Genomic DNA, 144179 nt, shown 5'->3' with positions numbered 1-144179 from the left:
TTCTTGGGCTCCATGATCACTGCAGATGGTGACAGCAGTCACAAAATTAAAAGACGCCTGCTTCTTGGGAGGAAAGCAATGACAAACCTGGACAGCATCTTAAAAAGCAGAGACATCACCTTGCCGACAAAGGACCGTATAGTTAAAGCTATGGTTTTCCCAATAGTGATGTATGGAAGTGAGAGCTGGACCATAAAGAAGACTGATCGCCGAAGAATTGATGCTTTTGAATTCCGGTGCTGGAGGAGACTCTTGAGAGTACCACGGACTGCAAAAAGATCAAACTTATCCATCCTTAAAGAAATCAGCCCTGAGTGCTCACTGGAAGGACAGATCCTGAAGTTGAGGCTCCAGTACTTTGGCCACCTCATGAGAAGAGAAGACTCCCTAGAAAAGACCCTGATGTTGGGAAAGATGGAGGGCACAAGGAGAAGGGGACGACAGAGGATGAGATGCTTGGACAGTGTTCTCGAAGCGACTAGCATGAGTTTGGCCAAACTGTGGGAGGCAGTGAAAGATAGGTGTGGCTGGCGTGCTCTGGTCCATGGGGTCACGAAGAGTCGGACACGACTGAACAACAACAACAATGGCGGAGAAGGGGCACATACACCCCCTCCACCATATCCTTGACAATATATGCCAAGTGGGCAAGTCATACTGAGGCCAATATGCTCAGAGGCCTGTTTGATGCCTCTGCATGAGCAAGCCTTTCTGGGGAACACCAACATCCCAGATGCAATCATGATGTGTCAAGTAAAGGAAGCATGAATAGACCTACCCGTTTCTGTCAAGAGGTTTGTTGCCACATGAAGCTGTGAATAAGTCACGAGGTTATTGCCCATTAAGCTTTCCCAGACTGATGAATCTAGAGAAGGCCTATTAAGCCCTATTATATATATATAATCATCAGCCACTGTAGTTTTAAAAGATCTCTAGAAGTAAGGAAACCAACTCTTTCTTTTTGAGAGGTGGTTCTGTGCCATTAGTGTTGTTGTTGGCGTGACATTTGAAGTGATAAAAAAATAGCAGTCTCCTCTTTTACAGTACAGTGGTACCTCGGGTTACAAATGCTTCGGGTTACAGACTCTGCTAACCTGGAAGTAGTACCTTGGGTTAAGAACTTTGCTTCAGGATGAGAACAGAAATTGTGCAGCGGTGGAGTGGCAGCAGCGGGAGGCCCCATTAGCTAAAGTGGTACCTCAGGTTAAGAACGGTTTCAGGTTAAGAACGGACCTCTGGAACGAATTAAGTTCTTAACCAGAGGTACCACTGTATTTCATGGGATCCGGTGTTGCCATTAATGCACACCTAACTCAGCTCAGGGCCTTTCCACCTCCACTTCCATTCATATACGTTTGTTGTATCTGCTTAGAGCATTTTTTAAAGAAAAGGGTTATCAGGCAGTGTTTTTACAGGATGCCTCGAAGCTGGAGCTCAACCGGAGGCTCTAAAACCTTTCCTGGGCGTGGACTACTGCCTGGTGCAAGGAGACTGTTCCTCAAGCTGCGAAGGCATTCAGACGCGCCAAACGAGCAACCCCGGCCGGGAGGAATCGGGGTGAAGGCCAACAGGCAGCAGCTTCCCTCTCGCCAGTCCGAAGCGGCTCCCTCCAGGCAAAAGTTCAAGACCCGGTTTTGTCAACTGCAAAAACCAGACGTGAGGGAGAGAGAGCATTGAGAGAGTAGTGGAATAGCTTTTGGAGAAGCTGAACATGAACGAAGCATATTGCACAGAATGAGTGACGCGCTTAACATCCTTTGTATTTTTTTTTATTTTCTGAAGGGCTATCTTCCCACCTCCCACAGGATCCCGAGCCCCTCGTCTCGCTCTCGGAATAGAGGCGCCACTCGAGAGCGCAGGAGCCCGGCTGCAGCATTTCCGAAGGCTTCCTGCACGGAGAAGAGCAGCTCGTCAGCAAGCGGAGCTCAGCGCAGCAGCCCTCTCCTTCCTCGGGCTTGTTTTGCAGGCTAGGGAAGCATTCGGGCGCCAGGCACGTCCCTCCCGGGCGCCTGGACGGAGCGGCCCTGCTGCGCCGTCCCCTGGAGGGCTGCTGCCCCGGCCCGGTCGCTCCTCCGAGGAAGCCCGTGTGGTGGCGGGCGGGAAGGGAGGAGCCTCGCTGGCCGAGTCGGGGCGGCGGCGTCCCCCCCTTCCCTTCCCCTCCCGCGCCCGCTCGCCTTCCTCGTCTTTTCCAGGCCCGCCCCTTCCTCGCTGCTGGCCCCACCTCTCGCTCCCCGGAGAGGCCGCCCAGCGCCCGCCCGCCCGCCCGCCCGCCGGGGCTGTTGCTGCCTGCCTCCCTGCCTCCCTGCCTGCCTGCCTGCCTGCCTGGAGTTCGGCGGGCAGCTCCCGCGTCCCGGCTGCTCTGTGGCGCTCCGGAGGACACGCCGGACCTCGCCGCCTCCGCCGCGCGGCTGCTGCTCTCCGGAGCCAAGGAGCTTCCTCCGCCCGCCCGCCCGCTTCCCCGAGCCGAGCGAGCAAGCGCCGCCGCCACCGCCGCCGCCGCCACCGCCAGCCCCCCGGAGCCGAAGCGCAGCGGGCGCTGCTTGCAAACGCCGAGGAAGGGCGAGCGCGCCCGTGCGCGCCCCCTAGCCGGCGGGGGGGGGGGCAGGCCAGGCGGCGGGGAGGGGACTCTCAAGGTGAGCCCGGAACCCCTTGGCGATAGATGTGGTGTGATGTGTACAATGAAGGCCTGCGGGATCGGAAAGCGGGGGGGGGGGGGGGTCGGGATCCTCCGCAGTAGCAGCTGATGCTGGAGATGGAAGGAGCGGGGGGGGGGGCAGGTTGCCGCTTCTGCTGCGGACGCGCCTCTTCCAGCCCTAAAGAGGCCTGGCCTTTGCTTCGGGTTGTGGGAGCCGAGCAAAGCCAGCCCCCCCCCCCGAGCTTTCCCATCCATGCCAAGTTTCCAGGGCGGTCATCTTTGCAGCTTCGGGCGGGGGGGGGGTGTTTGTTTGTTTATGTGTGCGTGCAGGTGAGGGGGGCCTCTGGGATTTGACTGCCTCTTTCTTCTCTCTCTCTCTCTCCTCCCCGCCCCCATTTCACGCTGACCTTTTTATTTCGCATTTTCGGGCTGTTGGTCTCGCTAATGCCTCTTTGCCAGGTAAGCCCAGGCTGCCTGGCTTGGCTGGTGTTTTATTCAGCAGTTAGCAAAGTGTTTCTCTTCATTCCTTGGTTATTTCACAAGGAACAGAACGGAAAAAACATTTCTATTTTTTGTTTTGTTTTGTTTGGCAGATTTTGTTTTCTGCTTTGGAATCCACATAGGAGGAATCTTCTAATCATGGTGACTAAATTAACTGAAATATTCCAGTCATGTAGCTTCTGGTGGTAGTGTAAGGGTTGTGTGTGTGTGGGGGGGGGGGAGTAACCAAAAACACAGTTAGGAATTAATGCAGCTTTGTCTTCTGCTTGTGGAAGTTAAAACAACAGGAATAATGGTCTGGGGAGGATTCTCATTGGGAATATGTGGCTAGAGATGAGAACTTTAATGGTGATCTTAGAAAAAGCCCCCTCCCCCCCATCACACTTAATGGAAAATGCATTTCAACATGCAGCAGCTGTAAGACTGCCAGCGTTTACACCGTCATGGACTTAACTGTAGATGTCAGACTCTGCTTGCCCTGTTGGGTGTATTTACACTACAGGGATGAATTTTTACTCTCCCAAAGAGGCCAGATGAGGCTTTCCTGTTTGTTTACAGAATGCATTTACTCCTGTCTGAAGTAGTAATGCCGTCGCTTCCCCTCCATCTCTCAGATTTAATGGGATACACATTCTGTTCCTTTAGGGACTGCCAGTATTTTTTGGTGGGTTCCTGTAGGCTGAGAAGAGTGTAGGTTTTTGTTTTTGTCTATGGCACTGGGTGGAGAATTGAAATATGTGAGTGTGTATCTATCTCAGAGCTTCACAAAACTGCATTAGAGGGTCTTCTCCTTCCTGATTCCCCCATCCCAGGCTTTCTGCAGAGACTCAGGCTGCTGTGCTGACCCTTGCTCTTCAGAGGCCAGTGTCAAACCACCACACGCAACTCCTGTATGCAATTTGCAGGCCTGGTTTGCAGAAATGTTTTCGTTGTTCAGTGACATGAATGGACTACGCAGTGCAGACAGAACCTTCATATTGCTTGACACTGACGTGACCTCGTAGGATCTTAAGAGTTGTAGGGCTGGAAGGGTCATCTAGTCCAACCCCCTGCAATGCAAGAATCTCAACCTGATCAGCAGATGGCCATCCGGCCTCTGCTTAAAAACCACCACCTCTCATGGGAGTCCATTCTGTTATCGAACAGCTGTCAGAAAGTTCTTCCTGATGTTTGGTTGGAATCTCATTTCTTGTAACTTGAATCCATTGGTTTGTGTCCTAGCCAGTGGAGCTGGAGAAAGCAAGCTTGCTCCAACTTCCATGTGACAGCCCTTTAGATATTGGTAGATGGCTGTCATCTCTCCTTTTGGTCTCCTCTTCTCCAGGCTAAACATCCACAATTCCCCCAACTGTTCCTCATCAGGCTTGGTTTCCAGACTTTGAACATCTTTGTTTCCCTCCTCTACACACATTCCAGCTTGTTAATATCCTTTGTAAATTGTGATGTCCACGACTGGATACAGTACATTTCTGGGCACAATTCAAAGTGTTGGTGCTGACCTTTAAAGCCCTCAATGGTCTCAGCCCAGTATACCTGAAGGAGCATTTCCACCCCCATCGTTCAGCCCAGACACTGAGGTCCAGCACCAAGGACCTTCTGGTGGTTCCCGCCCTGTGGAATGCCCTCCCACCAGATTTCAAAGAAATAAACAACTATCTGATGTTTAGAAGACATCTGAAGGCAGCCCTGTTTAGGGACATTTTTAATGACTGATGGTTTTAATGTATTTTTAATCTCTGTTGGAAGCCACCCAGAGTGGCTGGGAAAACCCAGCCAGATGGGCGGGGTATAAATAATAAATTTATTAATAAATAAGGTGTTTTCTGATCAAGGTAGAATAGAGTGGGACTGTTACTTCCCCTAATTAGGACACTAGACTTCAGTTGATTCATCAAGGTCCTGGGGAGTCAAGCAGCGTTTGAAATTTCCCATTGTTCTAGGCACATTTTGCGACAGGGAATTTCATTAGCGGGATCAGTTTCTGACCTCTAGGCACAGTACTGCGCCTAAGATTTCAGATTAAAACTGCAGAAAGGAAGGAAAAGTGGACTTTTTCTGCCTTCCTACTTCCAACTACCCTGAAGACTGGAGAGGAGACCCTCTTAAGAATATTAGGGTGGGTGGGCAGGGGAAGGACTAGACCATGTGAAAAATGAACATACCATATATTTCTGTGTATAACACCCCCCCCCTCATGTATAATACGTTCTCTATTTTTTGTGTGTTGGGGGGTCACCAATGCCAATCGTTCTACAGTCTGCCCGCCAATACATCACCGTGGCCACCAGTAGTCTGTGCGCTAGCTGCCAAAAGCAAACCTGCCCACTCGGCGCAACCACAACCGATTGCAGACACGCCTCACCACTGCCAAAAATTGTCAGGCCAGTTACATCTAAATAATAGCCAGCACATGTTTGTCCACTCCCTGCCCTTTGAGATGTTACAACCTCTGTTAGGTAACTTGTCCCAGTGGACTAAAATGGTAAACAAATCACACATACAATTTTTGCAAAGCTATCCTGACTGCTTGCCTTGAAGAGTTTTACCCACCACAGACAACCAGACAAGTAGTTATTTACAAGCCTACTTTTGGAAGCAAAAGCAAAAATTTTTTTGCAGCTCTTCAAGGGTATAATTAATAGTATTTCTGTGTAAAGAACACAAAACACAGCACAGCCTTTAATAACATACAGAGTAAGTGGCCAGATGATTCTTTCATTATAAAAAGAAAGGTCTAACCATTAATTGAAGGATATATGGAGAGCTGCACATAACACATTACAGTGTGGAGATGTGCTCCAGACTCACCTACGCAAATCACTGTGGTCATATGTAGTCCTTGCCTTATGCTTGTCTCTTATGGCAGAGCTTGCATGTGGTCTGGCTTTCATCTTTTAAAAAGATTTAGTTGTGACATATATTTAGTAGTAATATAAATAAAGTTGATACATTTCCCCCCCTTGCACTCTGCATTCTGAGGCTGTGTACCTTTGGAAGGTGTGTTAATTACTGTGATTAGTTTTTGGCAAAGGTTAAAGACCTGGGCAAGTTGTCTGAAACTGTATTGTGAGGTTGGCAGGAAGGAAGATTTAAGCACTGGTATTGTTAAAAGTTGTAATTTACAGGTATATTACCAAGTGTCTGAATAGGAGGCTGCTGGATGACATGACACAAAGATTATGATTTCTGTTTTTCTCCATGCAATTATTTGTTTTGAAAACTCATGTCATGCTTTTGGTTTAATAGTCCATGTTATGGTGGCAGCAAAGCACAGCAGGGTTTATGTTTTATTGTGCAATAATATTCAGTGGCGGAAAGCTATTCCTTTTTTAACTTTGTGCATTGCAACAGACTCTGGGGTTTGGTGCTAAGTGGCATCTATGCGTAGTGTCATCTTGCAACATACAGTACTCTGCAACATCAGCACTGAAGCCGATGCTCTCAAACTCTGCTTTTTTGCAGAGATCTCTTTCTATTGCCCAGCAGATTTCTCTCACCGTGACCACCGCACTATTTTTTGTGGGTGGGGGAGGGTATGTGTGAGGGCAGGAAAGGTTAACATATGCTCACCTGCTGAGGCCAGAGCCACAACGCTTTTCTTCTCAGCAGGTGTGCATTGCCTCTTACTGGGAGACAGGAGCAAGATGGCGGGGATGACAGGAGCACCAGTAGGACCCAACTGCTTCTGGGTGGGTGCTTCAGAATGGAGTCTGCAGCGCCATGTCATAAAACGGCGTTTAGGGTTGTGGTGCAGGAACTTGGGAAGCAAGTGCGGTGTGCTGGAGTCTTTGCTTCTGTGTTTAGCAAATAATGCTTGTCTCTATGGGAGTGGAGGCCTCTGGTAAAAATAACACCATGATGGGCCTGTGGGTTGCTATGCCAACGTAACTTTGCGATATAGTTGGGTCCTTCAGTGTCTCAGGAGGTTGGTGTTGAAAGTGGATGGGATCACATCAGCTTGCAGAAAACCTAACTTGTGGTCCTTGGCATGGCTGTGGTGTGGATAGGGTCAAAGCAAGGTCAGAGCGAGGCTGCCATTTGTGGGTGGTGAAGAAATGGTCATGTCTGAGGAACTTCCATATCTGTGGCATTTACATCTGCTGGTATAAATGCACTGGGCCTAATAAAAAAGTTGGATGTGCTGCTAAGGTTGATCCGTATCACCACCTGTTTTGCAGATAGGGAGATGGAGGTGATACTGAAGGCTTGACACACTAAGGGGCTGCAGCCTCTGAAGATGGTAGTTTGGAAACTTCAGCTGGGGCAAAATTCAGCGGCCAGGTTGCTCACTGGGGCAGGATGGCTTGAGCATATTTCACCGATCCTGGTCAACTGCACTGGCTGCCAATCAGTTTCTGGGCTGAAATCAAAGTGTTGGTTTTGACTTACAAAGCCTTAAACAGCTCAGGACCCCAATACTCTCTCAGTATGGACCTACCCGGACCCTGCGATCATCATCTGACCCCCGTAAGAGGTCCAGAGGGTGGCAACACGAGAACGGGCCTTTTCTGCAGTGCGCCCCCCCCCCCAATTTGTGGAATGCTTTCTCCAGGGAGGCTTGCCTGGCACCCTTGTTAAATATCTTTAGGCACCAGGAAAAAGTGCCCCTTTTCTCCCAGGGCTTTGGCTAATTAAACAGTGTATGGCCTTTTACACAGTGTATGGCCTTTTACACAGACGACAGAGGATGAGATGGTTGGACAGTGTTCTCGAAGCTACTAACATGAGTTTGGCTGAACTGCAGGAGGCAGTGAAAGATAGGTGTGCCTGGCGTGCTCTGGTCCATGGGGTCACGAAGAGTCGGACACGACTGAACGACTGAACAACAACAATGGCCTTTTAAACTGTGTGTGTGTGTGGGGGGTTGTCCTTTTGTTTTTGTTTGTTATTCTGGTGTGTTTTTGTGCTTTTATATTGTAAACTACCCTGTGATCTTTGAATGAAAAGCAGTGTAGAAATTTAATTAACAATCATACTAATCATAAACCGTGTCTTAGCACGGAGAGCAGGTGGGGGCGTGACTGGTGTGCGTCCTGGGGGCATGGTGCGCTGCCTGCGGGGGTGTGGCGCCCAGCGGGGGGCAGCCACAATGGCACCCCACCGGGATCGTGGTGCCAGGGGTGGTGCGCTCCCCCCGTCCCCCCTCTACCTCCTCGTTGCTTCTCTTCGGCTCTTCAGTTGCACTTCACTAAGCTATGTAATGGCTTCCAAACCTTGGCTTGTACTGTAGTGTGGCTCTCTCCAGGCTGATTATGAGTGCTAATCAAGGTTTGTCCTGTGGTTTACGGTTCATTTTTTGTCTAGGAGAGCTAAAGCACAAGACTGGGTTTGGATGGCATGCGCAGCAGCAGAATGGCAGGGGAGGAGGAGCAAAGTGACTGTGATCTCGTCTCCCAGATCTTGTGCATTTGCACTAAGCCATGGCTTGGCTTAGAGCAGGGGTCAGCAACCTTCTTCAGCCATGGGCCGGTCCACTGTCCCTCAGACCTTGTGGGGGGCCGGACTATATATTTTTTTTTGGGGGGGGGGAATGAACGAATTCCTATGCCCCACAAATAACCCAGAGATGCATTTTAAATAAAAGGACACATTCTACTCAAGTAAAAACACGCTGATTCCCGGACCGTCCACGGGCCGGATTGAGAAGGCGATTGGGCCACATCCAGCCCACGGGCCTTAGGTTGCCTACCCCTGGCTTAGTTTGACATGTGAACCAGGCTGCATTAAGTTCACAGCAGAGCCAGAAGTTTCTTGGTCCACAGCTCTTAAATGGCAGTCCTGTGGATATTGACTAAGACAGAAGCCCCACAGACTTTAAGGGGATTGACAGCCACAGAAGTGTTTGTAGGATTGTGGCTTTCACCATTTTGCAACACTGGCTCTTGCAGCACATGTTGAATCAGCAGAGTTTATTGGCACAGGGTGTTATGGTGCCTGCTACCTTAAACATATTTTTATTGATTTAAAATATTAGGAAGTCTGGTGGTTCAGTCATATAGTGAGAAATACTATCTTTATATTCAAATAGAATGTACTTTATTAGGGAGATCAGCAATGTGGCAATGTTCACACACCTAGTAGGCAATGATGGGGTCACTGAATGCAGAATGATCAGCTAGTGTCCTCATGACCAAGCACAGTAATGGTTGGGTTTTAATGACTTGCCTGAAAAAAAAGGGCTGCCTTGCAGTTCGCCTATCACTTTCTTCTCATTTCTGTTAAGCAGAGGATTTTCTTCTTTGCTGAACTGAATTAGTAATATAGTATAATGTCAGAGTAACTGAAAAATTCCCCGGTGGGAGAACAGCGTGGATAATGTAGAATGCACCCAGATTTGTAGAACATTGTGTTTTAATCTACTTTTAGCTTATTGTCGACTCTTAATTATTATTTTTTGAATGTTTAGTCACTTTGAGATTTGTTAGTTTTTACAATCAAGTGGTATATACATTTTATGAAACAAATACATAAAACAAATAAAATTGCTGGATTGTGTATAGCATGTAGTCTTCAGTGTGGAATTTGTTCAGTTTTATTTATTCATTTAAAATATTTATAAACTGCTGAACAATTAAAATTCTTAAGTGGTGTACAACATAAAACCAGTAAGCAAGATCATTAATACAAAAAGACGACCTAAAACCAGTAAAACAGTAGTATAAAAGCATATAAAAATTGGATTTCAGGGAATTCATACAAATAAAAGCAGGAAGTCTGAACCTGTGAGTCAGGAAAAGCCTGTGCAAAATGATATGTCTCTACAAGACATTTGGAGCAACTGATGATGTGTGTGTGTCTGTCTGTCTGTCTGTCTGTATGGCAGAGGGAAGGGCATTCAAATTCCAGCTCAAATGTGAATCCCAGTAGCTGTGGATTAGTGTGCCGCAGTTCACCAGTCTGTAAAATGTGTACAAGGGGATTAGAACCACTGTGATAGCTCCAGATTATTTTCTTTTGGCAAATTCTCTTGTGTTGCATTTCAGTAGATCTGCTGCAATTCAGCAATTCTCTGAAACATGCTGATTTGGAATTTAGTCCTACTGAATTCCTTGGAAGTGTCAGTTGGGAGCAAACCCCAATGCTCTTGCTTTTGAGTGTTGGTTCTTCCTTGTGATTTCTCCATTCCTTTATTTTGTTGCCTCCCCAAATTAATTCCCTCTCTCCCTCCAGAAGCCCATGAAGTCACATGAAGAGAGCTTTGTACTCTTCAAACTGGGGCGCGAACCTGCAGACTATTCTGTGGTTTTCTTTTCTCAGTGCCAGACTACAGGACAGAATACGTATCGACACAAGTTGACATGGTGCGAATACGTTGGGGAAAATCAGTGCCCTATTTTCATTCATTCTCTCTGAATGAATCTCATAATCTTGGGATGAAAACTTACAAAAATAAAAGTGAAAAATAAAAACAGGAAAGCAGCTTTGGAGAAAGGGCCTTTCGTGACTGGTGGATGTGCTACAGGGTTTGTATCTCAAAATGTTGGTTAGGCTGTTGGCTCAGATGTGGGTGTGGGGGGTGGATAACTTGGGGGAAAGCATTACTTTCACCCCTGGGGAAGTTACTGCTTGCTCTTACTCAAGTGTCAAGGTTTCCTGAGTTCTTATGCCAGGGTTACCAACAGTAGCATCCCTGGTTGTTTGCCAGTACGTTTAATAAATTGCTTGAGTAAGCACCACACAGATAAACTATATGTTGGTATTTATTTTTTAAATCCTGCTTTAAAGTTGTGAGTCCCTTGTGTTGCTGAATTAACTGTTTCCTAACTACCCCATGGAACTTGGGTTCCATGATCACTGCAGATGGTGACAGCAGTCACGAAATTAGAAGACGCCTGCTTCTTGGGAGAAAAGCAATGACAAACCTAGACAGCATCTTAAAAAGCAAAGACATCACCTTGCCGACAAAGGTCCGTATAGTTAAAGCTATGGTTTTCCCAGTAGTAATGTACGGAAGTGAGAGCTGGACCATAAAGAAGGCTGATCGCCGAAGAATTGATGCTTTTGAATTATGGTGCTGGAGGAGACTCTTGAGAGTCCCATGGACTGCAAGAAGATCAAACCTATCCATTCTCAAGGAAATCAGCCCTGAGTGCTCACTAGAAGGACAGATCCTGAAGTTGAGGCTCCAGTACTTTGGCCACCTCATGAGAAGAGAAGACTCCCTAGAAAAGACCCTGATGTTGGGAAAGATGGAGGGCACAAGGAGAAGGGGACGACAGAGGATGAGATGGTTGGACAGTGTTCTCGAAGCTACTAACATGAGTTTGGCCAGACTACGAGAGGCAGTGAAGGATAGGCGTGCCTGGCGTGCTCTGGTCCATGGGGTCACGAAGAGTCGGACACGACTGAACGACTGAACAACAACAAAACTACCCCATTCACCTGAAGTTGCAGGTAGTTCCTCTCTTTGGATGACAGTCGTACCTTCGAAATCGAACGGAATCCGTTCCGGAAGTCTGTTTGACTTCCAAAGCATTAGAAAACCAAAGCGCAGCTTCTGATTGGCTGCAGGAACCTCCTGCAGCCAATCCGAAGCTGCGGAAGTCCCGTCGGACGTTCGCGTTTGAAAAGAAAGTTCTCAAACAGGAACAATCATTTTCGAGTTTGTGGCATTTGGGAGCCAAAACGTTCGAGAACTAGGCTGTTCGAAAACCGAGGTGTGACTATACTAAAATCCTTGCTTTATTGACAGTGAGCACTAAGCAGTTCAGCTGCACAGAGAGGAAGTAATAACGGAGGAAAGAAGACAATACTTTGACTGAGTTGAAGGGAGGGACAAGAGACGAGCAACCTGTTTTCAAATCCTACATCTGCACTGATGGAGTAGTTGTTTGAAACTGTGATAGTCGGAATGAATGAAGTTGGGCACAGGGTCTTGTGATGATATAATGTACAAATGCAAATGATGAAAATGTAATTTATTAGTTGTGGGGAAATTATTATTTTGAACAGCTTGGAGTTCAGATATCTGATTTTGAAGAAATAGGAGTTTTTTGGTCATGTCACAAGCTAGGTACCACATAAATGCCTTGTTTTGTAAAGTCCTTCAAACCTCTTTGCTTACTTAGAATTAGCACACATTTTATACTCTCCCTCAATTATTATAGGGCAGGGGTCAGCTACCTAAGGCCCATGGGCCACAAGCGGCCCACGGGGGTCATCTACCGGCGCAGTGCAGTGCGGGGACTCTCTTCCGCAGCGCCGGAAATTGTGTCTGTGCAGACACTGGAAATTGGCGGGCGCACGTGATCCGGCCCACAGAGTGATCTCCGCTGGAGTGAACCAGCCCTTGCGAGGTAAACCTTGTCGACCCCTGTTATAGGGTATTCTTCTGTCCCTTTCCTCCTCTTATTTTCTCACTCAGTTAGAAGTGGACAGTTTGGGTGTGTGGCAAAGGATCCTGCAAAAAAGTTTGGGTCCATGTTGCAATTTCCATGCTACTGAGGGAAAGGGTTTGTTCTGAATGGGTCTCACTGAGACATTCCTGATCTTCTCACGGCACCTTTGACTGGAATAGTGAAATTTCACAGGCTAGAAATAATTGGGTGTAATGAATTTTTCTTTTCACCACTGTTTGTGTTCTCTCCCTTCCTCCCTCCCTCTCTTTCTTTCTCTCCTTTTGGCCCAAACTGTTCCTCACAGCCATTCTGAATCCAATTTGTATTGCCTATGATGAATAAAAATCATTTCCAGGCAATTAGACAAGCAATTTATTTTTATTTCAGGCTGTTAACTTATGCTGCCTGTGACTAGCATGTTGGCAAATGAACTAGCAAGTCTTGTTTGCGAATCCAAGCAAGAAAAGTGGATGCGTTTGTTCAATTGAGCTGCTTTGTTATTGAGAGGAGTCAAATGAGATGTGCACGAGGGCTGGACGATACCTGATTTTCGACATCACGATATATCACCAGCTAAATATCACAATATATATCTACGGTGGCGGAGGGCCTTGCTGTGCCTCCCTGCGGCAGTGGAGGGTCTTAAAATGTAAAGTAGTAGGTTTCATAAAAATATTAAACAAACTTCAGTATAATATATTTAATATATTTTCAACTAATTTAAGAGTAGTTTAAGTGATTTACTAGTCACGTTGCAGCTGCTTCCCCACTCAGAGGTCCAAGTGGAATCTATGCATGTATAGCCTCACTGAGTTCAACTAAACTTCTACTTTCCTGGGAGTAAGTCTCATTGAATTCAGTAGGGCTTGCTTGTGAGTAGACACACATTTGCTAGCACTGCTTACCGAAAAACACCTCCCCATCATTTCACATAGTACTCAACCTCCCATTTCAGCATAAGGCAGCCAGCTAAATCTTCTCCCTTCCACCCCCCAAGCCCTCATCCCACCAATCTCTCCCTTTTTAATCAGAGGGAGGGAGGGCAAGCAAGCAAAAAGGTAAAGGTAAAGGGACCCCTGACCGTTAGGTCCAGTTGCGGATGACTCTGGGGTTGTGGCGCTCATCTCGCTTTACTGGCCGAGGGAGCCAGCGTACAGCTTCCGGGTCAGGTGGCCAGCATGACTAAGCCGCTTCTGGCGAACCAGAGCAGCGCACGGAAACGCCGTTTACCTTCCCGCCAGAGCGGTACCTATTTATCTACTTGCGCTTTCAAACTGTTAGGTTGGCAGGAGCTGGGACCAAGCAACGGGAGCTCACCCCGTCACGGGGATTCGAACCAATCTATTTAGGCGGAACCAACAACACCAACATAAACACCACCAGAAAATAAAAATAAAAAACTCTCCCCCCTCGTTTTTGTGAGGAAAGAAAGAAGAGCTTTCCAGTTCTTTGTTTACCTCTTTGTTTACTTTGCTGCTACCCCCTGTGTTAAACCTATTTCATAATGTCTTCTGCTGCTTCTCTGCAATTGCTTCATTGCAAAAATATCCTGGAGTGTTTGTTGAGTTTCTCAGTTTGGCTCACACCGTGTTGGGCAGGACCTTCTCTTAAATGGTTGGCAAGGCACCAAAGTACAGGACCTGTCTTGCAAGCAGGGCAGCGCAGGGGAATGGCAGGATACTGGATATACTAAATTTATTTCCTATGCATGTAGCCATCTTATTTTTGAGCAGTCCACCAAGAGTGTGTGCATATGGAAACATGGAAAGCTAAGACTCAGTTGTGAAGCTTCATACTCTTGGTTGCTTGTGCAGTTTATGTAAATGTGTGCATGTGAGACATTAATTGCCTTTTAAATAAGGTAAATGCTTCAGTACATCAAATTTAGGAATATTCATAGATGAAGGGTTGGTTTGTTTTAAAATGATGATGATGATGTTAATAATAATAATAATTTTATTTATTACTTATACCCTGTCCATCTGGCTGGGTTTCCTCAGCCACTCTGGGCGGCTCCCAACAGAATATTAAAAACACAATAAAACATCAAACCTTTAAAACTTCCCTGTCAGATAGTTGTTTATTTCCTTGGCATCTGCTGGGAGGGCGTTCCTCAGGGCGGGTGCCACTACTGAGAAGGCCCTCTGGCTGGTTCCCTGTAACCTCACTTCTTGCAGTGAGGGAATTGCCAGAAGACCTTCAGAGCTGGACCTCAGTGTCCAGGCTGAACAGTGGGGGTGGAGATGCTCCTTCAGGGATACTCTGCTGTTTAGGACTTTAAAAGTCAGCACCAACACTTTGAATTGTGCTTGGAAATGTACCGGGTCTCAGCGGCCACTCCCAGTCACCAGTCTAGCTGCCACATTCTGGATTAATTGCAGTTTCCTAGTCACTTTCAAAGGTAGCCCCACGGAGAGCGCATTGCAGTAGTCCAAGCGGGAGATAACCAGAGCATGCACCACTCTGGCGAGACAGTTCACAGGCAGGGAGGGTCTCAGCCTGCGTACCAGATGGAGCTGGTAGACAGCGGCCCTGGACACAGAATTGACCTGTGCCTCCATGGACAGCTGTGAGTCCAAAATGACTCCCAGGCTGTGCACCTGCTCCTTCAGGGGCACAGTTACCCCTTTCAGGACCAGGGAGTCCCCTACACCCACCCACCCCTGTCCCCCTCAAAAAAAGCACAGTACTTCTGTCTTGTCAGGATTCAACCTCAATCTGTTAGTTGCCATCCATCCTCCAACTGCCTCCAGACACTCACACAAGACCTTCACCGCCTTCACTGGTTCTGATTTAAAATAGAGGTAGAGCTGGGTATCATCCACATACTGATGAACACCCAGCCCAAACCCCCTGATGATCTCTCACAGCAGCTTCATGTAGTAGATGTTAAAAAGCATGGGGGAGAGGACAGAACCCTGAGGCACCCCACAAGTGAGAGCCCAGGGGTCTGAACGCTCATCTCCCAACACCACTTTCTGGACACGGCCCAGGAGGAAGGAGCGGAACCTTTGTATAACAGTGCACTGGCGGAGGAAGAGGAGTGCAGGGGGAGCGCACTGCCCCCGCCGGTGTGATCCTGGTGGGGTGCCATTGCGGCTGCACCCCCGCCTGCGCTGGGCACCATGCCCCCACAGGCAGCGCGCCACGCCCCCAGGACGCACGCCAGCCCCGCCCCCGCCTGCTCTCCACCCCCCCCCCCGGTGCCAGAGCATGAAGCTCTGCCACTGTAACAGTGCCCCCAGCTCCCAGCCCCTCTTGACGGTCCAGACCAGGCACCCCAAACCTGCAGCCTTCCAGATGTTTTGGCCCACAACTCCCATGATCCCTAGCTAACAGGACCAGTGGTCAGGGATGATGGGAATTGTAGTCCAAAACATCTGGAGGGCCGAAGGGTGGGGGTGCCTGGTCCAGACGGTTATCATAAGGTAACCAGTCTTCTAAGCAACTGTACAACAGTTCTCTAACCTCCGGCCTTCACGTGCCTGTTATTAATCTTTTGAGTACACCAGAGACCCACAAGAAAGGATTCACTCTCTGCCTGTTTATGAACATTTCTATGTGTGGTTGTCTGGGAGCAGTTCTCACTTGCCACAGGCAACTAGGAGCGTGGCCATTTTGCGAGTTGTATAATAATCTTCTGTAGTACGGCGATTCATTTTCCCCCTGGGGGGTTTACCGTAGTGGCATGAGAGCCTTTGCTGCATTTTCCCTCCATCAGAGAGATGAGACAGGTGAAGAAGGAGCTGTATCATGAATACAACATAACCCTGGGTGTCAGGGAACTGTCCCCGCTGCAGCGCAAGGGGGTGGAAGGGCTCTCCGGATGCCACAGAGAGCCCCAGTCCCATCTTGCCAGCAGCACCTTCTCTGGTAGTGAAAAGAGCGGTGAGACATCCAGCGAGGAGGGGGAGAGTTCACAGGGGGAAGGGAGTAGAGGCTCTGGGGATGCAAGAGAGTCCCAGCACTCCCACAGTCCCGAGGGCGATACAGGGGGAACGCAATTTCCGTCGCCCCAAAGACATTGTGGGGTGAAAAGAAAGGATGGAAGGCGGGGTTTTCGTATACCGAAACTCATTTGTTGGGGTCAGAACTGGAAGGGGCCATTCCCGGATTCTGACACCGCTTGATACAGACATGAACTTTTAGTTTGCTCAATAAAATCATTAAAGGAAACAGCGGAGTCCTGGCTTCTTACTCATGAGCAACTAACCGAGAACCTTACACTTGGCCTCTGATTGTTGTTGTTCAGTCGTTCAGTCGTGTCCGACTCTTCGTGACCCCATGCACCAGAGCACGCCAGGCACGCCTATCCTTCACTGCCTCTCGCAGTTTGGCCAAACTCATGTGGCCTCTGATTAGTGATGGGCAAATTCAGTTTGATGAGGAATTGAATAAGCAGTGACTATAATTTGAGAAAATTAATCTGTCCTTCACCACTTGCAGATTCACTTTTGAGCTGTTGGAGAACACCTCGGGAAAATTATATTCAATGCTGTACAAGCCTAGCAGATTTTGTTTTTATCCCAAACCAGGAAATTATGAATTTAGGCAACATTGTTTCATTCTAAGATGTTTGAACTGTTACTGGGTGTTTGTGTGCAGTTTTTCATGTGTGCTAAAACTCAGTCTAAGTGTTTTTTTAAATTGTTTAACCATATCAGTTAACAAACATGGATACATATGCTATAATGTTACTGTTTTGTTTAAATAAATTGTTTAAATTGTTATTAAGGAAATTATTATTTTTCTCCTTCCAATAAATTACAACAGAAAAGTTGTCCAAATATAAACAGTTAACTTATTAAACCTCACAATAATTTCATAATTATCTGTTTGTCAAATCAAATCAAATCAAAAATTTATTATGGTCAATGACCAGCACACACATATTAAAACATAGAATCGATCAGAAATACAATTTAAAATATATTCTAAAATTTTAATCTGACAAGATTTATCATCATTATTTCATTGTGTAAAAAATAATTGGGCAATAATTACACTACATCAGATAAATGAACTGCATCAAATAATAAGTCAGTTTCTTCTCTAACTCTGTCATGAAATAGTTTGGGTGCCACTAATTTGGGCGGACCGAATCTTAATGGCGTTAGCACAGAATTTTGCCACCTTGGCTGTCACATATGAATTGGAGTCTGAGAGAAGCCATTTTATACAGAAATCTTCAGATTGTCCTGGGAAATCGACCAATATTGTATGAATAGGATCGTGTCGTATGTCCTCATAGAAACAGCATCGCAAGAGCACGTGTTCAATGGTCTCTACTTCTCCGGACTTACACGGGCAGAGTCTGTCACAGCCCAACGGGACCCGTCTAAACTTCCCTTGCAGAACGGCGGGTGGCAGAATGCGATTCTGGGCCAGGGTAAATGCTCTTCTGTGAGTTAGATACCTAGCTGGGAGAGACAAATATCTCCGTTCGTCCAGAGTTAGAAAAAAAAGGAACATTGCTTAAATCGTTTTCTCTCTCAATATCTGTTATCCTCTGCTTGACACTATTCTTTGCTAAATTGTAGCATAGTAGGAATCTACTTCAGTGCAAAATGTTAGATTAGATTTCTAGCTTTAAAGTTTTGGGAACCTTTGAGACACTTTTACATTACTTGGTTATTACTAGGTTACTACATTATTAGGTACATTTTAACATATTTCCTACGAACTTTGGTTAGCGCAATAAACTTACTGATTTTTTAAAGCATCCTTGATGTCAGATGCATATGAATATAGGCAAGCGTGTTCAGTCTCCCAGGTTATTTCCTAAAGAAGACACATGTTAGCCAAGCTTCCTTGCAGTCTTAGAAACTCAGATATATCACCTAGTTGCTGAATGCCAGCTTAAACCTAGGTTACGCTCACCACAACGGAATGTCTAGGCGCCATTTTTTCCAGTGAATTTTTTTCTTCTTTGTTTCATTTATGTTGGCTGTGGAAGGTGGACTTTTAGGTGCAGGGGAAACTGGGTGGGATGAAATGGAATATCTTGGGGGCTTAGACAGGAGCATTCCTTGCTGCAAAACTGATCCCACTTCCCTTAATAATCAGGAGTGCTTGACCACCCATTGCTACAGAGCAAGCGTGATGGAGTGGTAATGCAGAGAGCTGCTTTTGCCTGTGTCATCTACTGTCCTGTATTCTAAACACTCTTTGATGTGTGTTTAGCCAGTGTTCTTTCCAGAGACTCAAAATGCCTTAAGGAATATGGGACACTACAAAGTTACATATTTCTGCTATACTCTGAATATCAGCAGACTTTAGTGGATGTTCAGCACATCTTCCTTTATTTACACAACCCTGCTGCTGTCACCTTTGTTTGCTGCTGTTTTGGTACCTTCAAGAGAGGCTTGTGTGGGTATTCCACCCACATGGCACCTGTTGTTCTGCTTGCACTGGGGTGTGTGGGTGGGGGCAGCTGCTGTTGAAGCTCTGGCAGAGGGACAGGGCTGGCATGGTCCACCAGGCCTTGGCAGTTTAGATGGGCAGCTGTTGATGCTCTGTCTTCGTGATGTCTAGGGAATGAGCAGCCAAGAATACGATTAGGGGGTTAAGGCCATCTTCTTCTCCTCCCAACATTGAACGTTCTACCCTGACTAGCAGATGGAGAGAAGCCCCTTCCGCCGCGTGCAGTCCGGCCCGCCACTAGGTCTGGGGGACGGTGAACCAGCTCCCTCCAAAAGAAGTTTGCTGACCCCTGTTATAAACCATGACACTGTTTTGCTTTCTAGTCAGGAAGGCACTGACTGTGACTCATTTATTTTTGTATGTTTCTGAGAACTTTGTCTGAATTGAGAATGAAGTTCTTCTGTGAAATGTAAGGGAATGAAGTCCCTCTCTGCTTGCTATGAAATGTATGATTCTACAACTGTTTTTACTTTGGTCTTCTGCCTAAACTCTGGCTATGTATAATGTCTCAAAAGGAAAGGCAAATTTTAGCCTCTAACTGCAAACATTTATTTATTTAAAGTTTACATTGCTTTTATTTTCATTCAGGGCTGCATCTCTTTTTTTCCAAGAAAATCTGAACTAAAACAAAGTTCTTTGTGCTTTCCTGTGGAGGTCACAGATAGTCAGAATACGTCCCACTTTTTTTGTATTTATAAACCTCCATCTCATTTAAAAATAGCCATGGCGGTGTACGGTAAAATAATTAACATCCTAAAACGATAACATCATAAAATGCATAACGATGACCAACTTATAATCGAATTAATTCTATAAAAATGTTTGCCAGGAGAAACATGCGCTTTCAGCAGGTAACCAGTATCACAATAGTAAGTGCCTCTGTTCCTATCCTGTCTTAATAATGCCACCATCTCCTCTCCCTTCCTCTGTTTTTGGGGGATGCAGGGGAGCTCTTGCCATTGCTTTGCAGTCATAGCTTGGTTTTCTGACGTAATCTGTTCCAGAAGTCCGTTTGACTTCGGAAAACATTCGAAAACTAAGGCGTGGTTTCCAATTCGCTGCAGGAGCTTCCTGCTTTCAATCGGAAGTTGTGGAAGCCGTGTCGGACGTTTGGCTTCCGAAAAACGTTCGAAAACTAGAACACTTCTGTGTTTGCCGCATTTGGGAGCCAAAATGTTAGAGTAACAAGGCGTTCAAGAACCAAGGTACGACTGTACATGCGAAAACAACCAGATTTTAATCCTTTACCCAAATCACTGTGGTGTGAAGTCACTTGGAAGCTCAGGAATGCCTCAATATGCCTTTTTGATCATGCAATCTAACTAGACAATGTGAGAACCTTTCCCAGAACTGCCTTGCATTTTGGGGTACACACAAAGCCGATGCATATCCATACTGAATATGTTCCTAACCTCACCCCCCCCAGTCATTTCTTTGTATGGCACCATCTTGAGTTCTGTTTCTTGGTCCTACTGGGTAGGGATGGAATGCTGGGAACTGGTTTTCTTGAACCAATGGATGGGTAGCTTTCCCCTCCAGTAATGTGTTTATTTAGTGCTTCCTGTTGATCTCGCAGGCACATGTATTGAAGTAAAATTATTTGCTCCAGATCTCTCCTTATACCAACTTAGCAGTCAAGCACCCTGAGAAGAGAGAGCTCAGTTGGTAGAACACGAGATTCTTAATCTCAGCATTGTGAGTTCAAGTCCCACACTGGGCAAGATTCCTGCATTGCAGAGGGTTGGCCTAGACCTACAACTAGACCTACTGTTCTATGACTCAGAATAATCTGGCTCAGGGTGGCACATGAGGGCTCTTGTTCTGTCATTTTGGACCATACAGCTTAGTTATGCTGCAGTATCAATAACTTTCTCATCATTAAAAGTCAGCACAATTCTATCTTGCTCACCTGAAGAGAAAGTGTGAAAGGTTAGATGGAGATTAAACCTTCACTAGTGAGATTTACCACCCCTACAAAATACTAAAGTCTTAAATGATATATAAACATTTTAAAAGAAGCATCTTAAGACAGTTTTGTCAAGTTGCTGGTCAGCCCCCAACAGTCCACTGTATGTTCCCTTGGGTTTATGCCTGTTTGTTGTCTGTTGTTTCACACTGTTTCTGCAGCAGCTCCATGTCTGTGTTCCTCTCAAGGTCTTGCATGTAGCCCCAGACTCTCTCCTGGCGCCTTGTTCTTGAGCTGCACTATGAATGAAAATTCATTTCCACCTCTTCCCCATTCAGCTCTTGTGACTGGGCTCAGCAAATAATCTGGAAGCACCGGTTGCTGTAGGATTACTGAAACTGTGGCCCGGATTGCACAAGAGGCAACTGGGAAGCCCCATGTAAGAGCATAATATAAGTGTATGTGTGTGTTATTTGGCTCTTACAATCTCTAGCGAGATGGCAGCTTCTCTTCCTGAGGGCTGGGAGTGGGATTAGTTGGGTTTCAGGCCATTGTTGTACTAGCATTGCAAAATAATCTCATAAAATTGATTAGTTCACACATTATTTTTAAGTGGTGGTGCCTCCCCCATACCATATCTATTTTCTGTGGCAAATAGATAATCTAGAAGTAAGATAGCATTAAAAAGAATCCTGTTCCCATTCTAAAAGCCTTCCTGTTTGGTTGCCAGCCAGAAGTCCTTTCCTATTTGGCATCGAGCCAACTAGATCATAAGCCTGTGATCTCAATTATTGCATTTGTTTTAATTTGTGATCCTATTGATTTCCTCAGATGTTTTCTGATCTCACTTACTCCAGTGCTTTATTAGAGAATCCTAGATGGCAAATGGTGTGGTTGTCAAGTATGTTGTGTGCTTCCACTCGGAAGAGGTGTGCCTGCAGTCCTGCAACGTATCTGTAACACAGTGGTGAAGGTTTTTCATTCACATTTTCTCCAATTAAGGAATGCTATGCCCATCACAGAGGCCCTGCTATGACTGGAATTTCTTAGCTACTCAAAATTCATTTTCCTTGCTCGTTTTCTAGGCAGATTTGTCTACTTTTTCAGTTTGCCCGCCTCTTTAAAATGGGGAAAATCTGTAGACTAAACAAGCTTAAGAAGTTAGTGTGCCGTATATCAATTCTGTAATTCTAGGCAACATAGACCCCACATTGCAATATTTTTTGTAAATATTCAGGCACTGTTTAGTCTAATCTTCTAGGAACATTTTAGGATTCACAGAGACTGAAGGGGGGAAAGCATCTGCTTGCATGGTGGGCATTTCTGTGCAATAGCTTGGCTTTTCAGTGTTGCCTTTTTTGTTTCATAAGCCTGCAGGCTGCATACCAAAATCTTCAGAGAACCAGGAACCTGAATAGTACCATATCTCAGTTGGAGCAACATCAGTGGTGATCGACTGTGGCGGTCTCCTTTCCATGGGATGCTAAAATTGCACTATTGACTTGCACAACACTGCTCTTTACCTTTCCCGTTGATTTATTGAGCTGCTGTCTCTTGAAAAGCCAAATCATAATTGTTGTATTTCACGGAAGGCTTGTGTAGGAGCTCAGTGCTTCATTCTCTTGGGAAAACTAAACCTAGCCCAGTACTTTTGATACAGCTTCTACCTAATTTCTGCACAGCTCCCCCACCTTCTTGGTGCCATGTCAGTGCATTCTGCTTTCTTCATTCTGCAAACCTCTGTAATCCAGAGAATGTGGTCCGTGGAGAGAGTTTGGTTTGCGCTGAATATTCTGTACTATAACCTCCTAAAAATACTCTCTCTGAAATGGTTCTTGTTATGACATTTATAGCTCACATTGCCTCCAAGGAGCTCAGGCTGGCATCAATTGGGGTTATCTCATTTTATCTCTACAACAAACTTAGTAAATAGGTTAGCGTTAGATTGTGTGGCCAACGTAGATGTTTGATTATGACTCCCACTGTCCCTGACCGTTTGCCAGGCCGTCTGGGGCTGATGGGAGCTAGAGTTCAATACCTGGAGGTATTTCCCTGCCTTAAGACAGTGTGGCTGACCCAGAGCCACCTAGACTGCAATCTTTTCCAGTAGGGACACCCACCATCTCTCATAATTTGCCAGTTCTGGCTGGGACTGATAGAAGCTGAAGTTCAACAACATTTGGAGGGCCAAAGATTTCCCCACCTGGTCCAAGTCCAGTACTGTACTCTTATTCACCATATCTTATTGGTATAATATATATAAAAAAGAAGCACCCAGTTCTTATGCCCTAAAAATGATGATGTGCATATCTAGTTTCTTCATTAATGATCTCCACCTCTCTTCCTTTGCCCAGAAAAGTTGCTGTAACTAACTGTGGTGGTTTGGAATTGTCTTAACTTCCTCTGTCCCCTTTCTGAGTAGTGGACTATTCAGGGTTTTTTGTTTTTGTTTTGGGCAAAGAAACAACAGCAAGCAGATTTTTTATTATCAAAATAGGTCACTTAAATGTTTTCCGATGGGAGTAGAATAATTAACCAAGGTACTTGGTTGCTGTGAAAACAAGGTTTTGTGCTATCATTAAAAAACCCCGGGGTGATTCCCCCCCCCCCAAGATGGATAGGAAAGTGTGTGTGATTAGATTCAGAGAGAAAGGAGGAATATATTTATGATGGTATTCATGGAGGGAAATGAAGGTTATCCTTCGATCAGTTGAACTGAGGTATTGGAGCTGCTATTAATAGATCTCACCCAGCACTCCCCACCCCATTGGCTTTTCTGTTGCAGAGTGTTGCCAGAGAAACATTTTGAAGAGCTAATAAATGGGTTATATTTCAGGGTTTTTTAAAATCTGGCTTTCTCTGTTTCCCCCCCATAACCTTTGGCATTTCGTGACAAATTTGTTTCATTTGTGGACAGTAATGAGACTGACATTTTGCTGTGGGCACTGAGAACGAATGAGGCAGCTCACCCAAAGTGCTGTAATGATAATCAAGCCCAGAAGAACTTACTTTTGTCTGCTTAACTTCCCTCATCTTTCCTCCAATGTCAGGGATTCTGGCTGTAGAGCAAGCAGCCCTTCTCTTAGTAGTTGTTGTGTGTTGTTGAAGGTGCATGAATGGAAGAAACGTGTGGGGCCTGCAGTGTAGACTGCTGCCTTTGATCAGGGTAGTAAATAGCCGGTTACCTGGGTGCCTCCAGGCAGTCAGGTAAAGAAATTCCTGTAAAACTAGAAAGGAGTTAGTTCTGTTCTGTTGATTGTGTCTTGGAGGATGTCTAATGTGTAAGAAAGCAGAATAGCTGATGCTGCTTAGATCTTATTTCGGGACCTAAATTTAAATGTAGGTGTTCTCAAGCATTAATCGGCTGTCTCTGAAATCACTCCCATGTCTTCATATTTCTGGGTCTGTGCACCAGAGGTGAAGAAGGAGCAGGGCATGTTGCACGAGGTGCTTCCTCCTCCTCCTCTGTCATGGGGTGGGGTGGGGTGCTCCTCTCACACAATAATGCTTCCTTAGGTGGGCTAAATCTTGTTTTAGCCTGTGAAATTGTTTCGGCCCTTAAGACCTTTATAAAGGTAGAAAGCATAGTCCTTGTAATTCAGAATGAATGAGCTCTGAATTGTATTCCCTTTTTGGACACACCTGAGTCTCAAATTACGTCTTGGCTACGCCATAGCAGTGATTTGATCCTCAACCACGTGCTGCACATGTGGTATATTGCTCAGGCTTGGGACTGAGAAACCAGAGCATTGAATACTGCCTTCACCAAGGATTTCCTGTTCAATGGGAAGGTTGTTTTTTTTTTTTAAAGTAAAAAATGCACACACAAGAAAGGGAATGAGAGAATCACAAGAATTTTTCACTCCCTCACTGGTGTCCCTGGCTAGCATTTTTCACCTAATGGTTATCACAATGCTATTTTCGACAGCAGGATATTAGTCAGTGGCACAAAACAGACCCCAGATGCTGAAAAAAACAGCCATTAAAAGTTTGGGGATGGCAATTCTGCTTGTCAAAAAGGAAGATGCTGTTTTATAGAATACAGTTAGCTAAGGGTAAGATGGCATATTTGGGAGCCTTTACAAACTTCAAGCACTTGGAAATATTTCTGAGAATTTAAAAAAAGAAAAGACCTCTGAAAAGTTTGATCTGCTTTTCTCTGTTTTCAGAATGCTCTTCTCCTTTTACAACAGGCAGCCTTGCGTTCAGGTAACTCTTTCTTTTCCTGAGCATTAATGTTGTTTTGTCATATCTTGTCAGGCCTCATTGGGGTCAAGTGCTGAAGTTTCCTTTCCCTCTGTTGCTATACGGTAGAAGAGGGAGCTTATTCCAGTTTACCTTGCTGACATTAGTGACCTCTAATAACAAGTTGAAGCAGCCCTTCTTGAGGGTCAACGTAGCTTGAGTATAAAAGTTGTGAAGGTGGCACAAGAAGTGAAGTTCTTGTGCCTGTTCCTCTGGAAGCAGAGTTTGAAATCCATGATGCTTGGCTACTTGTGACCTTGGTGAAGTTGGAGACAGACAAAATTAGCTGCTACCATATGTAGGGATGACCGTGAATATAAGTGACTTGAAGAGTTAGGCCTTCCCCCTATGAATGCATCTATTGATGAGCATTGGCCAGGGTGCCTAAGTGCAATGTTCAAAATTAGCCAGGCACTAGGCACATTTTGCACCTGGCTTCCCTGGGCACCAAGGTAGTGCCTGACATGTCCACCATCTCGGGATTGTAGGATCTGGACTGTTTTCACACACCAACACCACACCCTGTAGAATTCTATCAGTTATATTTTATCTGCACAATTGGAATGAATTTCTGGAGCCAAATTGCATTTTCTGGGCAGCCTGAGCAGGAGCAGACACCATTCAGAAAAAGAAGTTGGAATAGGCAAGTATATATGTACAGTAGTCTGTCCCAGGATCAGTTGACTTTTCTTCTTCAAGTTCTCAAAGCTCTTAAGCTAGCTCAAGGTTGCCATCTGAACTAGCCAGATGTTTAACTGATACTCAATCACAGTCAGTCCATCATTTGAAAAATAGGACTGTAGAGCTGTTTTGCCCCAAAATGGCAACTAAACATTCCATTTTGGTGACTGCAACCTTGGTTTAAGGAGCCATTTGGCACTTAGCTTATATAGATGAGTTTCTAGCATTGCCTAAGTGGAACCCATAAGTACAGAGGATCTACAAGTCATGTGATGGTTGAGGTTTAACAGTTTGCATCATATTTTGCGGAGTTGTTACTGTAAATGAGTGGATTTCCTGCCCCCTCCCAAGCCACTCCTTTCAAATCCAGATGCTGCTGAGCTTAATTTTTTGATGCTTTGGGATTGGTGAAATAGAATTGATTTTCACTGAGTGCCTGTTGCAATTCAGTGATTTTTAAAGCACTTCGCAATAATCAGTTGGTTACTAATGGCTGCTTTGCTGGCCGACATATTCCGCAGTTATTGACTTTCAATAGAATTGCAACAGGCAGAGATAGGAAGAACCAATTTAGATCTTGCTTGACTCCCAACAGTCTGATGTATTAGTCAGCCATAATGTGCATGGCCCATCCCAAACTGGGCACCAAAGCTTGCATCATCAGAGAAGGTGGTGTGTCTAGTGGCTGATGGAGACAGTGTCATCTGCTTAGAAAAATAGCTGCATATTTGTTTACAAAGCAAGCATGGGACCACAGTTATGGATGACTGACGGATCAGATTAAAGCCCTGAATGTGTAGATTGAACAGGGCACCATCAGGCAAATGATTAAAACCTGAGAGATATGCAAGTTTCTGTTTATGCAAGCCCCTTAGCTATTGGGTGAGATTTAAAAGCCCATTGACTGAAATTAGCATATTTTAGCCACTGGCTGTACCACTGTTACAATTTTTTTAAGACTGATATTCCAAATGCTAAGAAGTTTGTAAAAACTCAGCATGTAGGTCTTGAGGATAGCAGGAAGGGCTGCTAAGAATGAAGGGACAAGATAGCTCTAACACTGTTGACCCAACTACCAGAAGGGTGTTCCTCATCTCTGTCTAGAATGCTGAGGCCAGAATTATTTCCCTCATACTTTTGTCCATGCCAATGCTTTGTCCTTAAATTCTTCCACTGGCTTCCTGTCCACTCCTGGATCCAGAACACACTCCTTATTTGTACCTCCTGAGTCCACCATGGCCTTGGCCCCTGTTTGATGGGTTCTGAGGACGCAGCAGTCAGGAAGCCAGACAAGAGCTTTTATTGTGTCCATAAGAGGAACAAAACAGCAACGGGAAACGTCTGGCTCCACCCAGATGCAACCAAGCTCAGTGTCGCCTCCTGTCTAAAATAAGGTTACCAGATTCCCCCCCCCCCCCCATGAATCCAGGGGCACTTTTCAACTTCCTACTAAATAGATGGATTTTGTCAGGGGACTGATTTGTAAATCCGGGGACTGTCCCTGGGAAACGGGGACGTCTGGTAACCTTAGTCTAAAATATATGATGGCACTATCCAACCCCCCCCAAAAAAACCAGTCAGATTATTTTATACTCCACTCAATCATTCAACAGCTTTCTGCACCTTCAAAGGACCCCATCGTTTCTGCCTTGCTGCTGCTTATATGTGGCATACCTGCATGGTGCTACCTCTCACTTCCTTCAGATCTCTCCTTCTGCAAAGCCGTTGCCAATCCTCCAGATGTTGGTCTGTGCTCAGCGATGATGTAGTCCGAAACATCTGGAGGAGGAGTGCAAGCTTAGCAAAGGCTGTCTTATTCTAACTAAGACTAAGTTTATTGAGCTGGAATAAAATTAGTATTTGTTCCTGCCTCTGTGTGGCTCCATTATCTTAAATTTAAGATTGCATTTATATATATTTATTTTATTTAACAATATATATATGCTAATTGATGGTAGTAGAACATCTAAGTGGTTTATAATCTTCAGCAAAAACAGTCAAATAAAAATAAAAAGCATAAAATAATTAAAAAGTTGAAAAAATTTAAACACATCAACATCTATGTGTCTGTACAGGCTTGTCTAAACAAAAATGCTTTAAGCAGGCTCTGAAAAGGGTATGGGGAAGATACTTGCTCAGTAGGCAGGGACTTCCAAAATGCAGATGTTGCCGCACTAAAATACTGATTTTTCACAAGCGTAAAGTAAGTACAGTGGTATCTCAGGTTACATACGCTTCAGGTTACAAACTCCGCTAACCCAGAAAAAACGCTTCAGGTTAAGAACAGAGATTGTGCTCTGGCGGTGCAGCGGCAGCAGGAGGTCCCATTAGCTAAAGTGGTTCTTCAGGTTAAGAACGGACCTCCGGAACGAATTAAGTTCTTAACCCGAGGTACCATTGTATTTTGCAGCCCCTGTAACTGTACAAGTTCTGTCAAGAGACCATATATGTGGTAAGACGATTGCACAGTTCAGCTGTTCCCAAGCCATTAAGAGTTTTAGTAACACTTTGAACTTAGCAGTGCAGGTCTCTGAACAGAGATCCGAGGTGCTGGCGTCATCCCACTGCTGCAGCATTCTGTGCCAAGTGCAGTTTGTGGGTCAAATGCAAGGGAAGCCTCACACAGAGTACATTGCAGTAATTACTCTTAAAGTCACCAATATCTGAACTATTGTGGACAAGCTCTCTCAGTCCAGGAATGTTTAAAGCTGTTATACCAAGTGCAGCTGACAAAAGCCCCTTGGGACAGGGACCTGTCACCTTGTACAGTGGTACCTTGGGTTACAGATGCTTCAGGTTACAGACTCTGCTAACCCAGAAGTAGTACCTCGGGTTAAGAACTTTGCTTCAGGATGAGAACAGAAATCACGTGGCGGCAGCGGGAGGCCCCATTAGCTAAAGTGGTGCTTCGGGTTAAGAACAGTTTCAGGTTAAGAATGGACCTCTAGAATGAATTAAGTTCTTAACCCGAGGTACCACTGTACTTCTAAGAATTGGGGGTAGGCTATATGGGGCATTTTTAATTTAAATTAGGGTGTGAGTTTGGAGTAGACAAAGAGAAAAGCAGTGTTAGGCTAGGTTGTTGAAGTTCAGACTGAAGGGACCTGAGTTTATTTCCTTCCTCATTTGCGAAATGTGCTGGGTGACCTTGGGCCAGTCACTCTGTCTCAACCTAACTTCCTTCACAGGGTTGTTGTGAGGAAAAGAGGGAGGAACCACATATGCCATTCTGAGCTCTGATATGCATAGAAGGGGGTGTTTATCATTTCCTCCTTCCTTTAAAATAAAGGTGTCCTGCCAAACTGCTGCCAGTTGCATATAGTTGCTAGGCAACATGTCCGCTGCCTCTCTCCTTGTTGCTATGGTACTTCTTCCCATCCTTCTGGTGCAAGCTGCCTTTGCCATCCTAAAAACTGTGAGGAAGCTCTCTGCTCTTTGTATAGCTGCATTACAGTTGGTCACTGCTAATCTTCAATTGTATGAAGTTTGCTGGAAAGCTTATTCAAATCAAAGCATTTCTCTCTCACGGAGAGAAGTCATTTTAAAGCAAGGTTTCCTCTCCTGCCTCCAAATCAGCAATTAAAAGCTAAGAAGTGACGAGAAGTACATTGCTTATTTAATTTGGACCTTTTGGATTGTTGTCGATTCCAGTTGGTCAATTTATCAAACCACAGTGCACTGCATTGACAAATACGTTGAGCCACAGCCTGAAGCCTTCCCCAAACAAATCCCTCTAGGGGTATCCCTTTTCTCACTAGGAAGACCACTTATTATATTGCTCTGAGTTTGGGGCGGGGGTGGGCTGTATGTCTGAGATCCCTTCTAATTCCTGGATTTAGCATGGATTCAATTCCTGGAATAGCCAGGTTAGCTTCCTGGTGAGGCGATGGCCCTCTAAATATGAAACATTAAGGTAACAAAGGAAGTGGTTCTATATCAGATGACAAATGGGCCCCCTCCTCCCTCAACACATTGGTAGGTGGAATGACAAAGGCAGGAGAGGAGAGTTAAGAGCTGGAAGCTGGCGGGCTGCAGACTAGACAGCTAGGGAGGAGAGGGGGGGCAAGGCAGGCCTGATTTCTGTGAATCCAAGGCTGTGGCTATAGGGGAAGCAAGAGCCTCTTGGGGTGTTAATCCTGTGAACCTTTCCATCAGTGTTAGAAACTGGGACAGAAAAGCTAGGAGCCAAATGGCTCCTGTGACCTAGGTTTGGGCGCCAAAACAGAATGTCTAGTCGCCATCCGGGGGGGGGGGGGGGGCGGCGGCAACACTTTTTATTTATTATATTGATAAACATGAACGAATACACAATTCACATTAAGAGACACATTGTTAATATCGCATTTTTGTCAGAAATTGTTAATCCTTGTTTAATTTGGTCTTTACAATAAAAATACTGGTACCATACTTCAGTTTTCGAAACACTTTACTCATCATTGTTAAACTCCTCAACATATTGTCTATCTTTAACACAGTGTTTTTCAACCACTGTTCCGCGGCACACTAGATGTTGCCTGGTGTGCCGTGGGAAAAATTGAAAAATTCAAGAGAATTACTTTATATATAGTCAATATAGGCACAGAGTTAAATTTTTTAACATTTTCTAATGGTGGTGTGCCTCGTGATTTTTTTCATGAAACAAGTGTGCCTTTGCCCAAAAAAGGTTGAAAAACACTGCTTTAACATATACTTCGAGGCTTCAAAGCGCATACATTTCAGTGATCCTTGAGTATCAGCCAGGTGCAAAAAAAGGCTTTTTGAGGTGCTCGCAAATGGGGAATCTTTAGGCTCAGAATGCACCTGGTGCCCTGCTATTTTCGAACCCTGCTTTCCATCATAGGTTGCATATATGTGTGTAAACAAACAATATATGTCTCATTTCCAAAAGGAAATGTGAACCCTGGGTAAGTGCCTGGAAGCCATGGAATCTTGCACCTCTTGGAGATTGGGGTGGTGTGCAACAGCATTATAGAAATTTCTGTATTTCCCTTCACTAGAAATTCTCAGGGTGGTACGTAACACTCCAAGAGGGTTCAAAGTCTTCCACGAAAGATTCATGACCTTCACAACAAACACTATAAAGTAAGTGAGTCTTAAATTGAAGCTGGGGTGCAGGGAGAGCTTGCCCAAGGCCACTGTTTACATTTATGTATTCAGTGAAATTTTAAGGAATGAGACAGGCAAGCGGGTCTTAACTTCACCATGGTGAACTCTTTTTCTGAATTAATACTTTCATTTTTAATCTCTTTTCTTTAGTGTGTGTGTGTGTTTGCCTGGAGCAGTGAATAGTAATAGAATGATAGAATTGTGGAGTTGGAAGGGACACCAAGAGTCCAAATCCAGGCAATGCAGGAATCTCAACACGCGGTCCTCCATCCAATTTGAACCATACTGGACACTGCTTAGCTTGACAGACGTGCTTGCAAATTGTATTGCTGCACCACTAGGATTGTTTTGTCCCTTCTCCTTCAACCCCACTGCAAGTTTCTCATTCTTGCAACAAGGCTTACCCTCACACAAGTATAGCACTGAGGAGGAAGCAATGGTTTAATATTCTTGGTTAACCCTTAGCTGAAGAATTGTGGGTGGAACTTGTTCTTCAACCTGCTTTTCATTAGGTTTTGTTTACCAGCCTGTCTGAAGTTGCATCATTCAGACACCATAAATGGTACCATTGCTGACATTGTTATTAGCTCTTGTGGTTCTTAGCAAACACCTGATATTACCGTAAATGGAATTGCAATGAGGGTGGTGTCAGTGGTGTTTTGATTATTATCTGTCTGTAAGCAATACATACGTTGACTCCCCTGGCACTGCCTTTCTGCTACCCCTTCATATTTATCCAGGGGCAGCCATAACCTAGGTGTTGTGTAGAGTAAAGTCTTTGTCCAGAAGATCAGGCAAATCGGTTCAGTTTCAAATGTTAGTAAAAGTATCTGGAAAATAATATCTCAGAATGTTAATGGAAGTGCAAATCTGGTGTTTGGCTTCAGTAGGGATTTTTTGGGTGGGGGGTGGGGGTGGGGAAGCCTCCCTGTTACATCTTTGTGCGCACACCCAGACTGACAAGGGAGTGGGGAACAACCACGCGGCAAACGCCAGCCACACCTTTTGAGGCAACCCTCAAAGTTAGTTCCTACAAATGCTGAGAGCATTCTCATCTTTAAAAGTTTTAACTCTGAATGTGAAAATTAGGGGTTCTGTGTGTGTGGTTGTATTCCGAGTATGTGTACCATGGAGCTGTGTTCATTTTTATTGTTCTTGTGCCTCCATCTCTGTACTAAATAGAATAACAAAAGGGGGGGAAGACAGCTTCCAACAGTGAAGGAAGCAACAAGGGGGAGGAGGAGGAGGAGGAATGGACCCGAGAGAAACAAAATAAAGAATAATTGTGAACAATGTCTGTGCGTATACTTAGGCTTCATTTAAGTTGGGGATGGGGAATAAGATCTGTAACCAAAAGCTTCATGGCAAAGGTGGGTATTTGGGAAGAGGGTTCAGGTACAAAGAGCAACAAGACATTGCAGAGAGCAGGAGTGGTTTGTGCAACTGGAAGGAATAGGTTTTATGCTGCAGTTATATGCAGTAGGCTTATTTCCAAATAAACATGTGAAAAGACTGTTCTTAGAACAGGGTGGGCGAATCACCAGGTGCTCTGATCAGCAGACCCAGTGACAAAATAAATCAGGGGCATTTATCAGTGTGTTGTGAGGCTGGTTTGTGTGTGTGTGTGCGTGCGTGCGTGCATGTGAAAGAGACCGTCTGACAAGGTGGCTCGCAATTGCTAGTCTCTGTATTCTTTCTTCCAACGCCATTTTAGCCCTGGGAGCTGCATCGGCAGTGGGAGTGCTGACGTAGGCAATCTGCCAGTTCCCTTTCGCATCTAAACCGGCCCACTTGTGTTTATGACATCCTTGCAGATTGCAGCATCGAAAGCTGGCATCTCTTGCCCCTGGTGTTTTCGTTTTTGAGGGAACTCCTGCTTGACGTGTTCAGTGGCCTGGCCTGACATTTATGATTTGCCGTTCCTGCAGCCCCGCCTTAGATAAATGCTTTGATAGGTATTTCCTAGTCATTCTCAAGGCTACAGACATTCAAAATGCAACTCATTATAAACATCGTGGAAATCTACTTGGACATGGAAGCCTGTCATTTTTCAGTTGCAGTAGTAGCAGTGTGGTTGTTAATAATTTTCTACACTAAAGGTTGCAGAATTTATACCTGAATCTGTATCTGAGGCTTAAACTTTTTTTTCAGTGCGAGATCTGAATACCTGACACCTTTACAATGCTGCATAGACACTGTTGGTTTTTTTATTTTAAGAATCTGCTTCATGTAATTTTCATTTTCCTTGTCTGGTACTTGGTAGACCGTGCCAACATTTTTTAAGCATTAAAGCATTAGAGAATAGAAAACATAACATCTGTCGAATCCAGAGGGGGACCTGAAATTTCAGTCTTGGCATTTGGTTTATTTCCGTCAATGGGCTGCATTTGGCAATGGCAGGCTGGCCTGCTTTTTGTTTTGTGTTAATTGATAACGTGAGAGCCTTTAGCAGCATATGTTTAAATTTCTCTTAAGTAGGAAAGGCCTGGTCTTACCTTGCCACCAGTATGTTTGCCCTGAAAATGCTTTGTACTGAACTGAGCTGTCTCTAAGAGCAATAGTGATTTGTGCCAACCTTGAAATTATTCATCGCCCCCCCCACCCCCCCAAAAACATGCCTGCATTTAGCCGTTAGAACAGAGCTCGGAATAATTGAAGAGCACACATAGTATGAGGGAAACAACATATGGGAGGAGTCACTGTATTTAGCCAGCCTGCTTCGCTGCCCAGCTGAGGTATTCATTAATCAGTGCTACTCCTCCAAATGCCGTGTCTCTTTGATTGATGAGCAGAGTTTGCAATGTTCAGACCTTGTGGCTAGGAGACATTTTGTTTCTCTTTAAATCTGAGGCAATCGGTCAGCTGATATTTGGGAGCTAAGCTCCTCTGGCCACCATCCTCTTATTGATTTGTTTATAGAGGTGCAGCATCTATTAAGTTGACCTGTTTCAATAGGTTGTGCAAGCCCAGGTGCTACCCACACGGCCTTGAACTACTTTTAGGTGTGTGCCTCTCTCTCTCTCTCTCTCTCTCTCTCTCTCTCTCTCTCTCTCTCTCTCTCTCTGTGTGTGTGTGTGTCAAGGCACTCCACTCCTGAGATAAATAAAGCTACTGGGTAGAATCCTGCCTACGCAGCTAATTGCAAGTTACTTTGCACATGGTAACGCAGGACAAACTGGCTTGCTGGAACAGAACCAATTTCTTATCTAATCCATTGTTTCTGTCTCAAGCAGTCGCTAGCCAGATGCCTCGAGAGGCTATCTAGTGAAGTAATAAAGGGTACAGTTGTTCCCAGTTCTGTTTTTCTAAAAAGAGGTACCAGAACTCATCAGGAACACCTCCCTTGTTCTCTTAAAATGGCAGTGGTACCAAGTGGTGCCGGAACTGAGTTCCGGCTGAAAAAAAGCCCTGGTGGTTCCTTATTGTGTGCCTCTAGATTGTGGTGACTGGAAGTGTACTTCTTTTGCAAAGAGATTCTGTTTAGTTGCCGTGGCTAATATTCCTTCATCAGCCATCAGAGGGGGCAAATCAGGATGGGACCAGATTACAGTGGTACCTCCGGTTGCGGAAGGGATCCGTTCTGGAGCTCCGGTCCGATCCTGAGGTTTCTGCAACCAGAGGTGCCTGTTTTGTGCATGCGCGTGGCGCGGTAGAACGCATGCGCACAATGTGTAGAGCGCTTCTGCACATGCGCGAGTGGCGAAACCCGGAAAATTACTTCCAGGTTTGCCACTTCCGCAACCCAAAGTTTACGTTACCCAAGGTGGTTGTTCCCCACTCCCTTGTCAGTCTGGGTGTGCGCACAAAGATGTAACAGGGAGGCTTCCCCACTTGCAGGATATGCAAGGCAAGGAGCACAGACCCGTTATGCTTCCAAGGTCACTTGAAAGGAAGTGAGAGCAACAAAATTTATCATATGACATTGGGCCTTTCCCCCTCGAAGGCTGCCCACGTATTAGCAATTTCACCAAATACCAAGTGACTGATCTTGGAAAGAAAAAGGATAACTGCCACGAACATTTATATGTTCAATCCAATCCCTACCTTTCAGATTCCAATATAATCCTTGGCACTTGCACAGGGTTACAATGGTCCTGCCATAGAAATATGATTTGCTATTGATCTGATACTGAAAAGCTTTGCTTTGTTGAAGTGTCCACTTAATGCCTGGCCAACAGCATCTCATGTCAACAACTGCTAATTTCAGTGAGCTTTCACTTTCCTGAACTTGAAGTTTACTGTGCCAGAGGTATGGCCAGCCACTTATCTCCTCTCCTGGAACATGTAGCAGCCAGGCAAGTGGCAGGTTAGGGAGTGTCATTGCAGCAGTTGCACATGTCACATTGCCTGGACATTGAACACTTCATGGCCGTTGCGGAACTGTGATTCTTGTTTTCATGGGTTGCAAAGATTGCTGAATATTTCCCTGACCTGGGCAAAAGAACACTACTGATAACTGGAAGAAAGGTGATGCTGACTGAAGAGAGTATCCTGTTTCATCAAGGCAATCCCTGTAATCCTGCAGAAATTAAGCTAGATTTGATGGGTACAGATTTAGTAGCAGCTTCCAAGTAATAGGTCCAGAATAAAAATTCCCATTGGCAAAAGTGGGACCAGCCTCTGCAGATCTGTGGGAACTCCCAGGGAAGTCCTCATCCCTTGTAATGTTTCAAAGGTTTTTAGTGGAAAGAGTAATGTAGGGTATTTTGTGCGGTGAGTTCTTGGTTTTTAATGTTACTTTGTTATTTTATTCATTCGATTAATTTATGGATTTTTTCCCCTGTACATATTTGTAAATCAGTTTTAGACACAGTGAAAGCTGAATTGTATAGAAGATTTCTGTAAACATGGGGTAAAAATTTATTAAAATAACGAAAACCAAAATCCAGGTGAGTATGACTGTGTCTGCTAGCAGCACCTGATGACTGACAGAGAAGCCCCCCCCCCTTTTCTGACACTCTTGACTTGGTCCTGCACCAAGGTGGTGAGTGCCTTCACTCTGGGTCCTTTCCTCCTGTGCGCGCGCACTGTAAAATATATCTGCCACCAACAAGTGTTCTCCTAAGTATCAAAACAATGTTTAGGCCAGAGCAATAGGTTGCATAATTGTTCTGTGACTTCTTCAAAACTCATCAGGGTTTGTCAATAGGGGAGATCTGTAATGGTGGGCAAGCTCCCATGAAACCTTCTACTGGGCCCACCACGACTAGTCTTCCTTGCAGTGGACAGTCGCATATCACCCTCCCTGTTCACCCTGCTGTCACCCTGTGACCTCTGCAATATGCCCAAGAAACTTGTGCAATGTGTATGGTGTCACATCCTCCTCCTCCTCATCTCTTTATTATTTACACCCCACCCATCTAGCTGGGTTTCCCCAGCCACTCTGAGTGGCTCACAGCATATGTCAGAGCATACTAAAACAGGCGTCGGCAACCTGCGGCCCATGGGCTGGAAGCAGCCCATGGAGGCCGTTTAACTGGCCCATGAGCCGCCCCAGAACTGAGCCGCCTGCTCTGCGAGTCCCTGTTTCCGCAGCATCAAAAATCACGTTTGCTCATGTGCAGACACGCAGACTCGCCAGAAATCACGCACACTCGCTATCGGGCCCACAGAGGGGGCTCCGTGGGACTGATCTGGACCAGGCAAGGTAAACCTTGCTGACCCCTGTACTAAAACATCAAACATAAAAAAACTTCCTGATACAGGACTGCTTTCAGATGTCTCCTAAAAGTCAGATAGTTGTTTATTCCTTGACATCTAAAGGGAGGGCATTCCATAGGGAGGGTGCCACTACTGAGAAGGCCCTCTGCCTGGTTCCCTATAACTTTGCTTCTCGCAGTGAAGGAACTGCCAGAAGGCCCTCAGCACTGGACCTCAGTTGAACAGTGGGGGTGGAGACGCTCCTTCAGGTATACAGGACTGAGGCCGTTTAGGGCTTGAAAAGTCAGCACCAACACTTTGAATTGTGCTCGGAAACGTCCTGGGAGCCAATGTAGGTCTCTCAGGACCAGTGTTATGTGGTCTCGGTGGCCGCTCCCAGTCACCAGTCTAGCTGCCGCATTCTGTATTAGTTGCAGTTTCCGGATCACCTTCAAAGGTAGCCTCAAGTAGACAAAGACACTTCCTTAAGACAATTCCAAAATGTTTCTTGAAGGCAAAAACTTTGAAAACCAACAGTGCAAGGCATGCTTAATGTGCTGTTTCATACATGGTCTGAGACTGAATGGTACTGCTTTCATCTTTGACTCATTTCCTGTGAAGGAGCTAAACATAGAGAAGGTGAGGTTTGTGCCCAGGCCATGACAATGTATAATTTTGTGTACAGGGTTTTGCTTCATGCCTCTGACTCAGCTGCATGTTGGTCTGCTTTCCATTCTGAGCATCCGGATGCTTTCTCAGCCACTGAGACGTTTGCAGTGACAAATGTTAGATTTTGACACTGAACAATTCATTTGTAGTACCCCCCTCGTTTTCTCCTTTCTCCTCACCTTTCTGTTAGCTATGCCATATTTTGAACATAATGAAACCCCATTAGAAGAAAAGAAAACCAACAACATATAGCCTTTAATAGACTAAATATGGGGGGGGGGTATTATTATTATTACTATTACAGTCATACCTCATGTTACGTCTGCTTCATGTTACTTTTTTTTCAGGTTGCGTCCCACGGCAACCCAGAAGTACCGGAAAGGGTTATTTCCGGGTTTTGCCACTCGCGCGTGCGCAGTAGCACTAAATCGCGCTTTGCGCATGCGCACAAGCGCCAAATCATACTGCGCACATGTGCAGATATGGCACTTCAGTTTGCGGGCTTCTCATGTTGCAAACGGGACTCCAGAACGGATCCTGTTCGTAACTGGAGGTACCACTGTGTACAGTCAAACCTCGGTTCTTGAATGGCTCCATTTTCAAACATTTCAGCTCCCGAATGCCAAAAAAACAGAAGTAAATGTTCCAGTTTTCTAAGGTTTTTCAGAACCTGGATGTCTGGTGCAGCTTCTGCTTGAGTGCAAGAAGCTCTTGCAACCGATCGCAAGCTGTGCCTCGGTTGTTGAACGTTTTGGAAGTCAAACGGGCTTCCGGAATGGGTTATTTTCGACAACCGATGCTTGACTGTATTATAGTGTGGTCAGGCAAGGCCAAAATTGTCATTTTTTTTTTTGAAATTTCAAACCCTCACAACTCACAAACAGGATGAGATAAATAATTAACATTTTAGATTTAAGCTTAGCTTTGATCACTCAACAATTGTACAAAATATTAAGAAAATGGGGTGACATGAGGTAAAAAAGTTGGATAACTTGATATGGATGTTGTGAAGTTGTTGTGCTTACAGGTATATTGTAGGATGTGTGGCTCTGCAGTGGAGGAGGTGGCCATGGCACGTCTTGGTGGGGGTACAGTGCAAATGTGCCCACAGAATACACAGTCACTGTTAGAAGTGTCCTTGATGTTGGTATTAAATTAAGTCAGTCATCCTCTGCTAACACAGACAAGACACAAGTAACATCTTTTAATACATTATTATTATTATTATTAACTTCATTATGTTCTTGGAGGATGTTGTCACATGGACCTCTAAAAGGACTAACTTTAGGGACACAATGAGCAGGTGTCAATCAATCCTCTACCCTCCCCAAGGTTGTATGTTTGCAATAAGCTAATTGAAGAGTTAGCACCCCAAATTACCTCACAACATTTGAAAGACTAACTTGTATTGTGGCTTAAGCTTTTATGCACTGGGGTCTACTTTGTCAGGTGGAAGAAGGGATGAAATAAACATACAATATATGTGAGTGTGAGGGTGTGTTAGTATGTAGAGTGAAAAAATATTTGTAAGCGGTCACAGATTGCTTTCAATGAAATGGCATTTGTGCTGTGAGATTGTTTTTGCTACTGCAGACTAGCATGTTTATTCCCTGGGAATTCATTTCCTGAAGTGTGAATTTTCCTGCTATCTTCTGCTACTGGTTTATGTGTTTCTCTAGTGGCATTCCTCCCATCCTTTATGGTGTTGTTATTGCTCTGCTTGACTATCTGCCTGGATTCATCAAGACAAGCCGTAAAAATTCAATATGGTGATAGGCACAGGAAATCAAAACCCATAATAAGGCCACCAGCTTTCATAGAAGAGAGACTCCTCATTTCAGGGATATTAACATATATGCGAACATAAATCTTGTACAAACAGTAGATGGGAAATCGGTGCACAATGCACATACTGATGTTCTTCTGCAGTCTTCTTCTCAGTGAACTGCTATCATAGATTGTACACACAGGACAATTGCATATTGCTTTGCCTTTTTATTTACTCAGCACAGCATTTGTTGTGGACCTACCGGTATATAGGGAACCAGAAAACATACCTGCCTTTGCATTTGTCATGTTGCATTGTGTGGATTCATTTCACCTTTGGTGTAGTGTCTACATGAACTTGTTGGGGAGAAGCAGGCAGTGGGACCCCAGATATTTGTGTTTAAATACCATATGATCCATTATTTCATTATAGAAACATGTTAGCATGTCTCAGAATAATTGTTTAGTCTGGAGTTTAAATTAATACTTTTTATGCAAAGGTTGTTAAGAGTGCTATTTGAAAAGGAAGGATTTCTTGTAAATGCAGTCATTTTTTAAAAGCTGGTTTTCATAATCCTTGTTCTGAGGAACCCAGGAGTTCCTTCTAATTTTTTCAGGGAATCTTTGGTGTGAATACTGGTGACAGCAGATGAAATTTGCTGAGAAACAGATTTCCCCCTGCCCTTAGCCTCCTTCGGCATTCAGCTGCAGAGGGAGTTTTTGGGGACATGCTTGGTTTGTGTGGGGTGACACTGAGGCCCCAAAGACCTGACTGTGTGATCTGAGTGTGGACTCCAGAGCTCACCCCAGAATCCTTGGCAGTTGGCAGGAATCCATGCTAGGCAACAAGGGTGTTCTCAGGCAAGGTGAAAGTTTTCGCTGCAGGTGAAAAGATGGAAAGCTGTTTGCTTAGGCGAAAAATTCAAATTGGTCAAAATTGGACTTTCTTTTCCTTTCCTTTCGCCTTGTAAGGGGAAATTAATTGCTCAGGAGACCAAAATTACAATCTTACACAGATAAATAGTTTTTGTTTACATGCAAGTCTCTCTTTTGTTGTAGTACGTAGTAGTATGGATCAGCTGAAAGTGTAAGTCCCAGAAACAGGCAGATACAGGTTTTCTCAAACTTTGCAACATTGTTCAGCTTATTTGAGGATAACATTGTCCCGCCCCCCCCCCGCCCTCAGTGAATTTAAGTACTAAACTAAAATACATTGTATTTTGAAGAAAAGACTACATACATTACAAGATGAGAGAGGGAAACAGGGTGGATAAAAAACTATGATTTAAAAATAATAATAAAATCTGATTTTTTAAAATTTAAATTGGCTTTTTTTTAAAAAAAAATCTATATTTTAAAAAAAAATTAAATCAGATTTTTGAAATAAAATGCTTTTGGAGGAAAAATCTTTCTAAAGTTAGTTTTCTATTTAAGTTACATTATAGTCCAAAGGCTATTCACCAGGAAATAAAGATTTGTTTTAAGTTTTTCATGTGTGCTAAAACTCAGTCTAAGTTGTTGTTTTTTAAACCGTTTAACCACGTCAGTTAACAAACATGGATACATATGCTGTAATGTTATTGTTTTAGTTAAATAAATAGTTTAAATTGTTATTAAGGAAATGATTATTTTTCTCCTTCCAATAAAGTACAGCAGAAAAGTTGTCCAAATATAAACAGTTAACTTATTAAACCTCACAATAATTTCAAAATTATCTGTCTATGTATTTCTAATAGTATAACCACATCAATAATTTTTGATATAACTGTAAAAACTACACTGAAAATTTATTGTTCCAAAAATGAAACCTCCATCCATTTGTAAATATTAAGATTATACCAACAAGAATGAGTCTTTCTGTAAAAAGATGATTTTAATCAAGTCTTATTGACTAGTGATTTAAATCATGATTTAAATTGATTTGATTTAAATCAAATCCACCCTGGAGGGAAATAGATCACGTTTGTAAAAGTCATCTGTTCTGAGGAAGCGTTGCCTTAAGGTAGAAAGACAGGAAATAGTAAATTGGGAAGTGTATGGGGTATGTTGCTGCTGCCGCTGTTGTTGTTGTTGTTGTTGTTTTTGTTGTTTTCCCTGCCCATCCAACTGGGTTGCCAACAGAATATACAAAAACACAACTGAACACCACACCTTAAAAGCTTCCCGATACAGGGCTGCCTTCAGATGTCTACAGAAGATGTTTCTAACTGGTATTCTGTTTTGCTTCTGTCAGTGGGTCACAAGTGACTTGCACAGGTCTCTGTGTTAGTGAGAAGCTAATGCTTTCTGTCAGGAAACCGCCCCCGCCGCAGCGGCAGGCGATCCCGGAGAGGTTGCAGTACCGGGAGCCCCCGTCTCCGCTGAGCAGTTCGTCATCCCCCTCGAGTGGAGGAAGCGACCGCTCTTCCACTGGGGAGGGGGAGATGGAGACAGGAAGCTGGATGTCTTTATTTTAGCTCCACTATAAATAGCTGCACAATAAAGAACTTAGTTTTTAGAAGTTCTGCGTCCGCCTGATTCCTCCTGAGCAACCACTGAAAACCTTACACTTTCTTTTTAGTGGGTTAATTGCAACCATGTGAGAGAGGGAAGGGTGGTGCAGTGTGGTGTGGGTAGGTTCTTGGGCTTGTAGTCTGCTCTGGATTTTACTTACTCCTGAAATTGGCTGGATAGATTGTTGTTTGGCCAATCCCTGTCACTCACCCTAAAGCAACTTCAAAGGGTGCTTGTGAATGATAAACGAGACGGGGATTAGATATTCCACTTTGGGGTTTTTGAGAATTAAATCTTCTGAATATTATCTAATTGGAATGAATTCTCCACTGTTCTCCTCTTGCGGGCAGGGGGTGTCTTCAGACGTCGTTGGATCCGGTAGGCTTAGAGATACTGACATAAGAAATGCAGCGAAGTGTCCTACCCAGTTAGACCACTTCCTCTGAAGAATACAAAGAACTCTTCTTTCTGCTTATGAGTTAGGTTGAGATTGCCAACATGATCTGCTCTCAGCACCTGGTGCTTAAAGAACACAATGTCTTAACAAGAATCCAGGGAGCAGAGAATGCCTTTTAAACTTATTTGAAGTTTGAGTTCTCCGCTGGGTTTTCACTCATATCTCAAATTAAGAAGAAGAAGCTGCAGTGAAGTAACAAATGGAAAAATCAATTGAGCTGCTTGTTAAAATACCCTACCATGTAACTCAACATTGTATTCAATTTGTACATGTTTTGTGGCTTTTTCTAACTCCTTCCTAAAGAGTCCCTTGCTTCAAAAAGTGCAAATCGGGTGTCTAAGTAAGAGTGCATGTGAGGCTTTTTGTGTGTTAGTCTATTTAGATGTCCCATCTGGCATCCAATCAGCCATTTTTACATCAGAATAGTGGATAGATGTGAACTAGGAGTCTGGAAAGTGGAGTTGATTATTGAAACAATGGCCTATTTAGCATTGCTGCTGGACTGTTTTCACTGAAAAGCTGTGCTGTTATCTGCCAGAGTTTATGCTTGGGAATTGTAGGCTTTTGTTGAATACCCGGGACTCATTCAGCCATCCAAACGCCAGGCATTCTTTTTCCCAGCGCCTCCATGTGTACCAATATTCTGGTGTGATCCACTGCATCACCACATTTCCAATTTTGCAAATTGATGAAATTCTTATCACATTTATATCCATGGGCATAGCCGGGGGGGCAGGGAGGGGCAGCTGCCCCCCAAATCAATAAAAATCAATAAAAATACATAGCAAACGGAGGTTCTGCCTCCCCCAACAAAAATCCTGGCTATGCCCTTGTTTATATTTACTACTAAGGAACCCATGCACAGTTACTGCAGAGGATTCTGGGAGCTGCGGTACAGTATACAGTTTCACACGAAGACATTGGCAAGGCTTCTTGGCCTTCCTCACCTCTGTGTGAACAGACAGAACATGCTAGATGAACACACTTAACACGCCCCTGTAGCTGTGTGTAAAAGGAGTGGATGGATGGTGGTGGACATCAGCGGTAAACCTTGTGGCCTCAAATTTCAGCAGAACCCTTTGCAATGCAAAACATTTGCACCCCCCTCTCCATTCTAAAGCGTAGATACAGCGTCCCCCAAGGCTTTGCACCCAGTGCAACTGAACCAGCTGTGCTTTCCTAAATTCACCTCTGTGAACATTCGTATGGGGGCCATATCTGCACTCAAAGTTTTGGAGTTTGTAGTTCAAACTAGACCCCTGGTTCTAGTACTGTATTGGGAGAGAGGGAAAATATCTTCTCTTTTTCCACTTTCTCCACATCATGCACCATCTTACACACTTCGGTCATATTTGCACCTTACTTTTTCTCCAAAACTAAAAAGAACCCAAATGATGAAACTTCCTCATAGGGAAGTTAACATGGAATCTACCCTTTTCATACCTGGCAAACATACCAGATAAAAGGTGCAGTATTTTCCTCCATGTCAGCACTACAGTTGGTTAGTGTTCAGTCTGTGAACTAGATCCCATTAAATATATTTTGGTACATAATGACTGCATTCAAGCATAACAATAAATTATGGTTAGTGTTATGGGAACAATCTGCAGCAAGACTTGGGCTTCCCCACCTCTGTGAATTCAGAGGTTTTTGCTTCTATTTCTGAATACCTGTTTTGATCAGTCCAGACAAACTTGTGTTAAGATTAACTAATGGCTTACTGGAACAAGATGGCTTTAGATCGTGACCTTACAAAGCTGGCTTGTTTTAACAAACCATACCTATAAGATTAATCGGGGTTTAAGGGTCAAATGCAATGCTAAACTGTGATTAATTAAAAAATGGAAGCAAGATATTCTGACCTCCTTGTGGGTGTGCTAGAGGATTGGAGAGGGAGGGTGCGAGTCCAAGGAGAGTTGCTTGCTCCTTTAGTGGACCTGCTGGTGAGGGGCAGTTAATAAATCTAATGGTCACCATAATTATAACTATTGTTTGGTTGCATTTGGAAATAACAGTCATGTTGAGAGTAATGGTGGTTTGCCTGCTTTGTAGTTTCAGAAATTCATGGGAGTTGTTTGCTGGTTGTTTGTTTGTTTGTGTGTTTGTGGTAGCCATCTCCCCCCACCATAGCCAAGTGTGTTATGACTGCCCAAGGGAGAAAGCTTGTAGGTAATTTGCACATGATACTTGTTTTTTGTAGGACTGAAGCCAACTCCATGAACTGCTAAGAGCTTTTTAGAAGGTGTTCAAAATGTGCTACTAGAAATTACCATAAGCTTAAGAGATTTCTCAGATCTATCACCTTGAGGCAGGAACACAGCTGTGGGAACATGTATGAAAGTCGGAAAAGTCAAATTAAATTAACTGCTGTCTTTTGATGACAAATTTTATTGATTTTTTAATTTAAAAAAACCCTTTATCCAAAAGAAAGTATCACCTTCCCTCTCATAACACGGGGAACAATTTTTTTTCATTTTCTGTTGCATGAGATTTTCCAACTGTTCTTATATGTTCTTTCAATGCTAGAGCTTACAGAACAAAACTAACTTCAGATTTGAAATCAGCACATTGAAATTAGGTTAGAACAACTGCAGGTGTCAGTGCAACAAAAATGTTGTTCCCCAGTGTAATTCATAGATGCTCATGAGTAACAAGTGCTGTAGATGTCTATGGTTTCCCAGGCATGACTTTTGGAGAGGAGATATATTTGATTATGTAAAATGGGTCTTGGCTTCTTGCATTTCCTCCTTTTTAGGCACCCCACCATGGAGAGCATCAGCAATAGCTATTTGGCTCATACAACTGTCTCGCCCGAGTGGTGCATGCTCTAGTTATTTCCCACTTGGACTACTGCAATGCGCTCTATGTGGGGCTACCTTTGAAGGTGACCTGGAAACTGCAATTAATCCAGAATGCGGCAGCTAGACTGGTGACTGGGAGTGGCCGCCGGGACCACATAACACCGGTCCTGAGAGATCTACATTGGCTCCCAGTATGTTTCCGAGCACAATTCAAAGTGTTGGTGCTGACCTTTAAAGCCCTAAATGGCTTCGGTCCTGTATACCTGAAGGAGTGTCTCCACCCCTATCATTCGGCCAGGACACTGAGGTCCAGCGCTGAGGGCCTTCTGGCGGTTCCCTCATTGCGAGAAGTGAGGTTACAGAGAACCAGACAGAGGGCCTTCTCGGTAGTGGCACCCGCCCTGTGGAACACCCTTCCATCAGATGTCAAGGAAATAAGCAGCTATCCTGTTTTTAAAAAGACATCTGAAGGCAGCCCTGTTTAGGGAAGTTTTTAATATTTAATGCTGTATTGTTTTAACACTTGATTGTGGCTGGGGAAACTCAGCCAGATGGGCGGGGTACAAATAATAATTTATTATTATTATTATTATTATTATTATTATTATTATTATTATTATTATTATTATACAACTGCTGACTTTTGGTCCTGTTTCTCTTGTATTATGTCAACAGGTTAAAAGAAAGTGTCCTGACAACAAAGCTGGAAAGTGGATTACTCCCAAAAATAATAAAGGCCATGTGTGCACATCTGTAGAAATGGTTTGCGGCTCAGTCAAGCTGGAGCTAACTAAATGAAACTATGGGCTGTGCGTCAGCCAAGCATGTCTCTGCTGTACAAAATGAAGAGGAAGCTCAGAAGGGGAAAAACTACCAGAACGGAGATGTATTTGGGGGTGAGTGTCATCATTTGTGGCTCTTGACCATTTTGTTGATAGTCCTTGCTTTACTGAACCCTTATTTCCCTGTTCAAACTCTGCTCTTTTTGTCATTTCTGAACAGTTCTCCTGGAGTCTGTTTAATGATGTTTGTTCAAGTTTCTTCTGTGTCTTAAATACTTACCAAGAATAAATTCTCAAGGTAATAAGCTGTGTGTTAGAAACCCTGATACATTAGAAGATAAAGTTTTCAAAGGAGATCTCAACCTTACTGGGAATTAAGGAAAAGATGTTAAATGTTATATATCACAAAATTAGTGCTATATTTTGGCAGCCTTTGCAGCAGCATTCATGTCTGGCATATTTATTTTTTGGGGAATCGGGCTCTTTTAGTGTTTACTGAAGTCAAAGGATTAGGGGAACCCAAGTTATCTGCAGCAGGCGAGCTGTGGAATTATTGTGGTCCAGCAGATTAGCTAAGAGTGTGAGTTGTGAGAAGCCAAATCTCTTTATTTGTAATGCTGCATTAGGCTAGTCATGATTTTTCTTGAAAGTTTTTAAAGAGGAGACTGGAGAAATATATAAATTTGGAAGAGAATATAACCTGTGTCTCTGGCTCCTGGGAGGATAAAGAGACAGTTCTCAGTCTCTAGTACAGGAAGGCCTGTGGGCTGCAACTATGCAGTCTGAATATTGCAACGTTGAAATATACAGATTGTATGGTTGGAACTATGCGCATGCTCTCCTATTCAAATGTCACAGTCCAGCACATGAATAGATGACACATGGCAAGCAAAATCCCAACAGGCATACCTCTAACACCTACCTGTATGATACCCTAATCTCATACCATTTGTGGGGCAGTTTTTGTAGGCTATCCCCTTCCCAAAGACCTCCTTCTGTATTCCTGTTAGCTTCAGTTGGCTTCTCACTAATGCAAGGCTTTGGAAAACCTTGACACATTTGGGAAAGGTAAGGTACAAGAATTTTAAGAACATTGATGCATTGTTGAAAAAATGAGCCTGGCTTTGTCTGTCTTTTGTCATTCTTTCTTGTGTGCTCACATAGATAATCTGAATAATAAGCAGACAGATCTATTGTGGATATTGAAATGGTGCTTATATAACAATGCACATATTGTCCTTGCTTACATCCAACATTAAAAACCACAGTTTAAAATAAAGGATGGTTTAAGATGCACAGGTGCTTTGTTCCCTCACCTCTCCTGACTGTGCTGTTCAGAGGAAGAAAAAAAAATTCAGAGTCTGGGGAGTCATCAGATGTCTCCCCGGTTTTCTCCAGGCAAAGCACTGGTGGCTTACCACTCATGGATTGTTTGGATGAAGCAGATGACAAGCCCAGATTCACACATCATGATGAGCCAGACTCTGACTAGTTTTCTCATGTGGCACGGAGGAACAAATCACTTGTGCCTGTTAATCAGCAGCTTATTTTAGGGTACAGTTTAACTTGCCCACTCTCGTTCTCCTTCCTTTGCTCAAAAATTGTTTGAACCACATTACAGAGGTAGATTGCATGATGTGAATTAGATCTGTAACATTACAAGGTTCTTAAAAGTTGCTATTGAACTGAACAAAATAGCGTATTGCACATCAGGGAAGGTTTTAAGGAAAACAGGGAGTCCTCTGCCCTGCTGGTGGGCAATGCTAGCTGGTATTGTAAACGTTTTGTTGCCTGAGGCATAGTAACAAATAGCACCCCCCCATCTTCCTGTCTGGTACCTTAAGACCTTGATACAGGACGTTAGTTGCAAACTATTAGCAAATAAGGGTTAAGTCAAATGTGAGAGTTGTTGTTGTTGTTTAGTCGTGTCCGACTCTTTGTGACCCCATGGACCAGAGCACGCCAGGCCCTCCTGTCTTCCACTGCCTCCCACAGTTTGGTCAGACTCATGTTGGTCGCTTCGAGAACACTGAAATGTGAGAGTACCAACAACAATTGAAGCGTGTGCTGATTGTAAATTGTTGGTCTGTGGGATATAGAGCTCTCCTTCATCTGTCTAGAGGCACATCATCCAACATGACATAGGAACACACACACACACACACACCTTGAATTAAGTGCTTCAGGTACTGGGATTAGGGCTGCTACCCACAGAGCAATCTGCTGTCTTTTAAGCAATAATTAATAGATTAGGTAAAGGGACCCCTGACCGTTAGGTCCAGTCGCGGACGACACTGAGGTTGCGGTGCTCATCTCACTTTATTGGTCGAGGGAGTGGCCAGCATGACTAAGCCGCTTCTGGCGAACCAGAGCAGCTCACGAAAACGCCATTTACCTTCCCGCCGTAGCGGTACCTATTTATCTACTTGCACTTTGACGTGCTTTCAAACTGCTAAGTTGGCAGGAGCAGGGACCGAGCAACGGGAGTTCACCCCGCTGCGGGGATTCGAACCGCCGACCTTCTGATCAGCAAGCCCTAGGCTCAGTGGTTTAGACCACAGTGCCACCCGCGTCCCTAAATTAATAGATTACATTTCCATAAAATTGCATTTTACCAAACCTCAGTGTAGTCACTTTTTCAGCCGTTGAAGTACAGGGAACTTAAAATGCTACGGTTTTTTGCTAGACGGAGAGGGCATCTTAAATCTCTGTTGCTGTTGCTGTTGTTGTTGTTGTTGTTGTTGTTGTTGTTGTTGTTTTGCATTCCCTATTACACACCAACATCAAAATGTGCACCATTGTTCCCCAGCACCACTCATTAAAATTTGCCCTTCCAAATTAAAATAACTCCCCCCATCATTTACCAATTAGGTTTTAATTGATCTATAAATAATCAAAACTCAGGGCTCTAATTTTGGGCCCTTTGCTTTCCTTGTGGAATATACAGTGCCTCCTCAAGCTGTTTCTTTTGAATTTATTTATTTTAGTGCTGCAGTGGAGCACTGTGGAACTGCTTGTGTACTGGAATTCCTTTGTGTGCACAGTTCATTGTAATCACACCTTTAGTGGCCTAACCGAGCTGTTCTCTTTCGATGGCATTTTAATGGAGATGTTCCTGTAGGCCAAGCAAAGCGATTACTATCTTTTGTTTAACTTGACTGCTTGCTACTGAGCACCAGCAGTCTGTTTCCAGAGTTCGCTGCAAATGCAGACTTGATGGCTAGAACGTGGGTCTTCAGTGAGCATTGATCCTTGATGGCTACGTATGGTAGGAGGCACTCTGCCTACTCAGAAGGTGACTCGAGAAAGTTTGAGGAGTTCTGGTGTGGCAAAGGAAATAGGCTTCAGTTATGGAGATGGCTGGAAAAGGGGGACTTTGGGGGCTCCAGAATAATGCTGTTTGTTTTGGAGTAGTGCTGCTGCTCCTATATTGACAGGCTTCTGCACCTGCATTCACTGTGCCCAGAGTAGCACCACCTTCTGTGGAGCAGCCAACTTTCTCTTGACTTTAGAGTTGGATAGTTGTGCTCACCACCATCACACGAGGTAGAGAACATAAATGGACTGAGGAGGAAAGAGTGGAGCAGAGAAATGGAGCAGGGTGGCAGTGCATTCTTTTCAAAAGGAAAGTCAGTACAAAATCTCCAAAACCGCATACAGCACCGGTAACACAGCAGTTACTAGCCCTGAATTATAGGGGAAGTGAGCAACCCACGATGTGTTGGTGACTTCGTCTGCTTCTTATCCTGGCTTTCTGACACAGGATAGAGGGCAGGCGTCTGTCCTGCATGAGCCGTGGAACGAAGGAGCTGATGGAGCGGATTGTTCCACGTCCGAGAGCCGTTTGGGGAATGTCATTTTTAGTATAGTGCAAGTGAGCACAATGGGGAAAGAGAGGTGCTGGGCCTGGCAGGCTGTCCCTGATATGCTGGCTTTCTACTTGCAGGAGGATGTTTATGTAGGGAAGCCTTCACCTGCAGTCTGAAGGGGTTGTTTTAATTAAATCCCCATCATTTTTGTTTCTAGTGAATAGGGAAATTCACTAGAACTTTCCTCCTGAACTCACAGGCAGTCCATCTTTACACATTTCAGTGCACTTAATGACGACCATGAACTATTTTTTAAAAGTTGTCACACTTTGGGTGTGTGACAACCAGTAAATAAATCCACAAATAAACAACTTATTTCTCTGGCTGACTTTGATTAAAATTATGTCTTTAGATAAAATAGTATCTACAATGACTCAGACATTTCCCCCCTTTTCTTTTCAAAACATTGCTGCTTCGAAATGATGGGCTTTGTAGAGCCAGCCTTAGTTCTGTTAGTTTTACTGTACCATAACTTTACATAGAGCTAGAATGAGATTCTGATTTTTTATTTTTATTTTTTTAAATTCATGTATATTTAAAATATATTATCTAAGGTGTTTTCCCGATAATAAGACACTGTCTTATTTTTTTATTCTCAAGAAAACACACTATGGCTTATTTTCGGGGGATGTCTTATTTTCGGGGTATGGCTTATATTGCGCAAATGCATAGAAATCCTGCTACGGCTTATTTTATGGGTATGTCTTATTTTCGGGGAGACACAGTATGTACATTATAAGCTACGATGAGTGCAAACCAGGTTGCTGTCCTGGCTCCACCAAGACTGTAGTGACAGAGGCTCTTACTTGAGAGTAAGGAAGTTACATTTATTGAGGCACGGAAGAAATAAAGGCTCAACAACAGGTACTGGTAGTCTGTTCCACATATTACTAAGGGTTCATCCAGTTTTCCTTTTGTACCCTGCTTTCCAGGTAGCTCCCTCCCAGCATCCCTGACCATTGGCCGCACTGGCTGGGGCTCATGGGAGTTGGCGTCCCTCCAGATCTGGACGGCCACAGGTTGGGCATCCCGGGGCCAGAAGTTCAGAACTCCAAGCTTAGTGGAGCCAGACAGTCAGAGATCTACTGGCAAACAATTTGCAAGCATAACTGTATCATTCATAAGGTTGATAGTTCACCGAAAAGACACGCTTATGTGAGAGGGAAAATACAGTTTGAAATTTGCCAAATTGATTTCCTCCTCATTGGCTTTCTGCATTGCTCTGTGCATTTCCCGTCAGAAAAGATGTATGGCTTTATGGACTGTGGCTTTTGTTCAGCAAAAGCCCATGGTCTTCTCCCAATACTGCAGGGGAACACTTATGCAAGAAGCCTGTGTGAAGTTGTCTCTCTGTGTGTGTTTGTGACAAATCATTAACTGCCTTCTGATTAACATCGAATGTTATTGAATTGTTGGGGCCCGGAACCTTTTCAGCTCTGCCACTCTTTGCTGTTAATCCATTCCCCCACATCCTAGGGCCTGAGAGAGGGAGGGAGGGCGTGGGGGCAAGCCTTGTGCATAGCAAGGAATACAGATAGGATCCCAGCCACTATCCTTCTTTAAATCGGCTAGGCGTGGTTCCCATTCTTGTGGGTTTCTGACATAATCCAGGGGAGAGACATTTGTTGTGAGTGCAGAACTAATTTTTCTTTAAATGAAAGGATGGAAGTCCATAATGCTGTCATAGGACAACCATCCCCGAGTGTTCGCAATGTAGAGAAACAGCTTTTTGAAACGAGAACTCTAGCCCACTTCCACTGTGTGCAGCTGAAACAACCCTTTCTACTCTGAATTGTTTTACTTGGCACTCTTGTATTTGGTACCAAAAATAGCTCTCAAAATAAGTTGTGGAAAAGGTGAGATATAAGGCCCTGACTGTTATTTAGCTGCATTGCCTGAGTTTGTAGAAGAACTCAGCATAACATTTGAGACTGCTTTATAAGCATGGCTACCCTATGATTTTTTTTTTAGGTTTTTAATGATTTAACCTTGGAAAATAGCTGTTCAGTTACAGCAAAATGTAGAATGTCAGATGCATTAAACTCTCCAAGAGAAAGCAGAGCTTTGTCAAGATGAAATGACGTATATTTGTAGCTTGCCCCATTTGAGGAGCTCATGCCCAGGTACAGTGGTACCTTTGGTTATGACTGCTTCAGGTTACGAGCTCTGCTACCCAGAAGTAGCTGATCCTTTGCCCCAGGATGCGAATGGAAATCGCGCACCAGAGATGCGCACCAGAGACGCGCGCACAGTGGGTGGCCCCATTAGCGAAAGGGCGCCTCAGGATAAGAATGGTTTCAGCTTCAGAACGGACCTCCGGAATGAATTAAGTTCGTAACCAGAGGTTCCACTGTATGTAAAAGAAGGTTTGGGGTACAGAGCAACTAGAATCAGGAAGGATGTGGTAGCAAGGAGCAGGTCACATAAGGACTGGTTTGGGAGTTCAGAAGTAGGTACTACAGGATCTGAAAGAGCACCTGGGGTGGCAGGAGTTCACCTAATAAAGCCCAAAGCTCAACTAAGTCCTGTTCTGGAAGCAGAGCCAGGTGTGGCAGCACTCCTCCCCTTCAGGCGAAGTTCCAGGCATTTCAAAGGGAAGACACCCTGGGTTGGAGCGTGTGCTTTATTGCACCATTCCTGGATCTCTGGTTGTGCCACCTGTCTTCTCCAGCAGAGACATCTTGGGATATACAGTAAACACCCCTGAGTTCCTCTGAAAGGTTTGAGCAGCCAGTCCTAGATTTAAAATGTAATAACACCACCTCTTTGCCTCCCAGTGTTGCAGAGTTCCCTCCCTGGGCAGATTCAGAGCCTGCAACATTCATACCTCTCAGGGATCTCAATCTAGCTGTTAGTTTATTATTTCAATTTCTATACCACCTTTCATTGAGTCTACGATACCAAAGTGGATTACAGCAGTGGGCACATTGAACCATTAAAAATGCATTAACAATTTAAAATTAAAACACCAAAACAAATGTTAAAATACTGGAGTTGTAGATAGTATAAATAATGTCACTCCAAGTAAAACAGTCCAAGGTAAGGGATTGCCAGGGTTGGCACCCCCCCCCCTCACACATTACTTATTTCAGAGGTATTCTTTGGATCAGCCAGATATGGCCTTCTTATACCTTCCTTTTCTTTAGGCAGAGATGGGCAGACTGGATCACTTCAGATCTCCTCTTTGTTGTTGTTTTTCTGCTGTTGGCAGTGTCCCAGTGGTGGTCATGCCTTTGTAGGAAGTCACCTTTTACAGTTATTCCTTGATGCAAGTGTAACTGGACCCAGAAAGCTTATTGCAGGGGTCCCCAAACTAAGGCCCGGGGGCCGGATGTGGCCCAATCGCCTTCTAAATGCGGCCCACAGACGGTCTGGGAATCAGCATGTTTTTACATGAGTAGAATGTGTCCTTTTATTTAAAATGCATCTCTGGGTTATTTGTGGGGCATAGGAATTGTTCATATTTAAAATATATATATATATAGTCCAGCCCCCCACAAGGTCTGAGGGACAGTGGACCGGCCCCCTGCTGAGAAAGTTTGCTGACCCCTGGCTTATCGCTTACATGATCTGTAAGATTCATTTGCACCTCAGTTACACAGAATAGCATGTGGGGTTTGGAAGGTCTGTTGCCTCTTGGATTACCAGATGTCGCAACAGGAGGACACCATTTAAGAATTGCTTGTACTTTACACACAAACTAGGGGGAGAACATTTGTTTGTGGAGACTTGTTGCCATACTTTTTGATTTTTTTTGATTGATTTAAAATAATATATTTTGCCTTTACACCCGTTGGGGTCCACAAGACCGCTTATAGCACATTACCAAAAAGTTTAATGCAAACTGCAGAAGTATATATGTATTTCTCAGAAGCTAGTCACTGCTTTGGCTTTCTAACAGGCATGGGCTCCCCTCCCCCTCAGTGAGTTTCATGTTTGGATGCTAACAGAATCTTCCTAATACTTGCTACTTAGACATGCATGCACCCCCCTACAATTCAGGATTTGAGGAAAGAGCAGATAGATGATCTTGGAAACACTTACAGGTGGGTAGCCGTGTTGGTCTGCCATAGTCGAAACAAAATAGGAAATTCTTTCCAGTAGCACCTTAGAGACCAACCGAGTTTGTTCTTGGTATGAGCTTTCGTGTGCTACTGGAAAGAATTTCCTATTTTGTTTCGACTTGGAAACACTGTTAGTGCTTTCTTTCAGTGTAAATAAGGAGCGTTCTCTGCTAAGTGGAAGAGGAAGGACTTATAAGAAGGGTTGCAATATTATGGCTACTCCCACACTACATCTATCTATCTATCTATCTATCTATCTATCTAGTGTGTGTGTGTGTGTGTGTGTGTGTGTATCATAGCCACAGAAACAGTCACAATTATAATACTTTTGAAAAAGATATTTTGAAAGGTAGTGCTGTTGGTTGTTTCCAACTTCTTGATATATGTATATATTTTAAGCCCACAGAGCATTTAAACACACAGAGTGTGTGTTTATTTCTCTGGCTCCACCTATTTGTGGTTTCCAGCTTCATCCTTTTCTAGGACTCATGAGTGGCTCACCACAGAAATCAGCAGAGCCAGGTGAAAGGCAAGGCAGTTGTTCTTATTGGTCCTCTGGTATGAATGGTGATCCCAAACTAGCTAAGGAAGTCTCCCTTCTCTGCTGTAAATTAAGGAGCAGCTGTTCTTGTGCTCCGCCATAGAAAGAATAACAGTGCAAGTTGTCTAGCCTGTACTTTACTGAGCTGGCATGTGCGTCAGCAGGAAGAAGAGGGAGTGTGGAATGGTAAACTCCATAAATGTAGGTTGCCAAAATCATTGGAAGCTGCTTGCCAAGACTGATTACTATGCAATACGGCTTCCTTGCTCCTGGTAAATTCTGCAGTGCATGACTAAATGGGGAGAAACCCTTATTCCCTGCCAATATCTTTCTGACTATTCTGTACATGTCTAGAATGGAAATGCATCTTAACGTGTGCAGCAGCTTGTGCTGCTCTTTATTGGTGTTTAATAAATAATGAAATAGCCCCCCAAGTTGCTTTCATTCAGCATTAATAAAGAGTAACACAAGCTGCTACACATTTCACAATGTGTTTCCCATTCTTGATGTGCACCGAAAGGCAGACCTGCCCTGTAGGCTACTTAGAATATTAGATTGGTATCATGATTGTTTATTTTGTATTTTCTGACGTTTGAAGCTTCTTACTTGACCCCCTGGAGAATGAATATAATTGTTAGAATTTCTGTGTGCCTTCAACAAATCCCAGATTTTCATCTTATGACTATGTAGTGTTGGATTGATCCTATCAAATATCGCCTATTAGCAGGTTGCATATCATCAAATTTCCATAGGCATCGTATCTTTTTATTGGAACATGTGATCGTATGATGACAGAGAAAAGATAAGAGAACTGCTTGTTTCCCAGACTTGCTTGAGTTCAGGTTACACAAGTACACATCCCTTATTTAGGGGCACACACTTGCAACCTGTCCTCAATTACATTGGCTGCACTGAGATGTAATAGTAAGCTATGATTTATTGTTGTGTGAATGGGGCTGAGGCTACGGCAGTTCCTCCTCCAGCACATTCACAAGGAGGAGATTAGAAGCCTTCAATGTAGTTTTTGACTAACTGCAGTTTAGCATTGGGCTCGTTGCCAAACTCTGTTTATTTTTTTATTATGGTTTACTGCAGGGGTGGCCAACTCCCAAGAGACTGTGATCTACTTTCAGAATTAAAATCTGGCAGTGATCTACCCCCATTTTTTGGGGTTCAGCTCAAAGTTGTTGACCTTTTTGGGATGAGGAATGCCCTGTTTTTGGGGGGTTCGGCATTCGGCTCAAAGTTGCTGAGCTTTTTTTAGGGAGAAGGAAAGGGAGGTGACCAGATTTGGTAACCTTTTTGGGGGGAGCACTGCTCAAATACTTTTCTTACGGGGGACAACAGAAACTTTTAGAGATTTCTTGGGAGAGAGTTGCATAAAAGCACCCACAAAACTGTACACCACACAAACTCCTTTACCCACTCCTTTAATCTACCTATCAAGAGTTCTTAAAAATACATGCCTTCATCCATTGTTAGTGTGACACCTGCCTCACCATTTTGGTAACCAACTGTTCGATATCAGGCGAGTACTGTGTCAGGGCCAGCTTCAGGGAATCCTTAAGGTGCTCATCTGTCATGTTTGAACATTGCTTACTCTTTGTCATTTTAAAATATGAAAATGCAGATTCACACAAATAAGTAGAACCAAAACATGAGTGTAAAATTTCACTGCATCTTCTCAAATTTGGAAATTTCTGTGTAGGCACAAACTTCCAAAATGATACTTCTTCTGCATGGGCCCTCAGAAAAATGTCATTTTTCAGAGTTAATACCTCATTTTCAAGAGATGTTTTGCACAATGAGTAATTTGTACTGATAATGACTGCAATTTTTTAAATGTCCAAATCAGATTTGAATGGAAATGACATGTACTCTACAATTAATTCAATTTTTTGGAAGTCGCCAAATCTTTTTTCTAACTCCAGAATAACAGATTCAATTTCAGCCACATACTTCTCTGTTTGAAAAACAAAGTCAGGATTTCCCCCCTGCATATTAGGAAAGTGATCAAAAATGATCAGGGGGCAAAGAACATCGCCCCACCAACTCCCCAAAGGGGGGATTTCTGCTGTCGCGGAGCCCGAGAGAGACCCTCACCAGGTTGTGTGGCTTGCAGGCTGCTGCTTTCTGATGAGACACTGGGGGGAGCTTCCAAGAATGGTCATTGCATAAATAAGAAGCATTGCTAGTGAGGGTGGGGTGGTATCAATTCCTCTTAAAAGGGACAAACAAGGAGCTACAATGCCGCAGCCCCCACCTCCATCTACAGGGCAGCTGTCAAAATGACGCCTCACACCCCCCCCCCGACTGCCAGGTTTGTTTCCATGAGGGTCAAGTAAAAGGCAGGCAGTTGAGCAGTGGGGGAAGGACTGGAATGGGATCGCGCAATCCCCCCTCCCGCCCGGAGACTCTTAGGATTGACCTAAAACCAGCAAGGAAGACTATTGGAAGGGGGATGGAGCAGGGAGGACCAGATCCAGGAGTTGCATGGAAGGAAGTGGGATGTGAAACTGGCAAAGATCAAAGTGGTGGAAGTGTGGAAGTGCAGAAAAGAGGATGGTCCCTAGCAATTAGCCCCCTGTCAAAAGGGTCGGGGACAGAAAGCCCCCCATGCCCTAGCCCGGCAGACACACGCCTTGTCACTCCTGGATAATACATGGGCATGGCTGTTTTTTAGAAGAGGAAAATTACATTGGGGTTTCTGTGACTGACTATGCATGTCTACTCAGAAGTAAGTTCCATTTAGTTCAGAGAGATTTACTTTCAGGAAAATGGGTACAGGATTGCAGCCTGAATACCTTAGCTCTAGTTTAGTGTTCTGGTGCTTCTATAGGAGGAGAGCTTCCCATTTGTCCCCCTCACGGCACCCCCCCAGGCAGGTGGCCCCCCACTCCCCATCCCTAGCCGATGCTGGTGTCCCCAGAAGCGCAGAGCAGGGCGCACAGGAGGAGGAGCCGCAGCGGCACCCTCAGGCACGGTCTCCATGGCATCATGCTGCCTCCACTCCATCCACGCAGGAGTGCGCGCAAACACACACACAAACACGCCAGGAGAGGGAAATGGAAGGGTGTCATTCAGGGTCTTAACACACACACACAAACACAGACTGCGCCTCTCTCCCCCACCCACCCCACCAGATCAATGGGACAAAGGGAGAAGTAGAGAAAGATTGAGGGCTGTTGTTTCCAAATGGATTTTTCAAAAGACAGCAAAGATCTTGAGCAATTGGCTCTCTATGGAATACAAGAGTATTTTCAGTGAGGTGGTGTGGTGGGGGAGACACCCCAAAGTCGTAAATGGGGATGGGCTGGGGGGGGGGAGAGGAAGAGAAAGGAAGAAAAGAGGGTTTCTTTCTCTTAACACCACGGCCAGGTTGGGGGGCGATGGAAGACACGGGAACAAATCCCACCCTAAAGATTGTGCGGCGGGGAAGTGGCCTCCCTCCCTCCCTCCCTCCCTCCCTGGTCTCTGCTTTTAAAAAGAAAGTCTGTGAGCCTTCTCTCCCCAGCAAGGTGGAGGGCAACTGCACTGAGAAAGGAGACATGCAGTTGGAGAAGCTACGCCAGATATCCGGGAAGTGTTACTGGGGTTAGACCACGCCCCCCCCCCCCGCCAGGATCACCCCGCGCCACACACACACACACAACCACACACAGAGTGGCCAGCTATTTGCTGGCAAGAGGGAAGGAGCTCTCTCCGAAATTGCCCATTGTTATTGAGCTCTTGGGGGCGGAGAAAGACAAGAGTTGTTGAGCTTGTTTTAGGGGGAGAGCTTTCGTTCCCTTTTAGGCTGACGATCATTAAGGAATCCACGATCTACCGGCGATCCACCAGAAACTGCCTGGCCAAGCCAAACTTGGGTTATGAACCATCGTTAAGATTAACCACAGTTTAGGGTATGGTCCTAGTGTTAAATGGTGGTAAATTGAAAATGGAAGTGAATGTTTCAGATATCCGCACAGCTGTTCCAATGCACATACACACAAAGACAAACCCTAGTTTATTGTTACCTAACTTCTCATATTGGTTGTGCTGTATCTGCAAGTGTATTAGAAATAGAGAAACAGACAAACATAGAAAGTCACCACTGTGACATATCCCAAATGTGAAGAGGAATCAGGACTATCATGAAGCCTAAGAGGACCCTAAGAAAACTGTAAAAATTCTGAGAGGGCCTGGACTCTGAAGTTCTCTTTGAATACTGCAGTAGTTGTGATTAGTACTAGTTCTAATAAAAAGAAAGTAAACCCCGCGATGGGGTGAGCTCCCGTTGCTCGGTCCCAGCTCCTGCCCACCTAGCAGTTTGAAAGCACGTCAAAGTGCAAGTAGATAAATAGGTACCGCTCTGGCGGGAAGGTAAACAGTGTTTCCGTGTGCTGCTCTGGTTCACCAGAAGCCGCTTAGTCATGCTGGCCACATGACCCAGAAGCTGTATGCCAGCTCCCTCGGCCAGTAAAGCGAGATGAGCGCTGCAACCCCAGAGTCGGACACGACTGGACCTAATGGTCAGGGGTCCCTGTACCTTTACCTTTAATTATTTTTTAAAATGACCTCTCAGTTGATGACGCCTGCCTGTCTGAAAATCCTATACCGTATTACATTCCAGGCACTTTCAATACGGTTCTTGAGACACGGTGGTGGTTTTCATTGTCTTCTTTCTAATGCATCGCTGTTGGAATCCACATTGTGTTGTAACCATTCCTTTCATTGCTTCCTTTGCCATTTTTTCCCTTCCCTCGTAATTGTTTCAGTAGCACATGCTGATATGTTCATTTATCACTGAGACCATTATTAATGAATGTCGTGCTTCTTCATTATGTTGCCATGGTAGCTTTGTGTGGGGGAATTATCTGTTTCCAGATGGAAATCTTTATTTGCCGTACTGGTGGCTGAGTGTTTCTCTAAAGCACATGTGCACACATACATACGTGATGTTGGTAATGTATCACTTTCCTCTATACTCTGCCTGCCTAATCACTGTTTCAGGTTAGCATAGCCAGCTGTTCTATGCCATGGATTCAGAGAGGTGCATTGTATACTGTCATAATCATTTCTACCTTTTCTCAGCATCTTTTTCTATTCTGTGCTTTTATCTATTTGTGTCACCTTGTAACTGTTTTGTTTTGTGGTGGTGACAAAGCACGTTCCTTCTACATAACTCTCTATTTCCTGTTTTAAACACTTGTTGGTCTTACTTTGTATGCAAAATCTAGAGTTATGGGAAATACTGGATGCTTTGCTCATCAATCAATAGTAGAGCAGAAAATAGTTTCTTTAAAAAGAAGCATTCCTTTAAAAATGATTTGCTGGTTTTAAAACCAAGAACATTTGCACAAAGTGAAGAAATACTAAAACAACATTTGTGTAGCATGTTTGAGTGTTCAAAGCACTCACAGGTTAGCATTGTAAGTCTTACAGAAACTTCATCAGATAGATAGCCCATTATAAGAATTTCCCTTATTTTGGCAGAGAGGGGCTAAGAGTATATAGAGTGACCTAGTAGGTCTCAGCTGAAGGGAGATTTGAACCAGGGACTTCTAACTCCAACCCCCCCCCCCGGCTCAGTTTCATTAGCTTACATGAAGATCTCTGTGTTTTTTTATCATAAATGCAGGAAGGGGTCGGCACTTGTCATTGCTTTGCAGCAAATCCTGTTCTTTATGCTGCACTGCCTGGCTCCCAGTTGTGGTATCTTCAGAATTAACAGTTTTACTTGTGTAGTGCACACAGATTTATACACCGAGCTTCACGACACGTTCTCCGTTATCTTTACACTTGGCCTTTTAAAGGTAGGTCAGTATTACCAGCTTACATATTGCAAGTGGAGAATTGAAGGCCAGTTGCTTGTCCAAGGAGAGCACCAGATGACGTGGAGAGCACCTGGCGAGAGCAGCAGGCTCTGTGTTCACCCCAGCCAATGTGTTGCAAAAGAAGCAGTCTGGCGTGATGACATCAAAACAAGAGTTTTCCTGCCTCTGTTCCGTTTCAATAGCTGCCACTTAACAGGAGCGGAGAAATTATCAAGTGTTCTTTTCCTAGACAGAACCTACTACAGGAGAGGGGAGGAGGAGATGAAAAGTTGCTGCTCTTGGTGGCAGCTCTGTATTCTCCACATGGGTCTAAGAATATCAGGAAAATCTGCTGGATCATGCCAGTGGCCCATCTAACCCAGCTATCCTGTTCTCATGGTGGTCAGGCAGATGTGAAGCCCAAAAGCAGGCCCTGAGCATAACAGCACTCCCCCACTCCACAGTTTCCAGCAACAGGGATACAGCAGCAACTCCAAGGAAAAATCTGTACTTGCTGCCTTGTGGGACACCTTCGGGAGAAGGAAAGGCTAAGGAGTAAACCCACACAAATCCGGGTTGGAGTCCCTAAGGCGGTTGGATGGTGTATTGTACAGTGGTGCCTCGCAAGACGAAATTAATTCGTTCCGCAAGACTCTTCGTCTTGCGAGGCACCTTTTCCCATAGGAACACATTAAAATTTAATTAATGCGTTCCTATGGGAAAAAAAGTCCGGGGGCCCCTCCCGACCGGCACCGGAGCCAAGCCAAGCCGCGTTTTAAGACTGCAGTGAGCGAACAGCAGCGCTGCTGTTCGCTCGCTTCAGTCTTAAAACGCAGCTCCGCGGCTCCGGGAGGGAGGGAGAGGGCCGTGGGATGATGCCCGACATCGGGCATGATGCCACGGCCCCCTCCCGACCGGCACCGGAGCTCCGCGGTGCTGTGTTTTAAGACTGCAGCGATCGCTGCAGTCTTAAAACGCAGCTCCGCGGCTCCGGGAGGGAGGGAGAGGGCCGTGGGATGATGCCCGACATCGGGCACGATCCCACGGCCCCCTCCCGACCGGCACCGGAGCTCCGCGCCGCCGAGTTTTAAGACTGCAACGACCGTTGCAGTCTTAAAACGCAGCGGCGGGGCTCCGGGAAGGAGGGAGAGGGCCGTGGGATGATGCCCGACATTGGGCACGATCCCACGGCCCCCTCCCGACCGGCAGCGGAGCTCCGCGGTGCTGTGTTTTAAGACTGCAGCGATCGCTGCAGTCTTAAAACGCAGCTCCGCGGCTCCGGGAGGGAGGGAGGGGGCCGTGGCATCATGCCCGACATCGGGCATGATGCCACGGCCCCCTCCCGACCGGCACCGGAGCTCCGCGGTGCTGTGTTTTAAGACTGCAGCGATCGCTGCAGTCTTAAAACGCAGCTCCGCGGCTCCGGGAGGGAGGGAGGGGGCCGTGGCATCATGCCCGACATTGGGCACGATCCCACGGCCCCCTCCCGACCGGCACCGGAGCTCCGCGCCGCCGAGTTTTAAGACTGCAACGATCGTTGCAGTCTTAAAACGCAGCGGCGGGGCTCCGGGAAGGAGGGAGAGGGCCGTGGGATGATGCCCGACATTGGGCACGATCCCACGGCCCCCTCCCGACCGGCAGCGGAGCTCCGCGGTGCTGTGTTTTAAGACTGCAGCGATTGCTGCAGTCTTAAAACGCAGCTCCGCGGCTCCGGGAGGGAGGGAGGGGGCCGTGGCATCATGCCCGACATCGGGCATGATGCCACGGCCCCCTCCCGACCGGCACCGGAGCTCCGCGGTGCTGTGTTTTAAGACTGCAGCGATCGCTGCAGTCTTAAAACGCGGCTCCGGGAGGGAGGGAGGGGGCCGTGGCATCATGCCCGACATCGGGCATGATGCCACGGCCCCCTCCCGACCGGCACCGGAGCTCCGCGGTGCTGTGTTTTAAGACTGCAGCGATCGCTGCAGTCTTAAAACGCAGCTCCGCGGCTCCGGGAGGGAGGGAGGGGGCCGTGGCATCATGCCCGACATCGGGCACGATCCCACGGCCCCCTCCCGACCGGCACCGGAGCTCCGCGCCGCCGAGTTTTAAGACTGCAACAATCGTTGCAGTCTTAAAACGCAGCGGCGGGGCTCCGGGAAGGAGGGAGAGGGCCGTGGGATGATGCCCGACATTGGGCACGATCCCACGGCCCCCTCCCGACCGGCACCGGAGCTCCGCGCCGCCGAGTTTTAAGACTGCAACGATCATTGCAGTCTTAAAACGCAGCGGCGGGGCTCCGGGAAGGAGGGAGAGGGCCGTGGGATGATGCCCGACATTGGGCACGATCCCACGGCCCCCTCCCGACCGGCAGCGGAGCTTACCTTTTCGCTGCGGTCGGGAGGGATGTTGTCCGCGTCTGCCGTTTTGGATCGACTGCGCATGCACAGTCGATCCAAAATGGCGGACGCGGACATCACCCCTCCCGACCAGAGCGAAAAGGTAAGCCAGCTTACAGTGGTACCTCGCCAGACGAATTCGTCTTGCGAAAAACAGGCATAGACGAATTCGTCTTGCGAGTCAACTAAAAACTCGCAAAACCCTTTCGTTTTGCGAGTTTTTCGTCTAGCGAGGCATTCGTCTTGCGGGGTACCACTGTATATCTTCTTCCGGCAAGTCCTGCAGCCAAGCTGGTGCCAAGTGTCTTGCTCTGCTTTCCTTAGCACCACATCAGCAATGACAAGAGGGGCGTCTTGTTGTCTGGGCAGCCCAGGACCTCCATACACACTGCCCAGATCACTTCAGCGCTGCAAACGTAGCAAAAACAATGCGGGAGACAGCAGTTAAAAGTTACCTGTGCCTGTAGCCACAGCAGGCCCCGTGATTCTCCAGCGGCTTGACTTTAGCCTTGGAGGCACACTCCGGTGTCTCTCAAGACGGACAAACTCTTTGAACATAACCTTCAGGATTAGTAGTCATTGGTAGCTTTATCCTCCATGAAATTGTCAGATCCTTGTTTAAAGCAGCCATCACTACTTATTGTGTGAGTGAACCCCATAGTTTAGCTATGCGCTGTATGAAGAAATACTTTCTTTTATCTATCCCAAATCGCCAGACGTTCAGCTGCTTTGGATGTCTGCAAGTTCTAGTGTTAGGAGAAAGTTTCCCTCCACCCACTTCCTCCATGCCAGGGATAGTTTTATACACTTTTATCATGTTGTCTCTTACTCGCTTTTTTGCTAAACTAAGGAGCAGTTCGGCCCCAAGGCTGGCCAGTGAGTTTGTGTCAGAACTGAGATTTTAACTGGGGATTGTTCAGCATATAACTTCTTCTCTTAACGGCTATAAACATAACCACGTCATGTGCTCCCTGTGAGTTGCCCAAGGCTAGCCATTGTTGGTGGCAGGATAGGGACTAAAATGACATTTGGTCTGATCTAGCAAGAAACCCCTTACCCAACACCTCGTTTTCCCTTGATAATGCTGCATGGAAAACAGATGTAGCTGTTCGACATTGCCTTGCAGACGCGGATAATTTTGCATTCGAAATTGCCCCCAATACTCTACATTCTGCAGCTGCTCTAAATCCCAATTAATACATGATATGATTATGAAGATGGATGGTGAACATTTGTTATGGTTTCAGTATTTTCGAATTAGTTAATGCCGGAATACAAGTACTAAGACTTTTTGCAGATTCACCAAGATTTTTTGACAACATTTGAATAATTGGTTATAAGATGAGCAGTAAGTGTGATATATAGGGTACTCCTTGAATTAAATGACAATATTTTATTTATAAATGGAAGAGATGGGGGAAATTTCATTCCAGAGATGTAATTTGTTTGACGCTAGGAGAAAACTTGTTTAAAAATGCAAAGGTCTCCTTAATAACAATTTTGTTAATAACAGTTAATAACCGTAGTTAACTAATGATTGTTAACCATTAGTAATAACATATTTTTTTCTGCACTTAATTTCCTTCTGGCCACTGTTTACAATCCCCTCCCCCAAGTATATTATTTTATATATACAGTAACTCAGGGTAAAACTTCATGCATCTGGTTAAAGTTGACTCTAGTCCTTGGAAACTTATGCTATCATGAATTGGTTGGTCTTTTAAAGGTGCCACTAATTTTCTTTTGTACTCAATAACCATGTATGAGATTTGCTGCATCTGCCAGAGGCAACGGCAAGGACACCACCTATACAAGAGAGCCAGTGTGGTGTAGTGGTTAAGAGCGGTAGACTCGTAATCTGGTGAACCGGGTTCGCGTCTCCGCTCCTCCACATGCAGCTGCTGGGTGACCTTGGGCTAGTCACACTTCTCTGAAGTCTCTCAGCCCCACTCACCTCTCAGAGTGTTTGTTGTGGGGGAGGAAGGGAAAGGAGAATGTGAGCCGCTTGGAGACTCCTTCAGGTAGTGATAAAGCGGGATATCAAATCCAGACTCTTCTTCTCTTCTTCTACAAGGGCATTATTGACTCCATGGAATATATGACTGTCTTAAAAAAAACTTTCAGATTATAGACAGTAAATGGACTTTGGTTTGTACTACTTGACAGGCGTCACAACCCTAATTCAAATACATCTAATAGGCATTTGTACATAATCAGTTCTAAGCATCAGAATATAAACAAATATTATGTAACACCCACATTGTATAAATACAATAAGGAGTGTGTTTTGATTAATAAAATCACAAAGGTTGGAAAAATACGTAAATAATAATAATTAAGGTTTTCAGTTGTGTTTAGCCTAATTTTGGCAGAAAATGCAACAATCATCTCAATGTCTTTTGAGGCGGTCGGAGGGAAACCTTATCACCTGAGTCTAATATTTACTAGATCTGAAGTTTTGGCAGAACTTTTAAGTCCTGAGTAAAGGGAACAAAGCAAGTAGCAATGTGTTACTACACAAATACAGTGTTCTAGTTAGACACTTATTTTTCTTACCCTTCCAAAGCCTTAGTTGGCACTGAATATTATCCTCCAGAACAGGGGTCAGCAAACTTTTTCAGCAGGGGGCCGGTCCAATGTCCCTCAAACCTTGTGGGGGGCTGGACTAAATTTTTTTCGGGGGGAAATGAACAAATTCCTATGCTCCACATATAACTCAGAGATGTATCTGTATATATAAAAATGTTCCCATTGCGTGTGTGGCGGTTACCAACTTGCTCCGTAACCGCTGGACCAAATAGCATCAAATTAGGATACAGCATTCCATGACCAGCAGGGAATAACATGGGATAATTAAATTTCAAAAAAAACCCACACTTGACATACTTAAAATAAAGAATAAATGCAAAAAAATGGTGCCCCTATTACACGTCACCAGCAAAAGCACTGAAGACTCCAACACCATCCAATAGAAAGCCGGATCGCCCTGCAGCGTCACAGAACCTGCGCAACCTGTGCAGACAAAAAAAACCTCCGTCGCTGGGCTGCAGGGGCGGGAAGGGGTCGGTGGGGGGCCGGGCTGAGGGGGCAGGATAGGCCCAATGGGCGGCGGAGGCAGAAGCCGCTTCCCCTTCTCCTCCCCACCCACCTCCCCCTGCGGAGTCCAGGCTGAGCTTCCCTCTCCGCCTCCCCTACGGAGCTCTGCCTGTTCCCACACAGGGAGGCTGAGGAGCCGAGGACAGGGAGCCGGCAGAACCCCTTCCATTACACAAAATCAGCCGCAGCAGGATGCGGCCGGGGGGTCAGCTAGTTTTAAATAAAAGCACACATTCTACTCATGTAAAAACACCAGGCAGGCCCCACAAATAACCCAGAGATGCATTTTAAATAAAAGGACACATTCTATTCATGTAAAATTTTGCACGCTGATTCCTGGACCGTCCGTGGGCCGAATTTACAGTAGAAGGCGATGGGGCTGGATCCGGCCCCCAGGCCTTAGTTTGTCTACCCATGCTCCAGAACAATTGCTTATTGGTGAAAGAGAGGTCATAATTACTCCAATATTTCTCTTAACACTGACAGTCAAATTACCTAGAAGACGCTTCTCAGGAGGAAACTCAAATATTTTCAACCTACCTCTGGCAAGTGATATTTCATCTTGACAACACATGTTTTGAACTTCTTTTTCATAGAAAGACAAACAGAAATCCTTTCAGTGTGACAGAACTTAAACTTAGGAGAGGATATGTGCCATTAATGTTCCGCATTGCGGGGAGAAAAAGGAGAGTGTTAAAATAATAATGTAATGCCGGTTAAGGTACCAAGTTGTGGGAGTAGATGCTTCCCCCCTTTCTTGCACAAATTCCACCTGATCCTCCTGGAATCATGTCTGTCATATCTTAGCCCTGCAAAACACAATTATCTGTAGGCATTTGAAGCTTAGAATTTCTGAACAACGTGGTTCAGTACCATAGGCCTGCAACCAAAGCAGGGGTTATGTTCTGGGGATTGTGCCTAAAGCCAAAATTGTGTATACAGTGGTACCTCTGGTTATGAACTTAATTCATTCCGGAGGTCTGTTCTTAAACTGAAACCATTCTTAACCTGAGGTACCACTTTAGCTAATGGGGCCTCCTGCTGCCGCCGCACTGCCAGAGCACATTTTCTGTTCTCATCCTGAAGCAAAGTTCTTAACCCAAGGTACTACTTAGTGGAGTCTGTAACCTGAAGTGTTTGTAACCCGAGGTACCACTGTAATTGAAACACATTGGGTTCAATGGTGGGTGGGATTGCCAAGGTCATTTGCCCTGGAACCCTGCTCCCTTTCTATTAAAAAAAAATAGTTATCCACACACACAAAGCTGAATGAGCACAAATTAAATGTGCATACAGGTAAGTTGCAAGCTTACTGTATTGTGTGGTGTAGAAAGTGTCATGCCTGTTTAGCCAACTATTAGGGAAGGCCTCCTTTCCCTCTGAGCAAACTGTTAGAGCAGGGACATCCAGCTCCCAAGAGACTGCTCGGGGGGGGGGGGGAACTGGCAGGGATCTACCCAGGGGGGTGGGCACGGCAGGCCAAATTTATTCAGCTTTTTTTAGGGGAGCAGGCCAAAGTTGTTGATCTTTCTTTGAGCAAAAAAAAATAAAAATAAAATTCCTTCCAGTAGCACCTTAGAGACCAACTAAGTTTGTTTCTTGGTATGAGCTTTCGTGTGCATGCACACTTATTCAGATTCTTTCTTTGAACAGTAAGTGCGCAGAATTAATTTAAATTGCTCACCAACAACGCAGCCACTAACAGATGAATGCAGCGCTACAGCAGACGACAAAGGAATGCACACTAAACACGATGTGGGAAAGGACTGTGGGGGGGGGGGGCAGAGACATGATTCTAAACAGTGCGAGTGATATGGATCCCGCGATCAACCACGATAATCCAGGGATCGACCTGTCAATCGCGGTCAACTGGTTGGACACCCCTATGTTAGAGCAGTGTTTTTCAACCTTTTTTGGGCAAAGGCACACTTGTTTCATGAAAAAAATCACGAGGCACACCACCATTAGAAAATGTTAAAAAATGTTAAAAAATTTAACTCTGTGCCTATATTGACTATATATAAAGTAATTTTTCAATTTTTCCCACGGCACACCAGGCAACATCTCGCGGCACACTAGTGTGCCGCGGAACAGTGGTTGAAAAACACTGTGTTAGAGGATGCGTACCCCTTGTTGGCAGTGCCAGAGGCAGCCGTGGCTGGAGCCAAAAGTGGAGAAAACCTCTCCCATCTCCCCCCCTCTCTTCCCTGATTCTCTCCCCTCCCTTCCTGCCAAAGGTCTAAACAAATTGTTTGCAGAGGGCTTTTGAAACTAGGCCCTGTGGATAGAACCAGATCATTCTGTACCTCTACCTCAGCAAAACTCAAACTGTTTGCCAGTGTAGGAATTATATTAAGTGGGAAAGCAGTGCTCATGTCTTTTTTTAAAAAAAGGAAATAATAAATAACGATGGGGAAAGAGTGACTGTGCATCCAAATTCCAAAGCGCATGAGTAGTTGTTGAGACTGAGGAACATCTGTGCTCCTTCTCTCCTCCCAAGTTTGGCGGCCACGGCTTCCTTCCTATCTGCTGTCTTTGCTGTGGTCCACCAAGAGCATTCTCTTTGCTACACATCCTCTCAATTTCCTGAGGACTTTCTGGAGGACATCTAAGCCTGGAAGATATTTGAAACGTGTATCTGTTGTGGAATGTATATTCCTAGTACAAACTTTGAAGGGCAGTATGATTTTTTTAAATCCCACCAAGCAATGTGTAAGGGATATGCCTTGTATCTCTCTGTAATATGGGAATCTTCCTGTCCTACCTTACATGGTGGTTGTAAGGATTATTGGGCTATATATGTTAAAGCACATGGAAGATTGAAATTTTGACTTTAAGTGCCAAGTATTTTTTAATCAGCATTGCAGTAATACTGTAATCTCATGTTATGCTAGGAATATATCATGACACTCTCACATTAATATTGTTCTAGTTTGCTTGATTTCCAATTCCACCTTCTCCCTCTAAGCAGCAGTTGAGTTTGATAGCTATTTCAGTTCCCTAATTCATGCTGCATGATGCTTTCTTAACCACTCTAGTTGCTTTCCTAAGGTAATTGTTCATATTAACCTTGGCAGATTCTGGTGAGAATGTCCACCAGAGTTGCTTCACATATTGCCCCATGAACAGATGTGCTGCACACCTGCATTGTCAGTTGCAGCTTGTACATGTTTGAAGCACACTGGATCTACCCTAAGACACAAATAGCAGCCTTCTCTCACTTACGAGTAGGAAGCTCTGGAGGTGCAGGGTCAGGAGTGAATTTGGCTGTGTGTGCCCACAGTCTTTCCTGCAGTGGGGAATCCTGCACGGTGGTTGCTGCAAGTTGTAGGGAGGGGTTTGAGTTCAGCTGAATGCACGTAACAATTCACCCGTATGAGAAACTTGAGAGGAAGGGACTGGCACACACAGCCTTGCTCCCCACTCCACAGAAAGCGGTTTGACAACACCTAAAAAGTGCTTTACATGCATGTGCGTCAAATCTTTTAGTTGAGTAAACAGTTTAGGGCCATTATAATCTGCAAAGTGGTCCTTAGAGGCGTCTGGCAGTGCTCTTAACAGACTTGTTTTGGGTTAATTGCAGTAAGTCCATAAAGAAGACCTGAGAGGAGCCTTCTTCATTATTTGGAGTTCGCAGGATCATTGCTTGTGAATACCATCTGCTGAGCTGCACAGGTTCTATCATTGTTCTTACACATGTGTGTTTTCCCCTCTTCCTCTTGCTCCTCAGACGAGTATAGGATCAAACCTGTGGAAGAAGTCAAATACATGAAAAATGGAGGAGAAGAAGACCAGAAAATAGCTGCCAGAAACCAGGAAAACTTGGTAAGGGTTGAACATTATTACTTATTAAAAGGGTTTGACACAGGCTCTAGGTCTGTAATGAAATATAAAGTATGTAGAACACTTAGTGTACTGAAGGGGAGCGCTTTCTTGAAAATGCCATAACTATTTATAGCTCAGAGGAAAGCTGCAAAATGCTACCTTCCTCTGCTTGTCTTTATGAATTATCTTGCCCTTAATATGGTGAAGTGTGTGCTCCAGTAGAATGGGCATTTGTATTCAGCCGCTTTGCAAGTGGTAATACTGTTTGGCTTGTGATGAATGTGTTTGTGTTCAAAGGAGCTGTTACCAACACAGGAATTTACTGCCTTTTGAGAAGGAAACTATGGTACCTACTTTTAAGTAGATGTCTGTCATTATTTACTCTCTGCATTCCCACCCTGAATTTTAAAGAGTGTCAACTCAGACACTTAAAAGATATATAATGTGCTTACAACCAGAGAACTTGCAAGGACCAGTGTTTAGTAATTTGCTGCAGATAAGGGTTAATTTCTTGTTTCCAGCTTTGCATTATGTGTTATCCACTTGTTTTATCCTCAATGGCATACGCTACAGTTCTCTAGAAGTAGAGAAGGAGTGTATAATTCAGCTTCCTGAGAACCACTGCATTCACATTTATGCGTTTATTTATTTTAACATCACTAGTCCTTATAGCCGCTAAGAGATGTGTGTAACATTTTCTGAAATCTCGGAAGCCAGAGAGGTGGTGGAAACAGATTTCCCATAGTTGGGAGTGGAAATTCAAGTGCCCACTGTAGTTTCTTGCCCCTTCCTCAGTGGCTCAGTGAAAAACAGAATAAATTACGCAGTATTAGGGAAGACATGCCAGTTTGCATGATTTATACAAGCCACAGAGTTCATGTTTCTTTGGTGCAGAATTTGGGTTGCCTGGGCACAGAACTTTAAAAAAAGGCACAAAATGCAAACACCCTTAAATATATATTCAGCATGGTTTCCTTCTGTTTTTCCATGGTGATGTTTCTTGGGACATAGCTTTGCTATAAATTTATACTGGTTTTATGCTAGTCTGTGTTTGCAACCCCCAAAGAACCCTGGGAATTATAGTTTAGTGAGTATGCTAGGAATTCTTGGTTAGAGTCCCCAAAAATAATTGCAGTTGTCCATGATCCTCTGGTTTTAACTGTTAAACCAGTTGAAGACTGTAGACATCTTATACATTTGAAACACATTCTTCTCCCCCCTCCCGCCCAAGGAATCCTGGGAACTCTAGATAGCCCATCACAGAACTACAGTTCCCAAGATTCTTGGGGTGTATGAGTGTGCTTTTAACTATATGGTGTGTATGTAGCTGTACTCTGTTGTGTGCATTTGTTCCAGTGGCTCAGAAAGGATCTTTAAAAGAATTTCTAGTTGAATATTAATACCCTGTCTTCACTAGAGGAGGAAGTAGGATTAGTCTATAGAGGTAAGCGTAAAAATGATACAATCTGGAAAACCCAAGCCAGAATATTATAGTGCCCCAAATCTGGAACAGCCCCCCCTGTGCGGGGTGTTAAGCCTTGTCCTACTGTTGCTCACTTTTAGACAGACAGAAAAAATGATTTCATTTCATCTGCTTTTTTGTAGGAAATTGATTTTAAGAAAGCCTTTCCTACTGCTCCTAAATGATGGCTGTTGAGGGTTTGGGTGGTTGTTGCTTCATTGTTCTGTTAACATGTATAAGCCACTTTGATTTGATTTTAGTAAGGCAGGGCAAAACTTCCAGTGATCAATGTCTTGATCAACAAACATGCAGGTATGAGATTGGTGTAAATAAAATAATACTCCAGTTTTAATATTCACTTCTGAAAGACCTCATTGTTTCGGCTTGACATCCATGTATTTAGTTCACAAATATGCCACCATAACACCCTAATTAACATTCAGAATGCTGGTGGCTTAATTGGAGTATTAATGGCACTAATGTGTAAAATGTTATCTCTGAGACAGGTAAGATGAGGTGGATGTATAGTCATGTCAGTTGGCATTTGTCTTTCCCACGAAAGTCACATTGGTGGATGGTGTGCTGTTTGTATGACCATATGGATTCTAAGACCCCAAAACTGTGTATATAGTCCAGGGTTTTGTTTTTTCCAGTATTTGTGCTTCGTTCAGGTTAGGGGTTATGGATTACATGTGCATTTGATTTAGTGTCTCACGCGCACACCAGCACAAACTGTTAGAGGAGGGTGTGTCTCAATTCTCACTCTGAACCAGGTGTTGGGTCACACTCTAGATCAGGGGTGTCAAACTCAAATTCATCGGGGGCCGCATCAGCAGTTTGGTCACCCTTAAAGGGCTGGTTGTATCTGTAGGACTATGTGTCCACTCTTTATTATCATAAATTATTGTCACTGCATTCAATTATTACTGTTTTTTGTAATAACGTAAGTAATAACTAGCACTGAAAGCAGAAACATAGTCAGAATAATGGCAAGTAGATATTCAAATGTACAATTATTGCACAATTTATTGAAAAATGATTTTATTAAAAAAAGCTTGCGAAGAAGAGGCGCCACAATCCGTTTCGCGCAAGGCAGGAATCGGATCCAGTTTCTCCCTTTCCTCCCCCCCCCTTCTTTTTTAAAAAAAGAAGTGCTCCACGAAAGCTTGCATTTCTTTGAAATAAAAACAAGCGTGTCGGAGGAGCAGTGTATAAATAACAACAATAAAAGAAACGAAACCCCGAAAGCTTGGCCTCCAAAACAGGCGCGAAGATGAGGCCGCATCATGTCAATTGGGGGGGGGGAGGGGGAGAGAAGAAGGGGGAAAAAAACCAGGAAGAAGCGGCCGCGTCGGCAGAGTCTCCCGCGACATGAGCTGCCCGCCCACCGCTCCTCCCGGTCGCGTCTCGGGGCTTCCTTCCTCTCGCCCGCCGAGAGCAGGCCCAGGCTGGGGCAGACCCCTCGGCGCCACCAGGCAGACCTCACGCCGCCCCAAAATGGCTGCTTCCCCCTCAGCCGCCGCCGCCGCATCCCGCCACGGAGAAGGCCCCCATGCCCCTCACGGGTTGCCGCCGCCTTTCTCCCCACCCACAGGTGACCCTCTCTCCCCCACCGGCGCCGCCATTTTACTCACCGACCGAGCTCACCGCCTCCTCCTCCGCCAGGCCTTCAACGCCAGGCCCCGCCACCTGCTCCGCCCCCCTCTTCCCAGCGCCGCTCTCGCTCCCCCCCACACCCCCGCCGCCGGCCTCTTGAAGGCCGCGCCTCTCGCGAGAGCTCCGCCAAGCCGCCCTCAGCCAATCGCCTCCGAAAGGTCGCACGGATCATAGAGATGAGGAAGAAAGGGGGTCGGCACTCGGGGGAAAGAGGAAGGGACGGTCTATAGAGAAGGGGAGTCCTAGAACGGCCTAAAAATCGCTACCGGCTGAAGCTGTGAGAATAAAAGTGAGAATAAAAGGTGAAGGCTGGTGGCCGGCGGCGGCTACACGGGCCACATGACGAGGTCTGGCGGGCCGGATTAGGCCCCCGGGCCTTGTGTTTGACACCCGTGCTCTAGATGTTGGTTCATTTCAGCTCCCATCATCTCTTGCATTGGTCATGTTGGCTTTGGCTGTTGAGATTTGTAGTCCAATAATTTATGGAGGGTCACAGGTTTCCCCAACCCTACTCTAAACAGTTAGGATCACAAAAGTGTACACTTATTAGTGAGATGTCAGCTTGGTTCAGGCATTTGGTTTCTAAGGTCTTTGCTTTAAGTGGTTAATGTTGTTTCCTGCGATTTTTTGATTCTCCCTAGCGTCTCAGGACTGCTGAGGGGAAAGAGCTCTCTCATGGGCAGTAATGTGTGCAGGACTGAACTTGGCACTTCAAGGTGGATTGATGGTGTCAAGAAGGATGTTCTCCTGGCCCCCTCTTGGGTGTTGCTTTTGCTTGCCATAGGGAATGGTGCAATGGAGCAATAACCCAAAGAAGCTTGTATTTTTAGCAATTTAATCCCCTTTTTCTGATAAGCTATCAGTGAATGGGAAACATCTAGAAGAGAAATTTTCTAGTGAAGGGAAAGTAGGAGCAAGGAGGGCAAGGGAGTGAAGAGTGACTAGAGCTCCTAATTCTCCCAAATTTAAGCATCTTTGTTTAAAAGAATAAAATGTGTGATGGGCATCTGTTTATGAGTTGAGGCGTCTGTTGCTTTTGACATTCCCTGATGTCCATATGCCTATATTTCTCATAGTTTGGTTTTTCCCCCCTGTGATGTTTGATTGTCACAAACTGACAGTGTTACTAATTATACTTTTCCGTTCAGTAGCAGAAGGAATCGCTCAGGGCTCAGTACTGGGGTTGGGGGTAACAGAGAGGTTTCCTTTACACCAGCTGCTGTAGCTCTTGCTAGACAACATCCTAGCGCCCTTTTTGAGCTGCATGCATCCAGGACTGGGCAGAATGGTAGATGGATGTCCTGTGCAGCTGCCTAGCCTACAGCTAAGTGCTTGTGCATGGAACTCCGGCTCTGTTAAGGCACGATGGGATCAGAGCTAGCCAGTTCTTCACATGGCTACACATGGGCAATGCTGGAATTTCTAGTGCTGGGCCAAACCTTCACAAAGCATGTTCTTGACCATTCATTTGAGGGGATTTGGGGACAAAGTGAACTGGAAAGGGCAGGCAGTAGGTACAGTTTATCAGGGAAAAGCTTTGTTTTGAAGGATCTGATGGGGAAGGGCTACATTTACCTTGGAAGCTTAATGAGGTGCCCAAGGTATGGGTTGGTGTGTGTGTGTGTGTGGGGGGGGGTCCTTCTTCAACTTCAAAGCCTTTTGGAAAGCTCTGCCATAGAGCTCTTTACAGCTGGCCTGCAGCTGGGCAGCTCTTCTCCTTCCTGGGGTGACTATGCAACCACACCATGTCGCTTTTCCTTTTGTGTACCAAGTGAGGTTGTATGGTGATGGTTGTGGCTGAGGGCAGTCAGGCAATAGGAAGGTGAAGCCATTAACAGTGAAAAGGGCCGATTTGTGGTGCTCTGATGTCCAGTGTCTGTGGGTAAAGGCTGTTGGCCTGAGGCACCAATTTTGTGGTGTTTTCAAGGGAGGGAAGGGTTATGAGCCATGAAGATGAGACAACTGCGTGCCTTTCTGGAGAGACTCCCCTGACTTCTTTGGATAAGTGAAAATGAGGGGGAGGGAAGACAAAAAGAATTGAGTTCAGGGACATGGCCTTGCATGTAGGAAGGACAGGCCTCTGAGAGGCACGACGGTCTTGATGTCTGATTTGTAATTTTCATTACAATGTTGTTCCCTTTCAGTCCATTGGGATTTTCAACTTGATAATGTTGTGCTGCTTTGCAGCTGTACCACTTCCTATTTTGTTTACTTTGGGTAAAACTTAGGGTGGTTTCCAGTTTGTGCTTGGCCCAACACTGGGCCCTTCTGTTCTTGCTATAGTTCTTGTTTCTGAGATGGTAAAATGTGACATTTCTTACCTGATCAGGTGAAGCCCCACTTACCTTTCTTGCTTGTGAAGCTGTAGAGTCTTGTGCTTTGGTCATTCTTGATGGTCAGATCTGTGCGTTCTCTCGGTTGTGCTGTATTTGCCTCTCAGCGTTGCTTTTCCTGAAAATTAATCTGGGCCCCTCAAAGTCAAATATGCTTGATTCTCCCCCTGCCAGCTTAGCATGTTCTCCAAGTGGGATGGGGGCTTGCCTTGCCTGGTGGTTGGGCTACAACAGGGACTCCTTCTCAAGCACTCTTTCCCATGCCCTGTTTGAAAAGCAGAGACAATTACTGCAGCGTGTTGCAGTGATGCAGTGTCACTTTCCATCTGCAACCACAGGAGTTGAGCTTAGCTCCCACCAGCTGCAACTGCCTCATCACCAGCAGAAAAGGGCACGGACACAAAATGTTCAGCTGGTGCAATTTTGCTAAACATTTGTGCGCTAGCCCTCCTTTCCTAAGGAGGATGCAACCTAACTGTAGTACTTCCGTCCAATACTATTTTTAGCGCATAAGATGCCACAGGGTTCCTTTGGCCTGGCTCGCACTGCATAATTTCTCTGTAAGATTGTTTAAGTGGGTACAGGACAGTGTGAAGTGGACTGTACTCAAAGGGAGCCAAGAGTCTCCTCCATGATTGCAGTTGTGCTCTCTCCTCCTCGCTCTGTGGTCCATCTGCTGAACTATAAAGCACTGAACTATTGGAATACTCCAAAGTGCAACTGCCAGAGAGGAGAACAGAAGAGGAGAAAGTTTGAAGGCGTTTCTTCTCTGGCTTGTCAGAATGTGGCATATTGGAGTCAAGGGCACACTCTTGTAACCTCTTTCTCTTACATCAGGTCATCTGGCAGGCTTTTGAAAACCTAAAGTGAGGAAACCTCTTATTCTTCACTCTGTGGTCATTTGTCCCTCCCACCACAGAATTAGCCCCAAAATGATTAGCATTAGCCACTTTAGTTTGTTGATCTCTTACTGCAACAAGGTACGTGTCTTACCTGGAACTTTTTCAAAGTTAGGAAAGACACTGAAGTGAAATCGCGATGGCCTGTCCCCAGTGGTCCCATTCCCTGCTCTGTTCAGAAAGGACTTCAAGGCATCTTCAGGATGATGTGAGGGGTATTCATACTTCAGGTGGGATGGATGAACATGAACAAATGTTTTGTTACCCTCTAAATAACAAATCTATTTGTTAACCCCTTTAATTTGATCCGAGCAATGTATGTGGTTCCCTCACTGCAAGAAGCGAAGTTATAGGGAACCAGGCAGAGAGCCTTCTCGGTGGTGGCGCCCGCCCTCCCATCAGATGTCAAGGAAATAAACAACTATCTGACTTTTAGAAGACATCTGAAGGCAGCCCTGTTTAGCCCTGTTTTAATGTGATGTTTTATTCTGTTTTTAATATTTTGTTGGAAGCCGCCAAGAGTGGCTGGGGAAACCCAGCCAGATGGCCAGGGTATAAATAAATTGTTGTTGTTGTTGTTGTTGTTGTTGTTGTTGTTGTTGTTAGGTCAAGTATCTCATCAGTTCTGATTAAAAACCTTATGTAATGTCAATTAATATTTAAATAGTTATTTCAAAACCCCATAGAAAATAGAGTGCTGGTGTAGAATTCCCAAAAGAAAATTGCAGCATTTCCATAATGGTTGGTCATTATTGTTTCACTCTTCCTAGGAAACAGTGGTGAGGTTATGGCTGTGATGTCACTGGACTGTGAGACTGTGGTCAGTGGACAGTAAGAGAAAGTGCCGCAGGAGGGATTGTGTGTGGTTTTTGCAGTCATTGCTTTTCATCCTTCCCTTCGTCTAAGGAACTCAAGGTGCATGGCCCTCCCCATTTTATCCTGACAGCACCCATGTGTGTTAAGGTTAGCCTGAGATATGGTGACTGGCTCAGGGCCACCCAGGAAGCCTTATGGCTTAGTGGGGATCTCCTCACTCTTAGTCCGACCCTCTTAACTGTTAATACCATGTGACCGTGTTGATGGCCACAATTGGGTCCAACAGATGGATTTCATAGTAGGAATTCTTCGTGAGAATTTTTTTGGTAAAATATTTGGTAATTGTATTTTATTTTTTTTAAAAAACACATTAGGGAATTTGCTATTTTTATTCTAGTCTTGCAAACACATCCACATAAGTTATTAGCTCACATTGGCACACATCTAGTCCACCTGTCTACACAAACCATTATAGGTCATTTATAGCTCATCAGCATCCTGAAAAATAAAAATTATCCATTTTACTAAACTGTCCCTACTTTGTTCATCTGGAAGCAGCTCTTACTTACCTAAGGGAGTGTACAGTTACTAGCCTGTTTTATTCTGAATTGCATATTTCAGAGACAGAGACAATACTATGATCCTGGATGCATTATATATAATTTTTTGTGCATTTGATATTCATTATAGGGTCTAATGTGATTTTAAAAAAAATACTGCTATACAATAAAGATGGATTTTGCCTTGGGGGTTGTTATCCCAGGATAATATTGTTGCATGTCACCCTAATCTACGAGTGCTGCAAGATTCTAAGTCTCCTTTTGGAAATGAGGCACAGCGGAGACTGTGGTGTCTTTAGGTTATACGGTTTATTAGCACACACATACAACCTGAGCCTATGATGGAGGGGTTCACCTCATTAACACCCCCAAAGGGCCTTGTTTCTTCCATAGCTGCAGCCTTGGATTCAAGCAGAAATCAAACATTGTGGTCTCCCTCTCTGGCTTTCTTGCCTCTAGGTCACATTACACACATTTTTCTTCTGGGTCACATTACACACACTTTCAACTTGAGGGAGGCGGCCCACCCATTTGCCTTCTCACACAGAGCACCCCCTCCTTTTCTTTCTTAATGGCTCATCACCCTTACTTTGTTCTCTTAATGGCTCATCGCTCAGGCAATTGCCTCAACATGGCAGCCAGCCTGTCTTATATTTTAATATTATAGAATCATAGGTGCCTGGCACCCACAAACTCATAACTATGTACTGTATTGTGTAAACTGGCACTGATCCCCCCCTCTTCCTCAAGCAATGTATTTTGCTTCTTTCCCCCTCCCCACTTTGGTAGAAGTGTTGGCAGAAGCCAGGAATGGGGGAAGAAAGATTATATGGAGAATAAAATACTGTGTTTATAACTAGAGTTGATTTTTTTCCAGGATGCTGACAGATACCTTTTGATATACTATGGATCAAAAAGTTCATTGAATTACCAAATTTCTTTTTGTGTTACTTGTTGCTGAAAGGCACATATTTTCTATGCAAAGTGTAGCCTCTTGGACTCGACAGTATTTTTTTGTCGCAACTTGTTGATTGAATTGGCCTCTTTTTCCCTTCTGAGTTGTAGAAGTTGTTTGCCTCAATGCATTTACATGAATCAGGGGTTCCCCAAGTGAAATGTGAAGAAAGGCTCTTTAACGATTGGTCATGTCCAGAGCTGGCGTTATGTAAACGGTTCTTTGTCTTTGAATTTCATGCTGATATAAGCAAGCTATATTTCCAAGTGTTATAAACATATTTTACCACCTCCATATATCACAGCACCTTTCCCAAACAGGCCTAGTAATGGAAAAAGTCTCTCTGTGCTGCGAAATTGCGGGTGGCGATACCTAACAGAGAACCATTTGTGCTGCAAAGCAATAGTAGGAATTCAGCAGGGTGGATTTTGTATAGATTCCTTATACAAGCAGGTTTATTTCAAGGTAAATATTTTAACATGTTCACCTTGTTTGAAGCAAAATCAATGAAGAGTAATTTCTATTCCTTTACACTTGCAAAGCAAACATTAACCCTGTCCAGCTAGCTGATGAGATTTCTAATGTTTAATCAGGACTTGCAAATCAGATTGATATTAGAGAAGATAATGGGCTTTTATTACCCTGGCAGAACCAATTTCTTTGTGCCCTCTTGGATCCTCAAATTTAGTCACAGATGAGAATGTTCAGTGGTGATAAAAGACTTTTAACATAATCACTCCTTTTCAGATGTTCCCTAAATGGGAGAGAAGGGGATGAATAAGACACTCTTTCTCTCATTCTCTCTCTCTTCTTTCTCATTCTCTCTCTCTCTCTCTCTCTCTGTGTGTGTGTGTGTGTGTGTGTGAGAGAGAGAGAGAGAGAGAGAGAGAGAGAGAGAGAGAGATGGTGCAAGGGCCATTGCTCAGTGAAAGAGCCTTGCATGCAAAAGATCCCAGGTTCAGTCTCTGGCATCTCCAGGTTGGGCTGGCAGAGACCCCTGTCTGAAACCCTGCAGAGCTGCTGCTAGTCTTTGAATGTAATACTAAGCTAGATGGACCTGTGGTCTGACTCGCTATAAAGCAGCTTCCTATGCCCACATGCTGAGGACTGATTAGTTTCTGGCTTCCTCATCCTCTGTATCAGTGTTAGAAATTAGCCAGGCGTGTTTTGCTACTGGCGCAGGTCCAGTTGTGACCACGTGGAGATCTGTGGATGCCAGGTTGGCAACTGACATCTCCATCTGGCTGTCCCGCCCAACAGCTTTCTTAAGCAGGTAATCAGAAGAACTTATTTATTGCATCTGTATCCCACCTTTTCCTCCGAGGAGTACATGATTCATCCCTATAACAACCCTGGTGTAAGTTAAGAGGCTGTGACTGGCCCAAGGTCACCCAGTGAGCTTCATGATGGAGTGGGGATTTGAACTCTGGTCTCCCAGATCCTAGTTTGACACTTCAACCACTACACCACACTGGCTTCCTGGTGCACGTCTGCCATGAGTAGGTAAATAAATATGGCGTAAGCAAAATGTCACCTAGAGGAGGATCTGAAATATTTTCCTTGAAGCCTGAATTTGTCGTATTCTGACTTCCGGCGGCGACGCCATCGCCGGGTGGTCGAAGGCTGCTTCGGGTCCGAAGCGCCTTGTCCATCCCGGGGGTTAGGAGCCGCGCTACCGCAGCGCGCGGCTCCGGTTGGGGTGCGGGAAGAGCGTCCCGCACCCTGGGCTCCCCGGCTGCGCCCGCGGAGGCTCTGAACCCTTCCCTTGCCCCCCCTGTAAAGGGGGAGTGGGGGTGAAGGGCAAACGGAGCCGGGCTTCGGGGACATGCCCCAACCGGGATGCAAATGCGGCGACAGAGCCCGCGGTGAGCGTCCAAGTTCTACCTGTGAAGAATGGAGCTAAAAGAACCCGGTGGTCGTGAGTAAAGAATTTGATTAGAAATCGTGCTTTTGGAACGATCCGGGGGGAAGGAGAATGGCAGCCTGCCCTCCCTCCCTTCGAGCTCAAGAATCTAACCAGTTTGACCGATTGCTGCTACAGAACTGGTTACAATGTATTTAAAATTGACACAGGAGACTGGCAAACTTTTCTTTTGGGAAGTTAACTAGAGGAAAATATCTCCTTTTAAAGTTGCGGTATTTGCGCTCCAGTTCAGGAAAATGGCGACGAACAAAGAGGGGAGTAGAAATATGATACCCACTTCCTCCTCCTCTGCCAGTATGCTGGGTTTCGTCCTTGAACTGGCACTGAACTCTGGACTAACGGACGAACAGAGACTCACTGCTTTGAAGGTGGAACTGCTTTATAGAAAAGTCAAAGTCTTGTGTGGGGGTCTGAAATGGAACCAATTGCCCACAGAGGAGGCTTACAAAACTTTTGATACTTTGGAAGAAAGCCTTGCCAAAGAGTTGAGAGGATGGATGCAAAGATGGAGTGAAATGAATGAGCTACTTCGGAGAAGAAATTCGCTTTTTGGGGGTGGCAGCCCCAAGGCGACGTTAAGATTTCGTATATCCAGTCCCCGAGGTGTGAGCTCGGGGGCCAGGGACAGAGAATTAAGGTATTTACAAGAAGAAAAGGAATGTTACAAAGAACCGAAGAAGCTGAGAGATGATGAGATGGACACCTCTGAACTCGCGGCAAGGAGAGGTTTGGACTGTGCCTGGATCTGTGGACGCTTGGAGAGGGAAGAGATATGGAAGTTCAGTGCTGATGCCATTAGGAGAAGAATAATGGACAGAGGGGGTGTGGGGTGAAGCATTAAGTAAAACTTTATGCAGCCTGATATGGTAAATTGAAATTGGAGGGTGAATACTGTCAACAACTTTTTGTTATATTTCTTATTTGAACATGAAAGGAGATATTTCAAGTTTTTATGTTACTAGCAGCAACCTTAAGGATAGAAGAGATAGATTAGATGTGAATGATTTGAGAAGATTTATGAGGTGGAGTATAAGCAAAGTGAATTTAAGTGGATTAAGTTTATGGATTTAGAAGATTAAATGGTGAGGTATTATTATGATGATGCATTTTTAGCAACTGTTGAAGATATAATTGAATGTAATTATACAATTGTAGTTAATGTTTTTTTTTGTAGGAGAAATGGTTATAAAATAGACTAAGGATACAAACTCGAAGGTGAAAAGGCAGGGGAAGTCAAAAGTCAAGATATGGAATTAGAAATTTTTTTTTTTTCTAGAAAGATGCAATAAGAAAGCTTGACATTGTTTGTATTTGTTTTATTTGTTCTGCATTTGTTTATTGTAGGTGTGGGTGTGGGTATATGTTTGTTATAGAAAAATGCCAATAAATTCTTATAAAAAAAAAAAAGAATTTGTCGTATTCTGGATTGTTTTATTTGATGTTTTAATGTGTTGTAAACTGCTTTGTGATTTCCCCCCTTAAAATATAAAGTGGTACAGAATTGAAATGAATAATAATGATAATGATAAACCTCATCCGGGCGGGGGGAGGGGGGAATGGTGCCTAGACATTCCATCGTGGTGCCCACGAGTGTAGGTTTAAAGTGCAGTTTGGTGATTAGCATATATATCTGAGTTTCTAACACTGCCCTGCATCATCTTTCAATGCAGACATGCCTTAAGCCATATTTTAAGAGGTCATGGCTGGACTGCTGGTTCCTGCATTTCCTTCCCCAACCGCTTTTTTTCTCCGGAGAAAATTCCCTTCCTTAACCACGATAAAGCATGGCGTCAGAGCCAATATTTATTCCCTTTATTTATAGCACTTTGCTCTGCAGCTAAGCTGAAAAAGCTCCCAGAGGAGCTTGCATATGATTAGTAAAAACAAGGCAGTTTCTGCCCCAGATGCGGACGGCCTAAAAGGTATGGTGATCTGAAAGGGGAAAGGGATGGAAAGGAAAGGTGGGACCTCCTCAGCCTCCAGGGTGGATTTGATTTAAATCAAACTCACGATTTAAATCACGATTTAAATCACTAGTCAGTAAGGCTTGATTTAAATCAGTTTTCTACATAAAGACTAATTCTTGCTGGTATAACTTTAATATGCAAGTAGATGAAGATTTTTAGAATAACAACTTTTCATATTAGTTTTTTATCCCCAGTTTAATAGGTTAATCATTCATATTTGGACAACTTTTCTGTTGTACTTAGGAAGGAGAAAAATAATCATTACCATAATAATAACAATTTAAATAGATTTATTAGATCCATTCCACTCCAAACAATCAGAAAAATATTGTTTCTATTCTATTCTATTCACTGAACTTCTTGAAACTTAACACTGAAGGGGTTGATTCTGTATTCATAGGTTTGTAGAACAATAGGATTAAGGTCTTTTTCTCAACTCTGTTCATGTTATAACATTTTTGCTGTGAAGAAGAGGCATGTGATCTCTGCTGAGTCAAATTCAGTTTTGAGAACTGCAAAAGTAAACCAAGCATCTGTGATAATATCTTGTAGGCAGAGAAACTGCCCAATAATCATGCAAAAACCTCTGGAAGAGCATAAATGACATTGTGAATGGATTAATGGAATTCATTTACCAAAAAAATTAAACATATGCAGCCTTATTCTACATAATTAAAAAACTAATCTTTATTTCATGATTGAATAACCTTTGGATGGTAATATCTTTTCACCAAAAAGCATTTTATTTTAAAAAATCCAATTTAAATCAAAAAATCCGATTTCTTTGATTATTATTTTTTAAATCATTGATTTTTATCCACCCTATCAGCCTCTCAGTAGATAATATCTTCAGTGTGGCCCCATTGCATGCAGGCTCACCCCCTCCTTGGAAGCATCAGGGGAGCAGTGAAGACGATTTAGAGAATATGATACAGGAACTCAGAATTAGGCTGGATGCGTGCATATGGGTGGTTGGCTGAATCCTGGGAATAAACCCTTGTTAACAAGACTTGTGGTTGGGGTGCCTGGGAAACCTTTTGTATCTGTCATAGATTTCATCAAAATGTATTCCTGAAGTAAATGTAAAGGCTAGTGAAATTCCAGCTTGGGAGTTCAGGGCTACGATACTGAAGTGTAAACATTATGAAGAGGAGAATAATACATTGATCTTGCATCTTTTCACAGTCTAGTGACTGTTCATATGGTTCTTTATACTTCCTTGCAGCAGGAAAAAATATTTAATAACATCTGTTTTCTGTGGCATTAAAGAAAGCCATCCGCAATTGAGAACTTCATAATGATGGTGATAAAAATGTAGAAAAAATGTGTTAATTCATTAACAGAATCCTTAGGGTTAGGGTGACTTGCTGTCTTTGTTCCATACTACAGATTTTCTTCTAGTACTGGAAAAACTGGCATCTTAAATGGTGCTAATGCAGCCTTATGTTGCAGGGTGATTATCAGTTCCCTGTACAGGGCAGGAACACACATGCAGACAGGCAACTCTGTTAGGAAATGTTTGGAATAGTGCTAGAGATGAAGTAATAATTTGATATATGTAGGCAGAAGCATTCCTCCAGGCTTGGTTGCCTTGATGTTTCCCAATACAGAATGCTTATTAGTAAATCACACACCTGCCTCCCCGGATGCTAAGATCTCCAGATTAAGCCTGGCTCTGGGTGCTGCCACAGTCAGGCAAGACAAGTGGGGACAAGGAGCAAGGATCTCTGGATTGTGGCACCTTTGGGGGGGGGGGGAAATCCTTGCCTACAGAAGGTTTTTTTTTTTTGGCAAAAACTTTAGTGCAGACTTTCTTTTTTAAAAAATAGAATGGAATTTCTATTGTCTGGTGGCTGCTGATAATTCTGGAGTTTGCATCTATTGCTGTTAGGCTTTTTTATTGTCCATTGTTTCAAACATGATTTATTGCACCTATGTTTTATTGTGTTAAGCCACCCTGAGATGCTATATTTGGGCCAGCTGATAAGTTTTGGTATGTAGTGGGTGGCGGAGGAACTAAACTTAGTGAGCTGGAATATGGCAGAGGCTGAGACTGAGCTGCAAATTGGGTGGTTTAGATTTCTGCCCGAGGTAACTTTAGGCAGAGCTCCCTCCTCAATCTCAGCCCCCACCCATCTGCAAAACGAAGATACGACCAGCCTACCTTGCGTCAACCACTGTCAGGATTGCAACAAGTTCATGAGTGTACGTATCTGTATAGAGCAGAACACATAGGATCATAGAGGTCATCTAGTCCAACCTCCTGCAGTGCAATGCCCCCCAACCCATTTGAAACCATATGGGGCCCTGCTTAACTTTCAGCTAGCAGTTTTATTGGGATTTTGTTGGAACTAGCTTTTAGGTGGGTTTAGAACAAATATACTAACTTTGGCCATGTTTGATCATGTCTTCTTGCCTAACCCATCTACTTAATCCATATCTGGATAGGCATGGTAGAAGTCATTAGTGTTATTGACAGAATCTGTACATCAGCTTTGTGTCACTTTTCCCTTACTGCCTCCCCAAACAGAAAAAGGTGCTGGAACTCACCATGAATGCCTCCCTTGTTTTCTTACAATGGCAATGGCGCCCACCTGAGAGGTGCCAGAGCTGAGTTCCGGTGAGTTTTGGCTGGAAAAAAAGCCCTGCTCCTAAAATATAATTAATGAAAGGTGTCCATTCTAACATAATGATGTTGCATGTTGTCTTTCTTTAGCGGCGCATTAAAGGAAGAAGATGTGATATGCACATTGCACGGTATTGCGGTTTTTGGTTCCAACCGTATCATGTTTGCTCTGGATTATTTTCTTAAGTGGTCTGGTTAAAATCTTATGTACTCTTACTCTTATGTAGCTGTGAGCTCTTTTGTGAAGGCCAGGCAATTAAAAGGGATGTGTGTGTGTCAACGATGATGCCAATGTATGGACCATCAGTTCTTTTGGTTTGCCATCTACACACACAAACACAGGGGGTATACTTCCCCCCCCCCACATTAGAGAAATGCTTAAAAATAAACAGCAAATATTGATTTGAGGCAAGTCGGCTCTATCATACTATATGATGATGTTGCAGCCATAAACTTGCAGATAATCAGTTGGGTGAATCCAAAATAAAGTTGATGAGCCGTATGAAAGCAGAGTGCTATTTGGGTGGCAAGCTGACAATGAGGTGGGAGAAATCGTTGCATCATTATTATTTTTTAATGTATATTTCAAATTCTCTGCCATTAAATGGAATGCAAAGCAGCCTGCAGAATGTACCAGACAGCACAACAAACAAATCCATAAAATACATCTCAGTAAAAACAACGGCAAATACACAATAAAACAGCTGTGAACCATCCATTGGTTTATTAAAGCAAATAAGCTGTTTAAAATTGAACCAAGCCTTCAGGAAAGGTTTTATGAAAACAGTTTTTTTTTAAAATTAAAACAGTCCGTGGAAGGGGCTGCTGTGACACCAATTTGTGTGGGTGCCAATCTGCCCCACATTTTTGTGGTCCTCACTTTTGTAAAATAGGCCTTTATTTTCCCTGCTGATGTAAAGTTCTGGAGATAGAAGAGTCACATGACCGTTGCATGCCCCCTATTAAATTGGCAAATATCAAATATTGAAATCAAATGTCACAGGGTGTCTAGTATCAGATATTGAATGAACAGCTGGCGATTGAACAGACATCACAATTCATTATTTTTGGGAACAGATTTCCACCCCCTTCTATTGTTACCGGTATGCCTTCCCTCTCATACAGTAGCTATATGTGTTTTTTATTATTTTCATCTGCCCTTTTTTCTAGATTAGTAAACAGCTTCTTATTTTCTTGGAATCATAAGTCTTGAGGCATAACACTTTCCCTCTTCAAAAAGATTTATTGCTTTATTGAAGTTTGATGGGCTTTTTGGCAAGCCTTTGTGTAGCTAAGGATTAGATGATAATCATTTGTTTTTGTAATAACAAAAAATAATGTTTGTTTATTTTTTAAAAATGCCAAATCCTTCTTACCTGGAACTGTGAAATAAAGCATGGTTTTTCTTTTCCTCTTTTGTTCTAAAGTTAAACAAGGAAATCAAAAGTCTACCAACATTCCCTAAGCAGCTTAACATTCCTCACTTGAGATCAGCAGTGCAAGAGAAGGATTTTGGTAGCAATTCCTGCCCTGCCTCTGAGACTGGCAGATATTCCTGTGTTGGATACAACTTTGTGCCTCTAGAACCAAAAAATTCAATGCATCACACACACACCCCTCTGTCTCTTCCCCATTCCCCCCAAAATGTGTAGGTGATCTCTGTATAGGAATTCATAAAGCCCTTGGAAATTTAGAACTTGTAAATGTCATTGTTGGTTCAGTGAAACTTATATGAGATAGGCACAATTTTATCCCTATTTTGAACACTTCTAAGGGAAACATCTGTGTAACTTGAGGCTTGGTTCCACCATTTATTGGTCTACTTTCTCCACATTGCATTGGCCTAGCTACCAATAATGCATTGTGTGGCTAAACATGGCAGCCAACATCCTGGCAGCTGCCTTGTAGTCCGGGCAAACTACAGAAAAAAACGCTGGAACCTGGGCAAAATTGCAACATAAACGTTATTAATGGCATTTTTATGAGAATTGGGTGTAGAATAACATATTAAAAATTAGACAAAATTAAATGACAGGAACACTATGAAATTGTGATTTCAAAATGGCCGACCTGCTGTATCAATTGTATTGTATTTCGATTAGTTTTCTAAACTTAATTGTGTGTATCCTATGTTTTTTAATTGTTGTTACCAAACGTCAGGGAAAATAATACAAAGTTGTCATTGTTCTAGTTATTAGGCTACATAATTTCTGTATTTAAATGTTTGCTAAAAACAACGAAGTGAAAGTAATGGTACATTGAAACAAGGTCACAATAAGGCGCTTGAACCAGAACTTTTACAAATAACGAAAGCAGACACCAGTCATCCATATCATCTTCTATATCAGAACAATGTTCAATCAACAACACATTTTCACAACCAATGGTCTGGCACTGACCACAAGCTGTTGAACATGGAAAACTATTTTTTTTTGCATGTGCAACGGAATGTACAACAACCAGTGGTGCAGTTACAGTGGATAACTTTCAAAAGACTTTCAGGTGCAGGGGCCATGTCTGACATCACAGGGTGAAGCTGGTTGTCCTCCTTTATCATCCTTTATCATCCAACCCCAGTCATTAGGTCGTAAACCCTCTTTGTGGCATGACCATTCCATTATCTGGTAATATGATCGAAAACTATGGAATTTTGTTGCAGATGTAGTTGGTGGTAGACGTTCTGGTGCAATGAAAGAGTTTGCTGATGTTACTTTGTCCACTAGTACGCAATGTCATAATGTTCCAAGGGTATCATCAACTTTTCCACCAAAAAGTATAACCATCGCCTTCTGACCAGCATCTTCTATATTGATATGTAACTGATCTTTGGTGGGAAAGCTGGAACTTGTATCCTGACATAGGCTGGTTAGGTGGATCCTGACCTCAATTTTTAGTCTTCAAAGTGAGTCTTAATCCTAGCCTTATATAAGTTTCCAAATCAGTGTACGAGGAAAAACAAAACAGGGTTAAAGCATCTTATCAAAGTCATAACACCTAAGAAGCAAAACAACATTTAAGAGCAATAAGTGCAATAAAAAGTTGAATAAACAGTGAGTAGTAAACCCTGTATAGAAGTTCTCAGCCAATTAAAATTAAAATCACGTGTTCATAAAAAAGCTAAGGCAAACAGGTTTTGACCTAGCTCCTGTAAGTGAAGGGCTTCCTCCATTCTGGACTGAGCAGATTTTAGCTCATCAGCCTTGTTCGCTTCCCACAGAAGGCGATCAGAGGAAACTGTTGCCTCGTAGGCAGGGGCTAAAGGGCAACACCAGAGAAGACACTTAGAAGCATAAAATTTTAGAGTTGGAAGGGACCCTCGTCCAACCCCCTGCAGTGCCGAGATCTCCGCTAACTGGTGGTGGTGACTTGAGCACAAGTTGCTTGTGAGCCTGTTTAGTCAGTTTCCCCACTGACTTGCAATGAATTATGAGACTGCAATTAGCAAAAAAGAGCAAACGGGTTCTTCCCACCATCACAGCAAGTCTTAGCCCTCTAGCCTTCCAATTTCCAACATTTTTCAATCTCCCAGTTCTATTCTTCAGTGGTGATAAAAGGAAAATATAACCTGTGTTGTTCCATAGAAAAATTGTCTATAATCCCTATTAAAAACAGCTTGTCCCAAGACCTCTGCCTGTATTTAAATGCTTACAAGGCAGCACAAAGCATCCGCTGTGTCATTATCCCATCACAAACCATGATATTATGCCAAAATCCATGTGTATGTATTAGGGCAGGTGTCTCCATAAATTATAAATACAGTCATGCAGTCCTAAATAGTTGTGCTCCTTTTGTGTACCCTGGCATTATGTGGCATGAGAGGATCTCATCCACCCCACCCCACCCCACCTCTAGCCTTTCAAATACATAGAAATATTTGGAATTACAGAAATGTTTTTTTGTGCCTGGCCTTTAATTGCATCTAGAATGAGTGGCTGCAGTTTCCAACAACAGTAGCAAAAAATTGTGAAAGATTTTGATTGGATTTCTTCCTCGCAGCCTAAATGTACCGCTTTCCTCTGAATCGTTAATTATGGTTTATAAGAAATATATAATACATCTTGCTCCTGAATTCTTGTCAGGACAGCTAAAATGCATCTAAGCAATTCACAGCTATCATTTTTGCAGGTGGGAAGCTGAGGCAAAGTGAAAGTGGTACTGTATGTCCAAACTCACCCAGTGAATTTCTGGATGAACTAACATTTGAACAAGAGAGTCACTTTGACTCTTGATATGCACAGAAGTGCTCTTTGGACCCCTGGACGGTAAAGTCCAGTCAAAGGCCACTATGGGCTTGTGGCGCTCATCTCACTTTCAGGCTGAGGGAGCTGGCGTTTGTCCACAAACAGCTTTTCAGGTCATGTGACCAGCATGACTAAACCGCTTCTGGCGCAACAAAACACCATGACGGAAACCAGAGCGCATGGAAACACTGTTTACCTTTTACCTCTGATAATACTGATGCATGTCATGCCAGTCCCTGAGCAGTGCAAGATTCCAGGGGTTCCAGGCACTTACCCATGGTTTGTGTTTCCTTTTGGAAATGAGGCACAGTGGAGACTGCGATGTCTTTACGATATATGGTTTATTTACACATATATACAACCTGAGGGCTTCACAGCACTCACATGCCCAAAGGGTCTTGTTTCTCCCGTAGACGCAGCTTTGGATTTGAACAGAAATCAACCATTGCTCTGACTCTCTCCAGCTTTACCTCTAGGTCACTCCACTGCCATACTCTGCTCCTAACCAACCTGGAGCTGGGGGAAGGCCCCGCCCATTTGTCATCTCACGCAGAGCCCTTTCCTTTGTTGTCTTAATGGCCTGTCACCTAGGCTATCACCTCATCAGGAAGCTAGCCAGGCTTATAGGTTAACACTTGCTGGATCCAGAGGTTAGAAGGGTCTTGCACACTGCCACCTCCCCCCCCCATAACACATGTGTCCAAACAAGTCATTTTTTGCGTGTTTTTTGCATAGTTTTTGCATAGTTGTATATTTCTAAGCACTGTCTTAACATGTTAATTAACCAGAAAGTAGAATGAGGATACAATTTCTTCCCCCACCCCAACATGACTCTTCCATCCACCCAACATTTGGGGTGCTTGGAGGATGATTGTTACAATCTCTAGATCAGAGCAGGCATCATGGTCAATCTGATTTTCTCCATCCTAGCCATACTTGGAAGATCAAGAGCACCCTGCAGGCATCCGTGCACCTTCTCACATGCAAACCCCCTGCTTCCTTTCATTTTCAAAGCTGACCACATCTGCACTGATATTTTCAGTAACGATCATTGTCCCTAAACCACAGTTTTCAGCTGCCATTAGCAGCAGATTTGCAAAGTGTGGTTTGGAGCTTGCTGGTACCCTGGTTAGCAGTACCAGTGTGGACATAATGCTAAATATGGTTTACTCCGTAAAGGAAAGGGGAGGGGAGGGGAACCCAGATCGCCCAGGTCCAGCATTCTCTCCACTCCTCCCTCCGCATGTGCAATCTGGACTCCAAACTGCTTTATGCCATAAAAAAAGTTTCAATTCAGTTTTTTTAGAGTTCTTCTTGCTTCAGCAATGTGGAAGGCATTTCCCCTTTCCCATAGCCTTGGCTGTTAACAGTGCTTCATGGTATGCGACAAGTTCAGGCAGTTACTTTCCACAGAGGAATAGTTTCTCCCTGGAAGACAGGAACATGAACAGGCAAGAGCCGGATGATCCAAACGGTGGGCCTTTGCTGGTCTTGAGTGTGCCTGATTTAATCTGGTTCTCTACACCTGACACAAATCCCAGTACTTAAGGATGTGCTCCTCTTGGAAGGGAAAACTGCTCAGGGAAGCGAGTGGGAGAATTGGATCCACAAGAGACTTGGAGTTTCTGATATTTAATTATAAGCCGCAGGGAATCTTTTTGTAAGGTACTTTCTGTTTTCTGCTTTAGTTCCAGCTGCCATGGACTTTCATTTGTCAGTCTGCAGCAAAATGTTAATTTTGTTGTGTGTGTTTGCATTTGGAGTCTGTCTTGCAAAAAAAATAAGCATTATGTTGTCGGAATACGTTTCACGGATCCGCCATGGATTCACATTTATTTGGTTATTTTATGAGTTTTTCAAGGTCTACTTTTGGTATGATTGCGCGCAAAAGCGAAAGTGAAAGCATGAATGAATAGTGTGGTTCACTTATGAGATTAATCCGCCTTTATTTTATAGTTCCGGTCATGTTCAAAGTTGTTAATGAGCGTTAAACTTGCTTCCCGCCTTTTTGGAGGGCAGCAACAGTGATTTTATTGGTTAAGGCATTGATGATGATGTCACGTTTGTTCCCTAATAAAAGGCAGAGGCACCCCGCTTAGGCACGTTCTTTTTGGTTAGTCGCACGTTCTTTTACTTTAAGTTCAGGGTTTAGTTTAAGGGTATTGGGAGCGGGCTGGACGGGTTGGATGGGTTTTTCTTTAGTTAGAGTTAGATCGCGGAAGATTATTCGGTTTTAGTTTTAGATAGGTTCTTTTAGGTTAGCCTAGGGTTAGGCCCGCGGAAGATATTTCGGTTTTAGTTTATTTAGTTAGCCTCGCGGAAGATTGGGCGCGCAGGGTCTTTAAGCTTAGGAGAACTTAGCTTAGGGGACGAGCCTACGCGGGTTCTGCCGAAGCCACTAAAGATACAACCGGTGTCTGTCTTCCTTTGGGGTTAAAGGGGGGAGTAAAGTAAAATTTTTAATTTCTTTAAACTGGTCCGTCTATTCAGAGTCAGGGTATATATTTTATTTCACGAGGCAACTTTTCATTAAAGAAGGCAATTAGGAACTCACACACCATCAGATTCTTCAATTGGCTTACTCATCATCCTTCAGACTGTGAGGCTTGGCCGGCGACCGTGCTCAAAAGCACGCGGAACGCTGGCCGCTTTCCCCGCAACTGGTACCTCGTGCATAACCAGTCCAAGGCCGTGCACGAGGAGCTCCAGCACCCAAACCCCGACATTATGTGGTAAAAGATTAAAGGAGGGGGGTTCCAATGAAGATTACTGAGACAGGTGTGCACCTACTCACCCCCCCCCTTGAAAAACACTCCTTCCCCTTCAAGGTTCCTGGTGCCTATCCCACTTTGCAAAATCTTGGCCTTGATATGCAAAAAAATAAAAAATATCTTTCTTCAATATCACCAGGCATGACCACAACAAGAACTTGGGCATGCTGATGAGGATGGTTACTTTTGACCTTGGAATCTGTCAAATCTCCTGTGCACTAAGATAGAAAATAGTTTGTGCACATTCCAGATCTTGACCTTCAATCTAGTATAAAGAAAATATAAACACCATTTGGCGCTGTTTTAGGCCAATAACGTTTTTATGCCCATAGTCATTCCCTCAGTTCTCTCCTCCCCCCACACCTTGCACTCTAATGAGTGGGAGAAGGCCGTTACGAATTGCCGGTCTCTGCAGCCACAGCAGGTGCTGCGATTCTCCAGCGGTTTGACTTCACTCCCAGAAATGCACTCCATTATCTCTCAAGACAGATGGGTGCCAGCACATTTCTTTTTAGGTTGTAGGCCTGAGGCAGGGGTTTTCTTAGTAAGAATGATTTGTAAAGGGTAGGTATAAACAGCGTGGCTAAATAAATGAATGCAATGCAGGTGGAAAAGAAGCCAGATTATCTTTACACCAAGTTATATTCTGTAACTGCAGTGGCATCTCCTTTGGATAATGGGTAGACAGAATAGAATTTAGATAAATTGAGTTAAAAGCTTTAATCTAAAATAGAATTGTTCTTGAATGGCCGGTCTGGTGCTTAACAAAAAATTGATTGATTATCTTGCATCCATTTAGCTGGTAGCAGAGAGATGTGAGAGATCAAAACCCTCATAAGGAAAGAGCTATTAAAACCGTTGCCTCCTGCATATTGAAAAATCCCTATGAAGAAAACACTTTAGAACTGTGAGCACATTGTTCAGGCAGTTACCAATTGCAAGAAAGCACACCCCATTATCTGCTTCAGATCTCCCCACAATCACTTTTGCCATTTTGTCACTGTCATTGTTTTTACACATTTGATGTTTATGCCCTTGGGCAATTAAGGACCCAAGCCTCCCAGAGCATGATGGGATGCATGCTGATGCATAAAATACTGCCAGCTTCTTCTGACTCCTTGCCGCCCCTTTTGCGGCTGTTTATGAGTTTCCTGAGCAAAAAATGTCTTGGCAGCTTTGCTTTGCTTTTATATTCTGCTTGGCTATTCAAAGAGATATTTCCAAAACTGTGTGGTGCATTTTCTGATTCATGCCGTTTCTGCCTTCTCCCTGGGCACTTTCTGAGTTGAAAGTCATATTCAGCCAGGTTATATGAGGAGATTGATCAGGATCCAAGCAGCCAAAACAGGAGGGTTCATATTGCAAAATGGAGTCAGTAAACATGCTGGCAGCCTGAGTGATAATTTCTTGTGTGCTGATCAAAGATGGAAATGGGTCTACTATGCATTAAGTCCTACTATAACTCGATTAGCCCATTAAAAAAAATGATTCTAACATCAGTGTCTGAAGACTGAATTTCCTTCAGGCATGTATGTTAGGGGAAGAAATCAGAGTTCTTTAAATTGGCCTTTCTTCAACAACTTTATGACTAATTTTCTGTGGTGAATCAATATTTCTGAGCATGCTGTTTGCCAGGGTTTAGTGTACCATCATTGAACTGTACATCTCGGGCATGGGTAGGCAAACTAAGGCCCAGGGGCCATATCCGGCCCAATCGCCTCAATCTGGCCTGCGGACGGTCCAGGAATCAGCATGTTTTTACATGAGTAGAATGTGTGCTTTTATTTAAAATGCACCTCTGGGTTATTTGTGGGGCATAGGAATTCGTTCATTTTTATTTTCCAAAATATAGTCCGGCCCCCTACAAGGTCTGAGGGACAGTGGACCGGCCCCCTGCTGAAAAAGCTTGCTGACCCCTGATCTAGGGCAAGTTTTCCGATGTGTGCCCATGTCCATATGGGCAGCAGCAAGTAAGAGGTAGCACAAGGTCCTTGTGGGCAAATTCCCAGAATCAAAATTGTGTAATACTGTACTGAGAGGTGAGCCAATAACAACTGCCATTTTTTAAAAGAGATGAACAACATCACACTCATCCCCACTGCCCCTGGCAAGTCACTTTTGCCCTGTATGGGGCCAGAAGGGAAAGTATAAGGTATTTTAAATGGGTATTTTTCATGTTTGGTAATTTGTTGTAGGAGGGCAACATCCAAGTCTGTCTTGGAGGTTTTGTTCAAACAGGTTACTACATTTTTGTGTGAGGCTGAATTTTGTTTTACGAGGCATTCAGAAGTGATCTAAGTATTATTTGCCAGTTTGGCCTGGAAGACGGGGTGTGGGGTGGAGAGAAGAGATCAAATCTAGCATGAAAGGCAAACACACTAATTATTTTCAAATGTGCAAAGAATTAAAAGTCGGAGTGATTCATTAGAAATGAGATGTTAAGTTTTGAGTTCATCAGCTTCCTCTTAAGGGTTTTGCAGAAATAACATTTACTCCAAGAATCAGTCTAGCATTTATAGACCTGCAGGTTATGTAGTCTTCAATCTTTGCCCATCCAAATATATATATAATTTGCTAGATAAATCATTTGAGTGTGTTGACATTCATAGACCATATATAGTCTAGTATATTGATGTGATTTAGGGAACGTGATGAATGTTTGCTCAGATTTCCCTTTCTACTTTTTCTGGTCCTCAACTTAAAACATTTGCGCTAATGAATCCATCATGCACCCATAGCACCTAATAGAAACTGCATTTCTGCATCAGAGCAAGGTTCATCTAGTTTTCCAATAGCAGCTAAGCAGATACCTCTTAAAAGAAGCTCACAGTCTTTGGTTTCCTGTGTGAGTGGGGTGGGTGAGTGTTTTTGATCACGCTAGCCATATTGATTTGTATGCTGTCGGTAGATTTTTGTCATTGTCTTTTTGGGCGGTGTGTGTGATGAAGGGGAGCCATACCGGGGTGAAGGCGTCTTCTACTATTTGTCCCTGTGTCACTTTCAGCTTGCTGGTTAATTTTTTCTTGTAGGGCTGTTTCCCATACTACTTGGTACCATTGGTCCCTGCTTACTCCTGACAGGTCTCTCCCCATCCTGCTCACCTCTTTCCCCCTTTTCTTCCTAATGTCTCAACAAACGAAACTGATTTGTAAAAATATTACATGGAAAAAATACGAGAGAGACATTGCACATATCTTTGTAAATCAAGAATTTTTTTAATAAAAAATACTTTAAAAAGAAGAAGCTCACAGTCAAGACACCTTGGTAGTAGCAGCTCCCCTGCTGACTTGCATTCTCCTCTAGTCATCAGAGAGACTCTGTTTCTGAATATGGGGGTTCCATTTAGCTATCATGCTTAACAGTTTGGGTTAAATCTATTCCCCATGAATTTGTAAAATCTATTTTTTTAAAGAAAGAAAAAGGAACTTCTTGTTGCATCTTATTGTGAATTCTGCTTACTGTTCACTTAAACATTCTGTCACAGAGTGGTTAGATGCAAAGAAATGGTGGGAGGAATGAGCTGGGGAACAACCAAGGGAAGAAGGCTCAGAGCCCCCGGGAGTAGTGATGGGATGACAATGAATGGTCACAGGGAGAAGAGGGAGAAGACAGGGAAGAGGAGGTGTTGGAAGCTGAAGGGGCAACAGCTTAGTGAGTTTGGAGAGTCTGTGGCAGAAAGAAGTCCAGAATCAGAGGCAGAAGCTGCAGCAGGAGAGGCGGATGAGGGAGGCCAAGAGGCGGAGATGAGTCTGACTGGTGAAGAGTTATGGGTGTCCCCCTTCCTGCTGCGACAGGCTCCACTCTCTGTCTGTCTCCCAGAGCCAGAGGAGGCATGAAAAGGACAGAGGAGAGATTGGCTGTGCAGAGATGCAGTCTCTGATTGCTTGGGGGAAACCATGGAGAGGAGGGGACTTAGGCAGCTGTGAAGAGGTGAGGATACAGTCTCAGTAGCCGTCTCTACCAGGGATGTTAGGCCTGACACTCCAACACGTCTGTGCAGATCGTGTTTTTGCTAATATAGAGTTAACTCCAATTTGCAGGGGGTGGTGTGGCTTCAGTGGCTTGCTCCTCCTGCTGCAGCGGGGAAGCAGCGGGGAACAATCCCTGGCCAGTGGCTGCTGCTGTTGCTGCTGCTGCTGCTACTACATAAAGGGAAGATGGGGGAAGCAGCTTCCCTCTTTGCAGCTGCAGGGAATGCCCAGGGCAGTGACTCCATATGCGGAGGGTAGGCTCCTGTAGGTGGGAAGCTCTCAAATACAGTAAAAGAGAAATAGGTGCTACCCATTTTAATTGGGGTTGGGGAGGTAGTTCAAAGAGCCGTAGGGAGTGGGGCTCAGATGTGAACTGCTTCATTTTCTCCAAATACGTGAGAGCTGGGAAGAGGAGGGCGCCTTTGTATACTTGGCCATTATCTGACCAGCACAGCTGGTGCCTGGTAAAACCAAAGAAAGCAAGATTTGGAATGGATAGCATGAAATGTGAATATGCATATGATTGGAGTTCATATATTCGTAGGTGTGCTATAACACCTATTACTAGAGAGCTAAGGCTTTTGAGAGTTAGTGGTCCAACTGCTGCAGAAGTCCCAGTTCTCCCTGTTTTGCAAAGACTCTCTCCCTCTCACCACCCCATGCCATTATCTCTATTTTGTCTTTTAAAGATGCTGAGGGTGCAAATACATTATTGTATTTTAATATTTTGTTGGAAGCCGCCCAGAGTGGCTGGGGAAACCCAGCCAGATGGGCGGGGTATAAATAATAAATCTTATTATTATTATTATTATTATTAACAATAATAAAATGATTATTAGGGCAGCTGAGTGGAATAGTTTGTGGGCAGAAAAGCCTTTAAGATCTGTGCCAACCTGTGAAAGAGAAAATTCTTTTAAGTTTATTTATAGATTGCATTTAACACCTTTATGATATCGTTACATAGACAAACCAATGTGCTGCAGAGGATGCAGGGCAGCAGTTGGTGCAACGTTCCACATGTGCTGGTCAAAAGAACTTGTGCAGCCATTCTGGGAAAGAGCATTTATGGAAATAAGCAGTATTACATATCAGCATGTACAATGTAATCCAAATTCGTTAACAATATTTAAAGAAGATCGGAGGGGAGGCAGGCGGGAGTTCAACAGGATAAGCTGTGGGGAGCCATGCGCTTTCTCTTTTACATCTTCCTTTTCCACTTCACAAAATGAGCCACAGCAACGCGTGGCCGGGTCAGCTATACATAATAAAAAATAAGAACAAAACAACCTTCAAAAAAATGCCCGCTAAGTACAAGTGATACTCAAAATCCATTGTACAGTGGTGTCCCGCTAGACGAAAATAATTCGTTCTGCGAAAATTTTCGTCTAGCGGGTTTTTCGTCTAGCGAAGCGGCAATGACAGCCGCGCTTGCGCTAGACGGAAAAAAAAAGACGAAAATTTTTTGTCTTGCGAGGCAGCCCCATAGACTTTTTCGTCTAGCGGGGCACCACTGTAATATTAAACATTCTTCTGTTGTTTGTTTGTTTGTTTGTTTGTTTGAAGTACGAAGTACCATATTTTCCGGCGTATGAGACGACTGGGCGTATAAGACCCCCAACTTTTCCAGTTAAAATATAGAGTTTGAGATATACTCGACCGCAGATTCTCCACCCGGCGTATAAGACGACACCCGACTTTTGAGAAGATCTTCCTGAATTAAAAAGTAGTCTTATACGCCAGAATACACAGTACATTGTTTGGAAAGTTTTTCAGTGCCTCAACTGCAGAAGCCTGTGCAGATCAGGCTGTTGCTCATTAGGTGGATGCAGTATGTGGCAGGCAGGAGAGCCTTCTGCACTGTAATGAACTTTGGTGTGACAATAAGTGTTACAAATTTACACGTGCCCCTTTCATCTGTGAAATACTTGGAGGGGTGCTAAAGAGGCAGCAGAGTTGTCTGTGAAGTGCTCGCTTGAGATTTGCAGAGGTGGCAGCTTGCCATATGAAAGCTGTAAATAACAAACAAGGTATTAAATGTAAACTGTGATTCTGAAAGTGAAGGGAAGGCTTTATGGGACAACCTGTTAGTTGGAAAATGCACAATGTTAATTTGAGGGGGCCTCGCCTGGTAGGCCAAGGGCAGGACTCTTGCCTCAGCATTTTACATATTGCCTGCTGTGAAGTCTAGGACAATTGGTTGAAGAACCTGTTTTTTCCTGTGTCTTTCTGGTGTGGCACGAAGTTTAAAGCTGCAGTCTTAGGTATGTTCAAATGTAACTCTCAGAAAAATCAACCTAGGACCTACTGCCAGGAGCAAAACCACAATATGAACACCTAACAGGAGTGTGTTGCAACTCTTCCTACAGCCGCGCCCCCATCTCCATTAGGTCAAGGAGGCTTTGGGGCAGATGCATAAAGGTAGCATTTCTCAAAGCCTCTCTTCCCCCTTTTCTGCTCACCAGGGGCGTCGCTGGGGAGGGGCGGTGGGGGCGGTACGCCCCCAGTGACAGGGTGAGCAGCGGCGGGTGGGGGTGACAAGCGGCGGCCCCTCCCGCCACTCCCACGCGCCGCCGCTCCCTCCGTCACCCCGGGAGCAGCAGCACACGGATGGGGTGCTTCTGCCGCTTTTTGTCGGGGGGGGGGCCGACCAGCGAGGGGGGTTGTCACGCTTGTCACCCCCTCCTCGCTGGTCACCACCCCCCGCCGAAAAAACCGCGGGGGGGGCGGGGAAAGCCTGGAAAGGAAGCAGAGCAGGCGCGTTTAAGCGCCGCTCTGCTTCTTTTTCCGCTTTCCGCCGCTTTTTTCGGCGGGGGGGGGGGCGACCAGCGAGGTGGGGGTCACGCTTGTCATCCCCTCCTCACTGGTCACCACCCCCCGCCGAAAAAAAGCCTCGGAAAGGGGGAAATCCCCCCTTTCTGTATACACGTGCGTCGTGACGTCATGATGACGTCACGGCGCGCGCGTCGTGCCCCTCCCCCAGGGGGTGCCTCTGCGCTGCCGCCACCCCCAGCAGCGCAGAGGCTAGCGACGCCACTGCTGCTCACATTGTGGGAGAGGAAAGTAGACTGGGCAAAGAGGCACTACCAACCCAGCTCCCAAACGGAGCGCATATGTACAGCGCACAAGTTCATGTACACAAGTTTACATTTTACAGTACTGTAGACTCGCAACTTACATGGGGGTTACGTTCTGGGGATCGTGCCTAAAGCCAAATTTGCGTATGGTCAAAACACAATGGGTTCAATGGCAAGTGGCATAAAGCTGAATCTGCACAAGTTAAATGTGCGTCAGTTGTGGGGCCTGGTGTGTATGTCCTCCTTAAGCTCATCCTTGCAATGGTTGTAGACAGTGTTGAAATAGGAAATGCGTCTTTGAGAATCCCTCTCTGCTTTGTGACCCCGGAAATAGCCCCAGTTGCCAGATTGTGCTATTCCAGAAAGTTGCCACCAACCTTTTAACAGCTCTGGACTGCCGTTCGTGCCACCCATAGCTGATGAACAATTATAACGTAAAACTTCCTGCAACTAAGAGGCTGGATTCATTACTGCTTTGGAATTCCTTGGCGAGATCACTGGGAGAAAATGTGCTAATGAAGTGTAAAGTGTTGTGGAACACAAATTGTTCAGTCCCTGCTCTGGGAAATTCCCTGTGGGACCCCGCTATCTCTTGACTCCCCCCCCCCCCAAGATAAAATGATTCTTCAAGGACACAAATGATTTGGCCTCTCATCGTCATCTGTTATTCTCCCAAAGGATCTGATAAATATTAAGTGGCTTTAAAGATTAATTTGGAAGGTGGGGTTTGAATAATGCTTTGCAATCTGCAAATAACAACAGATATTCCCATTCTTCTTCTTCTTAAAATAGGGATTTTCTGACTTCTTGACTCAGAAGTGCTTCTATTTTTGTTATGTTTTTCCTTTCAGGCATTTTGATATTTTAGGTTCATAAAAGACGCACAAGACCTCAGTCTCACAAACATACCAATCTGTTTCCTGTTTTTGAAATCCGAAAGCGGTTCTTTGTTTTGCTTGTAATGGAAACCCTGGTCTAGCACAAGTGGAAAGGGGAGTTGGGGGAATTGTTTGTTTCTCCAGTATATAGAATGCAACCATAAACCATATTTTAAAGTGCCTTTTGTGTTTTGCAGGGCTGAGATGCTCCAGGCAATAGCTGTGCAACATCTAGTAAAATGAACGGGCCAGCCTCCATTATTGCCTGAAGTGCCTCAATTACGAGGTATTGTGTTTTTTTTAATATAAAAAAGCACCTCACTCCAGTGGCAGACCATGAAATGTATTTTCTAGGAGCCCAGGGCAAAATGTGCATCAATAATGGAGCAGTGCCAGAATCTATTGACTCATATCACGGCTGTGTTTGTACAGGCGTCTACGTGGCGCTGTCCAAACTGTAAAATAATCATTACGTATCACAATTGCATTGAAAGGGTGCTTGGACTCCTTGTTGGTGTGCCATGCTTTTCCAGTGGCTTTGTCTGTGTTGATCGAAGGACATTTGAATATTTTAATTGTGGCCCTGGGTATGTGCGCATGTATCTATGCACCTGCCAATTTGGGAAACTCTGCAGTTCCGGCACTAGATTGTAGTGAATAGCATGATAACCTGAATTTATTCTCCCACCACCCAATGCCTCTAAATACCACTTTGTTGTAAGTTTACAGCATAATCGATGGTCTCCAGCTGTTTTGTGCTGCTGGTGATTGTAGGAAATGAAGGATGTTGCCCCGCATAACATGAATATGTTTCTGGCAGGCTGACAACTTAATTACTAGAACAAAATAATTGCCTGCGTAAACACTAAGAGAAGGAAGTGTGAATGGAATCTAATAAGACCAGAAATCTATATTTAGATCATCCTGTTGTCACTAGTTTTTATGTAATGTGAAAGTTGCAAAGAAAATGACTTAGGGTCTGTTAGGAGTTTGTCTGATAACATTTTTGTTTCGTTTGCGATTGAGGGGACAGAGGTTGGCAAAGGAGCAAGTGCTTTGTGTTTAGGCTCTTATCTCTGGCATTTCCAGTAAAAAGAATCTGGGGTAGCAGGTCTGGGAAAGATCTGTGCTTGAGAGTTAGGGAGAACTGCTGCCACTCAATGTAGAACAGCACTCTGCAAGATGAGCTGCTATAAGACAGAAATTTATATGTTCTTTGCATTGATCAGTGCTGGTTAATGTGAGGGGAGCTAATTTTCAGAGTCAACAAAATTCTCTGGTGTAATGTGTGAAGAGTACCATCACAACAAATATAGTAGCATAGAAATGATTGATAATACTGTTGTAGCTGCTGGAATATTTATAAGTTACACTTAAGGGGCAGGTGGGGCTTGTCAACCTGGAGAGGAGAGGAGACACTCTGATCCTAAACCTCTGCTGCCTTGGGGGATATCTCTGGGAGAAGAAAAGGCACAGTAGTCAACCCTTCACAAATCCAAAGTGGAGTCCCTAAGACAGTTGGATGGTGCCTTGTACGCCTCCTTCCAGCAACTCCTGCAGCCAAGCTGGTGCCAGTGAGAGGGGAGTCTTTTCGACTGAAAACCCAGGACCTTCACCTTCATACGCACTGTCCAGGCTTGCAGCCCAGGGAGGTCACTTTGATGCTGCTAACACAATGCTTTCTCTTCACCCCCAGAAGCATGCTCCATTGTCTCTTAGGACAGACAGGTGCCAACAGCAACAACACTTGATAGACCATCACTCTTCTGGCGAGACAGGTGCAGTCACAATAGGTCTAATACTATAGCTGCCATCCGAGATTATCTGTATGGTTTGTTGTTGGATTCCAGCTTCCATCATCTGCATCCAGCATAGCCAGGGGTCAGGAATTATGGGCATTGCAGAGTCACACAAAGGCTGGGACATGAGAAAGGGCTCTGTAGGAAATAGCTGTGCTTTCTTGGGAGTGAGAGCCTTGAATGCCATCCTAGGATTCCTTTGCAAGTCAAGGAATCCCTGCAGTTAACACAAAACCTGTCCATGCATAATGCCAAATGTTAGAGTCTTACTCGCAGGTCTCTCACTGCATGCATTTGGAAGACATAGCAGTTGGCAACTTTCCCAGATGCCTTCAAGCAGCAGATAACCCTCATGTAGGACCACTGAATGTGGTGATCTATAGAGAAGTTTCCTGCATAAAATACCGGTACCTTCCATGTGGGAAATCAGTGATGGGAGCAAGGTTTGGTTCCTATAGCAAAGATACTTAGGTCTGGGCTGGCCCATTATGTGTGAGCTGATAGCAAAGAAAGAACGGAAGACAGCGTCTCATGGCCTGAAATCCTCCAAAGTAACTCTAGGGAGAGAATTATTTTAAATGGAGTTCCTAAGCTTCTTTGAAATTGGTTTGTAGTGAAAACAGTGACAGGCACTTAATGATTGTGATGCTACTGATTGCCACCCTACTAATGGCACCTGGTTGCACAGTCACTGCTGCCTGTTAATACCCTGAAATTCCTGCAGAGTAAAGCCTACCCTAGTGCAGTGAAAAGATAATTAACCCATGGAGCAAATATAATCACTTTGGCTTTGATGTCGGATTGAGCCTATACACTAATAATCTTCAAATAACTGAGGTGCATGTGTGGTAAAGTGATCAGAAATGATCGTAGGAACTATTTACCGGTATTTCATCAAACAGGCAAATGGAATGTCCAAATACTAAGCTCAGAATTCTATCTTCTCTGGAACAGCATGTATCAGAACTTCACTAAGTCTCTTTAAGCTGCACTGTAACATGTTTAAAGCGAAAAATCATCCGTGTGGGAGGTGGTGGTAGTTGCTATGAAGGATCTTGAGTCATCCACTGGAGCTGATTGGCAGTGCATTCGGGGCAAGTGAAAGAAAGTACTTCGCACAATGCATAATGAGCTATGGAATTCACTGCCAAGATAGGGTGATGGTTTCAAAATCCACTGAAGAATTAAACAAATTCAAGACGTATCAGTTAGCCTGTGGTGGGATGAAGCAAAAAATAAGCACTTCTACTTCTTTTCATGAATATTTTCAGCAGTGTCAAAAGGCACCGGCAGTTTTTCAAGAATTGTTTTGAAAATGCTTTGCCGTCACTCCCAAATGACTTCATTTACCCATCATGATATATGAAAGACAACTAAATCCGGTTGGCTGCGTGGTGTTGTGTCGTCAGCTCATTCACTATGTGATCACTGTGTTGGGATCACCATGGCGGCAGCCATAAAGCACTGGTGTTGCTTTCGTTGCTTTGTGCTCAACAATGTCACATGGAAAATCTAATTTGTACGTGTAGCTCTGTGATACCTTCTTTTTTACTGTATGATCCCTGATCTGTCTAGAACTGCTGAATTCAGAGGGGGAAAGGACTTAAATTCAAGGGGGTAGGTTATTAGCCAATTAAGATGGCACAGAAGGAGCAGCAGAGAGGAAAAACGATGACAGACAGATTTTTATTTTTATTTTTAAAAAGGTGAACGTGCTCATGAGGATATTTGGGGAAATATATCTACCCAGAATCTTTACTTTCAACCTGAATATTGCAATATGGGGACATTTGGTGCAGTTCTAAGGAAAGGCTATTAGAGGTAATATAGCTCCAATTGTCTGGCACTGGAAAGAAGCAGGGGACCCGTATCTTTTGTGCATTGTTTTTGATGTTTTAGTGGCACCTGGCTGGTAACTGTTGGAAGCAGAATTCTGGACTAGATGAACATTGCTCCAAATCTACAAGGAAATACTTTTCTAGAACTTTCCTCCTCCCTAAAAAGTCAGCAAAGCTGCTACTGCTGTTGTTGTTTTCATTGTTCTGAGAATAAAAGTTACACTGAGAACATATCATCTTCCGCGTACTGTGTTGCCTTTTATGGCTATGCTTGCAACCCTTACCGTGTTTACTAGGAGTTTGGTGCCATAGAATGCACTGCAACTTGTTTCTGAGTAAACCTGGTTAGGATTGGAATACTAACGGCTGCAATCACACCTAACACTAAAATATACCACTACATGTTTCAATAGCAGTGAGTCTCAGACTCAAGCACTCCTCCCACTTCATCCACTGTGGCCACAAGGAGGAGACCGGGTGTTTTCATTTCTAAATGGTGGTTAACTATCCTAGTTTGTTTCCCTAAACCAGAGATTGATAAACTCAAGCCAGCAGTACCTCATTTTTCATGTAGTTCTCTTTCAGTGTTGTACATGCAGTAAATTTCAAATCCACCTTCCAAAGTTTTTCCCAGTCACTCATTTGAATATTATGTCCCAGATCTCTCACCCACTTTATTATTATACATTTGACTTCTTCATCTCCACCCCCCCGCATTCTAGCAAAAAACTATAAATTTTCTTCAATAGTTTGGTATTGTCCTCTACAGTTTCTCTCTGCAATCTAGATATTGTATAGCTAAATCCTGTTGTTTATCTTCTTTAAAGATCTCATTTACTTGAAAATATTGTAACCAGTCCGATACCTGTTCTCTTATTTCATCAAATTTTCTTAATTTTAATTGATTTTCTTCTTCAACTAGGAGCTCTCTGTATATTGGCCAATTTGTCCTCATATTTATCTTTTTGCTAGATACTGCTTCCATAGGGGACAACCACCATGGTGTTTTTTGTTCTATTAAGTTTTTTTTTATCTCTCCCAAAGTTTATAAATTGCATAATAATTATAGGGTTCTGGAATCCTTTGTGCACTTTTACTTTTTCATACCAAAGGTACACATGCCACCCAAATCTGTTGTCATGTCCTTCAAGATCTAATAAATCAGTATTTTCCAATTTGAGCCAATCCCGAATCCAGCAAACACAAGAGGCTCATAATATAATTTGATATCCAGCAGGGAAAAGCCTCCTGTATCTTTAATATCCATAAGTAATTTGTTTTTTATTCTTGGCTTTCCCCCTTTCCAGATAAATTTTGTAATGTCTCTGCCATATTTTGAAGCCTCTCGTGTTATTTATGACTGGGATTGATTGAAACGAAAATAGCATTTTTGGCAATATGTTCACCTTAATTACTGAAATACTTCCTATAAATGATAAATTCATCCTTCCCCATATTTCCAAATTTCTTTTTATTTCCAGATTTTTTCATAATTATCTTTATATAGGTTTATATTCTTGGCTGTCAGCCATATTCCTAAATATTTCACCTTTTTGTGAATCTCGATATTTCGGTGTTTTGCTGCAATTCTTTTTTATCTTTCTCATCATATTTTTTTAATCAATTTGGTTTTGGTTTTATTTAACTTAAAACCGGCCACCTGTTCAAATACCTGTATCTTATCCAAGACTTTCGGAATAGAGTTTATTGGATCTTCTACTGTAATTACCAGATCTTCAGCATAGGCCTTCAATTTTTATGCTTTGTTTCCTACACTTATTCCTCTGATAGATTCATCCGCCTTTATGTTATTTGCCAGGACCTCTAGGACCAAAATAAATAATAAAGGAGACAGTGGACATCCTTGCCTTGTCCCTTTCTGTATTTTACAATTCTCTGTTATAACATTGTTTACAGTTAATCTTGCCTTTTGTTGAGAATACATTCCTCTATGCCTTTTCTAAATATTTCTCCAAAGTTCATCACTTCCAGGACTTTTTTCATAATTTCCCATGAAATATTATCAAACGCTTTTTCATTGTCAATAAACATCAATGCTGCATGCTTTTCATTTCTAACCTCCAAGTATTCTATCACATCTATAATGTTTCTGATATTGTCCTTCAATTGGGAGGAATCCTGCTTGGTCCGGGTATATTATTTCAACCAAAATTATTTTCATTCTGTTTGCCATTATATTGGCAAACAGTTTGTAATCATTATTCAATAATGAAATTGATCTATAATTTTTAACTGATGTAAGATCTGTCTCTTGCTTCAGAATTAAAGTAATGTAGGCTTCTTTCCATGATTCAGGTATATTTTGCAATGGGCTAGCTAACTGCATATGCATTGTTTTGTAACGTTTGGCCATTAGTCTGTCCGGTCCCAGCGATTTCCTAGATTTTGCACTATTTATTGCTTCTAAGACCTCAGAGATAATTATTGGGGCATTTAAAATCATCAATTTTTCATTTGAGATTTTTAGTAACTTACTTTCATTTCAGATAATTTTCCATTTTCCTTCTCTTTTCTGGTCCAATCCGATATAGGCCTGTAAAGTATTTTACAAATTCTTATCTCTTTAGGACTATCAATTGTCCTTTCTTTCACTTTTAGTCTGGAAATAATAATTTTTGGACTATTTTTATTTATTTGCCAAGTCAATAATTTGCCTGGTTTGTTAGCATATTTTAAAAAAATTCTGCTTCATCCCCTTAATTTTCCATTCTGTTTCCTTGTTAACAATCATTGAATATTGTGTTTGTAACATTTAGTTGTCTGCTTTATTTTTTCCTTATTTGGTTTGTCTATTAATTCTTTTTCTTCTTTAATCAGAGCCTCCAGGAACTCTAAAGATACCACAAAATGTGTACCACAAAAAAGGAGGGAGGAGGAAAAAAGTTTCCTCCTCCCTCCCTTTTTGTAGTATGCATTTTGTTGTATGAAAAAGCCTCTCATCACCACCTTACTGGCGTCCCATACAATCTGGGGCTCTGTTCCTTGATTTAAATTTAATTCAAAATAATCTTTCAATATTTTCTCTGCTTTTGGGGGGTATTTTGGTTGTCTAACAAATCTTCATTTAACCTCCATTTAAAGGTGAAGGTTTTTTCTTTTTGCATTTCTAGCATTAATGGATTGTGAAACGATAATGTTCTTGGCAAAATTACTGATTTTTTCATTCTTATTTCCAATTTTTTAGAGACCCATCTCAAATCTGTTCTTGCACTACTTTCATTTACATGTGAGAGGAATGTATATTCCCTATCCAAAATAAGTTTTGATCTCCAAGCATCAATTAAATTTAAATTTTCCACCAAATTGAAAAATGTTTTTGGGGGTCTTCCTTCCTTTGTATCTGTTTTCCTAATTGTTCTGTCCATTTCTAAGGATACTACCTCATTCAAATCCCCCATTAATATCATTTTTTTGGTCTGCATATTCTAAGAGGTCTGTCTCTTTTTATAAAATTACTAGACATTAACCCCATTAAATTAACGGGCGCTAGAACATATGTGGTCAAACATTTGTAAAAACAGACTTGTTCCAGTACAAAAAAAAGTGCGTCAGGGACATGCGCAGAGCTGACTGAGCGGCTTTCGCTTATCTCGTTTTTTTCCCTAATAACGCGAGAGCCACATGACGTAGCCAGCTCCGCGCATAGCGTCCCTGTTGCCCTAGCAACATCGGGAACACGCGCAGAGCTGACCAAGCAGCTCTTGCTTGACATCGCTCGCCCGCCGCCACCTGTAACGGCCGCTGCCGCTTAGAAGTAAGTCCACGCGAGCGCGCACCCACCGCTTCAACAGTTTCGCCGGCCGCCTGAAGTCTCTGCGCTCCAAGTCCCAACGGCTGTCCATGGGGCACATGCGCAGTACCGCAATCCCACGGACGCAGGGACTGGACGCAGAGACACTTGCACTTTATTATATTTGATGCTTTCTTTTCATTAGGGGCATAGATCCCCAATTATTAACACTTTTTCACTTTCCGAGATTATCTATACTGCTCTCACTCTTCCTTGTTCGTCTTTAAATAATTGTTTGGGCTCAAGGTTTGAATTAATATACAGCAAAACTCCTCTTTTCTTCTTTTTATCCACAGTTATAAATTCCGTTCCAATCTTTTTGTTAATCAGGACTCTCATTTTTTTTTGCCATGTGTGTCTCCTGCAAACAAATTATATCTGCTTTTTGTTTTAAAATTACATGTTCAATAAATTGTCAGTCCATGGAGTAGATGTGGCCCTTGGGGTTTTCCCATCTGGCCCCTAGTCTCATTCATCTCCCTTCCTTTGCATGGCTATTAGTCTTGAAAATAGCCCCACCCTCCCCCCTGGAGCCAAGGGAAGGCTGTTTTTCTAATCTAATTGGGGCTGGGGGGAGCACTTTCAGGGGTGTCACAGCTGGGTAGGGGAGCATTAACTTTTTCCTCCCCAATTGCAAAATCTGTGAAGATCACCCCCCATCCCTGCAACTCCCTACTTCAGATAGGCTTCGAAAAAGCTAAATTGGGAAGTAAGTCTCTGAAGTTATGTTTATCAAACTTAAAAGTCAGGCCAACAAAGGTCACAGTTGTCTCTGAAGTCCAGCAGCAGTGAAAAGAGTTGAAGAAATTCAACAGATTGTCTTTTTTAAATTTAATTTAAGAATTATGCTCTTCCTCTCCCCCACCCCCAATTTGTATGTTAGAGCTATGAAGAGTGAGATTACATTGTCTTGGTTTTTAATCTGTTTTGTTTTATCACTAAGCATTTTTATTTTAACCTTGCAGAAATCTCTTCTATCACAAGACTTGAAATCTCGAAAGCCAGCAGCCCTGGGAATAGCTCTTGGTTGTGTTTTCCAAATCACTAATAACATTTTAGGCAGAGTGCAAATACCATTTGGGACCAGAAGCCGGACAGAACAAGGGTAGCCATGGGTTTTGTGGACTCCCAGTTCCATCAGCCCCAAGCACAATGGCCAGTGATGGGAGTTCTAGTCCATATGTCTGGAGAGCACCACTTTGGCTACTGCACAGAGAGCACTTGTAATTAACCTGCCCTTAATTTGTTGATACTTGAGAATAATACTTTCTGGGGGTGAGAAATCTGTACCGAGTGAGTCTGGGATTTCTGTGAATAGACATTTTAAATAAACAGTGTGACCTGTCAAGTTAAAAATGAGTGGCCCAAGTCTGAATTGGGCTCAGTTTTACTTGTGCTGTTAAATTCCTTTCCTGCTGCCTATTAATCTTGCTGAGCAACAGATGGCAAATAAATGAGAAGGCTGGCTGTTTCCCTACTAGACAACAAATTTAAGTTACTAGATAAATTTAGATGCACTTAGCTACTAATGTGTTTTCTTTCCGTCTGCCCACGGCAAGCCTCTAGATAGGAACATCAGAAACATAGGAACTGCCTTGTACTGTCTTGGTAGACACACAGGGCAAAACCATGGCTTAGCGGGAATGTGTGCACCCCAGGAGAGGAGACTGTGCCCTCTTGGCTCCTCTTCGTTCATTCTGGCCATTTGCAAGGGAGACCTGCATTAAAACATCTTCGAGCAAATCATTGACCTCTTTCGGTTTAACCCCACAGGGTTGTTGTGAAGATAAAATAAGAGAGTGCCTTGTAGGACCGGTGTAGGTGCAGTGTTTCCATTATAGAATCATGAGCATCTTGCATGTAAATTCTTGCATGTAAATTCCCCCTCCTTGCTGGGTCTAATCATGGTTAAATCTATAACCCAGGATCTGAAACAAGGAGTAAACCATGGTTTCACACCCTGTCTTAAACAGGAACCACGGTTGGCTCTTAACTGTGGCTACAGTTACTTGCTGTTACAGCCAGCGAAGGAAATTCAGGATTCAGAAAGTAGCACGCTGACTCTCAATTGTGTATCCATACAATCAAATGCAAATTTACATCAAATTTTCTATTACCATGTATAGGGCTGGGTGATATATCAATATATTGTCCAAAACTGGTTTGAAGTTCATATTGTGACAATCATTTTCATAATTTTTTATCTGGCAATATCTCACAAATCATGATGTGTGTGTGTGTGTGCGCGCACGCACGCATGCATGCATGCATGCGCAAAAATCATATTGTGGGGAGAAACATGAAGCCAGCCAGTGCATCTGCATAGCTGCATCCTTATTTTAGACATTATGATAGATCAGTATATCACAATGTTTAGCTGGTGATGTACCACAATGTGTAAAACCAGTTATAGCCCAGCCCTAACCATGTATTTTTTTTCTAGTATTTGTAAGCCAGCTTGAGAACGGTGGGAAGTTAATTTCAAATCATTGTTATAGTAAGTTTTTTTTAAAAAAAACAACAACAACATGATCAGTCTGTGACAATAGTACCCTATGCCTGCGTGTGGCTGGATGCTGATTTTGTTCCTCTGGCTTTCCCCGTTCCCCATGTAGCTTCTTCCCCCTAGTTCTGATCTCATTAGCACTCTTCCGCTCCCCTCCCTTCTCCTCCCTCCCTTCAGTCTGACAGCAGTCTCTGTTTTCCATGCAAGCAGGCAAATAATATATCTTGAAATAGCTATGACAAGGCAAGATTAAAAGTTGTCCCATGGGATCGAGAGAACTCAGCAGATGGGCTGTGCTCTTTATTCTGAGGCTCTATATTGTACTACCAAAGAATGGGTGGAAAGGTCTGGCAAGACTGATAGCTTTGAGCAAAAGCCAGGCCATGGAATATTGCTTATCTGAATCTTAGTCTCTTATTTTCAGCCTGTAATTTTGCATCCCTAGAAGGTGTCAGGCACCAGCAAGAGTCTTATAGTGATAGCTGTTGTTGCAAAATCATCCATTAGCTGCACTGAGCTTCTAAATTCACATATTCAAAAGCTCTTCTTCCTTTAAAGTGAAAAGCACTAAGCTCTTAAGTGGTCTGAACAGATGAGAGAGTGGCCTAGTTCTCATTGAGGTGGGCAAATCTGTGTTGGGACTTTAGCAAACAGGCTGCAGATAAGGGCTGGCAAAAGCTTCATGAAGAAGCACCCACATTGCCAGCTGCAGAGTTAAAATTGAGAAACGGATCTATTGTCTCAATGAGAACTGGGCCTATCTGAGGAAGGTCCCCTCTGTGTGTTGCTGAACCACAACTCTCATCCCCCCGGCCGATGGCTATGCTTGCTTGGGACTAATGGGAGTTGTAGTTCAGAAACCTATAGAGAGCCAAAGGTTCCCCACCCCTGTTATGGGGACTTAAGAGATGTCCTGCTTTGGCCTTTTTGCCACTGCTTCCATGGAACGTAGAATCATAGAATCCTAGAGTTGGAAGAGACCCCAAGGGCCATCCAGTCCAACCCCCTGCCAAGCAGGAGACACCATCAAAGCATTCCTGACAGATGGCTGTCAAGCCTCCGCTTCAAGAAGGAGACTCCACCACACTCCTTGGCAGCAAATTCCACTGCCGAACAGCTCTCACTGTCAGGAAGTTCTTCCTAATGTTTAGGTGGAATATTCTTTCTTGTAGTTTGAATCCATTGCTCCGCGTCCGCTTCTCTGGAGCAGCAGAGATGCTCCTAAGGCTGTAAAAGACGGTGAGCGGATAATAAACTGCACCGGAAATACATTGAGGTTCCCGTTTCCTAGAGAAAATCTTGAGGGTTTGATTACCTCATTTGGAGTGTTTCCACTATGGTATTTGGCTTTTCAGGGTAACCCAAAATGAGTATATGACTGTATCATAGTGAATCCTATCTTCTCTGTGTTCTAAGAAATGGCCTGTAGCACTTACAGCCATGTTTTCTCACTAGCCTGGCCACCTTGTTGCTTTTTCTCATCAACTCCGTGGCTCATCCTCCAAATTCTCTCCATAGAACTTACTCTATAGCAGGGGTAGGCAACTTAAGGCCCGTGGGCCGGATGCGCCCCAATCGCCTTCTCAGTCCGGCCTGTGGATGGTCCAGGAATCAGCATGTTTTTACAAGAGTATGACGTGTGCTTTTATGTAAAATGCATCTCTGGGTTATTTGTGGGGCATAGGAATTCGTTCATTCCCCCCCCCCAAAAAAAAATATAGCCCGGCCCACCACATGGTCTGAGGGATGGTGGACCGGCCCATGGCTGAAAAAGGTTGCTGACCCCTGCTCTATAGGCTTATTTTATGCCTAAAGTTTCTTTTCCATTGTGACATCCCAAACTTTTCATAGCTCTGAGTCCCCCCACCTCTCATGTTTTCTCTCTGCTTCCATTATCCACCCACCCACCCACCTTGTGAGTTCTAGAATATATTCCCTGTGTGTCCATATGTGATCATGTAAGGAAATGAGATTGGCATCTGTTGCAAGACTGGGGGATAGAACACTTTCAGGCCCTGTGGAGGAGAGAGAACAAGCTTAACGTAGCACATGGAACAGGGTGTTCAAACAATATTTTCGAACAGGATGTTGATCTATGAGCTGGTTTCTCATAACTCAGCATTGTAACATTTGGCCTCTCCTCCTGTATTTTTTGCACCGCTGTGTTTATATGTGTCCTCTTTTATCATTCAGTTGCAATCTGATGGCAAATAACTGTGGCTTATTTTTAACCCTAATAGATTGGTCTGTCTCTCTTCTCTCTTTCAGGAAAAAAGTGCCACCTCACATGTAAGGCTTAAGCCTAACAAAGAGCTTCCAGGATTAGTACACCAACCTAGAGCAAAGTAAGTCTTATGTTGGGGTTTTTCCCCACTGATGAATTAAAGTGAAAATTCTATTCAACTTTTTATCCAAGGGAGGTACCGGTATTTCTGTCCCCACTTTCCTTTTCCCTCCCCAGAAGAGCTCATTGCTGATCTGATTCCATCTGTCTATTTGACATGCTGAGACATTGTCTTCCTATTTTATTTCATTCTGGATTGGCTGCTTAATATTTTAAATGGTTGGCTTGTTACTTTATATCTGTGAAAGCTAACATGGTGCCCTCCAGATAGGTGTCCTTTGGACTTCAATTTCCATCAGCCTTGCTTACTGGGGTGGGTGGGAGTTGGAGCCCATCAACTTCTGGAGGGAACCACATTGACTACTCCAGCTTTGTATTGTTATCAAGGTGTTGCCATTTTAACTATTTTTTAAAAAAATAAAAATAAAAAGCAGTATACTGTATTTTGAGAGAGGAAAAAAAAACCAGCAAATCCAAGCTGGTAGCCTTTGTTTAAGCAGACTTGAAGACCTTGGATTGTGCGAACTAGCTGCTGCACCGGAGTGCTGAGCAGATGGGAAACAAAGCAGAGAATCAGCTCTCAGTTCTGGTTTGCCAATGGCTCAGGCTGTAGTTTGGATTTTGAACTGTGCTTAGTTCAGGCCACACAATATCTAAATCTGAGCTGTAGCATTGGGTCCTGAAATCTGGCTTAAAATATAGTTTCGGGCCCCAGATTCGGAATATCTTGTACAGTCATACCTTGGGTTGCGCTCGCTGCGGGATACAAACGTGCCGAACCCGGAAGTACCGGAACGAGTTACTTCCAGGTTTCGGCGCATGTGCAGAAGCGCTAAATCACGCTTTGCGCATGCACAGATGTAGCGGCGCAGGTTGCAAACGCTGCGGGTTGCAAACGCGCTTCCCGCATGGATCACGTTCGCAACCCGAGCATCCACTGTATAGAGGTTGGAACTCTGTGTTGGTACATCCATAGAGGGAAGTTGGGTGTCTCCCTAGGGGCTGCCACAGCCAGCCTCTGTACCTGGCACTAGGCGGCATGGTATCTGCACAAAGACAAGGGAATGCCCACGAGAACTTGGGTAGTCTTGCTTTTCCGCTTTCAGATATAAACACTGCCCATTAAAAACAGCTTTGTTGCTGAACTGCTGTGTCTTGTGCCTGAAGCTCTTTGCAGTGGTTTCACACTTGAACACAGAGTTCTCTTCGGGTGTCATGAGAAATCAAGTTGGGTTGCTGGAATAAGCAAACAGATATTCTGGCTTTTGGTGGGCAGAACTAGGATGGGAAGCGTGACACACCTTGAGCATCTCATCCCAGCTGTGCTTCTTTGTCTATGTACTTTCTCACTTGTGCTTTCTGCCTTTTGCTTTCTGCCAACTTGCATGGAGGAGAAGGTTCTTTGGCAGTGGGGAGAATGCCAAAAGAAATGGAGCCAAAGCACAGCCAGTGAGAAACAAGAGGGAGATATTTGTATGCTTGAAGGAAACATGAGGTTAGCAGAAGTAAATGAATACTTAAAAAAAAAACCCTAATGAAACACCCCTTCCACCACCCCCACTACCAAAAAAATCCCCGGCCAGATGAGGAGTGAGCATGTCCTATAGCTATGGCATTTTGAGTGTCAGATAGAAAATAGAAACTGGAACCAGGGGAGGGCGGATGGAATAGAGTCTCCTGGCCGAAGGGCAGGCTGGCAGGTCCAGGTGAGCCTTCCTCAACCTGGTGCCTTCTAGATGGTTTGCCTGGGGCTGATGGGTATGGATGTCCAAAGCACATGTAGGGTGCTAGGTTGGGGAATGCTAGCGCAGATACATGGCAACATTGCTGTTTTCATATTCCACCTGTTTTTAACATTCAGATTGTTGTAAAAATGAAATTCCTTACATAATGGGCTGCAGTAGCAGCGCTTGGGGGATATTCAGTATTACAAGCGAATCATTTAACTTTTTCAAACATACACCCCTTGTTAGTAATTACATGTGCCATCCCCGTAATCATTCTAAAAATGAAACCTTTGTTTTGTGAACAAACAAAACTTAACTGTGTTGGCACCTAGAGAGTTACAGAAGCAAGGCTTGAATTTCAGATGATCTACTATTGTTATTTTGGGTGGCATTGTAGAGTAAACAGGCTGCGTCTGTCATGCTCTGCATGTCAAGCAGGTCATCAGCTGCCCTGACATTTCCTTGTCACCTTTTATAAATGGCATAGCAGAACTATGTCTCTGCACATGACTTGATCCTGAGAGGGAGAAGTTGGGGTATATGTGGCTGCATGGCTGGGGTTTGCTCACCCTCACCCTCTACTCTTTGCTAAAAAGGGCTTACTTAAGCTGCGTGAGGACTAGTTGAAAGTACTGCTGAATTTTTCTGCATCACTCTGTCTTGGACAGAGGCTAACTGCAGCAAATGATGAAAGTGTGGCTGTTACCCCTGAGAGAGCTTACTGGTTCAAGGCATGAATAATCTCATTCATATACATACTAACTGTTCTCCCTCCTTGAGTAGGTAAGTGGTTGGATTTTGGGAGAGAAAGCCTAAGAATATACAACTCCAGTTACTCACATTCAACCTATGTCGTCCCCGTCCCCCTTCCCTTACTTCCTCTGTAATCTCATTGAAGCAGGGGGCTGCCTTTGGTTTACTTTGTCACAACATAAGCAGAGTATACACTGTCAAATGAGCTTGTTAACCTGATTCATTTCCAAGAGTGAATCCAAGATTTGCAGAAGCACCAAAAAAGTAGTAAGGGGGTAAAGTACCCTCCTTAAAAAAAATAAACTTATAAAGTTGCAGCATATGCCAATCCTGGTAACACAAATGTTTGCTTGTTTAATAGGATGAAAAATTTAGAGGGATGGTAATTTTATGTCTAAATGATGGTTGGGGGGGGGGCAGAGTGTGATCCCGTAAATTGACTATGTGCCATTTAATGTTTTCCTACATCCAGGATATCTTTGGGAAAAAACCCTCAACCTAAATCTTTCTGTGAATTTCATAACTGGGCCACCTCTTTTACTGAGCATGCACAAAGTGCTCCGAGCGCATCCCCTGATCACCCCTCTACCTCATGTTCTCTGGCTTTGTGAGAGCATCTGACCTTACTCTGTGTGTTCAGCTTTAATGCTCCCTTGGGGCAGGGTCTGTCGGCTTCTGTCCTGTACCACACAAATGCACTGACAGCACTTTGCCAGCAACTAATAATAGTATTTTTCCAATCCTGCACACTGCTGTGAAACATAGTCCTGCTGACCTGGGCCTCGTGGTGCTGCGAGGTTAATGGAAGTAAATTATCTGACCTTCTGCCTGGAGAGAAGTGACTTTGGGGGGTGAGGAGAGAGAGAGAGAGAGAGAGAGAGAACCTGGCCTGGGAAATGTCAATGTGTACTAGAGATTTTCAATGAGTTTAGTGTTAAAGAGTGACTGTGCTACATCTGAACTCTACAGAAAGACCTTTCAGGGGAAAGCTATAAATCACGACTGATTGATTCTATGGGCAGCCCTGCAAAACCCTCGCTTTCAGCGTTGGTGCTTGTAATGCTCACATTATTTGGGGAGAGGGCTCAATGGAATCAATGAGCTTCTGCCCCCCCCCCCAGCTCAACCAAAGTTTATCCACACCATGCCCTCAGTAGCCTTTGCAAAAATAGATAAGGAGGCCAGGCACCGTCTTTCTCCCCTGTAATCCAAGTCCTCAGTAGTGATCTGTCTTCTGAATTTGCTCCCTCTCATCCAAGGCAGAGATATATGCAGGGCTCTTTTACGTTGTACTCAGATCTGCCAGGCTGCAGCTCTCAGTGTGTGCTTTAATGACCCTTGTGCAACAGGGACAGTTGGCTAGAAGCCACGGGGAGCCTCCACTGCCAGTCATTATGCCCCTGTATGCCAGTTTTGGGGTCTCAAAATCTGGGTCCTGCATGCCAGCTTCCCATAGGTGACCCTGTGAGACTCAGATGCTAGACTAGATAGGCATTTGGTTGGATCCAGGATGCTGTTTTCCTGGTACTCATCTTTGGTGAATCACTTTTCCCCTGTTCTTGGGAGGGGTGGGGCCTTTTAAGAATTTTGTTTGTGCGAGTTTCTGGGGGGGGGGGGCATTCTCGGCTTCCCTCCAGCAGCTCTCAGAGTAAAAACCTCTGAAATTTTGTTTGTGTCCATCCAGGGCATGCCAGTAAATAAAGGCACGCGAAGGCCAAAGTGCCCCCCTGCGTGGTGCTCAGCCTGCCATTTCACATGCTGCAGCTGGCACCGTTGATTTTGAAGAATTACAGGATTGCTGTTTTTCAATGCACTTTTAACCGAAAGAACAGATACCAAGTTTGCTTTCAAAACCGTGCAGGACAGTTAACCTTAAGGTAAATAAATGCAACATAAAGCCTGCCTTCAGCAATGTGTATGAATGGATGGGGACGTCACAGGCAGCAATGCGAGAATGCAGCTGCTTTAAAGAACACAGAAGTCCTTATTTTAATCTAGAATATGTTGGTGGGTGTGAGTGACAGGGGTGGCACAGTTCAATACAAAACAGGAGAGAGTGCCATTTTACAGTGTATATTTGCATCCTGCCTGTGCCTCAGGGTGGATTTGCCTTTAATCTTCTCAGCTGGAGCAAATTGGCAGTGGGCATCTGATGCTCTCATAGGCAAGTCACTGACCCTTCTACTTCGGAGAAGTCCAAAAGCAGAAGTGGAAGCAGGAGAGTGGGATGAGGGAGGCCCAGAGGCAGAGATGAGCCAGGCTGGTGAAGAAGCAAGGGTGGCTCCCCTTCCTGCTGCGACAGGAGAGGCATGAAGTGGGAGGAGTAAAGGTAGGCACGCTGTCATAGTCTCAGATTGCTTGGGAGAGGAGAAGAGGAGACTTAGGCAGCTGTGGGAAGGAGAGGCAAGACCAGGGCTGGATTTAGGTTTGATGAGGCCCTAAGCTACTGAAGGTAATGGGGCCCTTTATATGTGATATTTTAGGTAGCAGGCAAGCAGGCAAGGCCCATTACTTACACCACAGGAGCCTACACAACACAAAACACTGTTGCTGTATGTAGGTTTTATTTTATTTGTTTTTTATCTTATATTTTGGAAATGTACATCCAGGGTTCCCCCCCCCCTTTCAACTTTTTTGGGGCCCCCAAGAGAGTGGGGCCCTAAGCTATAGCTTGTTTAGCTTATACATAAATCTGGCACTGGGCAAGACCTACCAAAGAAGATTTGCAGTGCTCACTAGGCTAGAGTGAGCAAATCCAGTTTCTTCTAATAAAGAGTAAAACTCACTTACTCCATGTGATTTATTGCTGGCTGACTTCTGACACAGGCCCACACACAGTGTCCCCTGGGGACAGGAAGCGCCAAGGTGGTAACAGGTGAAGAATTGACACAACAACATTCTGGAATTGAAAATGGTCACAACTTTATTGATTACAGATGTGAGTAGGCTTTGGCTTACGGCTCTGGATGTGTATCCTGAATCAGCCTCCTGCCTAAAGGCTGACGTTTGGACAGGATCATGCCTGGGTTACGGGCCACGCCAAGATGCAAGTCAACTAAACCAGCCCCCCAGGCCACCATTGGAAGTTCTATGGTCCTTCCACTCCCCTCTTGACTTTTGGGCAGAATTTTACACCCAGACCCCTTTATGAGGGCGCCCTGAGATATCGCACCTGCTAGAGGAAGAAGGTGATGCACCAATTCATCCTCTATCGGAAAATAGACTTAAGGATTCAACCTAATGCCTTATTCTTCACATTGGCCAACCAGATACCAATGGGAAACCCAAAAGCAGGATCCCGGTGGAACGGAAATGGCATTGGATTGGGGCCAGTGCTTTCCTCTCTACTTTGAATGTGGCAGCCTTAAGAGTGACACAGGGCCCTCCTGTGTACAGCAGATTGGGTCCATTTATTGATCTCACTGGGCCTCTCAAATATTTTGTTTTGAAAATTGATATCCTCAGTGGTGTTTAACTAAGTAGAGTAATACCCACTGAAATGAATAGACTTAACCTAGTTGTGTTCATTAATTTCAGTGGATCTACTTCAAGGAAATCTTACTTGAATCCTACCCCCTGCTTCCCCCCTCCACCAAGTTGTTCAAGGTGACTCACAGGCAGAAGTGCAAACAGCAGTCATTCAACAATTAGAGCACAAGTTATCAGACCAAAGGCAGCAGCAAAAACAAAGCACAGAGAACGGCAATTGTGTTCAATTCCTTAACCAGCAGGAGAATCAAAAATTTTATTTAAACAGGAGTGCTCTCATTTGCTGACTGAATACAAACAAAAAGGGAAATGAATCTGTTCTTTTTGTGTCTTGCAGCATGCACATCTCTGAAAGCCAACAAGAATTCTTCAGAATGCTGGATGAGAAAATTGAAAAGGTGAGCATGTTTCTGCCTGGCAGTTACGGAATGTGACCTTGACACAAGAATCTATGAGGGGGCTTAATAGAGATCTAGGGTGGTTTTTCATGTTGATGGTGTTTCCATTCTAAATAATTGCAGTTACATCCATTCAGGTTGTCATGATGACAGTCTGCAAAGATTTATTGTGAAAGTGAGAACAAACTTGTGAATACTAAACCAACCTTTTGTTGGATGGCCATTATTTTGAATGGGATGTGAAAGCTCATGCATGTTACCACCTTGTACGTGGGAACAGACGAGGGCTAAGGTGACTATTTAGCAGTGAAGCAGTTCAAGGTGGAAGAATTTACTTGGGAGGCAGGGAGCATTCTGTTCTCGTCAGAGCAGCCTTTGGTGTCCCTGCATTGGGTGCCTCTTTGTATCAGATGCAGTGACAGATGCCAGGTCAGGACAATGGCCAGTTTATTGCCAGTGGATCTGGCCCAATCACCTCCTAAATCCAGCCTGTGGACAGTCCAGGAATTGGCTGTTTTTACATGAGTAGAATGTGTCCTTTTATTAAAACTGCATCTCTGCGTTATTTGTGGTGCATAGGAATTCATTCACACCCCCCAAAAAATATTGTCCCCACACAAACAAGGTCTGAGGGACAGTGGACTGGCCCCCTGCTGAAAAAAATTGTTGACCCCTGTCCTAGTTGCTCAGGGCAGCAATCAACTCTGACCTAGAACCTTTTGTAGTAGTTAAGGGAACATAATCTGACTTGACATGGCATATTTGTGTAAGGAGGCTTCTCAGTCACTCTTGATTCTCCCTGTCCATAGTTTTAAAAAATCACATTGTGATTTTTAAAAAATGTTCTGAGCACATCCCATGTTCATCCTAGGTGAGAAGTATTGTCATTATCCCAAATAACAAAATCACTTCTGCCCTTTAGTGGAGCACAGTAATAATGTCAAATAAAAAGAAAAAAAATCCTTCCAGTAGCACCTTAGAGACCAACTAAGTTTGTTCTTGGTATGAGCTTTCATGTGCATGCACACTTCTTCAGATACACTGAAACAGAAGTCACCAGACCCTTATATATAGTGAGAGGGTGGGGAGGGGTATTACTCAGAAGGGTGGTGGGAATGGGTGATAGGCTGATAACTGTGGTAAAACATGTTGACGACTGTTAACGACTGTAATTGGTCTTACAGGAAAAAGCAAGGGGTGAGAAGATTAAAAATAGCCGTGTCGTGTATAATGAGATAAGAATCCAATGTCTCTATTCAGACCAGGTTTCTCCATGGTTTTGAGTTTGGTAATGAGTGCAATTCAGCAACTTCTCTTTCCAGTCTATTTTTGAAATTCCTTTGTAGTAAGACAGCTACCCCTCCCCACTCCCTCACTATATATATAAGGGTCTGGTGACTTCTGTTCCAGTGTATCTGAAGAAGTGTGCATGCACACGAAAGCTCATACCAAGAACAAACTTAGTTGGTCTCTAAGGTGCTACTGGAAGGAATTTTTTATTTTTTATTTTGTTTTGACTATGGTAGACCAACACGGCTACCTACCTATAATGTCAAATAAGTCATTCTGTGGTCAAAAAATGCAAGAGAGTGGTTGTAATAGGGGCTAAATTAATCATTATGAAAGAAAGAGTATTGTGTATGTTGTAACATGGGGGTCGTGATTCAGCAAGTGTTTTCAGCTCTGACATAGCAGGCAGGAGACAGCTTCTTCAGGTAACACTCTTTATTCAGACAAACAAGACTGGGGAACTGAGAAGAGGGATGCTACATTTATAGGGACAGAAAGACTGGCTAGAAAGGATACATTTTGGAGGGAACAATCTCAAGCAATCACAAATCTGCCTTTTGGTGGGAACCAATAAGAGTGAGGATCCAAATGCAGCAACTTGAATGAACCAATAGTAACTGTTCCTTTCCCCTAATGTGAATACAGACAATAGCAATACAGATATGGTAACCCTTGAATCAATACACAACAGTGTACGTACCCTTTCATCCAAGTGTTTCATCTCACTGACTGTACAGATATCGAGAATGATTCCAGCCTACTAACCAGGGACTCCTTCCAGGCCTGCCCACTCCCTTCTCCCCCCTTGGCACCAGAAGCTTCAACTTCCATTTTAGGTTAACTACAGTTTAGTGTGTCATCTCAACCCTGAATTGTGGTTGATCTTAATGATAGTTAGTGAAAACAAGCTAACATCATAAACCATGATTTGAAGTTGGCTTGATCCCATTAACCTTAGTTAAGATTGACCACAGTTTGTCTGGGTTCAGATGACACAGAGAGCTGTAGCTCATGTGAAAGAGAAGCTCCTCATGACACACCACAGGAAGAGCAGGAAGTGTGCAAACCTGGGGGAAGATTAGGCTTATTCTCATAATGCTTAACTATGGTTTAGTTAGAATTACATTTAAACCAACCCAGTGTCTGCCTACCTTGGTTTGGAAAGCCTTTTAATGCAGTGCATTAAAACTGGCTGTTTTTCTGCTTTGGTTCTTGAATAACAACCAGCATTTGAGAAAAAACTCCTAATGGATAAGTAGCTTTTGTACCATTCATTCATGAAGGACTCTACTTTTATGTTCACCTTTGATATCTAGTCACAGATTTCAGTGGGCGTTTCAGTTCATTCAGACAGCTGATATTTCAGGTGCCTGTGCTGAAAATAATCACACTAGCTAAATAAAACATCTGAGCGCACTGTTTTTCTTTCATGCATACCTCTGCAGTGGTGCAAAGTTGATTACAATACATTGAAGTATTTTGTCGCGGTAATAAAGCTCCAGGCAATGATTGGCTGAGCTATCTTACTGTCACAGAAATGTGGAGTAAGCAGTAGTGTCTCCGGCTGCCCTTGGCTGAGCTGCTCAGATACAAGGAGGACATACCTAATTCCTAGAGCTGGGATAGGAAACCTGTGGCTCCCCAGATGTTGATGGAGATGAACTCCCATCATCCCTGGCCATTGGCCTTACTTGCTGTGGCTGAATCACTGCAGAAAACTGACCAAATGAATTCCTACCCCCCCCAAAGCACACAATAACCAGATTTTTTTTGGGGGGGGGGAAGCATGCCCTTAACTTTCAACCTTGCCAACTAAAATTTGCCCTTGCAAATTAAACTTGCCCTCTACCAAACAAATAAGAAAAAGTGTGCTTTGAAACTTGTATGTGATCTGGTTATGTGGCAGAGGGGATTTTGCCCATAACTCTCCACAGCAGTATGTATGTACCTGTATGGAATGACAATATTTCCCTGACAAAATATGTGACATGTTCTTTGACAAAGTAAATATAAGCCCTCTCTGTTTCCTTATTAGAAAAGGAATCTTTTGTTCTCTCTTGGCTGCATATAACCTTTTTGGTGGTTGCGCACACATTTCTTCCCCAAAGTCAGAACTTTGCTTAGCAAGGTAAACATTTCAATTTTATCTGTCATAAGCTTGGGATAACCATTCCTATATTTAAAGCCAGTGATTGGCAGATGATAATTTGCAGGTAAGACTGGAAACACCACAAAGCACTGCAGCCAACTCAGCCAGCCGTTCCAAAAGGAAGACAGTATCAAAGATCACTCAGATATCAAGAAGAGTTAAGAGAGTCATTCATTCTCTCTGTCTCTCTCTCTTGGCAAAGGTCTTGGTTGAAATTATCAACCCCCAGTTTAGCTTCTCAGACAATCAGCCTTTCATGTGCCACCATTTGGCTATTGCCAGATGCCACTTACACTCCCATTTCCCTCTCCTCCTCCTCCTCCTCCTCTTTGTGGGACACAGGAAGTTGGACCCAATATCCTGCTACAGTTATTGGAGTCCTGGGCTTCACATGCAAGTGTAATCCTGCTAATATAGAATCCAAAATAAGCAAGAGGGCTGCACAAATAAGAAGCCAAGATAATGGAGTACGTAGATATTTAGGGAAAGTTTAATAAGCTTAAAGATTTATTTTAAATAGGACTCACCAAAGCGTAGCCAAAATCACAAGGGAAGCTTCCCAGCAGGGAATGGAGAATTTATGATGGAATCAATTAGGCCTGAGGAATGAGTCCCGGGAGTCAGTTAGAGGGGATTGGGTCAGTAGGACAAGTAATTAGCTTGACCTTAGAAATCAAGACATGAATATTATCTTCAGAAGCCATGAGTATGAGTTGCAACAAAACAGTGAGAATAAAATACTGATGATTCTTAGGAGATTCACTACAGGCGACAGTTCTCTCAAACAAATTAATTAGCCTCAGAAGCAGTGTTGCTGAATTGAGGCGGCAGCACCTGAAACTTGCTCTTTGATGTTGGACAACCAAGACCACGAGGTCAGATTTTTGCTGTCACTCAAGGTGGCAAGATTGGAGAGAGGCTTAACAAAATAGGGTGCAGCCCACAGGGAAGTTTTCCATGCAAACCCTTTTGAAATTCATTGGAGCCTAGCACTTGTTCGTTTCAACAAGGCTAACATGGGAAATCCCCAGGATGGGCTGTGTCTCACATTAAACTGTGGGCGTGCTGTGTGGATTTTCTGCCTCTGGCCCCAAAATGTCTTGGGCCACTTCTAGAAAAGAACCTTTCAGAAAATATTTAAGTTGAACAGTGGAAATGGAGCAATACCAACTTCCAGACAAATTCTAAATTCCTGACTGACAGCTAATTTTCAAGTGAATTGAAGTGGTAATGCATGGATTAAGGCTGGGTTACTGTTTTGACCCAGTGGACCAAATCCTTATTGGTTCCCACCCCTACTTGCCAAATTTGAAAGGTAGATGGGACAACCCACCTGTCAATCACCGCCAGCCATCAGATGATTGGCAAGTAGCTTGTCCCACCCACTTGTCATGGTTCCTTGCACAGTGCTTAGGAACTGCCAAGCATAGGGCTGGCAGAGCTGCTTTCTGAATTGATGGCCTGCGTAATTGAGTTCCCCACAAAACTGGATAAAGTGGTTTTTTGTAATGTATGGGGGAGGGGTGCCCTAACAACACTGAGGACATGATGGGAAAGATTTGAGGCCCATTTGGCTCCACAGTTGCTAATCTCTAATACTGTGACTACTGTATGTGATAACAGCATGATTATTGGATTGTTGAGATTTTCTGTAAAGCATGGAGTACTGGAGTTTGAAAGTTTAGCGTGGGTGATCCTGAGCATTGGGGGAAAGTGGGATCTTTACTTCACCAGTGCTTGCCCCCAAAGTCATTGCTGTGCACCTGTATGTGTACCTGCCCGCACCACAGTCACATAGTCCTAATGGGTAGGTAGGAGGGCAGAGAACTGCACAGGAGCAAATTGGGGGCAGCAGGGGGAGGAGATAATGTGAATGGAAGAAGAGCACAGCTCTCCTCTCCTTCTTGCCAAGTTGTGCTGTGCATCTCACCCCACCCGCTGTGCTGCTCTCTTGCCCAGTTTGGCGCTAAGTAAAATGGTAGGTTGTGGCAAAATTTGGTATGCCGTGCACTTGTTAAACTTTAGCTCTCTCTATTTTTTACAGTCACCAATACTTTATTTTGGCAGGTTGAAAAATGTTTCCCACAACAAAATACAGTAATTGGTTCAGACATTGAACCTGTTTCTGGTAGCTGCAAGTCATACTGACGACCAGCTGGACATGTCTGCACTCATGAGCTCTGTGAATCCGGCATTTGAATATTTTTATTTTCATGCCAATGCAAGGGAGCAGCCCTTTGATGAACAAAAGTCTGACCAGCACAGTCCCATCTCACGACTCCTTTGTGGCAGCTGCCTTGGAGCTGGTGGTTGTAAGTGTGGAGGAAAGAAAAGAGCAGTTGCCATTAGTGCTGCCCTGCTGTGGCTCAGCCCTAACAACCGCCAGGCTTTCCCAGCCTTCTGGGAGGAAGCAGAAGGCCCCGGCTTAAAGGCTGGGACCATCACCCCGGCTGCTTCTTTTTAATGTGGAGGGCTTCCTTTCAGACTTGGCTGCAGTGGAATCCAGGAGAGACAATGAAAGTGCAATGAATTTAGCTCTTTCAAAAGGGGAGCGAGACATCACTTTAAAATTGAGGATCAAAACAAGGACATACAGTATATTATAGGAGGTGTGTGTGTACGTCTAGTAGGCTGGATTGCCATTCATAATGTACTTAATAAATTGTTTTTCCTATAATCTGACACCATAAGCCATTTCATGGCAGTGCCACAGTAAACCACTTTAGTTGTGAAATCATGAATGGGGTGTGTTGTGGGGGGGGGGGTGTACAATGGAGCTTTTTTCCTGCAACATACAAGTGGTTCTATGATTCATGGTTTTTACTGCCAGGGCAGGCTCTGTTACGCTACAAAAGTTCTTGGTTAAAATGGGAGTGCTGTGGACGCATCCATTCATTTATTTGCAAAAAGTAAGCGCCATGTACATGTGTGCATGCAAACGCGCAAGCCTTTTTTGTTCCATCCTTTCTGAGAAGGCAGTTTTTGAAAAATGGGAGTTCCTGTAGCAGTGAGCCATTTCTTTAGTGCTTTGGGGTGCTATTCATGAAAAAGGCCTCTGTGCCTTGCCAGCTTTCTTAGCGACAGCTAAAGGAGAGGCTGTTTGGCACAGTTCCTTTCACCACAGCAGCAGCAGCAGCCCACCCAGCCTCTTCCTTTGCTTGCTTTGTATGCCAGCTAGAGAAGCGGGATCCCAGAGTTAAATGCAGGAGAGGCTGTTGCCTTAGATACATACTGCTCTCCCCAACCCCACACTGTGGAAGATACACTTAGTTTAGAGGAATTCTGAGATCCTACAATGCCAGCCTGTTGTTTTAAAACAAGAAAGCAGCTAATAAAAGGATATTGTGGTGGGGACACAGTGTCCCAATAAGAACATGAGACTGATTTTACATTTTAAAACTGTTGGAACTGGGAGGAGCCTGCTGTTTTTCAATTCAAATTGATCCTGGGGTCTGTGCTTCTTCTGCTGAGAAGAAAATATGCCACAATTGTGCCACAAAGTGCATGCATAGTTTCAGTCTGTGAGAGGGGATTTTTCTGAACTTGCAAAATGCAGTATTTGGAATTCGGAACAGTTAATAGGGTTGCCATACATCCAGAATTTCCCAGACATATCCAGAATACTGCAGTCGGAAGCAGTGTCTGGGTGAAAATCACTAAAATGTCCAGGAAAATCTGGATGTATGGCAACCCATGTCGGCAGTGTCGTTTTTGGCAATTTACCTTAAAAATAGGTCAACAACTTTTCTGTCTGGATTTTTACTGCTTGAAATCTGGCTAGCCCATTTTTAAGGACTGCAGAGTTGGAAATTGTAAGGTTCTCAGTCAGTTGCTCATGAGTAAGCAGCCAGAACTCCGCTGTTTCCTTTACAGTTTTTATTGTGCAAACTATGTACAGTGCAGAGCTAAAAAGTTCATGTCTGTATCAAGCATCGTCAGAATCCGGGAATGGCCCCTTCCAGTTCTGACCCCAACAAAAGAGCTTAGGGATACGAAAACCCCGCCTCCCATCTTTTCGTTTCACCCCACAACGCCTTTGGGGCGACGGAAGTTGAGCACCCCCTGTATCGCCTGCTGAACTGTGTGAGTTCTGGGTCTCTCGTGCATCCCCAGAGCCTCGGCTCCTTTCCCCCTGAGAGACCTCCCCCTCCTCGCTGGATGCCTCACCACTCCTCCCGCTGCTAGAGGAGGTGCTGCTGGCAAGGTGGGACTGGGGCTCTCTGGAACATCCTGAGAGCCCTTGCACCACTCTGCGCTGAGTCGGGCATAGTTCCCTGACAGAAATTTTTGTATTAGAAATTATCTGCATGCTTTCTTCTTTTGGTAAATTTTAAAAACGCAAGTGTATTTTCAGAATGGGTAGGAGAATGTGGACTGTTTGGCCTCAGAGTAGCTTACCAGGTTCTTCCCAACAACCCTGCGAGGCAGTTTAGGCTGAGGGATACTGACTCGCCCAAGGTCACCCCAAGAGCTTCATGGATGAGTAGGGCTTTGAACTTGGGTGTCTCTCATCACAGCCCAGTGCTCCAGCCACATCACCACACTGGCTGCCCCATGTCATTCATGACAAAGTTAGCAATTATGAGAGCGGGGGACCGCAAGCAGGAAAATTTTATTGAAAGTTGGACTTGTTTGTTATGATGGAACGGCAAATTACAAGACACTTCTAATGCATGTGCTCACAAAGTATTTTTTAAGATATAGATGGGGGGGATGCGCAAATAGTACTCTAAAAAGTGCTTACTGTATCTGATACTGCCTGAAACATATGTCATTCCTTTGTATTACTCATATGCTACTTAGGATGAGTGCTATTTTTCTAGGAAGAGAGGTGCCAGAACTCACCATGAACACCTCCCTCGTTCTCTTAGAATGGCAATGGTGCCCACCTGGGAGCTGCCGGAACTGAGTTCCAGCTGAAAAAAAGCCCTGCTTAGGATTATTTAGGAAAAACACCATGACTTGCTTGCAGTTGTCCAGCTCAAATCTTATTTGCAATTCAGTCTTATGTAACTGACTTAATGTGGGCATCACTTTCATGGACTAGGCCAGAGCTAAACTACAGTTGACTTGTCTTTCACTTGTTTACAATGTTCCTATCCTGAAATGATTTTCATTAAATGTGAAAAAAGCCAGAGCCGGTCCTTGCAAAATCTGACTATGAATTGAATTTGGCCACTGTCCTGCATTCTTCCTTGTTCTCAGTCATGCTGATTTTTTGTTTTGCTTCTCTTCAGCTCTGAGGATTGCATTTATTTTCAATACAACCTGTGGCTCATAGGATTTGAATGATGTTGTTTTGGGTTTCCTATCCTTGCCTTACAGGGTGCTTGTCTGGAAGCTTTGGGTTCTGTCCTGGTTTCTGCAGGGTTTGGGTGCATGACAAGAGTTCCCCTGGGGAACTTACTTGCACGCTTGACCAAGCAGGATCGAACTCTCTGTGCATCAGTTGATGCGTGGGAAGGTGGGAAGTCTTGCTTGCTGCAGGGTATGAGGCATCCCTCCCTCCCTCCCTGCCCTGCAACTCATGTCCCATAGGACACCAGATGTGGGGCTGGTGGGTGTGCTTTGGTGGAAGGACCTTGCAGATCAAATGGAGAAGCTGGTGGGCCAGATTTGGCCTACAGACTGAAAAATCCCCAGCCTTGAGCTAGACCTTCTCATCCATAGCCTCCTCTCACTTCAGGCCTCCTCATCCACAGCCAACTTCTCTTTTATAGCCTCCTCTACTGGCGTTTCAAACATGTAATGCAAAGGGAGGTTTTACTCCCTTCCCTCAAGATGTTGGAAATCATGACTGATAAACCCGCATGCACAAAGCTTCTTGAGTTACCCTCGTTACCCTTTCTGGTGATTTGGGTTAAGTGTGATAGTGTTGCCCATGTTGTGACGTGAAAGTAATAAAAATGAATTGCAGCTTGGAAAACTTCAAAGTGAAACTGATCAGTATGAAGCTTGCATGCTATATTCAAAGGAGCTGTATTCAAACATGACATGATACTGGCTTCTTAATTTGATTAATACTTTCAGCCATGATCCCCTTTCTCCTCTTTCCATGGTAGTCGCTTTCAGAGATTGACTTTGCTGAAGAACTGCTTGTCACACTTCAGGAAGACGTGGGCTGTATCCCTCCTTTCTTAACCAGTGTGTATGTTCTTGTTCTTGCCTCTCCCTTTTTTCAAGTGCTGCTGCTGCCTACGCAAAGTAATCACAAAGCTTGACAAGATGCTTAAAAAGTAGAGCAAGTGCTTCAGCTAAATTCCAAACCGAGGAATAGTAATTGCCAGAGGTGCAAAAGTCCCCTGGTGCCAGGGTTGCTGAAGAAGATGGGAAGGAAGCAGGTTTCTCCTCCTGTCATAGGTTCTGCCAAGCTGTCTGTTGCCTCTTCCTACTTCCTAGAGGAAGTTGCTCAGGGAAATAGTAATTATTACATTTCTAAGGAAGGCTCTTCTGGACCCCCAAGATTGTGCAAATCATTAGCTGGTTGCAAAGGGACACCCCTTCAGGAGTTGAACTTAGTGATTCATGTGCAACTCTGGGCATTCTTGGATGACACCCATTATCTAGATATGTTTCATTCTGGGTTCAAGCCTGGGTTGGCACTAAGGTGGTCTTGGTGGTCCTGTTGGATGCTCACAGAACAATAGGAGGGCAGTACATTTGCTATTTTATGATTGCTCCCTTGTGACATCCAGAAATGCCTAGGGTAACACTCTGTCCTAACCACATATGATGAAGAGGTTTCCTACTGAAAACACTATAGGACCAAACACAGAAGGATTCACTGTGGCTGCCAAAGAGCCAGAATCAACGTAGCTAGTTCTGTTTTTCCTGTGTTAAATGTGTATATACATCTCTCTCTCTCTCTGTTTTTCCCTTTGAAGGGTCGTGATTACTGTTCAGAAGAGGAGGATATCACATAGTGCCATTTCTGCTGATCAAAACGGGAATACTACTGTGTAAATAGATTACAGTCAAGATCCTTTTTGGAAGTCTTCTCAAGTGAACAGCACTACATAACAAAAGATCATTTCCACATTGTATGCTCCATTCAGTTGCAGTGTTTCTTGATGACCATACAATGAACGTTACGGAGGGAAAGAACAGCTTGTGTGGAACTGCCTTGGCTGATGCTGGCTGGAACGTGTTGCAGGTTTTTCACTTACAGGTATCTGTGTCCAGGAACACAGCAAATATTTCAGCATAAAATCTTAAGTGACACTGTAGATTTCACTTGGGCTGCTGGCCTATTTTCTATTGGCTGGAGTAGTATTATACAACACCTACCATAACTGAGCAGCTGAACCTTCAAGTTCCCTCTGTTTGTCAACACCCCCCCCCCCCGGGTTGCAGAGTTCTTATTCATATGGACAATTTAGAGCTTTGGAGGTGGGATGCTTTGCCACGACCGTCCTCGTTTCTCTGCTAGGAAGAAGTTGTCAATTTAAAAGCATGTTGTCACACAAATACTGGGTATGGTGATGCAGGAGCAGAAATCTGTATTTTTAAAGTTTCTTTAAGTATTGCAATCGAGGAATAAGCTTGCAGTATTGGCTTTGCTGACCACAGATGGAAGTTGTGACCACAATCAGTTTGAATCCCTCTTTTTTTCTAAGAAAATAAACATTTTACTGTTTTTAGGTATTCTCGTCTTATACCCATTCATGCAGTCCAGTGTGTTTAAAGAATAATTGGGTAAACAGGGTGGGAGCAAGGCACCCCTTTGGAATTATCCTGCAAGAGGATGTTATTTTAAAGCACCTGTGTGCCAATTTGGGATGTCTGTAGAGTTTATTTTTCCACATTATAAAAATATGATTCTCTTCTCAAAGGCAGATGTAATATTTTTAACAAATATTGTCATGAGTAAAAATAAGCCTAAGGTTTAAAAAACAAAAACACTTTTGCATTTATTCTTTAAAGGAGTTCAACATTTTTCTTCTATGTCTTTGAGGAGGTATAACCATGAAGAAATGCTTCTTGCAGCAATAGAAGCTGGGTTTTTCCCCCCTTTTATCCCTCTTTTGCCTTATCAGGGTTTCAAGATGGCAGTCCATCAACAAAAGTGTACAAATTGAAAAAGCACATTTTAGATTAGTCTGTGGAAATTGTAATACAGTTGAAGTGAAGATTTTACCCTGGATCAAGATAGATACTGCACATAGGATTCTACCCGCCACCGAGTCCAGCTAGTTGAATTAGGTCCCTGCTTAGCTAGTATCAGTATAATGGCCCATGAGCATCATCCAGCCTCTCTAGCTGTGATGTCTTTTGTCACCATCTTGATATGTCACAGTGACTAGGTAGGTAGATCCCATCCCTCTGGTTGCCATCGGATAAACTGCTATGACTTGCTTGATGTCACAGAGCGGCCTTGGGCATTTTGATTCTGAAGTAGGCACCCAGCCTTTATAAAACGGAAGCAACTTTTTCCCACCCTGGTGCCCTCTAGATGTTTTGGACTGGAACCCCCATCAGCCCCAGCCAGAAGGTGGAGCTAAGCATGGAAACATTGTCTACATGCCATGGGCTTTTGTGTGGTGGTAACTGGGTGCAAATCAGTTGAGTGGCTCCAGATTTTTCACAGGAAAGGGCAACAACAGTTTCTGCTTAAGATAAGAGATAACTGTGTTCTTAAGCATAAATGTTTACAATGAGATTGATTTACTAATTGCCCTTTTGTGAACTGTCTTCATTTTTTCCATATTCACTGTAAGCTCATTGGTCTGACTTTTCAACGTTCTCGCTGGTGTCCTCTGTCTCGGCATTCCTTCCTGCTCTCTTGATCCCACTGGTTCCAGTCATCTCCTTCCATGGCATATTCTTCCAGTTCATTTCCATGCCTCTTCTTTTCCTGTTGCTGGCACCTTCTTTCTAGAAGAATTCTGTCCCCTTTGATACTCACATTATTGCTTCACCTCTATTCAACATTTTAAACTGCTTAAAATTTACCTTTTCTCTTTTTCTGATTTTTTCCCTTTCCTTGGTACCTTGTTCTTAATTTCCCTTACCCATTCCTCTCTTTACTTTCCCCTGTCTATCGTGTCTACCTCAGATTGTAAACCTACAAGTATAATTCCCCCCCCCCTGAGACTGTGTGACATTGGCATTGGTTATGATTAATAAGGGGTGGTGTGGATCCAAAACCTTTTCCCCCTTCTGTTTTAGCATTTCCAGAAAAAGGGTGTCAGAATATGGGACTAGGTAGAGGGGTAGGTGTGTGCTAGACGGAGTCTTCAGCCCCTGCTATCTGTAATGGTGCCCAGTGGAGGAGACCATACTTTGTCCAGAGCCAAATACTTTGGGGGACTTGCTCATGATGTGAAGTAATTCCCTGCAATCAGAAGCCAGTATGCAAAACGGAGGGAAGCAAAATTCACCCTTGGAAGTCACGTTCTGGCTGCAGAAATGTTGAATGCCATAACCAACTTGTTCAGACTTCTTTTGGCTCCCATTTTCCCCAGTTTTTATGGGGAGGGGGGTGTGCTCTAAAGAGGAAATATAACTGGGTGTGAAATAAATTCACATGAAATATACTATACATTACTGAATATTTGTATAGTCTCATATCAGTACTACTTTCTCCAAGTTTACTGGAAGATGCTTTTCCGGGTTCCCTATGTCTTGTTTGATCAGAGTCTAATTTATCCTGGTTTTTCTATAGAATTAAAAGAGAGGCTTCTGTTCTCCTATCTGGTGTTGATTTTATTTCACAAGTGATGCCATTTTAAAAAATAATAATGAAGCAGCTTCCCATTAGAAGGGGTATTTTTTTATTCTTTGGAAAAAATAATGTGTGACAGATTCTGCATTAAGTCTGGTGAGTCAATCCCCCTTAACCCAAAGAACTGTAGGATTCCACATGTGAGTATACTATTTATCTGCATCATTTAAGAGTTGAGTAACATACACCAGAGTAAGTGGGGGGACACACCAAAGAGTTGCTGTGTGTCTCCCAACCTGAAAGAGGGATCTTGCAGTGCTATTCAAGGTTCGCAAAAGGAGACCTTCTCCTTCCCCATTTTTTCTTTCTCATCCTCCTGAAAGTTCCCCTCAAAGGCCCATGTCTGGTGCTCTCTGCCAGCCCTCATCATGATCACTTACTGCAATATAGCAACCTTTGGAGAACCACATTCCAGCAGTGGGTGTAGCTGAGGGAAAAAGTGGATTGAGCAACCCATGTAAATGTTAGCTTGGTGCAGTAGGCTAGTCTCTGCAGTCCACTCACTCCCACCCCTCTCTCCATCCTGCATCCAGATAAAGAAGCATTATCCAGGTTTAGGGGAACATTCTAGCCAGATGAAAAGCACTTGAGGAGGGCCAGGCCTGGGCAGAGTCCTGAGTGCCAGAGACAGAGGCACATCAACAGCTGCTGCTGAATGCAGAAACATGTGTCCCATTGACTTCCATGAAGCCAAATTGCATTTTTCAGTGTTCAAAAAAACCAAAGCAAAAATCATTTTTTCATATTGAAAAATCCAGCTTCCACCATTTGCTCTTTCTGGACAGACATGCTGCTTCTCAATTACAGCAGTACTAAATCTCTCCTTCTATGGGCAATTCTCACTTCTGCCCTAAGGGAGGAAAAAATTCGAGAAGAACCCTGTTGCATCAAGCCAGTGGCCCAGCTTCCTGTTCTCACAGCGGCCAACCAGATGGCAGTGGAAGCCTGCAAGAGGGACCTGGGCACAACAGCAGCCTCCCCCCACCCCCAGTGACTCTCAGCAACTGGTATTGAGAGTCTGCCTTAGGACCGTGGAGGCTGAACATGGCCATTGGAACCAGGACGTTCCACCTCTAGACAATAGCCTGAGGTACTTTATTATTCTTATCTCTATAGGCTCAACTGCCACCGTTCAGTCCTCGACAGCCACAGGAATTTAAGTGATAATATTTCATCCCGTAAATAGATTAAAACTACAACCTTGTTTTTCGGGATGGGGCTGTTTCACTCCCAAACTGGTAAGCTGTTTTTTTTAATAGGAGGAGTGATTATACTGCTTAGACTAGAGACCTATTTTTTAAAAAGACTTGAAGGTGTTTTGAAAAGAGGCTTTATTTATTTATATTAATTGTTTTATATCCCACCTTTCAACAGGGTGGTTTACAATTTTTTTTAAAATTACAGTAAAATTGAAACATGGTGTATATAGGTGTGGACTTATTTTATTTAAAAAGTGGACTTTTTATTTAAAACAAAGTCTTTACAGCAGATGTAAGCAATTAATAATAATAAAAAACCCTACATGTGTGACAGTGTGGTCATACCAATCTTTTACCTTCTGTCTCCTTATTTGCCACAAGGTGGGTTGAGTGTATACACACTGTCAGCAATGACCTCACTTTCAAATTGCTTTCAGCTCGGTGGAAATGTCCCAGCTGCTATTTTCCCTGGAGTTAATCAAACAGGTAAGAAATATAAAGAAGCTTGAGTGGTGGTTGGATATACTAAAATAGCATGGGAATTTTTTCTATTATAGTTCTCCTTAACCGTGCCAGTAAGGAATAGAATTTCCTAAATTTTGTGGACATTATAATCCAGCTTGCATGTTTGTATCTTTACTTGCAAGCATGTGGAGAAATATCTGAGCGAAGAAATACTGAGGAAGCAACAGTAGGGGAAAGGAGAGAAGAGAATGACAAGAGGGCAGCGGACAACAAGGACAGAAGGAGAAGAACGGTTTGGGAGCGGACTTGAGAAGCAGCGGTTGGGAGAGGAGGGGTTTGAAGGGAGAAAAGAAGCGCAGATATTTGGACTAGACTCTAGAAGGGGTTTAAGAAGATAGAAGATGGCGAGAAGAATTTCAGGTAGACTAAAAACGGACACTTTGGACTTTTATGGTGCGTTGACTTTGTATATTTTGTATATTGTGTACTGCATGGAATGCTCTCAGGTTACAAATTTGGGGAGGAAAGTAATAGGAGAGGAGTACTCTGCAGTCTCTGAGATACGGAAGTGGATGGTAGATGATTCAGCAGAGTATATATCCCAGAATCCCACAGTAACTGGGAAAGCTGAACAGGAAATAGGAAGAGGGCCCTAAAAGGGGGGGGGAGGGAGGGAGGGAGAGGAGTGAAGTCTTAAAAGACCTGGGAGGTTTGAGAGAGATTGAGAAAGTTTGAGAAAAGGGTGCATCTGTCACAACTGAAAGTAACTGAAAGCAACACACAACTGGAGATGACTCCCAAGAAGCAGCAAACGCTTATAACATCATCAATGGCAGGAGCAAATTTAGGAAGAAGGCAATCAGTAGTGGAAGGAGATCTAGGAATATACATCAGAGATATGATACTGGGCCTGAAAAAAAGTTATGAACGAAAATACTAAAATGACAGGGACCAAACCAGATGAGATGGAGAAAGCAATAGATCAAAACTCTAGTTTAATTGTTGCACTAACCAGACAAAAGGAACTGACAGTCAAGAACCAGGAACTTGGGAAAGCAGTATAGGATCTCTCAAAAAAAAATCCATTTGAAGCTTGAGGAAGGGGTTAAAAAAACACAAAATCATTGTAAGGAATTAAGGAAACAGCAAGAAAAAATTAAGGAAGAAAGTGGGGAACAAAGAGAGATATAGGAAGCAATTCTAGATTCGGTAGCAATCCTGGAATTCCAGCAAAGACAGATGACCTTACGTTTTAGAGGGATACCGGTGGAGCAGAATGAGAACATAACGGAGAAATTGATAAGAGAATTGACAAAGAAGTTAGAGCTTGAGGAAGATATAGTTTGTATGATTGATAAAAAATTTAGAGGCAAAGGCAAACAAATGGCCATGTGATTGTTTAGTGTGTTTTAACTCTGTAACTCTCAGAGATACAATATTACAAACGAACTTTAAAAAAAGACTCCTTATTAAGGAGGAAAATGTAATTATCTTAAGAGAGGTCCCGAGTAGGTTGCTAAAGAAAAGACAGAAATATAAATTTCTGATCGGTAAAGGTACTCCTGACAGTTAAGTCCAGTCGCGAACGACTCTGGTGTTGCGGCGCTCATCTTGCTCTACAGGCCAAGGGAGCCTGCATTTGTCCGCAGACAGTTTTTCCGGGTCGTGGCCAGCATGACTTAGCTGCTTCTGGCGAAACCAGAGCAGTACATTGAAACGCCATTTACCTTCCTGCCGGAGCGGTACCTATTTATCTACTTGCACTGCATGCTTTCGAACTTTTAGGTTGGCAGGATCTGGGACCGAACAACAGGAGCTCGCCCCGTCGCAGGGCTTCAAACTGCTGACCTTCTGAATGGCAAGCCCAAATGGCACAGTGATGTAAACCCTACATTTATGACAGACCCACTCAAAAAGAAAAACATTCCATATAGGTGGGAGTTCCCAGAGGGAATCACTTTCACATATAAAGGGAAAAGATGGAGACTCAAGTCGGTGGAAGAAGCAGAAAGATTTGTGAGAAGTGACAGAAAGAATGTAGGAATAAAACGAATGAAAAAGAATTAGCAAAGAATCCAGAAAATGAGAAGCTAAATCAAAATATTAAAATGCTGCAAGTACAACTATAAATGATTTTGAATCAGGAAATAGAATCAAAGATAAAAAAGTTAAAACAAAAAAAAACATATAAAGAGGTAGTGAACAACATCTTAAATACAGGGAAACTACCAGCATCATGGGAGTAGGCCTACATAACCCTGATCCCTAAGGGAACAGATCAAACGTCAGTTAAGAATTACTGACCTATATCTTTAATAAGGATTACAAAATATTTGCAGACATACTAGCAAATAGATGGAAGCGCATATTAAAAGATTATATCCATGAGGATCAAGCAGGGCGCCACGTGAAAAATAATATATGTGATAGATACTGTAGAGCAGGCATGTCCAAAGTCTGGCCCGATGCCTGGTTTAAAACGTCCCAACCCCCAATTTTGAACAAGCCCCCAAACACCTACCTGCTGCTTTGCTTGAAGGGAGGTTAGAGGCAGGCGGGGCGGGCTGTGATTGGTGCATCTCTGGTGGCGGCGCTGCATGATTGGTCATGGGTTTCGCTCGCCAGAACCGCTGGCTGCAGGAAAGGGGCTGGGCCAAAAGACGCAGGAGGAGAGGTGGGCCATGCGAGAGAGAGTTCTGCGGAGAGCAGCCTCCGCCCAGAAGCATCTCCCTCTCAGCATGGCCAGCGGTCCTGGCCTGTTTTGGAGGGTGTACAATGGCGCCTTGGAGCAAGATCTGTGCGGGGCCTCGCAAGGCGGCCTCAGCCTGCTTGAACCCTCTTCCTCCCTCCCTCATTCTCTCTGTATCTGCCACCCTCTCCCAGCTGTCTCCACCCTGCGCTCCCCGTCCCATCGCAGCTGTTCCTGTCACTGCCAACATTGCAAATCTAAAGGAGATTGGGCAGGGGTGGTGGAGGAAAAGGTGAAACAGCCCCCCGCTCACTTTCCATATGGGGTTTTTTGTTTTGTTTTTGGTCTCTGGAATCTTGTGGAGCACAATGTTTTCTCGTCTCTCTTCCTCCACCACCCCTTCTCGTTTAATCTCATCACTTACTCTTCTCCACCCCACATCTTCTCTCCTCCCCCATCGGGTTTGGCACTATATGTGTGTGTGTGTGTGTGTGCACGTGCACGTGCCATATGTGGGTGGGTGGCACGCATGACACATATATATTGTCTTTCCCATGGAGAAGAGAGTGCTTTTAAGGAGAGAGGGAAGAAAAAGGGGGAGACAAACACAAACACTTCCTTTAACATTTTTTTGCTGGTTTGTTTACTACCCTCGAGGTTTGTGCCAACTTGGTGTTATGTTCCTGTTCATATTTTTTGAACTTAAAAGTCAACAGACAGCCTTTATTACCAATAATATGTAATGTACTTTACAATGTTCTATCAAGATACCAGGCTACCTGGTATCTTCACTGTACGTTACGAGCTGAGATTAGAAGCACCTGCTGTAAGGGAGAGGTCTTATCTGTAATCCCAACTCGTTACAGTACCTGTACAAAAGACACCTGTTGACAGAAGCAATCAATCCAGCAGATTCCAAAGTAACCACCATGACCAAGACCAAAGAGCTGTCCAAGGATGTCAGGGACAAGATTGTAGACCTGCACAAGGCTGGACTGGGCTACAAGACTATTGCCATGCAACTTGGTGAGACAGTGACAACAGTTGGTGCAATAATTTGCAAATAGAAGAAACACAAAATAACTGTCAACCTCCCTCGGTCTGGGGCTCCATGCACCATCTCATCTCGTGGAGTTGCAATGTTCAGGAGAACGGTGATGAAGCAGCCCAGAACTACACGGAGGGAACTTGTCAATGATCTCAGGGCACCTGGGACCATAGTCACCATGAAAACAGTTGGTAACACACTACGCCGTGAAGGACTGAGATCTTGCAGAGCCCGCAAGGTCCCCTTGCTCAAGACAGCACATGTACAGGCCCGTCTGCAGTTTGCCAATGCACATCTGAGTGACCCAAAGGAGAAATGGGTGAAAATGTTGTGGTCAGATGCGACCAAAATCGAGCTCTTTGGCATCAACTCAACTCGCTGTGTTTGGAGGAGGAGGAATGCTGCCTACGACCCCAAGAACACCATCCCCACCGTCAAACATGGAGGGGGACATATGCTTTGGGGGTGTTTTTCTGCTAAGGGGACTGGACACCTTCACCACATCGAAGGGACGATGGATGGGACCATGTAGCGTCAAAGCTTGGGTGAGCACCCCCTGCCCTGGGAGCCAGTGTGGTGTAGTGGTTAAGAGTGGTAGACTTGTAATCTGGGGAACCAGGTTCGCATCTCCGCTCTTCCACATGCAGCTGCTGGGTGACTCTCAGCCCCACTCACCTCACAGAGTGTTTGTTGTGGGGGAGGAAGGGAAAGGAGAATGTGAGCCGCTTTGAGACTCCTTCGGGTAGTGATAAAGCAGGATATCAAATCCAAACTCCTCCTCTTCTTCTTCCCTCAGCCAGGGCATTGAAAATGGGTTGAGGATGGATATTCCAGCATGACAATGACCCAATGAATAAACAAACACACCTCTGTGTTGTAAAATGTGAGTCAGCAATATCAAAAGCAACACGATGACCAGAAACAAATACAATATGAAAAACTTTATGGAATGATTCAAAACATCAAAACTAACAAACTGAAGTCTCTGAAAGTCCTTAAATGAACCACGGTGCCAGACCTTACCCGGCGGAAAACAAGCTGTGAAGCTTTGTATAATCAGCAAATGTCCAATACTGATGTCCAACTCTGAACGGTGTTTCCGGATAACAACCACGGTTTCCTTTGCTGATTATACAAAGCTTCATAGCTTGTTCTCCGCCGGGTAAAGTCTGGCACCGTGATTCATTTAAGGACTTTCAGAGACTTTCAGAGACTTAAGTTTGTTAGTTTTGATGTTTTGAATCATTCCATAAAGTTTTTCATATTGTATTTGTTTCTGGTCATCGTGTTGCTTTTGATATTGCTGACAATGACCCAAAACACACGGCCAAGGCAACAAAGGAGCGGCTCAAGAAGCAGCACATTAAGGTCCTGGAGTGGCCTAGCCAGTCTCCAGACCTTAATCCCATTGAAAATCTGTGGAGGGAGCTGAAGGTTCAAGTAGCTACACATCAGCCTCAAAATCTTACTGACTTGGAGAGGATCTGCAAAGAGGAGTGGGACAAAATACCTCCTGAGATGTGTGCAAACCTGGTGGCCACCTACAAGAAACACCAGATCTCTGTAATTGCCAACAAGGGTTTGGCCACCAAGTACCAAGTCATCTTTTGCAAAGGGATCAAATACTTATTTCACTCATTATAATGCACATCAATCTCTGACTTTTGCCTTCTGGGTTTCTAGGGGTTTTCCTGTTATTCAGTGTCTCACAGCTACAATAAAACTACCATTAAAGTTATGGACTGGTCATTTCTTCATCAGAGGGCAAATGGGCAAATTTAGCAGGCGAACAAATACTTTCCCCCCTCACTGTAACATACAACTCTCAGATTGGCAAAAACTGTGGAGGAAAGATCTTAAGTTTACAGCTTATTATTCTATTAAGGAAAACTACATAACACCAAGGAAATTAGCGATAATGTACAAAAATAATTCAGATCGTTGCTGGAAATGTAAGGAGGCAGTGGGATCGATGTATCATGTCTGGTGGACCTGTAAAAGAATGAAGGAATTTTGGGACTCAATATATAAAGAATTGAAAAAGATTTTTAAAATCCCATCCCCCCCAAAACCTGAGGCATTTATAGAATCATAGAATCATAGAAATTATAAATTTTCTTTTAGGGATTATCGGGAGGGAGATCCCAAGAAATCTAAAGAAATTATTTATGTACACCACCACGGCAGCAAGAGATTTGATTGCATAAAACTGGAAGAGTGAGACAATGCCATCAGTAAAAGATTGGCAGATTGAATATGCTGAGATGGATACACTGACGGGACAAGATAAGGGACCAAGTGAAACAAAAAATTAGCAAAGATTGGAATACATTCAAACAATACCTGAAAGACCACTGCAGAGAATTAAATTTTTTGACTGGTTTAGATTAACTCTTGTAATGAGAAACATCAAAAAGTAGCAGATAAGCTGGTTACCAACAATCTAGATTCACAATGATATGCATTCAACCAAGAACTCAAAAAGAACCAAGTAAGAAGGGGAGGGAAGTCAGGTAATTAGAACATCAATAAATTGAATGATAAAGAACATTTTTTATGATTTAGAAACATTAATACATCAACAAGAAATTGAAACTTCATAAGAAAGCATTTCTGTTGTAAAAAAACAAAAACAAAGATGAATTGGGGGGGGGAGAGAAATTGCATTGCCCACTGCAGTGCTGGAAAGGAAGGAAGTGTTGAGAGGAATTAACAGCTATTCCAGTTAGTTAATTTATAAAGATGTTTAAAACTGCATCCAGCGACCAGAAAGCAAACGAGCAAAACAATCTAGGACCCAAAATTTTGAAACTGACTAAGCAAGCAAACACCAAAGTTCTTTCACTTTAATTTTAATTTCCTCGAGGATACACGAAAGACATAAAAACCCATCATCCAAATTGATCTATTTTGGATTATCACTTTCATTGGCATTAAAATACTGCCACACTGTGGTTGCAGCTGGGAGTAAGGAATATGAATACAGCAGGGCTTGTGTGCTGCAAGTCTGACTAATTGGATATAATTATAAGATGTTTACAGTGCATATGAATAGAAACATTTATAAATTGTAATTGGGTTGCTTTTGCAATACCCATTTAGGCTGCACAAGTGTAGGGAAGCAGACACAAATTACATTTTTGGGTTCAATAGTGTATTTCCTATGAGTCTAAAAATCATACTGGAGCTCAGATTGCCTGTGGATGCAGTGTGGGTACACACACAGTATTGACTCCACATCTCGTCTCCTGTGATAAGGTTTCATGTTTTTAAAACACCTTTTTAACATGGAAAAGGTAACAAATGTATTAATAGTCAATTATGTACGTACCCCTTTTTTAAAAAAGAAAAGAAATGGTGAGACTTGAGTACCAAGAAAAGAACTAAGTATTTTTCATGGTCCATGTTGGGTGGGTAGGTGATGAATTCAGGAATGTATGAATATGCCTAACACAGATCCACATCATTGGTCCATCTAGCCTGATATTGTTGGTGGCCAAGGCACCTGGAGCCTTCTGCTTGGGTACCACACAGGTATGGATCCTTCACGACGGGTTGGCATTACGTTGCTTTGCAACTATTTACACCATTTACCACAGAACCAATATTGCTGCTCCACCATCCCTCAGCTCAGCTGCCTCCTGAGGATGGGATCCTGGCCTTTAAGCCAGCCAATCCTGGGCAGAGCTGCAGGGTGTTAAGAACAGCAGTGTGCACAGGTTGGAACTTTCTAGATCTCTGACAGGAATGGAAGGCATTCCTTCCATTCAGCAGACAGAATTCTGGCTATTTGCTAAGCAAAGAGCAAACTGCCTTTCCATAAACTGCTTTCCTAGCCACTCTGGAGAAGAAAAGGAGACAGAGAACCCCACCCAATGGACCAGAATGTGGTCTAAACCCCCCTTTAAATTCATATCAACAAAAAGAAGAGAACTCACCCTAAAACTAACCTACAGATGGTATCTAACGCCTAGAAAATTAGCGCTAATACGCCCAGGAACCTCACCAAAATGCTGGAGAGGGTGCACCTCCAAAGGCACATACTTCCACATGTGGTGGGAATGCCCCAAAATCCAAACATTCTGGACAACAACCACACGAGAAATATGTAAAATAACCAAGCAAGTGTTAGAAATCACCCCAGAATTGATCTTACTAAACATCTTCCAAGACAATAATGTCCACTTACAACACAAAGAACTCATAACCCATCTACTCTCAGCATCCAGAAACATCATAACCAGACACTGGAAAGACCTGTCAGGAGTAAACATGGACCAATGGTACCAAGCAGTATGGGAAACAGCCCTACTAGAAAAAACTAACCAGTAAGCTGAAACTGACACGGGAACAAACAGAAGAAGACACCTTCACCCCAGTATGGTTCCCCTTCATCACATACACAGCCCAACAAGACAATGACAAAAATCTACCAACAGCATACAAATCAATATGGCTAACCTGACCAAAAACGCCCACCAACCCCACTCACACAAGAAACCAAAGATCATCACAGCCAACCACAAACGAACAACCACACCCCAAGCCAACTCCGACCTCTCTCACCGCCAAACGAGCACAAGCAAACAACAGAGAACCTACATAAACAATGCTGACACCAAACCCTACTCATATCAAGTAAAAAAGAAACACAGTCACCCCACCCCACCTACCTCCTCGTCCCACCCACCTCTTCCCCCCTTCCCCCCTTTCTTTTCTAATGTCTCACCAACACTGACTTATAAAAATGTTATATGGAAAAACTTGAGAGAGACATTGTACCACCTTTGAAAATCTTTAATAAAAATAATTATAAAAAAAAGAATAAAGGTTCTGTACAGTCTTAAATGAGTGAGACATTTACATATACTGGCCATGTGCTTCAATATTTGTGTAAGAAATAAAATCATGCCTTATGTAAAAATAAAATAAAATTGTCATTTGAAAAAAAAAAGGAGACAGAGAACCTTGTTGGTTAATTACATGGCTACTTCTTTTTCAGAGTTTTTAATTCCATCTTCTTTCATGTGCATTTTTGAGACCTTTTCACTAGTGCGTTGTTACCTATCCTTTTATACATACCCTGTTCGATATTCCTAGCAGACCCAGAGCACCCAGACTTTGGGGTATTAAAGAGCACCCGGCCTGAAGCAACATGGAGACCCTTGAAGGAAGATGAGAGTTCTCTGGGACAACACAAGGCGCAGCTCTGCCGCAAAGCATTATTGCATGCAGAAGTTTCCAGGTGCAATTCTTGGCACAGCCAGACGGGGCCAGCAAAGACCAAAGGCCCTGCGCAGTGTGCAGACATGGACAGAGCAGGGATGGGAGTTGATAGGACTGCTTCCTGTGTTCCTCCAACCTCCAGCCGCCTTCCTAGCACCCGGCTCAGCTTGCTCCTGCCATTTCACCCGTTTCCCGCAGTTTTATCTCACGTGGAATCTACACGTATAAAAACCGTTCTGAAAATGCTTTTTTTTAAAAAAGTGTTTGGGGCAAACAAGCATTTCAGTGAGCCCAGTGGCCGGCTCGGCTTCTAGCTGCATTTGAAGAACCTTCTCCAGCAGACTAGACTTCCTTGCAGTCAGGTGGAAGTAGCACCTCTTCAGAGGTGGTGCTGGCCTTCCCTCTCTCTCTCTCTCTCTCTGTGTGTGTGTGTGTGTATTTTAATAACTACAAATGTTTTTCTAAAGCAGGAGATATTTGCAGCTGACCAGGTAGATTTTAGGGTTCTAGAAACACCCCCCCCGCGCGCATCACCGTGGGTGGAGTACCTGCCTTGAATGCAGGTCCTGAGTTCAATTCCCACTGCAAGGCAGACCTCCATCCTGAAACCCTGCAGAATGGCTGCCTGACATGTAGCCCAGCCTTTCTTTATCTTGGGTCTCTGGATGTTGTTGGGACTGTGGGAGTTTTTAATATCTATATAATCTTTTTTTATTTGATTTTTGAAAATATAAACAAAAGCATAAAACAGTACAAAATCCAGATATCGAGATTACTCTGATTCTCCCGACTTCCCCCACCCCATCCCTTCCATGGGCCTTTTTGGTTCTATTTTCAACTGCGTATCAGTACTTCTCCAATTTTTCATCTTCCTAAGTTATCTATACGTTCTGTTACAAGTATATTAAAAATCCTGCTAATGTTTTGACCTGTTTACAGTGATTTTGTATATACATTATAAACATTTCCCATTCTTTTTACAATTTCTTGTCTTCTTGATTCCCAGTTAGTTTTGCCATTTTGTCATAGTCCATCAGCTGGATTTGCCATTCTTCTCTGGTCAGGACTGCCTCTTCCTTCCATCTCTGGGCTAGGAACATCCAGGTGGCCATTGTAGCATACATGAACAATTTCCTCTGGTCCTTTGGGATCTTGGTACCTATAATTCCTAATAAAAAAGCTTCTGGTTTTTTTTAACAAGTGTTATTTTGAACATTTTTTTCATTTCATTATATATAACTTCCCATAATTTTTCAGTTATATTACAGGTCCACCACATACAATAAAAGGTACCTTCTTTTTCTTTACATTTCCAGCATATATTGGGTACTTGTTCTGTACATTTTTGCTAGTTTTACTGGGTCAAATACCACCGGTACATCATTTTCATATAATTTCGTTTCAATAAAGAACATGCTGTAAATTTCAGATCTATTTTCCATAGCCTCTCCCAGTCTGTCATTTGTATATTATGTCCCACATCTTTTGCTCACTGTATCATCACAGATTTGACCTGTTCATCTTTTGTTTCCCATTACAGGAGCAAATTATACATTTTTTACAACAATTTAAACCTTTCTTTTTATCACATTTTTTTTTAAAAAAATCATTTAATTGATGGTATTGTAGCCAATCTGTTAACACCTCTTCAAAATATTTTAATTTTACCTGGTTTTCTACCTGAGTTAACAGCTCTCTATATGTTGGCCAATTGGTCCTCATATTCACTTCCTTGAAAGATATTGTTAAAGCCACCATGGTGGTTTTTTTTCTTATTATATGATTCTGAAAGTCTTTGTGTACTTTCACCTTATCATACCATAAATATGCATGCCATCCAAATCTATTATGTCCTTCTAAGTCTAACACATCTCCATTTTTCAATATTATCCAATCCTGGATCCAGCAGATGCAAGATGCTTCATAATATAATCTCAAATCCAGCAGGACGAAACCTCCTCTCTCTTTAGTATCTGATAATAATTGATATTTTAGTCTTGGTTTCTTCCCTTGTCAGATGAATCTGGAAATATATTTTTGCCATTCTGTGAAGCATCCAGCACTGCTTGTCACTGGGATTGATTGAAATAAAAAAAAAAAGCATTCTTGGCAATACATTCATTTTAATCACTGAAATTCTCCCCCATGGGACTGTGGGAGATCTATGCAGCCCAACATAACTGTGCATGAATAAGGGGTTACAGATGGCAGTGTTCTGATGGAGAAGGCTTGGCTTGGGCCTGACTCCTTACCCTGGAGAGGGAGGAAGCACAGCTTTCTTTCCCTCTTCCTCTCTTTGAACTGTGTCACTCAGCAAACCTGTCAGGCAGGAGCTCCGCACTCTGGCCACGTGTTCGAGACCCGCGTCTGCTTTGTTGCAAGCCACCCCATCTCTGCTGAGGGGCGCATGGCATTCTGGAGGGGGGGGTTGGCCCTCCACCCCCTTGTGTCTCTTTGGGGAGAAATGAGGCACGGCGGAGCTGGCAGTGTCTCTGAAATACGGTTTATTAACACCTATGTACAACCTGCAGAGGTTACAGCAGTCTCACCTGGGGTGGGGGGTGGGGGTGGGGAGCTTG

The 144179-nt window shown here is 43.9% G+C and overlaps 1 protein-coding gene across 1 annotated transcript; it reads left to right on the top strand.

Moving 5' to 3' along the window:
* Positions 1-45319: 45319 nt before the first annotated feature.
* Positions 45320-128893, top strand: C6H1orf21 (chromosome 6 C1orf21 homolog). The gene is made up of 5 exons (XM_033151162.1): positions 45320-45558; positions 68918-69012; positions 111368-111444; positions 117750-117810; positions 128134-128893. Exons 1-5 carry the CDS (start codon positions 45465-45467, stop codon positions 128170-128172), a joined length of 366 nt encoding a protein of 121 aa, XP_033007053.1. The 5' UTR covers positions 45320-45464; the 3' UTR covers positions 128173-128893.
* The last annotated feature ends 15286 nt before the right edge of the window (positions 128894-144179 follow it).

Source organism: Lacerta agilis, chromosome 6 (assembly GCF_009819535.1).
Source record: "Lacerta agilis isolate rLacAgi1 chromosome 6, rLacAgi1.pri, whole genome shotgun sequence".
In the NCBI taxonomy this organism is placed as follows: Eukaryota; Metazoa; Chordata; class Lepidosauria; order Squamata; family Lacertidae; genus Lacerta; species Lacerta agilis.
The sequence above is the reverse complement of the archived record's forward strand: the minus strand, read 5'-3'. Positions and strand labels throughout refer to the sequence as shown.

What these genes read in the sequence shown, in the direction of transcription:
- C6H1orf21 (XM_033151162.1), top strand. Translation starts at nt 45,465, where the DNA reads ATGGGCTGTGCGTCAGCCAAGCATGTCTCTGCTGTACAAAATGAAGAG. An exon ending in GAACGGAGATGTATTTGGGG is followed by an intron (nt 45,559 to 68,917) that starts GTGAGTGTCATC and finishes CTTGCTCCTCAG; the next exon opens with ACGAGTATAGGATCAAACCT. An exon ending in TGGATGAGAAAATTGAAAAG is followed by an intron (nt 117,811 to 128,133) that starts GTGAGCATGTTT and finishes TTCCCTTTGAAG; the next exon opens with GGTCGTGATTACTGTTCAGA.